At 39.9% G+C, this 144,179-nt stretch overlaps 1 protein-coding gene across 1 annotated transcript; it reads right to left on the bottom strand.

Moving 5' to 3' along the window:
* Positions 1 to 74,609: 74,609 nt before the first annotated feature.
* si (sucrase-isomaltase) lies at positions 74,610 to 138,770 on the bottom strand. Its single transcript, XM_023402980.2, has 48 exons — positions 138,639 to 138,770; positions 137,096 to 137,219; positions 136,033 to 136,118; positions 135,740 to 135,860; positions 134,282 to 134,391; positions 133,839 to 133,990; positions 130,920 to 131,091; positions 130,416 to 130,515; positions 130,016 to 130,128; positions 129,738 to 129,863; positions 127,295 to 127,426; positions 126,711 to 126,830; positions 123,175 to 123,288; positions 122,520 to 122,604; positions 121,705 to 121,822; positions 119,044 to 119,215; positions 117,391 to 117,507; positions 114,559 to 114,713; positions 111,092 to 111,176; positions 107,352 to 107,408; positions 104,825 to 104,949; positions 104,558 to 104,646; positions 104,169 to 104,218; positions 103,429 to 103,620; positions 101,457 to 101,606; positions 101,152 to 101,358; positions 100,794 to 100,948; positions 100,064 to 100,232; positions 97,382 to 97,478; positions 96,531 to 96,643; positions 96,046 to 96,171; positions 94,201 to 94,329; positions 93,900 to 94,016; positions 93,684 to 93,746; positions 93,368 to 93,484; positions 93,173 to 93,263; positions 92,880 to 93,018; positions 91,916 to 92,049; positions 91,703 to 91,737; positions 90,885 to 91,001; positions 84,871 to 85,019; positions 83,957 to 84,041; positions 83,732 to 83,788; positions 82,730 to 82,854; positions 82,297 to 82,385; positions 80,670 to 80,719; positions 78,035 to 78,205; positions 74,610 to 75,032 (listed from the first exon to the last, which is right to left on the bottom strand). The coding sequence occupies exons 2-48, from the start codon at positions 137,217 to 137,219 to the stop codon at positions 74,955 to 74,957; spliced, it is 5,478 nt and encodes a 1,825-aa protein (XP_023258748.1). The 5' UTR covers positions 138,639 to 138,770; the 3' UTR covers positions 74,610 to 74,954.
* Positions 138,771 to 144,179: the final 5,409 nt, after the last annotated feature.

The raw sequence follows: 144,179 nt of genomic DNA, 5'->3' as shown, positions 1-144,179 counted from the left end.
ATTTTGATATTAGTTATTGGATTGAAACCATGCTGAAGAACTGATGCCAAGATTTACCAGCAACTAACAGAATTTGGTCGAAAGCAGCACTCATTTAGAATGGTTTGGAAAGTGGTGGGAGGGAGCATGTTTGATTTGCTCAATTAAATTATTTTATTAGACCATTGCTCATCAATCATAGCCAAGAATTTATTGGGAAGATGATGTATTCTTAAAAGCAAATATGCTCAATCTTATGGCAGCCATATTGGCTTACTTGAAGGGGGAAACCCAAAAATGCATCTCATTTGACTGCGTAGAGATGTGTCAAAGATGCTGAAGTGATGTGGAAGATAATATTAGCGTGGTTGATATGATGTGATACTAGACCTATCATGACAAGAGAAAAAACCGGTAACCAATAGACTGTTTAGAAGAGACACCACTGAAAAAAAGCATGCATAATCAATAGCTCTGAAAACTAAACAAATCCTTATATACTACAGGGAGCAAAACTAATTTGAAGTGGATTATGACAAGGGGCAGCCAGATGCAAAAAAAGATCATATTTAACCCTGCTGTGGTCTGCAAAGAGCCTCAACCTTTAGGCCTAGTTGCCTATGAAAGTGCATGCATATATATCTCTGCATGTATGTGCGTTTTTGTGTGCGTATGCACTTGCGTGTGTGTGTATTTGTGTGTGTGGCAGTGCTGATACACTTGTGCGTGTTGGTCTGTTGAGGTGTGTAAATGTCAGCCTGTCAAAGCCGACGCGACAGTGAGAGCAGGTGTGTTGTGACAGACAGGTGTGACATTTAACTTTAGTTTTTATACCAGAAACTCCATCCATCTCTGTCTCACACACACACACACACACATACACACACACACACACACACACATACATAAACCCAGAGACATTAACACGCACACACATAAGACTCTTAACAAAAACACATTGTCTTTCCATACTGAATTACTAGAATTATCATTAAACTATGCACCTCTTTTACGTATTGACGGACTACATTTGTGATGTCAATAAACAGAAATGTTTACATCCTTTCATTTGTGCACTTGGTGAAGAATTGCATAATCATAGCTCTGAGCTGCATCTAAACTACAGCATTTCATAAACGATTAGTCTGGAAAATGTGAAATCGCTCATATAAAGATGTTAGAAATCCATCTGGTGAAATAGCAACACATTTTTCACTCAAAATGCTGAAATTACCACAAGTTTAAAGACTCTTTTTTTTTTTTTTTTTTTTTTTTTTTTTTAGCAATATTAGAAGCTCATAACTTTAGTTTTCACTACACAGATGTGTAATTGGAGGATTAATCAAAGGACAATCCTCTCCACATCAGCTGACTAGGAACACTTACAGTGTAGCAGGCTTTTTGTCCCAAGTCTTTTCACCAGAGACGACCCGATTGTCAAACAGGTCAGCTAGATTTATATGCTACTACTCCGAGACCACCCAGCCCTGTATTCTGCAGTGTATAAGGCCAAAGGATAAGATCAGGTACTGACAGCAGCCTTGCTTCTCTTTGCACTGTGGGTAGCAATGTTCAGACAGAAACTGGAATAAAGTGTACAACATCTGTCTTTCACTCCTCTCATGTTGCCTCACCAATGTAGGCGTTAGGATGACTTAGGTACACGATGCTGCCTCAGCAGAAAAGGGTGAGAAAACATTATCTTTGGTGACACCAGACAACCCAGCTTTTATCGTCATCCTTTGAAGGTGCGAACACCTGCAACAGCAGCAGATTTGGAGCAGTGGCAGAGAGCTGGGTTTGAGAATCGTGCTGGAAGCTCTGTTTAGTGTGATCCTGGAATCACATCATGCTCTGTGTATGGTTACTGTACAAGGGCACAAAGGGCAGTAACTAATGAGAGCATAAGTCAACAAGGTCACCCATGGCAGTGTTGACAAAACTATTTGACCACAAGGTAAACTCAGTAGCTTCTCTGTGGCTTTGATCGCATCATATGTTCATCAGCAGATGTTTCCCAGTTACCATGGAATTGTAGATGTTGAAATTTACATTACTTTCAGCCTAAGCTTTCTCGTCCGTGTTGGCTTAAAAATAGGGATTGAAAGTTATGTTTGAAACGGCAATGTACAAAACAATCTCATCAAAAAATCCACTCAAGAACTGCTGGAAATGATGCTCCAGAGGATTGATGGGTTCAAAAACTCCTGAACAGTTATTAATGGACCTTGTGGAATAAATTATTTTTCAGTCTCATTTTTGACAATGTTGTTGTATTTCAATAAACAAGTATTTGCCAGTTAGAAAAAAAAATATATTTACTATTTCTTTGTAGTATGGTAAAAAATAACTATAAACATAGCTTTGAAATATAGCATAAATAAAAAAAATAAAATGCTTTTGTTGTTTAGAAAATACATTTAAGCATAGGTTATTAAAAGTGAGCCTTGATGATGAAATTATACAGTGGACATTGCAATAATTGAAATTATAAAGCCATAAAAGTTCATAAATGTATTATTTACCCCTTTTGAAAATTACAGGGTCTTCCGTGTAAATTCATCATATATCAATGTCTTCCCAAATCAAAACAAATGTCTTAAGTTACTGTAGTTGACAAGCTTGTATTGGCCTGTGGGTGCTACTACCAGCGATGTACAAGCCAAAGTCTCAGTTTGGGAGAGGAACAGTAAAGCTGGTTTGGAATGCTGCCGCTAAGACAGCTAAGCCATTCAGATGCTTCAGCACCAAACCTGACACCACCATAATGGGAATTATAGAGGGATACCACACAAATCTGGGCTGTAGGGAGGAGGAAGGGAGCTAAGAGGGATGGAGAATGTATCGTGTGTTTGTGTGTAGGGCAAATGCAATATATGTTTACAGGTGGAATCAATTTTGTGTGAAAAGGGAAATATGTTTGTCTAACACTACTAATGCCTGATATCTCTTGTACTTCTCTCATAGTTACTCTCTTTTCACACTATCTTTCTCTTGTAGTCCTCTGCATACTGAACCTCAAGCATGCCGTATGTGCTATATTTATGTGTAGAGCAGTGTATTTAAAGACAGTGTATGTATGCATTTGTGTGTGTGTGCGTGCTATAGCATGGAGCAATTTTGTTGTAGAGTCAGAAACCTCTATCTCTCAGGGCATTAACCTCAGTACATTTTTTTTGGCTCTCAAGTCTGACACCTTAGTGCAGCTTGTGCTAATGGGCTGAAAGGGTTGCTCTAAAAAGTAATTAGCTGTATTTGTAAATGTAAAAAGTAATTAGCTAAATCTAAATCAACTAGAATACAATCTTCAGACAAAAAGTTGGGCCTACTGTGAACACTTAGACCAAAACTGGAATACTGGAGATAGTGTATATTTTAGTTGTAAATAGTACGTGTTTCCAGTGGTGTTGTAATGGTGTACGTAGTGACATCCGTGTACACTTTCAGTTATTTGAGGAGTGCTGTAGGACTGGGCTGATTCGTTTCAAGTATTGGGATTGGATATTTCAATGTATTGGAATTTTTTACTTTTTTAAAACAAAGGAAAAAGCTGATTCAAACACTTATTATTTATATCATGAGTCATATTTTCAAAAACAATGCACATCACATATCAGTCGGTATCTGTGAGTTTTATTTCAGTAGCATTATTGCTTTAAATTAGCTTTGCTAAGCTTTAGCTTTGAGTAGCTTGCCAGCACATGGACATCAATGTAACATGACAGAGACGTTGGACAGATGTTTAATTTTGGTTTTGCTCACGACTAGAATGTCAGTATTTTATATTTCAAGGAGAGGTTGGTATGAGACGTCTAATAATGTTGGTGGCCAGCTGCGTACCTGCAGGGTTGGAATTCCACTTAAGTGGTCAGTAGACTTAAAGCCAGTATTTTAGTCTTCTATCAGCTTGTTAGATAGAGTACTGTTGTGAGTTAGATAAACTACTGTTATAATAAAGATAAATAAAGTACTCTTATATTAAAGTTTCATTAAGTACTGTTATAGTTAATGTAAGATAAACAAAGTTAAATGAAGTGCTGTTAAAAGGAAATTAATCAAAGCAGAATCAGTTTTTTTTTTTTCTTTTTTTTTCTATGAAGCACCAAGCGTTGTAGTTGCTGTGATCTCCAGTCACTGTTGGAACAAACAGCTCTCTGGTTCGCTTGCCAATGCTAACAGGCTAACCAATGAACTTCTGTGTTACCTGTTGCTTTAGGGGGTACATAAATAGACATATCTGTCATGCTACAAAGCTCAGCATGCACTGAAGTTAGTTAGCCAGATTCCACATCTGTTTCAATGGGAAGTGTCATGGAAAGATAAATGATCGATCAGCACGTTGCTGTAGGAGGCACAGGCATATATATCATACCTTAATCATTTTAATTGGCCTTAACTGTAAAGGTCAGTGAAATAAAACTCCTGCGGTTGATTAATTGATGGCAACTCTTTGAGAAGGTGACATTTAAGAGTACTGTTTTTCACCTGGACATGTACACTTCTGCTGCAGTAATGATTCACCAACAGTAAAAGAGTAATTACTAAAAAAATGATGCAATTTAAAAAGTATTAACATGGGATTATTCAAGGGCTACCACTGAATATTTATCTGTTGAATTTTATCCTAGTCAGTGTAAGCAGGCAGCTAGGTGTGCATGAAAATGTCCTTTAGTCAAACAAACCACATAACCAAGTCTTGAAAAAGTGTGCTGTGTCGGATATAATTCAAGTCATTTCCAGCTGAATACATCTTGTGTATGCATGGACACAGACACACACAGGCTTTCTAAGTACCAAGAGTTTTCAGAATTGAGCATCATTGAACTTCTCCCCACAGGGAAGGGAAGGAGACATCCCACTTAACCCAGAGTAGGTCTCACCCCAGGAGTGAAGTCGTACCAAATCACAATCAAGCGTTTACACTCGAGACAAAATCAACAGCTTCATGAAACTGATACACAACTCCAGTGAGTCATTTTGACAAGCATCATTTTGTATCTCAAATTAACCAAATACCTAGGAAGGAACACATGATAATCACTGCAAATAACTGCAGGTGGCTGTTGTGAAATGAAAATAAGCTTTGTACCGAGTGTGCTGTTACATTAAAAAGGAAATAGTGTTTTTTTATTCATGAATTTCCACTTGGAAAGATGATAGAGTGATTTGGAATATGCGGAGTGATTAAGTTCTAAACGGACATTTGTCATTTTAAAATAATATTACTCTCTTACTCTGTAAATAACCACATTATCCATTAAAATGTGTTTCAGAATGGAGGCCTTAGAATTCATTGTTATGAAATAGTGTCTACCATCCTTCTGTCTGTTGCTCCCTCAGGCCATGGTGAAAATCAAGTGTGACAGATAACAAATGTGACTTCACATATTGTTATAATGAAATGATCTCTCTTAGTGGTACTAATCCTTTTAAATGATGAATGCATTATTTACCAGCCCTTTAAGTGTTTCATAATGAAACTCCTTGAAAATAATAAAAAAAATTAGTCTAACTAATTAACCTTTTTATCATTAAAATACATTACTCTCTTTCATAGTAGTCATCTTAATTCCTCTTAAGACCAAAGTCTATTCCCCCTGATTATCCTTTTTTAAGAGACCACCGACTGTCTGAGGAGGGGGATTTCGTTTTGGTTATCCTCTTCAGATGAGTTGTCTTTGTTCCCTTGTTGTCCAAAGGTGTTATGGGGATGCTTTTTGCTTCTTGTACAGCTTGAAATGAGTTGAGAGCCACTGACCCAATGAGCCCAGAAAGCCCATTGATATCCAGTCTGTACACCAAATAAATAATCTGTAGGTACTGAAAAAAGTAGATGGAAGAACAATACAGAAATTGCAAAATGAGGTAAAGTTACTGTTGCATTTCATTTGACAACATGGAGAATTAAGGAAATAAATAAATAAGAATTAAGACCAAGTCATTCCATTCTCAACACAAAGAGAAGTTCTGTTGTGTTTTGGTAGAGACTGAGGGTGATGATAATGTCAGTCAGTGTTGCTTCTTCCTTGTTTAGATTCCTTATGGAGCTCGGCCTGCATGCTCGTTCAGGCAGACAACTCAGTTGGCCAGCAACATTCACATATGACACACAACTGACTGAAACATACTGTATACTATACATCATTTGCATAAGCCGACAGTCAATAAACCATACTGGAAATACTGGAAATACGCTTGTACCACTGCTGCTCACTGGTGCTCATCTAGCGTTTTATAAGCCCTTTTCCACCCCATCATCCACCTGTTGACAGTGACTGAGTTCCCCTGGAGTGGCTTTATCCAGACTAACAGCTTAATGTATGTCCAAACTCAAGCCTTTAAATGTGTGTAAATGTTTGTGTGTGTGTGTGCTTGTATTAGTGGACATGCACGCTTCCAAATGTCAGGTTATTAAAAGGATTGACAGCCCAGACTTCATGCACGATGTGTTGTTTTGTATTCATTCTAAATCTAACATAGTCAGAAACAGACTTTTTAGATACCACAGGCCTGTTATTTGGATAAACAAGACTATTCCTCCACTGCTTTAACTATTATACTACAAGATCATATTCACACTCTTATTTTCAAGATCTAGGACCATTGAGGTAATACACAACGACACAACACTCTATACTTTTGGATGCAATTAAAAAGTCTATGCACAGACGCTAACTCCAGTTAGTCTTGCAACCTTGATTTTCCTCATGGCAAGGTTTGGCAAGGAAATGCCTAATTTGTCAGTTATTTGTTGTCCCCTAAAAGCTTTGTGACTAACTGACTTTCATGACTAATTGGTCAAAAAACAATTTGAATGCCAACAGTGGTTGTTTGAATATTTGTCCCACAACTATTGACCAAAGGCTCTGAAATGTGAAACATGCCGCATCCGACATTCCGAACAAGGACAATCGTCTCATTAAAGACTCCAGCGTATCACAAGTTCAAAGTAGCTGGGATTGTTAAAGCTGGAACCCGAAAGTTCAAACGATTACTAAGAATGTTGCGGTTTGTGTTTGTTGTTATGTCATTATAGTTGCCGTGTAGCAACAAGAAACATGAATGCATGTATCCAACTTAACTGCGGTGATGAGGTGAGATGGCACCGGCATTGTCAACAGCACAAGTGCCCTCTGACAAACACAGTCCACGTTTCTCAACAGCAGAATATATGGAGTACATCTCCCACCAGAGGAAGTGGGCTGTTATCAGTGTTTCACTTCACCTTACCATTAATGATCCCACTTTATATACAGCACTTTGATGGTCTCTCAAACATATGAAAGTATGTTACTGGTCCAAGGTTAGGATTCATTTCAGTGGGTTATGTTCACCCAGTACAGAGCACGATATTTCAACATCTCCTTGTGAGACTGCTATGAAATTAGCTGCAAATATTTGTTGTTCCCTAGGGAACAATACTAATGTTTTGTAGCCCCATGACCTTTCTCCTTATGGCATTAACAGGCCAAATCTTTCAGTTGTTGTAGATTCAGGTGATAATAAATCGTCATTGAACACACTGATGCTTCCCAAAGGATGAACCCTTTTCCATTTTAGACTCTTCATGGCATTATAAATGTCAGTACAGTGAATCATACCTGGTTGTTTTGAATGGAACAGAGATGGAAAATTACATTTTATTTTCCCAATATAATGCCCATTTTTAATACATTAATATGGAAGCAAAAATTACAAAAAAACAGTATCTTTAGATACTGTAGCCCATTGCCAGATTTTGCTATATGGTGACTTTTTTGTATTTTTTTCTTTAAATTATGAAATGAAATGAGAGGAAAAGAGAGAATGATGTAAGGAGAATAAAAAACAAAAGTATTGGAGGGAGGGAGAGAAGGTGGGGGTGACCGATGAATTCTCATTGGAGTTCTATAATTACTTGATGCCATTAGACCTTCAGTCTATAATTAACTACCTACTGGGATTAGCATGAGCAAAGTCACTGGGAGAGAGAAGAGATAGAGAGACGGAAAAAAGAGAAAAAAGCAGAGGAAAGAGAGAGACAGCAATGTAGATAAAAAGAAGAGAGGGTGGTAAGTTATAGATGAGACAGAAGACAGGAAGAGGAATAGAAGAAGCAAAAGTGAGACTAAATGCTAATTTTTGTTTTTACTGAGTACAGGAATTAGATAACACTAACTATCCAGTAAATTAACTGTATTTAATCTCATACAGTCTGTGCTAGAGTCTGTGACCAAGAAGATACATAAAAAAGATTTATTACTTATTTGTTTATTTACTATAATACAATTTGGCACTGGCTCAAATGTTTCATGTTTAGGAAATGAGTGATTCTTGTAGTGAGTTCATGAAGAAGAGATGACGAACTTTGTTGTTGGTGATGATGCATGCAAGAATGAAGGAACATTGCAACATATTGGACAGTATTACTGTAATCATAAAGTGTGCATCTATACAGTTTGTGATGGGGCTGCTGTGATTGGCCTTGAGAAAAAAGAGAAAGGAACATTGATTAAATGACCGGGAAACAACCTGTGACAAGGACAAGTTGTGCTAATTCTGTAGAATATTTGGTAGTAACCATGGAAACCATAGATTATGCTGATAGAGACTAATCAAATGGGCATGAAACTATATGGATCAAGGGCTATGGAAGAATAATGCACATTTGTTATTGCATCGCTCAAGGCTGCTACTGAAATAAATAAAATGGGTTAATTGAATATTAAGTACTTTACGAGTAGTTACTCTAATACTTTCAGTTTCCATCTCATTTAACTAATACTAAATGCTTTGTGCATTACTTATGCTTGGTAAACAAAGTTTATTTGTGTGTGTGTGTGTGTGTGTGTGTGTGTGTGTGTGTGTGTGTGTGTGTGTGTGTGTGTGTGTGTGTGTGTGTGAGGGAGAGAGAGAGAGAGAGATGGACATAAGAAGACAGACAGGGAGCAAGGAGCAGAGAAAGAGACAGAGGAAATTAGTGTGTGTGTTGAGGTGTGACTGCCCTGCTCTACTTGACTAATGAGCTGGTGTTAACTCAGAGGAAGTCAGAGCTCATTCTGGCTACGCTTGACCCCAGTGCTAACACTAACGCTGTGTGACAGCTACATATACACTGACTGCCACCATCAACCCCCAACTCTATTAACTCCCTTGGACTGGAGTGTGTATATGACTTTGCGCGTGTATGCACATGTATATGTACCTTGTACAGAAGCGTATCTCATCATGTCATTTAATACTGAGCCTTAAAACTGCAATGTTTTTAAGTTAAGTTAAAATGATGCTTCCTAAATGGTCAATCCTATATTCACCAGTGAAATAGTTGCATAACATTTTCACAGATTTACTGTTGTAGGAAATAATATGGATTTATTCAGTCACTTTGATTACAGTCCTGCTGTAAGTATTTGGACAGTTACACATTCTTTTTTTGTTCTTCAGGCTCTGTGCTTCAGCACATTCAATTTGAAATAAAATAATGGCTTGTACATTAAAGTGCCAAGTGTCAACTTTAATTTGACGCAAGGACAAGTAGAGAGCGGTAGGTCTTGGGTGCACAGACTGTGTGGGTGTTTCCAAGTGCACCTGCTATTTTGGGTCATGTAGGTGCAGCAGTGCACTGTGTAAAAAGGATGACAGAGATAGAATATAAATCAGAGGGTTTGGTGATTAATAGATTCTTTCCTCGCCAGTCACATCACTGGTGTCAATGCTCTGAAAAACCAGTGCCAATCACAGTGATGCATGACAACAACAGCCCAACAGATGGGGAAAGGGTCTCTGGGACATTATATTGTTATCTGGATGGTGAAGAACAGCACAGCCTGAACGCACAGCAGCCCAAATCTGTAGTCAGAGGCAGACAGTATGGGGTTTTTATTTAACTTGTACAATGATGATAGAAATAAATAATAAAAATGTTAACGAGGCCATTTATATGACCACATCAATCCAACACTATTTCAGTTTTATTTCTACTCTATCTCACATCATAAATGGTCACATCATACTGTAAATGCTGAAATGCTACTTCTGCTAAAGAGAAAGTTGGAAAGGCAATGGCACAAGGAATTAATGAGCAGCTGTAACCCAACTTCTCTCACTTTAACAACAGAATGCCGAGTCATAACGGATCAGTCCGATGTGAGCAGTAATGTGTGAGGTCACTTTGCATCAGTCTGGTGTCACTTGCACGTGATTTAATAAAAGTAAACGCCGTGCATAAAGGCACTGCGCTCTGACGCAGCGTTTCTCAAATCAGAGGGTGCAGATTTATCAACATATGTGTCCCGTTGCCTTCAGATGCTGCAGGGATTTAATGAATTGAAGGAGAAGCTTTTCATATAGTGTAAAGCAGCTGTGGACAACAGATACTATAAGGATCACTCGTACTAATTTATAGATAAAAGCGCACTGATCTACCAGCGTTCCTGTTTCAAAAACAATAAACAGTCATTTCTATGGCGATTTAAATGCCTTTACTGGCTGGAGAGCGATTAGTTAAAATGGTTTATTTACATTTGAAGCATTATTCCATCAATGCTGCACATTTGCTCTGTGTATTTGTTTGCTCTTGTTGACAAAATCACCAAAGTGGCAGTAAATTGACATAAACAGATGTGGCTATCCTGAATGCAAAGTCAAAGACACATTTTCCACCAAAATAACAGTGTACTTTGTGCTGCCTCTTTTGAAATGAACCTCCCACCTGTTTGCTCCTCTCCTTTCATCGATGTGCTGTGTGCTCGGCACTTGGCACCAAAACGCCACACAGACAGAACAAGCAAGTTTCAAGGTCAGGAAATGAACAGTCAGCCCTGCTTGCAGTGGTCTTTGCACTGCCACAAAAATAGGGCCCTTTGTATCTTCCCTGGTGAAGCTCTCTCAGGTCTTCACTGCAGCCACCTTCAGCTCTATCTTATTAGGTCTCTCTGCCTTTTAGTCTGGTCTTCAGAAAGTGGAATGCAGCTCAATCAAATTGAGATCTGAGTCGGCCGGTAGAGGACATTACACCTCTTTACCCTGAAAAGCTCTTTGGTTGTTTTAGCCATATGTTTAGGATCGTTGTCCCGCTGAATGATGATGCATCATCCCATGACATTCGATGCATTTGGCTGAATCTGTACTCACAGAATGTTCCTGTATGCCGCCGAGTTCATGTTGTTACTTCCGTCAGCAGTGAAATCATTAGTAAATGCCAGTTTCATTGGCAGCCGTAGCCATAACAGAACCACTACCATGTTTGACAGATGAGGACATAAGCCGTTCCTTTTTTCTCTCCAAACTTTCCTCTTTCCATCATTTCGGTAAAGGCTGATTTTTGTTTCAGCCCATAGAACTTTGTTTCCAAACTCTACTGTTTTTTTTTTTTTGTTGTTTTTTTTTGTGAACCATAACCTGGTCTTTCTGCTTACGAGGAATCTTCTGAGGCCTAACATGAATTCTGTTAGGCTACGGTCATGAAGTTGTTGACAAAGAAGCCTGTCCGCCTACATCCTGAAGAGCATCCTTGACTTGATGTTGTCAAGTTGTTTATCTTCACCATACAAGTGATTTTCTGGTCATTCAGAAGTTTTGTGCTGTCAGTCAGTCTACCAGGTTATTTGCCATTTTCTAGTGTTCCTGTGCACCCTTGCTTTTTTAAGAAAATATCCAACTGTTGATTTTGGCAAACCAACAATTGTATCTTAGTTTTCTCTCTGACAAAGTTTTGCTTTTTTGAGCTGCATTATTATCCTCTTTACTCCTTATATTGATAATCTCACTTCAATCTAAAGGGCAACTCTCAATCAACTCCACATGTGAGCTCTTTTTATGCATTAAATTACATTTAGTAGACAGGTGTCCAATTACTTTTGGACCCTTGCAGTTTGCACACTGTGTGTTAAAAGGACTATATCTTTGTTCTTTCTATGTTGATGCACGTGTAACTGTGCAAATATTTCCTGTCTGGGATGCACATGTGTTTTTTTTTCATTCCGTAGCACGCTTGTTTGATTTTCAGAGAGAGTCTCACTTTTAAAACAATTTGAAACTGAGGGTGACAAATGGTTCACTAGTGTTTGAATGTCACAAAGTAAGGGACCCAACAGGACTTTCCATCTGGTCACTAAAGACACACTTTCTACCACATGAATGATGTGAACTTTCAGATAGCTGGCAGAAAAGCCTGAGGCTAGAGGCAACCTACCGTTCACTGTGTGTTCATAAGACCCCCCACTGAATGACTGTCGGCTGGGCGGAGGAGGAAACCCTTCCACTGAACAACTGTGGGAGAAAACTGAATTAGATGGGCTTATATTGAAAGGTTATTGCATTATATTGAAATGGATTTCTAATGTTTTGCATATCCGCTGTTCCACAAATGATGGCCGCCGAAATATTAAAAACTATTTATCAATATTATTCTAAACAGTTAAACAGCAGGAACAGCCTCTAAAATTACCAAAGAGTAGAATTCACATCTTTCTGAAATCACTGTACGTGCATTTACCTAGCACTAATTCTTAATAGGGTCAAATAGGTAAACAGCGGAAATTAAATTTGATTGTAAGACTTGAAACCAGGGCCTTTATATTAATTTATTTTTAGAGCAGCCCAGAGATAAGAGAAGTTAAACATATGCATACAGGGCAAGTGTGGTACATCGTAGTGAATTTGTAGCCATGGCTCCTTTGGCGTTGTAGTAGGTGGTCCTCTGTTATAGCTCTGACAGAGGATTGCTGTCAGTGGTGTGACCTGATGAGCTGCCAGTCCTGGTCCATATGGCAGCTTCTCGTTTCCCTCATGTGCCACGAGTGTGCAATGTGCAAGGCGGTGAAGTTGATATTGATGCTGCTGTGTGTGGTGTGAGGCATCACTGTCACAATACATGCAATACAGTACATACAAACAGACAGCTAAACTAAATGACTGAGAGCAAGAGGGAGACAAAAAGGGGAGACAGATAGAAAAAAAAAAAAAAAAAAACTGTGACAGATATACAAAGAGCCATTCATACAACCAGTCAGTTGTTTGATGATGACTTGTGTCATAACTTTTCCCATATGGTTTGTCTCATCTCTCTCATCTGTACCATGGGACAGCTGTATGGAAGCTGGGGATACATAACTATCAGGCTATACATATGGGAGCTGTCTGTTCTGGATACCCCTTGGCACATCACAGCTACAGAATGTACTGAATCATCTTACCACTGCTGAGGAGGCAGTGAGGAGGGGTAAAGACTTGAATAAGTGTACTAGATGTACTGGTGGATGCATATATAGATGTTTAGATGGAAAATGATGGTGATCAAAGTGCATTATGGAGGCAAATCAGCAGGATTTCTTCTTCAAATGAGCACAGACACATACCATATATAATCTAAATACAGCCTTGGACTCAAACTTTAGGACTTTTAACACAATTGACTTTTCTACTTTTACTTCCGACTTTGACAGGCCTGTAACTTAAACTTTAAAATAACAGGAAGATGATCAACTGTTAAATTTGGCAAATATTAAATTGACAAGGTAGCAACATAAATGATATCCACATTATCACACCTTTCCACCTTTCCTTTCTTGATTCCCTTCCCTGCTTTCAACAACCCATTTATCCACCTACCCATTCCTTCCTCTTTCCTCAACTGCCCACCAGTCCCAACAGACAATTTTTATGCATATTTATTCATAAGTGCCCTGCCAATCAAAGACCCGCCATGCAAAGTTCAGCAAGAGTGAAATACCGCTAAAATCCAAACATCTCTAGGCTGCATTTGCATAAAGCCAGAAATAAGCTCGGGTGTCAACACACGCCTGATTGGTGACACCTCACTCAATTTGGGAAATGACATTCATTTTATGTGGGACTTTAAAGGCTCTTACAAGGAACAGTGCACATACTATAAATCCATTTAAGATGACTATACGTTAGGAGTGCAGACAGTGTGAGGGTGTATTGACCAATTTAAAAGAAAAAAAAGTGTGTATATATATATATATATATATATATATATATATATATATATATATATATATACACACTTTTTTAATAATAATATATGGAAATTTCCCTGCCACATAATAAACGTGTGACCACATTGATGTCATTTTAGATGAAAAGACTATCTCTGTAGAATAGATGCCTCCAGATGCTGCCACCTTCATCAGACAAAGTTTGCCTCAGTGTTATCAGGTTCACTTTTGGCATAAGGTTTAAATTTTAAATCAAACAGGCGCTTTTGCTTTTTGCTTCGACACCAAATCCTCCGTCATTGATGATAATATGACTCTGCTGCAGCACGCAGCAGACACTTTCAGTTTTAATTGCATCCGACCAAGTATTGATAACTAGTATTTTAAAAATTAGTTTTTTATTTGATGAATTTGGACACTACTGGTGACACTCAAACCAAATGGGTTTTATGTCCATTAGAAAAAAAAGAATCGGTGTGTGCGTGAACACCGTGTAACACCAGTAATATCAACTACCGTGGCAAGTCACATGACATGGGCTCAACTTATAGTCGGGTCATCAATGTGATAAAATCATAAGACTTGCAACTCACACAAAAAGTGTGTCATGAAAGAACTGACAATGGATACAATGAATCAATCCCACAGCAGCCAATCATGCTGCACAAGCAGGAGCAGAATGTGCGTCTGGCAGTACACAACATTATCACATTCAGACATTTAAACTTTCAGGTAAGCAGATTTAAAATTTTGTATCTTTCACCAGTTTAAATTACATATTTCTCTGATAGCAGATTCCAGTATAGCAGTTTTAATAGTACTTTAACCTGGACCTACGCAGCCAGACAGAAAAACATACTGCAAGTCTGTGCCTGAATGCAGTTTAATCAAGCCTCTCTGTCTCTCTCTTTTCTTTTCCTCAGTACGACACACAGACAAAATCTTTAAACCTCTCATCTTTGAACAATGGCATCAAGATATAGCCTAGCATGCCATCAAAAGCACTGCGGCAACCTGTAGGGCTAACGATCTTTGAATATCTCTCCACTGATAAAACACAGCCTACAACATTAAGAAAAAAGCATGAAAAAACACACCGAAATAAATAAATAAACACACCTGAGCAAGAGGACAAGTACATCAGTCTCTCGTTTGAGAAACAGATGCCTCAGGTTCTCAAGTGGCAGCTTCATTAAATGATACCCGCAAAACACCAGTCTCAACGTCAAGAGTGAAGAGGCAACTTCAGGATGTTGGCTTCTAGGCAGAAAAAGCTGCATATCTCAGACTGGCCAGTAAAAGGAAAAGATTAAGATGAGCACAAGGAGGAGGACAGAAAAAAAAAGGAAAGATGAGTGTTCGAATGTACAAATCAAAATTTCAGATGTTTGGATCAAAAAGAAGAACCTGCATGAGACATAGAGATGTGTGACGCCATCTGTTGAGCATGGTGGTGGAAATGAGATGGTTTGGGGTGCTTTGGTGGTGGTAAAGTGGGATATTTGTACAGGATAAAAGAGTTCTTGAACAAGGAAGGCTATTACTCTATTTTGTAATGCCATACCCTGTGGATGCTGCTTGATTTGAGCAAATTTTCTTTTACAACAGGACAATGACCCAAAGGGTAGCTCGAAACTATTCAAGAACTATTTCGAGAAGAAGCAGTCAGCTGGTAGTATGTCTAAAACTGTCTATAACGGAGTGTTCAGTGCAGTAACAACAGATTTCAACCCTACTGAACAGCTTGACCGTGACCAAACTAATACAACTTGTGTTGTGGGAGGTGCTTCAAGAAGCATGGGGTGAAATATCTCCAAATTACCTTAGACATCGACAGCCAGAATGCCACGTCTGCAATGACATGGGCGATTATTTGATGAATTCCATCAATATTTGAAGATGATCAAATTAATTATCAGTATTTGGATAATAGAGATTGTGAAAAATAAGGTGTCAGTAAGCTACAGCTGTCATCTGTCTCAGATACATCAACATTTCATACCTTCTGCTGTTTCATTTCATTTTCTGGTTTTCTCATGGCTTGTGATCAGTAATTACGCTGCTACTCAACACTGCCTTTTCAATCAACAAAAAGTACATTTCTCAATTACATTTATTTAGATTTTAAAAAATGCCATCTAACCCCAGACTTAGTCTCAGGAAAGGCATTTATTATTTCTGTACTATACCAAGTTACCATCATTTTTACTTTGCTAAAAATTGAAATTGTGATTAGCATATAATGACTTGTGTAGGACTCGAAACCTAACGTTGAGGACTTGACTTGAGACTTGTTTGGAATTAGGACTTCACTCACGACTGTTTCCAGGGCAGAGTAAAAATGAGTGCCCCCAGATACACTCTATATCTGCTCACACTTCCATGAGAAGTTGGTGTCTCATGTGCAAAATTAATGCCGGCACGCACAGCTGCAGGAATTGCTATATTTTTAGTTGTCGTGCTTGTGCAGATTCCTGTAATCGTGTGCGAAATGATATGTATTCCAAAAGTCTACTTTTTCACATCATTACAGCAATTCTGCTCTACTGTGCTCACCTGTCAGAGTACAATGGTTAATTGAGCTATTTGATCTCACGACTCTGTGCTGTTGAAGATTTTTGTGGCATTTTAGAGCCGTCCTATCCTGCAATTAGATTAATTTAACTTGGTCGACCGTGTCTAGAGATGGAACCTTTATCCCTGAAGGATTGTGACAGTAACATGATAGTCTGACTCTGCAGCACGTGCACACACAAATACAATAGACACATTGTGTATCTGATTATATACTTCACATTAATGCATGCAAAACCATGCAAATTGGCTTAATCTTTTCTTTTTTCAAATGCAATTTTTCCATTTAAATACCTTCATCTACATGCTGCAAAGATCCACTGAATGAATCAAGGAAACTGCAATGGTTCATTTGCATGATGGTACATTTTGGAACATTGTTGCTCAAACACATACACACACATATTCCTGCTGCACTCAAGTGACTACAGGGTTTCAGAGAAAAGAACAGAACAAGAAAAAAAACATGAAAAGGTATTTGTACTCTCGACAATACGTGCATAAAGAGTAATTTCATATAAATTGTGCAAAAGCATGAAAAGAAGCAGAAAAAAAGGGAAATCTACCCATTAGAGATTTAGGATCTATCTCCAGTCTCTGCTTCTGCTGTACAATACCTGCTGTGTACATGCAGGAACTAGTTACTTCCATTTTGTTTTTGCTATATTGAAGTTAGTTTGCTTCAACATTGGTGTGTGTTTTGCACTGACAAGTAACTTTTATAGTAACCTCTCACTTTCTACAGTGTGGCTTCTGTCCTGCCTTCTTTTCTCATTACCATCAGCCAAGGTGTGAAAGTTTACTTGGTGATGTTGTGTGGGTGTCACAACAGATGTCGGAGCTGTTGGAGATATTGGGCTCAGCGCCTTAAGCATATTGACCCCATAAGATGGTGTAGACTTAGTGAGATGAAATAAAACCTCTAACTTTAATTGTGTCAGCAGGTGTCTAACCAGATGGCCCCTAACCAACAATGTAGAACCACATCCTGATGGTGTGGCTAACAAATACAAGTTAGACGAGTCGTAGCAAGCCTCCCACTACTCTGTCTGCTCATTGAACTAGGGTTACAATATGTAACCTTTTATATTACCAGTATTTATCTGTATAGGTTACAATTTTGTTGCTATCACTCTCTGTTCCGACTCTCCTTTTTTTTTTTTTCTCTCTCATTATCCCTTCATTATCACAAAAGCATGCACACAGCCACACACCTGCGCATGTCCACACATACTGATCAGTCAACTCTCAAAGTAACTCAACACCTCTTTTATCTCTATCTCTCATTCTCTCCTCTGTCCTCCCCCTTCCTCCAATCCCTCCCATTGCCCCTGTTCCTGCTGTTCATCCATGTGTGATTGATGGAGGGGAGCATCCATCCCTTCCTCCGCCACTCAGCACTCCTCTGTTCCCAAAGCCCCTCCATCCTTCTCTCTTACCTGCCGTCACCAGATGGCTCACCACCTGCCTCCAACAGTCAACAAAAGCTGCAATTACCCTTCATGTCCAACAAAGGGAAACTCAAACTTCAACAAATGCATAGCACGCACACACACACACACATACACACAAACACAAATGTACAAAAGATATACAAAAAAGTAACAAACACGGAAAAGTAAACTGTGTGAGCATGCAAACAATTAGTTTTATTTATTTATTTTCTATATTAATTATCACTCATTTTGATCAGATCAGTGTGTTTTCACAAACAAATTCATCTATTTGTATCAAATTGTCTCCCCTATTTGATTCATAATCAGACCAGGCTTGAGGCAAATGAGAAGAAAGCAACACACCACACATACACACACATAGAGCAGAAACCAACTGAAACATGCTTCAGCTTGTTGCACATAAACATTGCCTGAGATTATACTGTACATCATGAAACTTCAGGATATCATATAATTCCTAGGACATGTGATATCCCTATATTGAACCTGTAAGCTGTATGCACTGAACAAACCTGATAAAATAAAGTTACGTGTTACATGCAGAATCTCGCGTTCAAGCTCATATGCACTCAAGTGCACGGAAACACAGGGACATGCACATTTATATACACACCTACACAGTTGAGTTAATGATGGGTAGAGGAAGCGAGATTTGTTAGAACTACAAAACTCTGTCTTTATACCTTAATGATGGTTATTATTCTGTCATACTGTGACTCTCACTATGCAGACACGTTACTGACTGCAAGATATTTCCCTGTATACACCATAATTACACATGATGATTGTGTGTGTGTGTGTGTGTAGGTGTGTGTACGTGTGTGTGACATGGTGTGTGCAGGCAGTTCCCTATTGCTACTGATAATTACAGTTATGACTGACCGCTGTAATAAACAGAATCACTGCTATACCTACCGTATTCTGTCGCCCTAGGTTGTCAGAAATCAAGAAGAAAATATACAAATGGAAAGTTCTCTGAAGGAAGCATCAGGATATATACATATTTACATCTACACAGACTTTTGGTATTGAAGTGGAAATGAAAAATGAAATGTGTAAGATCATTGTTCAATGGGATATGCATGCTCTCTTTATTTTAATCTTCCTTGACCTCAGCTCAGCCTGTGATACAATGGACCATAATATCTTAATCAGCTGTCTGAAGAACTATGTTGGCATCAGCTTTGTACTGCTTGAAGATGCCTCTTCCTCTTGTGCTCCTCTATTTGTGGGGTCCCCCAAGGGTCTGTTTGGGATCCCCTGTTATTTACCATATACATGCTACCGCTGGGGCGAATCTTGTGTAGCCATGACATTGCTTTCCATTCCTATATGAATAAATTATATGACCTGATAAAGCCTGGTACTGCAGATGCAACCTGTATTATGTCCTGCTTCGCTGAAATTAAAAATTGGATGTTGAACTTCCTGCAGCTCAATGACTCCAAATCAGAGGTAATTATAATTACCCCCCGTGGCCCGAGCACTAGCAGCATTAATAATCTCTCCTCTAGTCTGGGTGCTTTATCTAATAATGTTCAAAAAGAGGCCTGCAACCTGTGTTATTTTTGACTCAGAATTGTCATTTGATGCTCAGGTGATTAAAGTGGTGCAGTCCTGCTTTGCCCAATTGAGACACCTAAACCAGATCAGGTCATTTCCACTTTAGATTTAGAAAAGGTCACCCATGCTTTTATCTCTTACATTCTCAACTATTCCAATGCACTCTATTCTGGTATCAGCAGGTGAAACATCCATAGAGTGCAGTTGATACAAAACACTGCTGCCAGGCTGTGAACATGTACAAAGAAAAATGGCCACATTACACCAAACCTTGCTGCCCTTCCCTGGTGCCCTGCGAGTTTTAGAATTGATTTTAAATTTTACTGCTTTTTCTCAAAACTTTGAATGGTTTGACTCCTGCCTACATCTGTGATGTGCTCACTCCCTATGAGCCTGATCACTGTATGAGACCCTCTGGCTGGGCCACACTAATGGTTCCTAAACCCCAATGTGTCCCCAAAGGTGACCGGGTCTTTGCTGTCTGGGCACCCTCAGTGTCCTTCTTTAAATCTCTTCTTAAAACTCACTTTTATCATATGGCTTTTTCTTAACTGATGGTATTAATTATAATCATTTTAATTATTTTATCTGGTGTATATCTTAAGTGCTGGTTCGTCTTCACTTTTAATATTGGTTTTTATAGTAAAGCACTTTGTATATTCATGTATTTTAATTGGGCCATCTAAAAGAAGATATTTTCGTCATTGGTGTCTTTTTGTAAAAGGACAAACTCATTTGTTAAAAAATATATAAAATGACTGCATCCCAAGTCACTGTTGTAACATGTCCATGATGAACCGGAAACAGAACTTTAGTATTACAATAGCATTGGTGAAGATTCCATTACTGTAAGATTTTCTGAAGTTGCTAGTAGACACCATTTATTTCATTTTTATTTTCTCAAATATATAGAGCTACACTTTTGCCTCAGGATACTCACTACATATTTATAATTATATTTTAAGTAGAATCCATCACTTAAGCAAGATGACAACCAGACTGGCAGAAAGAAAGACACAGATGATCAACAGGACAGCAACTCATAGATTCTAACAGCGATTGCCGAGCATGGTCCCACAAAGCATGATGACTGGTTAAGATAGATTTATTTCAGTAAATCCTCCCAATCCCCCCGCTCTTCCAAAAAAAACAACTTTGACAAAGCAGGTTTAAATAGGCTTGAGCTAATAGTAGTTCCACTAAACGATTGGTTAGTTTCTACTTTGCAAATAACATAATCCAGAAATCAAAACAGAGTTTACTGAAAAACATGCCATAGGTCATCTGTGCAAGCAGCTTATTATGACCTATAGTAATTATAATGGGAACAAATTAGGAAATCAGGTGACATATGGAGCAACAACGTCTTCATTCAATGTTGTTTCTTTAATACATGACATATATGTTCCACAACTTTAACCACATTTATTACTGCTACCATGATGACGAAGGTCCGGTACGCTCCTATAGGTCGTATCGTAGAGTAGAGACAAGCAGCCTATATGGTACTTTAGGCAAGAGGACTTGTCGTAGTTGAAGGAAACTTTTCTGTAAGGCAAATATAAATTATTTTTGTCAAATTCAGCTACATTGCACAGATCTTACTATGGCCGGATTAATCTGCTAATTACATTCTTAAAATCTCAAGAGTATAAAGCTTCCCCAAAGAGTGAAGTATGCAGCTCCAAAATTCCTCCGACTTTGCCCATTTTATTTCTTTATTGGCCCAATTTATTTAGCATTATACGTAAGAACTTTCCTGTGCGCATCAGTGCTTTTCAATAAATCACCTCTTCAAATTCATACCCAAGTGAACATTGATTTGGCTTTATTGGAAAGTGGATCCCTTATTTGATGCATGGCCTCACGATGGCTTGAGCCGTCAGTGAAATGTCCATAAAGAAGTAGAGCAATGAGAATTACAGCAGGCAAAATAAAATGAAAAAAGTCCTTGCTCATCCATGCATTACACCACCTTCCTTCTCCCTTATTTAGTCAATTCCTGGTTATGATGGATATATCATATATAATTTATTCCCCTCTCATATTTCACATTGCATCTGAATATATATTACTGCAAAGTAATGTTATTGGTTATTGCTGCATGAAGATGTGAATGCATACACACATGTACACAGACACACACATCCATACACACATAGCAAGAGGATGTTTCTCGCAGAGGGAGGCCAATCAAACTTCGCTTTCTCCTGGTGCAGCAATCAACAATGACTGGCACAGCAATTACACCAGTTAATCATGTAATATCAATTATTCCACTCCACAGGTCATATACTAACATCATATATGCAGACACACTTTCACACATTACGACAAATGACACATGTATGTGCCTAGTTACATAAAGCAAAAAATATTTACAATGTAACTCAGATTCATTCAGTTTATAACATTTTGGGTTAATTTTTTGTGATCCATTTAATATATAACATACATATTTGCGTAGTTTTTTATATTGGCAATGTTAGTCATATAGTATATTTAGTCCAGTTTGGACTTATTTTTGTCATATTTCTGACATACATTTTAATCAAATTCTGAAAAGCATAATGGTTTTGACAAATTATGCAACAAGAAATAAATCTTTAACTCTCTGAGGGATTTATTACAATTATCTAGCGTTGTCTTTCGTTTTCGGCAAAGGGGAGGAAAAGTTCAAGAGCCTTACCACAAATTTGCATTTCCCCCTCAAGTTTACCAGATAGTAGTACAGTGTGTACCTAGGACTTTAGAACCAAACCCCACTTTCCCCTCTGACAACTCTATTACAACACAATCAAGGGGGGGTGAGGGAATGGAAGGAATCCCACCAAGCTGAGATGGCAAACAGTAATTCTGCAGAGCAAATTGAACTTAGAATCCAATTCCATGGACAGATTTGATGTTTTGTGCAGACCTGCTGCAGAAATTAACTAGTAGACAGCAGAACTGCATATGAGGAAACACAAAGTATTGTATGCAAGACTTGCAGAAAATCAATTGTATACATGGAGTTGAGCTGTATGGTGAACATATTGTCAATTTTCTTTGTTTATTGGATTTTTGCAGCAAATTCTTGGTTTGCATAGGGGAAACTGGGGACGGTTGCAACACTTTTTGCATTTCTTTCAGTTACTTGAAGAGTATTTGGACCAAGACCAATCAAACTTTTATATATTAAACTTACATGTGTCTGCTTATTACTTGTACAATTTTGATTAAAATTTAAATGGTAAATTAACTATACATGTTCTACAAAATAGTACCTTTGTATACAACACTTGAAGACAAAGCCCAACATCAGCATGCCAAAAGATATAGGGAGTCACCCTGAATTAAATTAGTTTAAATAAGTAGGTGAATAAACAATAAATAACTAAAAAAACAGATTCTCAGAGGGAAAAAAAGCTGTGGGAATAAACAAACACAGGAAAAGAGGGTTGTCGTTTTCTGTTCATTAAACTTGACCATGGCATTCAATGAACTGTGAAATCACTATAGTCTACCACTGGTATTCTTTTGTTAAGACACTTACATTGTGCACTCGGCTGCATTAGCTCAGTATAATAGTGAGGCATTAGCTATATCAGCACCATTTCCACCTTCTACCACTCTGAGCTTCTGCAGGACCTTCTACTGCATCTTAGTCAACCCTATATGACTCATCCCACCACCTGCTGTTGTGTTGTATGCAGTTTTTCATAGACTAAGATCAGTTGTTTTTCCATTTCCTTTTATATTTGTTTTATAACTCCTGTAGCAGTATTAATAGCAGTGAATTAAGTTCATGAATGTTAGACATTTTTTTTAAATCTTTTTTTCAGGTGGAGCTGAAATTCTTGTTTTTCCATTAATGAGTACTTCTGTGCAGCATTGAGACATTACTATTTATTTTCTCAGCTTGGTGATCTCAAACAAAACAACTACACCCGCTGGGCTCTCCGTCTATTTCCGGATGTGCCTGAAAGGAGTTTCCAGGTGTTGCTTGCATGCCAAAGTACATCAGGCTGCAATTATATAAAATAAAATGAGCAGCACAAATTTGACCTGTGCTTTCCTGTAGATAAATCTAGTCCTCAGTGTGTTACATTATGCACACTGTTATTACCTCCTCTTAATGATAGCTGTTGATAACGACTGCATCATTTCTGGAATATTTTAATGTGTAGTAGTTGGTTAGAAACAACCCCTCTCTGTGTGTATGTTCTTTTGTGAGTGTGTGTGCATGCAGGAGTGGCTTAGTATGGACACATTGCTTTTTTCACCTATTTTCATTTGGAGCCTAAATTCAATTAGTTGTCCATTGTTTTTGACTAATGAATCAGTTGAAATTGAAGTGCCCACTCCACGAGTCAATTAAATCCATTCAAAGGCTCAGTAATTGTTTTACACTGCCTCAGGTAATTATGTCATATAAAATACAGTCACTGTCACCTGAAGTGACACAGCTTGCTTGTGTGTGTGTGTGTGTGTGTGTGTGTGTGTGTGTGTGTGTGTGTGTGTGTGTGTGTGTGTGTGTGTGTGTGTGTGTGGTTATAATCTGGTTGTTGAAGCATAGCAGGTGTTCTATTTTGTGTCTATAGGGTGTAGAATTTGGTAGGGGCGGTAGGGACATGTCCTTTCCAATATTCAGCAACTACCAAATTGTCCCTAACAATAATTTTCATAAGAAAATTAAAATATGTTGTCTTTAAGTATCTAGTCCAAGGGTCACAAACCCTTACTAGTATGTATAAAGAGCAATTTTTGGTCAGAAAGAGTATTAAAATATATATTTTATAAGTCTGGCAGAGAGTCATGTCGTGATGTAGCGTATGACTCACATTTTAGTTGACTGAGTTTTACAACTTTTTTTATTTGGTCTATAGGCTAGATATTTTTACAATTTGGTAACGGAGACTTTGGTCTGAGAGCAATGCAAGCAAAATGTAAAAAAATAATTTCCTTATGATTTTACTTAAACTTCTGTTTTTCCAGCGTTAGGCTTATATGTGTAGAAGTGCTTGTTAATTATTTTCTATTTCCTCTCTTTGTCCAATTCCTCCTACAGATAGCAAGTACTTCATAGTCCGTCACTCCAGAAGTAAACTGGTGAACCCCTTTCACTGGACACACAGTAGAAGAGATTGATCAGGTGGTTAAAAGTAATAATCTTTTCTTCAATTAGTTTTCTTCTCCTCACATGCAATTGTTCTTTGCATTTATCATTCCAGCTGTTCTGAATGAATCTATATGTATTTCAAAGACGATGAATAATAACATTCTCCTACTTCATGATTGAACTTGTCCATAAAACTCTGATGTGTAACTTTCATTTTTTGTTTCTTTTAGATTTGGGATATTACTCTTTACACCATGTTTATGATGTTTTTTTTTGTTTTTTTTTAATTACTTGATGAGATGACTGATATCTACTTCTTTTCCAGATAAGCTCACCTGGACATGGGGAGGGGATACCATGCCATGCTCAGGCCCTCATCACCCACCCTTCTGAAAAAGAACTGTGTGAAGCACCTGGGTTCAGGTAAGTGGCAGCTTTACAAATGATGGACACAGGGTTTGATACAGTAGGACACATAAACTGCTTGGAGAAAAACCTTCGGAGTAATACTCCAGTGAATTAAAGGACTTAAGGCTACTGATTTATTGCCACCACTGTCACTAAAATTACTGTAGGCTGGAATAAACTGCCCCAGTGTCAAAAAGTACACTTCTTTATTTTCTCTTTGTGCTTCATACGTTGTACATTCCTAAAATAATTTGTATTTAATTGATTGGCGACACAGTAACTCTGAGCCCAGGTACTATTGCATGTAAAAACAAAACTGTATAAATTGCACAGAGATTTGGAGGAAGGGGAGGTTAATGGGCCCCAGCAGCTCAGCTTTTGCTCCGGGTCTCTTAGCCTGCTAATGTGCCCATGACAACAAATAGTGCAGCAGCAGTGTAGAGCTGTTTTATTATAAGTATTATTGAAGGGAATTACTTCAGCCAGCCGACAAAATTATTGACTTACACAGCATTTCATTATAGTGCCAATTATCTGCTGCTGGTGTTTGGTTATGTTTGAATTATTGTGCCCCAACATTGAATTGAGGTAGCTCGCAGTATCATGCCCAGGCAAATTTACCGCAATTTCAAAAATGTGAAAAGGAGTTCTACGAATCTGCACTCTTCACCTCCCTTGAATTCATGGCCAGGGGCTTCTCAATCAGAGCATACTGTAATAGACAGTGGATGGTACGGACTCGTGTATCTCTGCATCTATAGATCAACAACCGCATGGACCAAAGCACCACAGACTGTAGTGTAGGTTCATTCACGGAAGAAATCTGTTTCGCATTTTTGCAGCTAACAGACTTCTGCTAATGAACATGGCAGCTAACAGTAGGTCAAGTTTACTTTGTTCTTTTTACAAATTCCACTGCGCACGACAGCTTGTTATAGATTGATGTACATCAAAACATGAATGTCTCCCCTTATCCACCATCTTCGAAAACAAAGTAAAAAGAAAATCAAGCTCTCCAGCGTAATCCATCTTGTAATCTTTGGAGTAATCCAACATGCGTTTGACTGATCTCGTTCGTGGCAGAAGAGAGAAAAGAATCCAGACCAGGGATTGCAGATTTCCCCTAGCTGCAACGGCCACTGTCTGAAGAAGAAAAAAACTGTTTTCGTAATATAAGATTCATGTACAATGATTTGTATTCGATGAATTTTCACCAACATTTAAATATCACTGAAAATGTGTACTGAAATCTGTCAATTAATGAAACACAGAAGCAGTCATTACCTCATAAATTTCAGGATGTACAAACACATTTCTGTACTCCCTGCCCGGTAATGTTGATAAAGGTATAGTGGGTGTGGTGTCTAAACCAATTTAATTAAGATGTTGCAACCTATCCAGGTTTAATTGCACTTGTAGGAAGTGGATGTGAGGAACATCGATAACACATTTTCTCTTCCTTGTATTGAAGGCAGTGTTGTTTAGAAACCTGTTTAGAAGTGTGCAGTTGTTAATGGCTGAACTCTCTCAGCTGGAGACAAGTTACTTATTAGAGCATACATCATCTCACAAGTATAATATATCGCTCAGTGTGGCCTTGGCTGAAAATAGTTACACAGTCAGATGTATTTTGGAGTAAGTACTTTGCTCAAGGGCACCTCAGTGGTGGTAATTTGGGAGGGACCAAATGATTATTATGAGCATTCTTGTCAAAGTTAAGGGAAAACTGAACTTACAGTGCTGAACGACAGATTCTCTGGTTTTTGCACCCCTCACTGAGGTGAAGCCTTAACACTCTCTGAAACCCATTTTCAAATCAAATCTTAACATCTTAACACAAATCTGTGAAACCTTAATTTTATTTGTGAAGGGCATAGCATTTGGTAGGGCTACTGAATTGACCCTAGCAAAAATTCAAATATAACCACTGTTGTTCATCAGTGTGTAGTCAATGTATTTGGTACACAAATGGTTAACAGATCTTGTTCTCTGCAACGAGTCCTGCCTCCCTAACTTTATATTGGTAACAGGATTGTAGTTGCACCTGGTTGTAAGAAACACCAAAGCTCTGTCATCTTGATGTGCATATAGTGTGTGTGTGTGTGTGTGTGTGTGTGTGTGTGTGTGTGTGTGTGTGTGTGTGTGTGTGTGTGTGTGTTTGGCAATTAGGCTAATTTGGAAATATGCTCAGTCAGGATGGCAGCAAAGAAAGAAAGGTGGGCATTAGGAGCTACTTTACAACAAGTCAAAGTGTCACAAAATATTTACTATATTGCTAATGTGTAGAGTCAACAATAAGGGTAATAATAATATTCAGCAACAGCCATGTTTTCCCTCACTGTTCATATGGATTGATTAATTATAGTAGATATAAGTTGCACTCAGGGCTTGCACCGGACATCAGAGTAATGTCAGAAAGATGCTGGACTCTAACTTCTCAAACCATATATACAAATAAAGTCCACACATGACATGAAATTCTGGTAATAAGTCTATCATAAATGCAAAAAGCCTCATCTTCCAGGAGCCCCCCCCCCCTGCAGACCGCTTTTATGTCTTCACCAATGTCAAAATCAAACGCCCTGTGTCTATAGAACAGGTTAATTTACTTATCATCTATTTAAATGCACTCAAGCTTTGTGTTTGTGTGCTTGTACCTAATGTAAGGTGTGTGTGTGTGTGTGTGTGTGTGTGTGTGTGTGTGTGTGTGTGTGTGTGAGTGTGTGTGTGTATGTGTGTGAAGTCTCCCGTGTGCTAGTTGTGCGTCGAATGCCAAAAAGAACAGACGCCCTGGGAAACCAGGGCTCACTGCAGGAGACGGCGATGTTTAATAAACCATTTGGCTGGTGTGTGTATGCATGCAAGCACACACACATACTGCATACACGTGCACATATTCAATAGCTCTAATATACAATAAAAGTTATGCTGTGTTTTTCTCCCTCCTGCAGGTAGGATAGGTAAGAAGAAAGGAATCTGAGTGTTTGCACAAATTTAAATATGGTAATGCATGTGCTTTTTAGTGTGTGCTTTCGAGTGTGTATGTGCACATTCATCCAGGAGGCTAGTTTTGGCTTGATGGCAGAGTAGAATTACTTTGACTCCTGGTGAGTACACACATTTTGCCCTTGGGAGGGTGGCAGAGAAATGTGGCTGAAAATGGCTTGATTGAATCAGGGAGAAGGTACTTGGAGTTTTGCACTGAGGTGCCATATGGAGCTAATGGTACAGGATGACAAGGTTTAGACTTGGCATTTTGGAGCAACAACCTGAGAGCCTATTTTAAACTTGTCCAAGACTTCCTGACTGCATGAAATGATGCAATGCAACTTAGAAAGCCTATCCTTTTGTATCCTTTTTCTTTTGACTACGGCCTGACGGAGGGAGACATACATAAAATTACACCCCTGTTGGTGTTCCAGAGAGATCAGTGACTGCACAACACCAGTGTTCACAATGATGTACCATGCATTTTTTAGCCGCATTAACTGTGTGGCTCTGGGGATGACAAGGTCGGTCTACCACTTTGGTCCAGTGTGAAAGATGGAGTGGTAGGGCTCCGTTATTAGACGTTTTAGTATAAATTTTGATCTAGACATTTATGTTTCAGAGAATGAGCCACCACTAGCCAGCATTAAAATGTGATGTTGTCCACTCTGTTAACAACCAAATACTAATCAAATTCCCATCAGCCTCGGCTGTACTTTGTTTTTAGTGCAAACAACCCGACGTTACCATGTCAGCACACAAAACCATGATGAAAATGCCATTGCATGTTAACATGCTGACATTATGATTTAGTTGAAACCACTGATGCCTCTCGGGACCACCAGCATGGCTGTCGAAGTACTCTTAGAAGTCAGACCGAAAACAGCCTGGCGTTAAAACAATGGAAGGATCTGCATTGGTGTGGGTGTGTTGTTTGCACCTAGTGGTGGGACATGAAATAAGATCTAAGAAGTAGAGTTAAAAAAAACTGTAAAATGATGCATAATACTTTGAGACAGAATTTAGTATTGTAATTGTAATTCAGTATTGTGTGTGAACAAAAACATTATTTATTTGTAAATTTCAAACTTGAGAATAGAAATGTATAAAGCACACTAAAGCACATGAATTGACATCACAGACAGCATCAAAGGCTTTTGATTTTGTCTTCCTTTTATTTCATCAGCAGGAGTGATGTACTCCAAAAATGCCGTCTAATCTAATTCAACTAGTGCACTCTTACACTTAAACATTGTTACTACAATACTTGAACACATATGCACATAATTTGCTATATATCTGTGAGAAAGGAAGAGCCAAAAGACACCGTCTCTTTCCCTTTCTGTTAAACTTACACATTCAGTAAACAAAGGGGCACAGGAGAGCTGTTGGCTGTGGGTGACTGATGGATGTTTTGTGTAATGAATGGACTGCCTTGTCAGGATGAGGCAAAGAGCTAGTGGAGAAACTAAAAACAGCCCCATCCCAGTGGCCACGACCTTAATGATCTCAGCAAACCACAAGACTTCCACAGAAAACAATAATAATTAGGGGTGGGCAGCAGATTGATACTGGGTCTGTGTTTGCGCGTATTTGACTTTGTGCGTGTGTGTGTGTTTGTGTGTTGTGCTTGCTTCTGTGGGAGTGTTTGCCTCAGGGGATATAAATCAATGTGTCACGTAATTGCTTGAGTGACCTTTGCTGATAAGAAACGGTAGCCTTTTGAAATCTCTATCTGTCTCTGTCACTTTGGCCATCTTCACCTCTCAACCATTGCTTTCTCTCCGTCACATGCTCTCACATCATGATACTCACAAACGTGCCAACTCTTTAAGAAGCACTTGGCTTGTGAAGGCTTCGCATTGATTTGCTTATTGTTAACCCATGCACAACTTAATTGCGATTCTGACCACTGATCCAATCACCTATTCAAAATGTGCTTGTTTTTGTTTAGTTTCTTTTAGTAACGGTCCCGCAAGAAAGCCCTACTGAATTTTTAATTACTCAAACATATATACTGTGTCATTAATCAAGGAGAAAAGTTTGAAATGTGTTAAGTTTCTTTCCTATCTTTATTCAAGAGCATGGTCTTTCATTTTGAGAATATTATTTCTTCAAAACCCTGTCTCTCTCCCAAATTGTCTCTGTTCGAGCACAAATTTGCTCTGACCCTGCTCAAAACTCTTTGTCTGCATTCAGACAAACTTTTGCTTGCACAAATATCCTGTGCTCCAGTTTAAGTCCTTCTCGCACTTGCAAAACTCTCACTCACATTTCTGTCAAAATTCCTCAACCAATAGAATGAGCAATGAAATCGTCACTGTAATCCTGTACACAGTGTGCGTACACTTTTTTTAAATGATTTAGTTTTTTTTTTTTTTTTAACATCTTGAAAATAAAATGTGGCAACAGGTAATCCTGTCTTATTTTTTTGGCTGCATCCACTCACTGATGTTATGAGTCTAGGAGTCTGGTGCTTTAAGGCCCAGTGTTGATACTGCAGATGTGGAGCCCTGATGAACATCCATCATGACATTGGAATTGATGCGGCGGTCGTTCTGCAAGAGTTTGATGTAACGTTCAGACACAGAGTGAACTTCAAATTGTTACTGTTTCATTTTATTTGTCTGATGTGGGTTTTTGATTGTTTATTGTAGCTGCTTGGTTTGATCTTGCTGTTGTGTATTGTTATTTTAGTAGTTAATTAGGCAACTGTTCTTATGATGATGATTATTCTGAATGAGGGAACCTATTGCTTAATGTCAGCTGTTACTGCACGTTTCTCTAGGATATTGAATATAGTATGTAATAGTACATTGTAGCTTGTTATTAGCTGCTGTTGTTGTTTTTCAGGCCTGTTGGTTGGTCCTTGAAATGCATGTGGTAGGAGGCTAATCAGAGGCAAATCAATCTCTCTCTCTCTCTCTCTCTCACTTGATGAGTAGACACATGTGCATGTGTGGGGAAACCTAAAGGTAGTAGTCAGGCAGTTCTTGTGTGTACTATAAAATACAAACCTGCCAGCACCACTGTTTCTTGCAGCGTCCCTTATGGGTGGTTACTGATCACCCAAGTCACGGACCTCAAGCAAGTGCTTTATTTTAATGGTTCTGTTACTTTGTTCAAATTTAATTGAGTCATATTTTTGGCATGGGGATACATCCATGTTAACTGTAGGCTTATTAGTAGGACCCAGTTTTGTTTTTGAAGAGTATATTAATATGTCAGTGGGGGGCACCTTTCACAAATACATCTGTCGACAGGAGGGGGAAGCCTTTGTAAGCTTTTGAATAGGATTTGTTCATGTCAAATTTATTTTGAAAAGCCACAGACAGCCAGCACATACACGGTAATCCCTGACATTAAAATTGCTCTGCAGCATTTGATCATCACTAACACTCCCTTTGATGGCAATGAGTTCATACGAAAAAACCCCTTTTTTTAAACCTCTATTTAGAAAGGTAGGCTTCACTGAGACCAATGATCTCTTTTTTCAGGAAGGCCCTGTTCTCACTCACATGCCTGACTGTTGCAAGACAGTGAACAGTATGTTATCAAAAAAAATAAGATTCCAAAGTTGCAAAATGTCAGTTCAGTCTTAGTTACATTTCTTTTACCTCTGTTTGTCCTTTTTTTTATTTATTTGTATTTCTTACTCACTATTTCTCCTTGCCTTCTCTCAGCTTGTGTTAATTCATCCAGATTCTTCAAAAGTTGTGTCCAGTCTTTTCACATCATGGATAATGCATCCCCACTGTACATATCTTTGGCTGGGTGTCTTCCTCTGTCTTGTATATTTTTCTCTCATCTGCCAATAAATCTAAATCCCCTCTGCAGTTCCCTCTTCCCATCCGCCCTTCCTCCAGTTTGTTCTTCTCATGTGCCTGGCGGTTTTGTCATTTACAGCGGTGTGTCGTGTTAAATCTCTCCCCTGCTGTGGCAGGAGCCCGTGGAGAAGGAAGGGGAAAAAAGGGAGGAGGAGAAATGAACAGAGGAGTGATTTGTCGTTCCAGGTAGTTGCTCCTTTGGGAAGTGTAATGGCCGATGGCTCTTCAAAGTGTCTCCCATCTGTCATAAATGTTCACTGCAGATGGACACATACAACATCTCACTGCATGGCTGGGGTGCAGCTGCATGTCAGAGATCGAGACAGCATGCAAGCGTGTGAGTGAGGAAAGTATCGGCGTTTGGATCTATATGTGTTCATGCGTCGTCGTGGGCATTAAAATAATCATGCGTGCTTGTTTGTGTGGTGAGTGTGTTCATGCATCTGCGATATTTACTGGAATGGCTGAATGGCTGAGAATGGAAGCAGGCCACAGCAAGCTCCTATTACAGTAAATAGAAACAAGGAGTGTCTAATAACATTGTCACCTTGCCCTACACTCAAGCTGAAGAAACTGCTCCACCGCACTGTTGACACTCACCCTGCTCTCTCTCCCTGTAACGGCGCCAGTCTTTTCTGTCACACACTTCTTCCCCGGTTTCTTTCTGTCTCTCCCTACTCTTACTTTGTCATTTTCCCCTGTCTTACTCTATCACTTGCTTTTCCTCCCTTCCCTCTGCTGCTCTCTCTGTCCCTTCACGTGATTTCCCTCTTCATTTCAGACCTTATCTGTCTGTCTTTTTCAGCCGACGGCCTAGTTTTCATTGCAGCTTAAAAAGATACCAGTGCTGTAGTTGTCGAATAATTTGTATCATTTTGCCAGAAGGAGCATATAAAGCTCCCTGACTTTTTGGAAAAGAGCACAGAACTCTGAGAGCTGAAAATGGCTTGAGTATTTTTCCTTAATCTACCAGCAAAATGACACTTGAAGAAAATCAAGTCATTGCTTTTGTCTGTTTTTCTAAGCTTTTGCAATACTGGCACATTTTACCTCTCACTAGATTTTTCTACTGACTCATACTAATTTACATTAGATTTTATCTAACCACTTTTTAAGTCCACTTATCCTAATTGTGGAGGACTAGAACCTACAAGAGGCAAGGTACACTCGGGTAAGTTAGGGCCAAATAGTTTATTTAGTTTTGCACTTTCACTAGACCAGATTTTACACTGATCCTGAACAGAGGTCAAATGTAAGATTTATCTTCAGAACAGCCTCTCAGTTGCTAATAGTCTTGCTCAAGCACACTTCAGTAGGTAGGATGCTTGCCATCACACAGTCACAGTCAAATTCTCAGTCCTCCAGTTGAGGAAAGTGTTGACATAGCAATAGCCTTGAATTGGTTTCTGAACACAGCACAGCACAGTGACGGAAACAAACTTGAACAGCAGGGAGTCTGGTTGTCTCAGAATTATTCCTTTTTAAAAAACTTTATCAACATATTCAGAAAAGGCAATCATTATTAGCACTTCATTCCAGCATTTTTTAATTCAAAATATAAATTATTGCATTATTAATGGTCTGAGAAAGATGATTCAGTATTCCTACACTTATTCATTTAACATCACTAGTCACAGTGCTGTGAGGTGTGTGCAGGTTTGCTGTAAATAGTTGATGAGGTCTCATTGTAATTGGTGTAAATATTTCATGAATGGGAAAGATGCAGAGAAATGGGGACTGACAGCCAGGAATGTGACCTGCTTTCTGCTCCTTCCAGGGTTGTGCACACACACACATACTCACAAACTTGCTCTTCTATCACACACTGACATTCTGGCTGACATACACCTTCATATACGCAGAGATGCACACATACACATTTACCCCAAGGATGTGCTCTAAATGCAGTTTATTAAGTTAGTTTTTGGGACAGTATGGTGTTACGTTGCTAATGTGTCATGGGAGTTGAGTGCTACAGCTCATAGATGTGGATAAAGGATAATAACACCAAGATTCTCATTTTGGCAGTCATGTCCATTTTTTTTTTTATTAGTCTGCATTCTTATTTTTGTGTCAGTCTATGATTAAATAATTTCATATTGATTCGTGAACAAGGCTTTGAGAAACTCACTCAATATGAGTCTGTAGAACAGCCAAACAACATGTGCTGGCCCATTATAAAAAAACCTTTACAACTAGACCTTTTTCATATGAAGCTCTTGCACAAAGGGACAGAACTTTCAAATGCATTCAAGAAAGTATGCCAACAAGTAACTTTGGTCCCCATGGTTTTGAGTCAAACGATTACAAACAAAGGCTAGATGTCCATTGATTCCTCCCTAGTGTGCTTCAAATGCCAATCAATGGAGTATAAGTGTTTTGAAGAACATTTTCTTCTGTTGATTTACTTGGTAGTATTTGCTGAGAGTGCATTGAAGACATTAAACAGGACCATGTGTCTTACAATGTGTATGAGTCTGTATGTGTGTTGGTGTATCGTCCGCCATTGTCATGGTACTTTGCGACTATTTAGGGAAGAGAACAGTGGTTCCAGAAGCAGCGATGAAAAATTATGACCAAATCATGTGATATATTATCATTATTATTATTTTTAAAAAAAACAAAAAAAAAACAAATTCATGTTTTTCTAAAACCTGCTCTCCAACTAACAAACTTCTATGTGCAGTGGCTTGGAGAGTAGGGATATATCAGTCTTCTCTTTCACATGTGCTGTTTACATTTTTAATGGCAAAGCTGTGGCACATGGAATGTAATTTCTTTAGAGTTGAATGCGAAACTGAGTAACATTGACTCATATTGGAGCTGTTTGATGACGTATAATTGAACCTATCTATGGTCTAGGTTTGTTGAATTAAAACAAAGATTGAGTAATTTTATACAACAACTCCTGCCTTCACTGATACTGTATTTTTGTTTTTCTATATTCAAGCCTTAGATTGTCTATAATGAAAAAATTAAACATCATTACCCTCGCTCTTTAAAAATATAAAAACAATTTCCTCCAAAGAAATAAGTCCATGGAGTAACAAGGGTATGACTGGCCATAAATAATTAGCACTCATTTAATTTATCAACTACATGCACTGACCTTATTTCAGGGACATGTTTATTTTATGGTTCTGTTGAACATTAAAGTAATTATTCCCTCCTACCATTACCACTCCTTCTGTACATTGGCGCTCCTGACCAAGAGTTGGTAGAATCAAAAGAATGGGGGCGTCGTGTGGCGTAGTGGTCTAAGCAGGCGCTCCATGTGTAGAGGCTACAGTCCTCGCTGCAGCTAGCCCCGGTTCGAGTCCCGCATCGGACGGCCTTTACTGCATGTCATTCCCCCTCTCTGCCTCCCCATTTCCTGTCTCTCTACTATCCTGTCCAATAAAGGCATAAAAAGCCCCAAAAAATATACTTTAAAAGAATCAAAAGAATGTTGTCTGCACTGGCTTCCCTTCAGCTACAGAATTTAATGTATAAGTTTAGTGTTTAAACTGAGTTACCAGTTAAGTGTACAACATGTACAATCAAATGCCATAAAAAGCAACTTCTACACTAAATTAAGGAGCTTATTATATTCAGTTTTGTTGAGACTGTCCGAGAGGTGTTCTGTGGTCATTTTCAAGGCCATACATACTTGTACTGCAATGTTTTTCAATTTAATTTTGTCTCCTTCATATAGATATATGAAGCAAAAAAAAAAATAGAGGCATTCCACAACATAGAGCCTCATCACCATGACAGAACACCCCTGACACAGAGTCAACAGGTAGGTATATTTTCTCAGTCACAGGTTGTCATGTGTGCACTTCTATACAAATATGATTGGTCTCGATTTTAGCCGACATTTATTTTCCAAGTGTATTGATTCCTGGGAGATCTATTAGCTGTGACTCGGAAAATTATACTTTAACTTTTTCCTTTATTGGGGTTAAGCCTCTGGTGGTCCTTTCCCTGTCAACTGTATTGATCTGTTGTTAAATGCAGCTTTTGCCTTCATCTTACATTTAGCCATCTTTTTTCAGTTCCTTCAGAGATATCCTTTCCTTAGCTATATTTTCCCAAACAGCATTTCTCCTTAGCAACTGGAGAAGAGTGTCCATTTATGTTTTTTCCACATTTGCTTCCCTCCTTAGTTAATATTTTATATACCTGAGGAAATAAAAACTTGTTCTGCTTTCCTCACCAGACTCCAAATGAGCAGTAGCATCTTCTCCATATCAGTACCTTTGCAATTTTTTTTTTTTTTACTAACCACTTGCAATTTAAGTGATTGGACAGGGGCCATCTTCGCATTTTTACTCAGAAAGAATGTTTAACCTGCTTCCTCAGGAAAATGTGAAGGTTTCTGGAAATTGCTTGGCATGGCATACCTCAGTTTTGTTCTGAAATTAAGAACTGCACTTTTTTTTTTTTTCACAAAGAAGAAAAAAAGGAAGCAAGGCAGAGAGGAAAGAAGAAAGGTAAAGGGGAAAGGAAATGAGAAAAGAAAATCAGCAAGAGGGAGGAGAAGGAAGTCGAGAGGGATGGGAGCAAAAACAAACAAACGAAATGGTGCCACCTGCCACTAAATCTTTGAAACATACATACGACCGCACACTCCTCACGTACACAGACCTATACACACACACACACACACACACACACACACACACACATACACACCACCTGTCTGGGTGTTTGGGGAACTATTTAGGCAAGTTGAGCAACGATCTGTCTCATTCATCTCCAGCGTAAACAAGAGCAGTTGCCGACGGTTACAGGTCTGTCGGCATAGAGCTCTGGAGACTTTATGAGTGTGATCAGTTGTTTTGCATACATTTTGTGTGTGTGTGTGTGTTTCTGTGTGTATGTGCACAAATCAAGCAATGAGGGATAGAGAGAGAGGAAGAAAGAGGGAAGCTGTGGCAGAAGATGAATGTACTCATGACAGGTGGCTAATGAGACCAAGGGACACTCAGGCTCACTCTGCATCTGTACACTCACACACATGCACCTCAAATACATGCCCACACATCCAGCAACTATTAAGTATGGACTATCTGGGTCTCTGATATGGATTAGATATGGATTTGCAGACACTCTTCACACAGAGGCATTTCAAACACAGACACACAAATCAATCCTCGCCATTCATACAGAAATCAATCCTCTGAGCCGGTTCCTCACCGCGTCTTCCTCTCTCCGCTCGCTCTCTCTCTCTCTCTCTCTCTCTCTCTCACACTCAAAAAGACTGACGAGCACATGCACATACACACCTGTCTAAAGTCCCAATAGGAATGCTACAGGAAGCCATGAAGCCAAACCGCAGCCAAGCGTAAACAGTCAATATGGTGGAAGGTTTTCCAAACAAAACTTGCCTGCCCATATGAGCTAATAAATGAATTTGTTTAATTTGTACATGTCTTCAAGGATTTGTCATTAATAAGAGCATTTGCACCGCTAATACGTGATTTGTTTAACAATAGGCACAGTTTCTTGCAGGTGAAAGTTACAATGAGGACGATAAAGAAGAAAATTTAAACCCGAAGGACGGGATGCAACTTCCCATTAAATTTCCTTTTGACAGAAAAGGTTTCATTTTATCTCATGAATCCTGATACCAGTTGACCTTTACAATACATTACACTTCCATTCTTAGATTATTTTGGAATTCACATAGAATCTTGTATTTATTAACAAAATGTAGCACATATCTTCTCAATTTCTCATACACACACACACACACACACACACACACACACACACACACACACACACACACGCAAGAGAAGTAGAGGCATTCATTAAAAAGGTTGCAAGGCAGACAGGAACCGGAGGGAGAGGTCACGGGAACAAATGGAGATAAATATAGTAGAGAGATGAATGGACTTGCAGAAATATTCTTTGTATTGATCAGTGTGCCTCAGGTTGCTAAAGGCAACAACTACCTCTCTGATTCATTCCTTCGCAGTCCCACTTTCATCTCCCTGTATCCCTCTTGTCATCTGCCTGCATTCAGTCTTATCTGCTACCTCCTTTGCCTCCAACCTAATCCCCTATCCATCGATGGTATAACCCATCTCTTCCCCTTTCCCCTCCTTCCATCCAAAGCACCATTAGTTTGACGTTAGCATCAGTTACACATAAATACAATTGAGGGGGGAAGATGGGAGGTTAGAGGGAGGAAAGGAGTGAGTTTGTGAGTGAGAGGTGTTGGCAAAGTTTTGGAGATTTATATGTCCGAAAGTTTCTATCTGCAGAGATTTTTCTTGTTGTAGACTGGACTTTTAGGATAGCCTGCCCGCTTTTCAAAAATAACGGTTAGCCTGTAGAGGACAAATTGAGCAGAATAACAACATGACTTGTACTGAGATTTGTGTTGGATGTGTGTGTGTGTGTGTGTGTGTGTGTGTGTGTGTGTGTGTGTGTGTGTGTGTGTGTGTGTGTGTAGCCGTTATCGAGAGTTAATGAAATATAAATAGCTTTGTGGAAGTGCCTGTGTGGTTGTGGTAGTTTGTGAGAGCATCATGCATAATGTGTTGACTTTGAGTGAGTGTGTTTTATTGTGTATGTGAGTGAATTACTGCTTTAGAATAATGGCACTAGGGTATTCATGTGCGTACTTGTGTTAGTTAAACTATTGTGCTGATACATGACAAGTGAGTCCCCAGGTCAGTGCAGCATCCACATCCCTCATAACCCATCACACCTCTGACAAATCTACAAGATCAATAAGCATGTGCGCAAGCATGTGTGTGTGTATGTATGTATGTGTCTTTGTTCACCCTATTCACCCCATCTATGTTTACTTCAGAGTGAGTGAAAGGTTTGTTAGCTGAACTCATACTAGAGGAATCTGAGAAAGTGTACAGGGAAAACCAGTGGTTTGTTCAGATCAGTACAGAGGTATTGCCGGTAAAATGAGTTTTGTTATATTTATATACCCATAAGTTTAAGTGGATCCGCATTGTGAGGATTTTCGTAACCACTGAGCTGATATTGATATTGAGCCAACTTTAATTATGAACTACCAAAATTAATTACTGAAGTTTTTGCTTCACATGTGTGAGCTGTATTTTTGCATGTTTGTTACATTGTGACGTATGTCATTTCAACAAAAACACTCATGATCTTTATATGATGTTGATTTAAAATATCACCTGCCGCAACTGATGCATCAGCACGGGAGCATTTTACTGTTGTAACTGCTAAAAGTGAAGCATAAATTGTATATACTGCTGTATGATGTAATCTAACAAATCATTTTAGAAGTATATATGTTCTGTGTGTTTAATTTAATCTGAGATAATCTAAGTAGTAACTGAAGAAGTCAAATTGTAGTTCATTAAAATCTCCAGTAACACTTTATAAGACGGATCGCTTGTGTAATTTTGTTTTATGACAAATGAAAATACTGGTTCCAACTGTCCCACTGTAGTCAGTCCAAAGAAGTTTGTAGACCAAATCACATATGCAGTTTGACCTGTTGTTTTACCCGTAAATACGTCACTGTAATTGATAAATTATTGACAGGTTGCTCATTATTCCATTATTTGTACCTATTCTCTTGGGGCGTCCTACACTAGGACCATATTGTTGTACTCCAGCATTGGTGAGACCTCCTGTTGTCATTTTGGGAATGTACCACACATATTTCATATAGTCTTCAGTAAGTCCTTCATCCAAGTTTCAGGTGATTTAACAAATGCCCTTTCATTACCGCACTGTATCCCCACAGTTTTGGTAGTATTTCATAAATACTGCCCGCCCAGTATCTACCCACTATTTACAAATATACTGAGGAGTATGATTTATTTCTACATTTATGTACCAGTATAAATTGCTGTACAAAAACAGCAAAAACAGAAAAATTCTCACAGAAATGTTCTGATTTTTTAAAATATAATAAAATACTTAAAGTCTTAAGTTCTTTTTGAGGCAGGAAACAAGAATGACTAAAATTTGATGGTGCAAACTGCTTTTTTTTTTATCTTTGCAGTGGTGATGGAGTCAGCCACATGCAACAAGTGACGTAGCATACAATAATTGTTCATCCTCCTTTCCTGAATACAACAAAAAGGTCAGTAACATCTTACTGAAAAATTGTTACAGTAGTTTGTGAGCTAGGTTTAATTTATGCTAATTTGTCATAATCCTGAAAAGCATCTGGTAGTGCACAGCAATTGGAAGTTTGAATATTTTTAACATGATATTCATATGAACACTGGTAACCGCTTGCAGGCCAGGTTTAAACATTGTTTTCATCTTACTTTAAGAGTAGGCTACATATATTTCACACTTTTTTCCCATTTGATAGTTGGCTAATTAAAATTACAGCTTGTATTTTTTTTTTTTTCACACTTGTCATGCAAGTCTCGAAAAAAATACAAGTAGGGGAACGATTTCAGTCAGTGAATACAGACTTGATGAAAGGTGAGGTGTATTTGTATTTGAGAAAGATGATCATGAGAAAGAATATCCGTTGAGAAAGAATAAAGATTTGGTCTCTGCTGTTAGACAAGTGAGAATTTGCTTTGTACTGCCTGAAGTGAACATACACAAATGATAACATGCAATATTTGCAGACCTACAGCAATATACTGGAATAAGTCGTATGCCTTATGTGTCATTAAATTGTGGCTTCCTTGGATGCAGTAGAACAGTTTGCAGGTTTTTAGGTGTCACATTTATTGCCATAAAGATGCACATGGGACTACAGCAGGGAGCACAACTGATTTAAAAAATCATATTGACTTCTCTACTGCTAAGTCTGAGGATATACAGAGTCTTCCTCCCATCTGAAAATTCATATCAGAGAGGGAATAGCTGTTCCTAATCCTTTCCAACAATCCAAGCAGAGCTTTACAGTTAAGTCTGCATTTACATCACATATGGCAAGAAGGAATAAATATTCTTCTGAGGAAAGTCTGATAGCCTCAGTTGGAGCCTCGGAAAATCCAAGCAGGAAGGCCAACTTTTGAGGAACTTACCTTTTGGAATGATAGCGAAATTGCTCCTTCCTTTGGCTACTATTTGAAGTACATGTCATAAGGCAGTCACATCTGCTTTTAAAAAAACAGATCACAGGAGGAAACACTGTTCATCAGTCGTGGCCAGATTGAGTCAGGCAAATAAAGTTTTGCACCATATATTCTTCTGAAGAACACCATTGAGTCTCTCTTGCACTTAAGTTGGTTTGGGAGCAACAGTAGACACTGCCATCAGTGCTGACAACAACATGCTTCAGGATATGTGGGATGGCACCATTGTTGACAGAAACCTTCAAGGATACAGTATTTTAATCTTTATCAGAATTACTTTGAGGAGGAGGAAGTAAACCAAAGCCTTTTCTTTATATACATGAACTATTCACATGTGTTGAGCCCTGTCACCGCCAATGTATTTTTTTTCTCTTCATATAATGACAATTTTGGTGACCAAGCATCGTTTTGTATTTAGGCTCACAGTGGCTCCAATATACTGTGTATATATATCAGAATGCAGTTTATTCTGAGAGCCCTTTGCCTTACAAGCAAACTCGTTTTCAAATTCATAATCACATTCTGACATTGACATCTGACTATTTATTATTTTCTGGCTATTTTATGCATTATCATGGCTTACAAAAGGATTTATTGAATGAACGAAACCAAAGAAAACCAAGTTTTACAACATGGGGATGAAGGTCCATTCAAAAATCTGGGCATTTGTTTCTGCATTCTCGAGACCGGAAGAGGAGGAGAAAAAATTTGACCAGGAGATGTGCTCCAGTCCAGTATATTGCTTTTGCTGTAGATCATTTTCCAAAAAGGTTTTTAGGTAAATGACAGATGGAATTTCTAACTGGATGAATATCAGCACACATGAGTGCCAGTGCTCCAGGAGAGTACTTACAGCAAGCTGTTTTAACATTTAATAGCTAGACTTGATATAATTGTAGATATCCGTCATTCAATTCTTCATAGTCAAAAAGAACATGTCGGATATCCACAATGACATTCCTCCTATTCACAATTGTCATTTTAGATATCCACATAGACATTCTTCCTGGGACAAATGACGTCACTTTTTACACTGAAATTACTTACTTTTGCCATTCGTGTGTATTGGGCTTTCAATTTTAGATATCCACAATTGCATTTTTGATATCTAGAGTGAACATTCTGGATATCTGAAATAGAATCCTTACTGAGGGAAAAAAAACTCCCATTTAAGATATCTACACTCCAATTCTTACTAGTCATAACTGAATTGAGCCATTTTGGCATTTATTATTAACTTTCTGGATATCTGTGAACAGGTCCACAAAACCTTTGTGTGTAAACATATAAATACATTTATACATTTACACATTTATGTTCATTCAGTTAGAAACTTTGACCCATCATCTTCTTCTCTAGACCCACTTGATCACCCTACTGATGCTGATCAGTGAAAGACTTAAAAGACCCTGAAGTAAGTGGCATTACCTAGACTGATGGCCAGATGTGCAAAGGAACCCTTTGTGCCATTGCAACTGACAGTCTTCCAGTATCAGGGGCACTGTTGAGAGTTTTGGCAAAACTTTGAATTTCTTTAGGTATTGCTAGATTGATTGAAATACATTTTTGTCAGATCCTCTTGCCAAATGTCTTAGTAGCACAGCAGAATCATATCAAAAACATACTCAGATTCAGACACAGTGATGAGTTAGAGGTGTTAAATTTGACTCAATCTTCAGTGAGCTTGATCATTTTTATATTTGCCAGTGTGAATTACCTCAGTATTTTGGCCATGAGGGCAAGATAGGGCATTGTTTTCTCTGAGTTGGCCTCGTGTATTTATCACCATTAATCAAACAGAAGCACTTTTTTTGTAATGACGGCAGCAACTCTTGCAAGGTAGATTCGTTTTCTCAGGATATTACTAGTGTAGTAAGAAAAAAACAGGTGACAGTGAAGTATGGCAGCTAATTTTACAGCTCAGAGAGATTATTACTCTTGTTTGTACTATGAAAATTTCCACTGGTCAGATTTCATACTTCTTCTGATAGATGAGCATTTGCAAATCAGAAATCAAACTTTTGAGGATCATCCACTAAAGCCCAAACATCACTATCTATGTGACCATTCAGAACTCATTGTTCATTTTGGGACATAGCTCCCCCTTGAACATTACGATTTGAAAGCAAGCACAGTTATTGGGTAAGGAAGTTGCATAATTTTGGAAATCTTTGTCAAATTCTTGCTGAAAGGCATCAGTTTTTGCAGGCTTTTCTAAGTGCTGCCACTCTCTTTCCACCAGAATCTGTGGTAGAGAGGGACACAGAGTTTTTCTCGGATGATTACAATGAGGAGACAGTCCATGATGTGACAGTTAAAGAAACAACATACTGGAGCAACATGTTTGTTGTAATAGGTCAAAATGATGATGGCTCAGCAGTAGGAAATTCTTAAAAAGTGGTTGTTCATGAAGACTCAGCATTTTACTTTATCACTGAGAAACACCACGTTGCTCATCTTCCCTACACTGATGCTTATCATACCACTGTCATGCCGAAATCTTGCCTCCTAAACCAAGAGCAACAGCTTGATTTTTACCCACTGCCTGAATTTATGGTTTGGGCTATGTCACTGCTAATACTTCACCATTCTGTCCCTACTTTTTAGATCAATGTCATCCTTAGGTGAAGCTATAAAGGAGATCATCCTTAAGGCTCTGTCCAGTCTCTCAACAAAGGCTTGCTTCTGAACTTGAAAGCTCTGGGGTAGAGTCTGTAGAAACCTACCAAAAGCACATCTGAGACCTGCTGCCTTTTATTCAGTAACAAAAACTGCAGGACACCTTATAATATAGTGTAATTTATAATAATGTTTTAAACAAATATACAATACTTTATCTGTTATGTCTTGTTAATTATAAGGTAAGTTGCCAGCTAAAATAGATTCAACCTAGCTAAAATAGGATTTAGCCAGCTAAATTGAGCTAATAACTGATAACTGGTGTTTTTATTTATCCAGTATAGTAGAGTGATTTGCTTGCATAAAGCACAAATTATTAGAGATTAAAAGATGTTTTACTCAGGATCAATCACATAAGCCATCAAGTGTAACCATAAAGAGATAACTTAAATTAATATTTTCTTTGTTTCAGAAACTATCACAACCACACTGTATCTCCAGGTTTTGCCAACTGACTCAAAATATCTGTCCCCTCTCTCCAATTTCTCACTTGTTTCCACGTCCTCAATGTCCAGCATTTGATCCCTTTCAAGCCCTTCCCCACAGCAATCACTGCATGATCTAAGCAGTGCTGGTCCATCAAGCATACCCAAGAGATGGCTTGAAACATTTCAAGTCCTGTGGGATAAGATGCCAAAGGAAATCCAGACAGCCATTTCAAATGGCAGGAGACCCACTCCTGACAAGAGGCAGATCAGCCATTGCAAGAAAAAAAACCTGGAAAACACATATTTCCATTTTGGATGCCAGGAACAATAAAACCTTGATAAAGTGTTAAACTTACATGGCTGATGACATAACAGCAAACTGAAAGCTGCATTTAGATTGATGAGGTAATGGATCCAATAAAAATGTGTTCAAGGAAAATGTAGCCAGGTGCAGCTTTGTTTGTCACTGTGTTTATGCAAACTTATGGGAATGTAATTTATTTAACCTATTTGTTAATTATCTTTCAGACATTAAGGTACTGACAAAGGAATGTCACTTAAAAAAGCGATATTCTACTAAAATTTTATTTGCATTGAAAAGATTTATTTGTTTGCACTGAAATGTCATTCTAGTGTTACTTCTTTTACAATCTGTGTAATTGTGTATGTTAAATTAGTTTTTGCCTTTCCTAATCTTGGGCTTGTTTGTTTTTGCCACTTCATTGGGATTAACCCTGAGAGGGAAATTAAGGCCAGCCGTGGAAAGATGGTGTCCAAGAAGACAGTCGAGCTTGTGCAAAAGAAGATGCGGACAGTATATCTGCAGGTGGCATTTCATAAAGGTTAGTTAGATGTCCCTTCATGTTTAAAATGTTTCTCTGTCCTCCAGTCACTTGTTTTCCCATTCTCTCACTCTGTTTGACTTCACTCTCTTCTATAGCTCACGCAGTGAGCAGTCAGCCTGGACACCCGAATACCAAACCTCTCACAGAAACCTTTTTAAACCATTACAAGCCAAGTTATTCTGTATTCTGTTCATACACTGATGCACTGTATCTTGCTTTTTGTTACATTAAACAACAAGTTTTTGCATATTAGTTCACAAAGCAGTTAGACTAATGACTTGATTTAGGATACCCTGAGACAGAATGTTTTTATCATTTTATTTTATCTCAAGGTGGTGGTGACTATTTCTGATGGGACTGTAAAACGGTCAGCTTTCACTTCCCAGTCCCAGCTCCTTCCAGTTGTACAACACTGGTCAGTGGAGGAGGCTTTCTCTGTCCTTGTCCCGCTTCTTGGATAAATGTTGTTTACTGCGTTCCACTGAGGTTTTGCCTGACGGTAGCTGGAGTTGAACACAGAGGGTATGATAGATCTTCACCTAGATGAGATTCTTTGATGAAGGAAGGACATCATATTCTGCTTCCTTGCATCTCCCACAAGTCCTTTCAGCTAAGCCTAACTTTGTCAACACGCTCCCATTGCATCCACTGCCCCTGCCTGGCATGTGAGACAACCTTAGCCCATCTTGCTCCTTCTGACACCAGACTTCCAGGACCAGTCGTTCCAGTGAGTTTGCCTTGCTCCACAACGGTCTGCCCTGACAAAGGCCCAATCCTCCTCTTCCTCGTTGAACATGGCCCACAATGGGTGCATGCTGGAATGCCTGTTTTACAGTTTCCTTTGGTGTCAATTTCCACCCAGATGGTCCAACATCCTGTATAGTTGTGTCTTGGCACTCTTAGAGGGTCATCTCTAGCATTGCCATGGTGTATTTAAACTCCCCTGCAAGACTCACAAGAGAAGCAGCTTGAGTATTCCGTGTCCGTACAGGCTGATATTGCTCTGACATCTTGGGACTCCTAACCATTTTCTCACATAGGAGCTGATCATTCACTCCATTTTCTCAACTCTTGTGAGGGGAATGTCATACAGTTAGTGGCCACATCTGTCGGGGTAGCAGGCCGAACTGCAGGCATCAGAGCTTTAGTTTGACAGGGAGCATGGACTGATTAATGTTCTCAAAGAAGAAAACTTTTAAGTGGTTTGTAAACTGCAGTTAAAAACTTGATATAAATTAGTTGCAACACTGTAGAAATACAGTACATTACTTCAAAGTCTAGCAACAGTATTACACTGTAAACCTCATAGTCTGTAAAACACTAAAACATTTTACAATAATTAACTCATTAAGGAAGTTACAATAGTAACTTTGTGGTTGTATTTTTACAGGAAACTTTTTTCAGTGTACCTGATTCATACAACAAAATTACTATAGTATCCTACCACAACATTTCCTTCCAAGATGTAGTGGAGTAGAAGTGTAAAGTAGCAAAAAATGGAAATTCTCAAGTATAAGTACTTCAAACTTTGTACCCAATTACAGCACATGAGCAAGTACTTCTACCTTACTTTCACCAACTAGGCAAAACTTAACAGAACAACATCAGAGTCAACATCATTTTGTATCGACATTAGAAACTGTTGGTCATCAGTTAGCAATTTGTGCAAGTGTGTGTTCAACTGTGGCTTAAAGGCTGAGACACAAGTAAAAACACAACATTTGCTCATGCAGGGGAGGAACCCCCTTCAGCAGCCCTTAGGCAACACAAATGCACACACACACACACACACACACACACACACACACACAAAAATCCCACACATATGGAAATCGTTAATACTGTGTTAAAATACTTAGTGAGAGGACTGGGACAAAGGAGAAGATTGTGCTGAAACAGCAATGGCTGTTCTCTGGTGCTTTCCCTGTGGATCTCATAATTTTCCTTTCTCCATTTTTATTTTATACTTTGCTGAAGCATTTCACATTTCTCACCAGTGGCAATCATAAGTCAAACCTTTTTTTCCTTTCTTTTTGTGACAGTTTATACATGGTTACAACTGTTTGTGACATTACAGTACAGCAGGAAAGCAGCATTGTACATTGTGACTTAGTCCACATTGGTGAGGTCAAACCAAAAAACATTAACTGCTGCAAATTCTGGCTTTTATATCATTTTATTTTTGAATCATGTTACAAATGTCATTAATTCAAGGATGCCTCATTAATCTAGTCTTCGTCACTCTCTTGCTGCTTCCTCTCCTTTTCTATTCAGACTTTCAATGAAAATAAAAGGGAATTTTAGTTTCTGTTTCTTTAAGCATTAATGTGATATCTTTAATTGTGTCTTGGTTAGTCTTCCATACCCTTCAGTCACCAATGCATCTGTCCAGTTTTGTTTCCTTGCCTCTGATCTGTTTCCTGTGCTGTCTCTTTGACATTCTGACTGTGTCTTTTCTTATTACACAGTATTTTCTCCAGTGTTTTCTTCTTTCCTTTCCCTGTCACTCTCAGCACATTTTGTCCTTCTCTTCTTTACTTCCTTTTTCCAGTTTGACTTTGCCCTCTCACTCATGGGGAATTTGGCTTCTGTCACACCATGCAACTATAATACAGAATCTTAAATATGCACTCACATTTCATGGCCAACAAAACACGCACACACAGTCGTCTCACACACATAAATGAGGTATCGGGTTCCATTTTAACAAGGGCAGATGACAATGTTGTTTTCAGTCAACTATCCTCTGAAGATGTTGTTAACAAGGGCCCAGATTCTAAGTTAACAAGTTGGTGTTATCTGCCTTCACCCTTGCCAAAATCATCTCAGTCATGATCCACACTCACATTGACACACACACACAGCCCTCATCAGCCACTGTGGCCATCAAAATGTCTCTAACTGTGACATACCTGCTGCTTAAACATGTAAATCTTTCATCTTCAAAAACAGTTTTCAGTGACCAGGAACAGAACAAACCTTTTTATCCTACCTCGTTGGAATTTCACAGTTCATTTTAGAAGGATATTGCACTGCCGAAATCGTTAAATGTCCCTATGTAAGTGTAACAAAATACACATGAACACACACAAGCATTTTCATAAGTGGCTTTCAAAGTGGCCACTGTGGATTCAGCAACACTCTCAAATATCCATCCCCACTAACAAACTACACAACAGTGACTCAAATTCCTAAATACACACACACACACACACACACACACACACACACACACACACACACACACACCCACACCCACCCTCAAACAAATACAGCGCCCCCACCAGCCACAACTGAACTGATACACACAAAGTCCGCTTTTAACAAACCACACACCAGTGGCTTTGTTCTGAGCGACTGCTTTAATCTTTAATGTGTTTTGGTTGCTGGTGGCTGCTGATGTTTGGGCCTTTAGATTGCCTCAGACTCTACTGTTGTCACACTACAGAGGTCAGTCCAATAACTTACCTCCCCTGGGCTGAAATAACACAAACCACGTCAGGCCAATTACACACACTGACACGTAAACACATAGGCATGGATACACACATAGACACACACACACACACACACACACACATTGAAGCTTGCAAACGCACTCACCCAGAAATACCCTCCCTCCCACTGACAAACACACACATACACACATGCACTCCTCACACATAATATCCATTCAGTTTAGTGCCTCTAATGCACTCCCTTTTCAGTTCACATCAATTAGCGATGCTTTGTGCGAGTATTTGCCCTGACCTTTCATAGTAAAATTGTACATTATGAAGAAAACTCTGTGAGGCATGTCACTGTGACCAGTCTCACAGCCTCAGTGGGACATGATGCATTTTTTAAGTGTTCAGCTGCACCTTCAGGCACTTGTGTTTTCCTCTCATTTCCCTAAAGATTGTAATTAAACACATCTGTACATTCACACAGTCAAACTGTCTTGTTATAACTATGCCAACATTTCCATGCATACATACCACAAGTTATTATATAAAATGGACATAAAGGGAATTGTATTTTTGCAACACACACACACACACACACACACATACACACACTAACTTTAATCTTAAGGGAACAAATAGATTTCAAAGTTGCAGGGCAGTAAGTAAAAAGTAAATATGAAACAGGAGACAAAGGAGATGTAAGACCAGAGAAACTACTCCTTTGAGGATAATGAAGAAAAAGAAAACTTAAAACTCAGATCTTGCTTTAATGTTAGTGGTTGGCTGGTTATTAAAGTCATATTAGCAACCTCATCTATTATGAAGATGACACAAGTCCTGACTGTCACCATTAATAGTACTGTCTCATTAAACAGAGAGCTAAACTTGGTGCGTGGATCACTAGGCTTAGTGAAGCGTACATTTGTTCAGTAGATAAACTATATATAGATATACCATACATATTGTTCACAAACTTACAGTGGGGTCTAACGCAGTGAAAGTCAGGTGTTGTTGTTGTTGTTGTTAATCAGAAGGTCAGTGGTTTGATCCCTGGCTCCTTGTGTTGACGTGTCCTTGGGCAAGATACTGATGGCTGTTCCATCATTTTATGAGTGTGTCTACAATAGAAGCGCTGTATGTGTAGAAGAAAGCGCTGTATGAAAATGTGTGTGAACGGGTGAATGTGGCTTGTAGTGTAAAGCACTTTGAGTGGACAATAAGACAAGAAAAGCACTATAAGTGTAGTCCATTTACCAATTATGTGAGTTATTTCTTAAGTTATGCTCATTTCTAGCTCTATATTATTTTTATTCTATGGCTCTGTTAGAGCAGCTTTGAATGATTCACAGTTCAAATCAAGTCCTTATTTATCTCAAACTGCCTGTCATGCAGCCCCTCAGTTGAGTCTCTGTCTGTGACAGGCAATATTAGCTCGGACCTCATTAAGAGTCTCCTCGAAAGCTCACGTTCTTTTGACTGACTGAACTTCCGGAAGCCTGCCAAGACACAGAGCACCTAGTGCCTGTGAGCATGACCTCATGTCTTACCGGTGTGGAGGTTTTAAAAGTAAACTAAGAAACTAGTAATTAAGCTAATATAGCATAATTGATTTGAGATGACAACTTCTCAAATCCATCAATGAACGTTCGAGCTCAGTTAATTCCATGCCTGCTCCTGTTTATTGTTTTTTTCTATATACTTTGTTCCCCTGTTGATTCGTGCATGTGTGGTAAATGTGCTCAAATGCTTACTGTAGTGAGAAATGTCTGCTGTCAGGAAGTACCGAAATACAAAACATAACCAAAGTGCACCGTTGTTTATTCATATATATAAAGGGACCATGCGGTTGCAAAGAAAAGAACAGCGTCTTCTTGACATGTTGACAGGCTAGAACTAACCAAACTCGTCCCAGGCTCCATTCTTATTAGGTTTTATGAGGGCATGCCAAACTATCCCATAGACAGACATTATGTGAATATGTTACATCGTGATTTAGATAAGTTACCGGTGAAGAGCCTGCAATACAAATGAGGCAGTTCAGTAGCAGTGTGTCCTGTGGGAGAAAATAACTCTCTTTGCTGTGGACTTTAAGCGTTGTTTAGCTGACCTTTTACATGCACAAAAAAACCTATTACTGACACACTAAAGGAAAGGGGAAAAACCCAAAAAGGTACTGACTCAATTTTGTTGCAACCCACATAAGCATAATTCACAAAGGAATTTCATAAAAGTAAATTTAGGCGAACAGCTTGGCATTTCACCAAGCTGTTAGTGTTACTAAAAGAGAGAAATACACTGCGCAAAATAGTGTTATTCAGCACAGAAGAATTGGTTTAATTTTCTCACAGTAGTTGTGTATTATAATGCTGGGTCTATGAACATGTGGCTCTGCTGACCATGGGCAAAATCCTCATTGTGAGTGAGTGAGTGATGGTTCTAATTATGTGGCTTGTAACATAGCAGTTAGCAACCCATAGATGAAATAAAGTAAAAACATAGGTTCAGATCCAGAAGTACCTGTTGGGTAACACTTTTTCACGAGAGCTTAGTAGCAATGAGTGGATGGGTCAGCTACTAGGAATATGCTTGTCTGGTGATGACACAAGGTTGGCAGCAAAGTCTTCATGCTGACTTACATCAACTGTGGATCTGGGGTCACAGTGACATAGGACTTTCAATGCGACAATCCGCCGTCACATTCCGGAGAAGTAAGTGGCGGGTCTGATGCAGTGGCATGCAATTTGAGGAGATTGCTGGAAAAAGGCCCACCGCTGCTAACAAGTACAGTCTGGCCAGTCCTGAAACGCCAGATTGCTAAGCACTGAGGCACATAAAATAACAGTTACATACGCATCAGACAAACCCATTTTCAGTTATATAGTCATCTGCTGTTACTGAAGGAAAGTGGATGAGGAATGGGTTGATGTTTGCCATTTTACATGGGCAGGCCCCACAGGATTGAATAAGCTCTGACTGGCTGGCCACATACATACAAATGTTCACAGTTTGGATCCACAGAGGTCAAGCCTAAAAAGTTCTATTAGAGAGACTAGCTTGTGTGAAATAGAAGAGTTGGGGCAAAGATACCCCAGTCTGCAGAATCTGTGTATGCACTGTATGCGTGCTTTCAGGTGAGAGTGTCTGTTTGGTAGAAAGAACAGGTGCCTTTCAAATGAAAGCAGTGTACCATCACTGCCGTTTATGTATTGCAATTCTTGTCCTAACTCTAGAGTACAGTCATTTACTGTATGCATACACACTTGATAATCATTTCAAGCAAGCTCACACACAATAAATTGTAGCTATAGCAGTGTGCCAGAGGCACAGCAATGAGCAGTGCTCAAGTAAAACAAACATCTGCACTCTCAGTGCATTCAGGATCACATGAAAGCCGCAGTCAGATTATGATCAAAGGCTTTGCTGAAAGAGCGGCACCTCAAGTGCTGCGTATGCGCAGAACTGAGTTACCATACAACCACCTGCATTAAGGTCACACATGCACATGGGAACACACAAGGACAAGAACATTTCACATAACTAAGGCCAATTGCAAATGCAGGTCTACACACATATTCTCACACTCACATAAGGTACTACAGCAGTATCATATCTGCACGACGGCTCAGGATAGTGTATTTCTCTGATCAGGTCTCTTAGCCTATCATCAGCTAGCCTGCAGCAGAATAAGTAAAAGAAAGAAACAGCAGGTAAAAGACTGTCCAATTAACTAACATATCTGAAAGTTAATACATAGTAATGCCACCTCGAGGGTAACAGATGGCTAAATAGCTGAGTACAGTAACCATATTGGATATTCATATACGAGTGTGGTACGTTACAAGTTATTGGGCATTCCTAAGCAATGCACGTAGTAATTTAACAAATGAATAATTGTAATGACAACCCTGCACAACTGTCAGATACCGTAAGTGACATGGAAGCCAAGTAAGACCAATGTCAAGACCTCTTTTCTAAAACAGGGATTCTTTTTGTGCTTGATCTAATTTGTGATAAGTTATAAGTTGATGATGAAGCAGCCCCTCACCAACCCGACATGGCTGATTATTGGAAAAAGGAAAAAAAAAATGCTCAAGAAAAAACATCAAATAAAAGCAAGGCTCACTCAACAAGCATACAATGCATTATTTATTTGTAACTGCCTCCTACCATATATAGAAGTACAAATTGTGGGAAATGCTGATCAATATCTTGGTATTTCAGTTACACTTTAGTTGCAGATAAATTTGACTGTCTATTTTCTTTACCATTGATTTCAAATTAAATAAAACCACACGTAATCAATTCAGCATGCACCCAGTCCTCCAACCTCTACACATTATGGTGGATCGATGCAATGTTTTGAACAATTGCTATCTTATGCAGGCAAAACAGATGGAAACACATCCACAAAGACAAATACATATACAAATGCACACATACAAAAAAAAATCACGAACAAGCTTTATATTCTTAGAGAATTCCTGAAATAAACCACTTTATTCGTGATATTGTTAACATGTGAGACACAGAACCAAAACTAGGATTACTACATAGGGCACAGATTACTTATTTTAGTAAAACAATATAAAAAAAAAAAACTGGCCAAAGAAAACAAAAAATGCTGCTAATACATGAATTATACATAATGAAACAAAATGTACACAATAAAATGATAAAATACAAGGGATCATATAGTGTAGTTCTTGAAATGGGTTTAGCATGACATTTTCCATATATATTTCATATGTTATGTTTTAAAAATGTGAGATTAATAAATTATTATATAAATCTTCCCTTTGGCATTGCAGTCCCAGTCTTCTCAAATTCTTTAATAGGTTTAGGACATTATTGAGCCAACTGAGCCTTCGACATCTAAACAATCATCATGCAAGGAGCGATCATAGTGTTGTGATGGTGAAACAAATGTGTGAAGAAAAAAAGATCATGTTTTCAATCTGAATCTGTCCTCTAACTATAAGGAGTGCGGCAAGAATATGTGTAAATATGCTTTTGGTGGGTTGAACATAGTGCAGTTGTACCTTTCTTTTAACCTAGGTGTTGATTGCTTGATTGCTTTTTGAGGTCTCTGCTGGTTTGTACTTGCCTGTGGATGAGTTGCAGTGTTGCCTGTCATGAAATTTGATTAAATATAAGCAACAATCGTGTTTATATTCAGCTGAATTTTCATCGGCTCAGGTGCAAAACATGTAAACACAAAATGTTGGATGTGTCAGCATCCCCTTCTATGTCAAAAAAAAAATCACAAACAGTTTGGACAGTGCTGCAGAAAAGACAGTATAATCCTGAAAACACACTGAAGGCTGTCCAGAGAACAAGATCACACCAGCTTAGTTTATTTGTAGCCCTTTCCCTCTGATTTCATGCCTTGTCAACTACAAGTGGGGTTGCCCAAAAACCTAACAAAATCTGTATTTTGTTTACACTTGGCCTGTTTCCTATTTATTGGCAAACTGCCAGTTTACATAAGCCCTCAGCATAAGGTTGTTTCACCTGTAATAATCTCACATTTTAGCCAAATCCATGTATTGTCCATGCTGTAATTTACTACTACTCCTAGACACATCTAATTCTTCCCTACTAATGGCATACTGAAGGACACACAGTTTGATCCCTCGGTAAGCTCTTTGGCTTTGACAGGACTATTTTTTATCCAAAAATCTCAAAGTTTAAAGTTCACTTACTTCAAAGAATTTATTTTCAGCCAAACCAGCAGCCTCTTGGTCTTAGTGACCTTCTACAGGATGATGTGGTTGGGTGATTTGGGAGTTGACCTTGAACTGTGGTGTGCCAGCAGGCCCTTTTTTCTGTAGTATTCTTTTAAAATCAACAAAAACAGTTATATAACAGTCATAAGAAGCAATAATTAAAATAATCATAGATAGAACTGAAGTTTTTAGCAAAAGCATCTGAACCAACTTTGTCTGGGATTAGATTTGTTATTTGTTTCGACAGCCTATGGCAGCAGACGCAGGTTGAACCAAACAACATGAAATGACACATGGAGCATACAAATTGATGAAACAGTCAAATTCAACTGATGCATAGTGAATAGCAAATGACATCCACCAATGTATTTTACAGAGCAGTGAACATTTACTTGGCACAGGCTCCCTCTATCTGTCTCCTTAGATTTTTCTCAGGGACACGTACCCAACTACTGCCCGGTTATCCATTACATCAAATGTCTGCTGGATATTCCTGCTAATGTTTAGCAGCAGTAGCAATATAGGATGCTCTTTGGTTCATTAAATTAGTACACAGACAAGAGAGCAATTGTAACAGTGGTGAAACAAAGTTGTGCTTGTGTTTCCTACAAATGTTCAAAAATTAATTCCATCACCGTATTCACACAGCAGCTGTCATTTAAACTTTGCTTGATAGCTTTGAGACTTAGAATCAGACCGACTTTTACCCTGATTAGATGTGAGGTGTAATTTAAGAGCCCACACCTGATGTCTCATACAATTTTAAATGCATTTGGTAACATTTTGGGACTGCTGCCCAAAAGGTGACATAGTCTATCTTTTTTTTTTTTTTTTTTTAAATGGTAGAAGCAAGTGATTTCAGATTTATCCCAAAACATGAATGAGAGACTTGAAAAGAAGAACTGAGTCTCTTATCAGTCAGTCCTGCCAGGTAAGAAATATCTCAGAGTCCACCGGCTGATAGTATCAATACTTATATGAATTGTAAAACTTTGTTGAGTTATGAAGTCCTACTTTTATTCATTGAGGTGGAGTTGTTCCATATGTATCAAGAATGAATGTTTTTGTTATCTCTTCACTTCAAAACTTTATTCTACTCTTTTTTTCCATGAGAAATCACCCTAAACAAGGAATTTCCATCTGTTTGATGTGCGTGCTTCTCCCTGTCTCCCTCCCACTTCTTGCATCTCCTTTCCATATTAACAGACTCTCCCCTTCAGTTTACCTATCTGTGTAGTGAGCTGTTCCTGAGGGAAAGCATGGCGCTTCAACACCTTGTGCTTTCTAAGTTAAAAATAGTGCTCTTCAGCAAACGAAAAGGTTATCCAATTAAAAGTAATTGCCTGAGAAAGAGGAATGGATGTGCTGTTCTTTCAGACAAATAAATAAATAAATAATGACAACAAGTAGCCCATGGAGTCTGTTATTGCATTATTCAGTGTGATGTCCCCTCAATCTACATCCCCCCCGGTCCTTCTCCATCCCTCTTTTCTCATATTTTAGCATAAAAATTGACACATCAAAGATTTTAACTCTTAATTTAGAGAAAGGCGTGGTAATATGAAACAGGACAGGAAGAAAAAGGGGACTGCCAGACTATGAGAAATTGCTCTCACTGGAGATAAAACGAAACAAAGACAGCTGATGGTAGTGTTCAAGGCTCAGAATGCAACGTGTGGTCCAGACTGGTGTAACACTTTTAATCACAGGGGTGTGTGCACACTGTGCAGAACATGTGACAGTATTCAGCAACCCTGTTCATAACATCATCTGGCGTTCCACTCGGTGTGCATCAGCTTTTCTATTGCTTGTGAACAGGGCTGTAATCACTATAGTTCTGCTCATACTGCTTCATTGAGTACACAAAACAAGTGTGTGCGGCACAACGCACCAACATTTTCTTAAACATGTACATGAACCGCATTGTACATACTTAGGATTCGACATACTTTCACACCTGCAAGAGTACAATTATTTATTGTTTGCTTTTTCACATGTTAACAACTCGTATTACCCCTTTAACTGTATTAATTTAGGTTGTCTAGGCCTGTTACCTGCTTAGTTCTGCCAGTTGGCTAGGTATGGTACATTAAATCTATCTTCCAAGCCTTACCTGACTACTTCTCTAACAATAGCTAACTTTTACCCACTCTGAATAGACAAAACACTGTTCATAGGTCACAGTAAAAAGCTATAACCACATGGATTATTGGGGTTGGTCTACATAAATTAAACTATTTTGTCTGACTTTACCGACGCAAAATGACTTAACAATCAACATTAACACTTTTTTATCCTGTGAATTGTATTGTAATCGCTAATGCTAACCCTTAACACTTAATGGATTAAATATCAAATATACAGAAAGCACTAATGCTAATCGCTAATGCTCATTGGTAATGTTTCAGGCACATATCCCAACTGCAATACCTACACAATGTCTTCATTTTGAGATGGAGAGCCTCTAGTTTTTCATTTAATTTATCACAATTATAATGTTGTCTACTAACCTCTTATGGCCCACAGAAGTAAGTACTAGTACTGTTAGGCCACTGTACAGTTGACATGCTGGCTAAGTTCTGTGCTTGTTTTCAGTGTATATTTAACATGTTATTGCGTTTCAGTTTTGAGTGGACAACTTTGTGTGTTACTCAGCCCTGTGTGTGTTTGCTTTGTTATATTACTATAGCTTCTGAAATGCGACAGATGGATCAAAACAAAGAGTAGAATATGAAGGCTCACACATGCACATAGAAGTGACGACTCTCCGACGCAGCCGTGCTCTCTTATTTTTCTCTTCCTCTGACACACACACACAGCTAATCAAAACAGTACTTTACTAGTCTGTGGACACGCTAAACCAATAGAGGTCCGTAATTTGAGTCATCACTGTGCAGCTGACAAACAAAACAGTGCATGTGAGGGGTAAGAATCCACTGTAGGGTGGAGACAGAGATGCAGATGGAGTCAGTGAGGGCCAAAGATGCCTCGCAGGATAGGGAATGCAAAAGGAGAGCAGGGTATTGAAATAGGTGTGATTGAAAAGCCACAAACCATTGAAAACCCACAAAAAAGCAAGACACATCAAGAAGGACAACAAGCTATGATGAGAAAAAAGGAGAACATGGCAGGGAGAAGAAGGGAATAGCAGTGTTGTATGCAGTCTTGTTGCCAAAAGTGGAACAGAGTTGCTGCCTCCTAGATTCTCTGCTTCCACCTCTTTTTTCCCTCTTTCACTTACACTATTACTCTTGCTTTTTCCCTTGTGCTCTTATTCCTTCCATTTATCTTGCTTCTTTACACACCATTTTTAACTCTCTGATCCCGCCTTTTCTCTATCTGCCATATTTCCTCTTCGACTCTTCCTCTTATCTCTATTTCCATCCTCTTTTCTTTTTCCGTTTGCCTCTCTGTTCTTCATCCCGTCGCATCTCCCACTCTCTAACCTTGTTTTCAACTCTCTTACTCAGACTTCTGCTCTGTTTCCATCATACCCCTCCCTCTGTCAATCATCTCTCTATCTGTCTATCCCCTTCCTCTCCAATGTTTCTTCTCTACTCCCCCTAGCCTGTTGCATTATTCAGATGTGCATCTCTTTTCCTCCCTCCAACAGCTTGAGATTTCTATAAGAGACCATAGGAAAGTGAATGGACAGTATGAGTCTGCCATTTATCCTGATTTGTTGTCAGGCATCTGAGTGATGCCTATTCAGGATGATGGAGTGGGGCTGATGGGATTGGGGAGGGCAGAAGAAAGGAAAGAGATGCGTGGGGTCAGTGAGTCAGAGGACATCTCTTCTTTATCTCTCTCTACCAGATGCCTGTCTTTGGGCTTGTCTGCCTTTTAAATAGGTGAATTTCAGTGCCATCAAGGCCCTGGGAAGGAGTGTTTGTTATTGTATGTGGGTGGGGTGGATGGGTGGGGTTCCGGGGCCATTTTCTTTTTTTTTTTCTTCTTTTTCTTTTTTAGCAAGTGGCTTTGTGAAAAGGTTGGAAAAGTCCCCATCTCTGAGAGATTATTCTCTTTCTAGTCTGAGTTTCTTTGAGGGAGAAAGTGTTTGGGATTGGCAGTGCTGAAAAGGTTTGACCTGAAATCACCACCTCACTGGAGTGGCACATACCTGTTACAAAAGCTGCAATGTACACACCACATGCACAAACACAGACACACGCCACACACACACACACACACACACACACACACACACATACACACACACACACACACACACACACACACACACACACACAATAGTGCATAAGCACACCTTGCCACTTCAGCACCATGGCCAGTGGCAGCCTCTGTGATACAGCCAATGCCAAGAGAGGAGCTTAACTCTCAGAACCTTGGACAGCACTCACTCAAAAGCTTACAGGGCAAGTGCATGTTTGTGTGTGTATGAGTCTGGTGTGTATGTGTGAGCCATTTTTCTATAAGCTGCTGTGACAGGCATGTATCAGAAAAAAGAGCTTTATCCAACAATACATGCTGCACTGCTAATGCACTGGGCCTCGCTCTATAAGGCTGCTGCCTGATGTGAAATGATACTGTATGTTGGCCATTAACATATAAGACGAGCAATCATATACTCCCCTTGTTACTGTCCCTTGTTTTTACTGTATAATCTACAGTTTAGATAGATAGACTGATTGATTGATTGATTTCAGCCATTGGTAACACCACCGTAACACAAGACAGATATATTAGACATATCTTAAAGCAGACCATATCCTGCTTTATGTAAATCCCCCAAAGTGTGTTTTCATTCTTTCTTTTATCTTGCGCTACAAAGTGAGGATTGGCCAATCACTCACTTACGGAAATGGAACCATATTCATATTCATAATGTCTATTTTACCATGTCTTTTGTCTCGTGTTCTATTATTTACTGTGATCGAGAGGAATGATGGTGGTGATTTGAGATGGTTCTTCTAGATGTGTGTTAGTGAAAAGGAAAAGATTACTGGGCCTTTCATCAACCTGCTGAAAGCTATAATCCTCAAGATCTTCATGAGATCAAACAACAAACTTTCTGCAGTGGCCATTCAATGTATTTACAATAAGTAATCATATCTCTATGTACAGGTTTTTATTGCTAATGGCAGAGTCCTCCTTAGCCGAAGCTGGATTCAGATTACCTACATAAGAATAGGGGATTCACAGGAAAACATGAGGATTACACGCATGTAATCAAGCACAATGTTATCTCATTGATAACAGCTGATGCTATTTACTCTGTTAATTCTCTTTACAGCAAAGCAGAGTTTCATTATGTTATTACAACTGTCTACGTAAGCATTCAACTAGCAAAATAACTGAAAAAAGTGAAAACCATCATTGTTCCTGCAGTTAATTATAACTACGATCATCAAAAGTGTGTCTAAGCGATGGGCCAAATGGTCATCCGTGGATTTTTTTTTTTTTTGCAAAGAACACAGTTGCATGCATAGCCACATTTTGAATACACACATTGTGATTCCTCTTACCCTCTTACTTGATGCACATGATCAGTTTGCCATCCCGTCACCAATGTTTGTTCCCTAACAGTCCACCATTTGTCTCAGTCCAAATAACAAACACATGTACACAGATACACAGACACACACACAAGCCTCTCTGGTTTAGATTACAAGTGCGGCAACATAGGCTCATACTTCTTTTCACATCAACACTAATACACAACCCTTTGCCATTAGTTTTTCACCCTCCAGCTAATTAATGCTCCATGTAGCAACACACCAGTCGTTCAGACTGAAACATATGAGCTGAGTTCATTGGATTCCCACGCTTCATTTGCACTAACAAACATCAAGAATATCGGACAGATGGTAAAAACACGATGAGTAATATTAACACCAGACATGTAAACAAAGGAAAACAGGCTCTGACAGTGTAAAATATGACAGATATGCCAAATTATGAGTGAAAGACACAAAATCCTCATTATACTTCAATTATAATGGTGCGGCCTGATGGTTGCGCAGACAAGGACAAAGGAAGGTGAAAGAGGAAATTTTTGAAATTGCTTATCGCTGGTTGTCAAATTTCCATTTTTTAAAATAATTTTGATTTGATTTGATGAGCACAGCAGCAGTCTGAGTGGACCAAACCATGAATAGTTTTTGCTGAGATAAATTCATTAAACAAAGTTTTCAAAATCATACAATGGATTTATCCCTCTGGCTCAATAAATAGCACGCACACGTACACTCACCTATCAATTATGTAGCAATAACTGTTTGTCTCTAAACACAACAGCATAAATTTGCTTGCTTGTTGGATAAAAACAAGCATTAAAAATAAAATTATGATTTAAAGAGAAAGTGTTCTCTATCTTTATAATTAATAAATTAAAATTCACTAAAAAACTATTCTCTCAGGTATGAAGACTTCTTGTTTTGAACATATTGCCACATTGAAACAAAGTGAATAATATTCTGTAAAGTGGATGAGGAGGAGTGTTGTGGCGAGAAGTGGTGGATTGAAAAAGGAATCAGACAGTCAAGACACAGGTGTCAGAGCAGGGAGTCTCTTTATTCACAGCGGCCCTAGAGCAGGCATAGACGGAGACAACAACCCAACACAGAACATGACATGTCCTTTTATATCTCAAATGGCTATGTGTGTGTATGTGCATCCTGTTTTCCAATCATTTTGGCTTCGTTATACTACTCTTGCCTAACTTATTAACCAACTATGTGCTCCTCCTGGCAGAACACAGTGGTGCTCAATGTGCTCATTACTGGCAATGCGCCTTGACCTTATGTTTATTCCTAGTTTCCCAATCTCCTATTTTCCAGATGTTTTCCCAAAAGTCAAAATGTCTTGGCCCACTCTGTTGGCCGCCAACCATATCTTTTGTTCTTGTTATGTTTGTTGTTCTCCTACACTGACTCTTGTACTCCGTTGTCGTCCAACTGGGTGATATCAGGTTATACATCTTTGGGCCTCATTATTCTCCTACAGGAGTTAAAAGAGAACAAGAATAAAACATACCATGTAATTTTCTTCTTAAGGTAATTGTGAGAGAATTATAGGCTGAAGCTTTATTGTTTAGACAAGAGCTCTGAAGAAGGCTCATACAATTACCACCCAATTTACTTTGCTTTACTGCGTAATATTATGTAATGAATGATGATCTTTTCTCCATATGGTCAGTATATGATCAGTACACCTTGTGGACTTCTTTAATCTAACAGTCTTTTTTTCTTTCTATTTAATATTGGTCCTTCTCATTTTCTGTTTCTTTATATTGAAACACTCTCTCTCACTCTCTTTGTCCCACTCTCTCTGTTTCGTTCTCTCGCCCGCCGTCTTTCGCCTCCTCTCTCTCTCCCTCTCTCCCTGGCTGTCTCTAGCATTATGCTAACACGTTTAAAGGCAGGCTCCTGCTGTGCAGAGTAATCCTTCAGCGAAGCCGCACTCCCTTAATGTGTCTGTGGGGCCTGAGATTCCTCCCAAACCGATCAATCTCTGGGATGACACGGGCACCCAAGGTTAAACCAGGGTCACACACTGACTGCACACACCCCTGCATTTACATGCAAGAGCATACTGACACAACACACAACCAAAAATCACGGTATTTTTGTGATAATCATCTGCAGCTAACAAGTTTAAACTGAATTTTGGTGTCACTCATAGAGCTAAGAAATTATGTTTACCTCTGATCGATGTTGTGTATATTCATATAAACGCTGATAGTGCTTAAGTGGACACTCGGTAAGCAATGACACCCATGTGACACACACGGCCATATATAGTAACATAGCCATCTGCCACAGGCATTACAAACCATGCATGAAATCACATACATAAGCATAAGCAGACAGCCATCCATAAACATACAAAGATGTCCTTTGTCATAAAGTCAAATCCATATAACTCAATGAACACAAACAGCGCTTTAAGAGTCAGACTCAAATATCAACACTCTACCATTATTGTGTAGTATGATAATTCACTTAGATTAATTTCTCCTGTTCCTTTCTCGATTACATTTTTCTGCGGTTTATTCTAATTGTGAGCTGCTAGTCTTACTTAACTACCATCACTGTAATAATAATAACTTTCCAATAGACAATAACACACTGTGTCTTCAAGGTCAGCAGTTAAAGGTCATCAGAAACAAAAAGTATCCTGTGACATCATTGCACTCCCAAATTACACTTAGGAAGGATTTGGTCATCATGCCCATCTTAGTTGCTGTGGCTACTATACCTGCATCAGGATCTGAGATAGCGGGGGTTTGTGTAATGAGGATGTTATTAGACTGGCTGTTGGATGGAGATAGAGGTGTAGGACAGCAGATCCCGCAAGGGTTCAATGCCAAGAATAGCAGTGAAGGCAAAGCTGTCTTATGTAATGTACACATGCAGGCAATAAAGAGATGAAGGGCCACTACTAGCTTGATTGCGTTGATGATCGGTGTGATGTGAGTGTCCTTGTCGTTGCTAACTCTGCTGTTGGTAAAAGCAATAGAGAGCCATGTAGTGCCTCCATGACTCACACCGTCCTCTTTTAGCCAACAAGCTTCACCATGAGTGTGTTTTCCCGGATTGTGAATAAAACTCCTCCTTATTCATTGCTCAATTCCGGTTTCTACATTTTTCATTGTTACTTCCCTTTATCCCCAGACTCTTTCTGGGAACGTAACAAATGCATGCAACTTTCAGGTTCATCTTGTCCTCATGTTTCAGCCTCTACTCTGTGGGTGTGGGACTTCTACACATAAGCAGCCATGTTAACCTCTTTTGCAATCACTGGGTTTTCCCTCGCAAGACTTTCGGTGGCCTTCAGAGGTTTTTCCAGAACATGGGATAATCATCCTCTTCATACCAAAGGAACCCTGATTTCAAACTAACTGCAAACAGGGGAACGTCAGCATCCAACACAGCACTTCCATCACTTCTCATTTATTGACCAAATTGTAAATTTTTCTTTGGTTTTTAGCATTGATCATGTAAGAGAAACTCCTGTTCATTTACAACACAGAAAAATTCCTCCATTTGGACTTCCTCAGAGCACTTTAGACCGCCAAGGCAGAATATGTCTTGAAAGAAGGAAATTAGTCATAAATTTCAAATTACACAATGTTCTTGAAATGCAAATAAATCATCTTTTCAGGTGCTGAATGTAGCCATGAATGACGGAGAGGAAACTGAATTCCTGGAGCCCGGAGCTGGAGTTTTTGTTCCAGGACTTTTTAGAACATTATGTCCTCATTCGTGTTCAAAACTTGTTCTGCTCTCACTAATCTTTCCCTGCGTGTTCTCAAATCTGGTGGACTGAATAGAATTATTAGTAAATATATAAACGTGTGTGTGTCTGTGTGCCTGTGTGTGTGTGTGTTCTGCTTTTTTATGTTGACATATATCAGATTGAGCATATGTGTGCACAGTGCCACTGCTCTTTTTATTCACTATGTGTGGCCTTCTGTTAAACCTCAGTGTGCAATTTTGAATCAAAGCTAAGCAGGTGTCACTCTGGCTGCAGGAGAGACGGGACACCTCATGCTAATACCAGAAGTCTATCTTCTCATCTATTTCTCCCTCCCTGCCTCTGATCTCTCTCTCTGTTTGCCTCTCTCTCCATTTTTATCCTTTCTTCCATACAAGCTGGCTTTTCACTCTGGGGGCTTTTACTCTGTCAATGCTGTATGAGCCCGTAGGGGTTTCCCTAAACCTAAAATTCCTAAAAATATAGTATTATAGCATGAATGTTTTTTTCTTCCTTCTGAACCAGAAAGCAATCCACAATTCCCCATTTGAACGAAGCAGTATGAGATTTGTTGCAGTTGTCCTGCAGTTTATGTGCATTAAGAATACAATTTGTACTTTGACTTAATGGTAAAATTTCATTATGACATTGTTAGTTTTATTCTTTCATTATTAGCAAAAAAAAAATGTAGCTACAACTCATACATTATCTCCATCATAATGGTGGAATATATTTTTTAGATCCTTTATTAGTAAAATTAAAAATAGCACACGATAAAAAAAAAAAAACAATAACTTTTACTGATCGATTTTTGCTAATTTGTAGGTAGCATACCAGCTGGCTTATTACCTTAAAATGTTGATATGTTAGCAAACAATTGCCTTTTTGCACATTCAGCAGACACAAAGCAGTTACACAGTTACACAAAGCCAATATTTGGAATTATTTGAACTCATGTTTCTGGCCACCTGGCAAATATAGATCCAGTATTCACCATCCTTTTAGTTCTGCTTTGGTCTCGAAAACCTACTGAGGGAAATATCTGATGCTTTAGCTCCTCTATGTTCACCAGCTAGTCGCTAACTGCATCTGTCTGCAATTTTGGTTTATCAGAGCTGTTTATCCTAAAACAGCTGCCTGATGTAGCTGCAAACCAGGCTGATGAAAGTGGTGAAAGCAAACAAAACCAGCAAAGGCACAGCCATAAAACTCAAAACAATGAGCTGAACAACATTACAGGGAGGGAAACTGCAGAGATGGGTGATAATTCTCTATTGGTTCGACACCTTTCACTTTTTCCCACTTTACTGTTGTTGGTACAAAAATATTGATCAGTGGAAGTAGAAAGAAATTAACAGCACAAAATGTACTGCCATTTAACAAGTATTAGTACTATTATGTGCTTTCTTGCAGAATGTTATACTATTATTATCACTGAGGCTTTAATGGACAAGTGACCTTAACTTCACTGTTGTAGCTGGTTGAGATGGAGCTAAATTAAGTGTTTGGTGTTGAAATCTACAATATTATATAAACTCTTCACACATTTTCTATGTGAATTCTTTCACAGTTCTTTACATTCTTTCATTCATTAGCTGCCTGCTTTTGCAGTAGCACTACCCCTCCCATCATTTCAGACCCTGCCATTCCCTCCTGCCCTGAAATAACCCTGGTTTGCCCACCTTGTGGCCACCTGAGTCTTCCCCTCCCACCTACTCACCTGTTCACCACCCCCTTAACAGCTCCTAATATAGATCCTGGCCCATCTCCACTCATTCCCTGCCAGATTGTGTTGTGTTTTCCGCCCAGCTTTTCAGCTTTCTATCCTTGCATTCCTGCCAGCCTCTTTCCCACCCTTGGACTGCTTTGTGGTTTTTGGATTCCCTTCGCCTGCCCCTTATCGGATTTGTTTGCCTATTTGATTACCTGGTTTGAAATGTCATTTTTATGTCTGTTTGTTGTTGTGCCTCTGGATTCAAGCCTTTCTCCAGATGTTACAGTACAGTCTGGCCAGTATGAACCCAACCGACTCAAACCCCTCTGTAGGCAGGAGTCGATTTGCTGAGGCTGACACCATTCATCATCATGAACAAAGACTTACCTCCACTACAGGGGGTCTGCAGGAGATCTCTGTTCGCTTTGAGCAAACCTGGAGTCAACCTGTGAAACAGTTACAGAGACTCACCAGCTCCAATCGTGCTGTTTCCACTCCTGCTCCAGGCAGCTCATTGATCTCCGGCTACCATGATTGCTTCCCCCAGAAAGTTATATGGGGTCTCAAGGAGCCTGCTGGTGCTTCTTGGTCAAGTGTTCTCTCACATTCAAACTCCAGTGTTCTTCATTTCCCACATAACGGGGCTTACATATCACATCAGAGAGACTCAGTTCCTTTCCGGTGCCATGGCTCAGTGATTCTCCACTGAGCTCAGTAAGGCTTTTGACCATACCACTCCTGGGAGAAGGGCGGCTTGAGGTCCCAACCTCACCCAGGGTGGACGGACAGTGGCAGATTACTCCAATCAATTCTGGACTGTTGCTATTCTATAATGGATTGTCTAATTGCATTAAAGGACATAATTAAAGTTATGCTACTGTTACATAGCCAAAGCTTCAGCCATCATTGTATTAACAAGAGTTTAGAATATGCCCTCTGAGCAGCACTACTACCTCAGAGCAGCCTGGATGCTACAATGAATTGGTACTAGAAGTGGCAGTGATAGAGATAGAAGCAAAACAAGAGCGTTGCTTTCCACCACTGGAGACAGCTCTTGGCAAGTTAAGGAATGAATTTTGATGCTGAACCTGAAACATTTCTCCTAGACTGGTAAGTAAACAGCTGTTAATGCTAAAGATAGACTATGAAGCAATAGCAAAACTTACAAATAGCTTCTTGCTTCTAGGAATGCCCCAGAGCCCATGCAGCTATAGGCCGGGCCCGGCTTTCAGCTGCAGCATTACAGAGCTGCCTGCGGGAGAACTGTTGCTTGCACTGTGGACACAGCGGCCATTTTGTTTTCCCAGTAAAAACCATGGCTCACCAGCAATGTCAGAACTCTTGACCTCTACTCCATGTACAGCTAGTCTGCCTCAGACAAGAATTCAAGGTCTCCGTTCTCATCGATTAAGGTACTGACCCAGCTAGGCCTCCACTGGGTACCTCAGAATAAACCCATCAACACCAACGCCCTTGATGTTTGACTCCTTTGCACAGTTACTCACCAGATGGCTCCTCTTGGTCATGTATTCAATACTTTTGAAACTATTACCTTAAGAGACACAATCCTCATATAGACCGGGAAGTGGGAACTACCTTACAGTGGAATAACAACTGTGAGGTGTCTGCCTTGGATCTGCTTAGATGTGCCTTCCCCCCATCTAACTTCACTGTATGAAGCTCCAAGTAAACTACTGTTGCCAGAACTTGATTGTTTGTTTTTGTGGGCTCCAGCCAATCTCCAGACATTAAAATTTTTTTCCTCATGTATGCACAAATATTTTTCTCTGTTATTATTGTGTTTCTCTGGCCCTCCTCTTTTTCTTTTTTCATCCCGTTGCATCCCTCACTATTTATAATTTGGGTGCTGTGTTAGTCCTTTGCTTAAATAAAATTTCCCCCCTTTCTACTCTGTTTCTTATTCTGTGCACCCTCTTCCTTCCTCTGTGTTGGTCCAATGTTGTATCTCATGTGGCATGTAGTTCTTTATCTCGTAGTCCCTCACCTTGTCCTTTGCTTTCTGTGTCTTTCTAAATCTGCCTCCCCTCCTCTCTTATTCAGCACATCCGGCTTGCATTTTCTGTGTTTCTCTGTTCATAATTTCTCTTTCTCTTGTCGATATCTCTTACTCTCTCTCTCTCTCTCCTCCAAACACTGTCTCTCCTCTATCCCTGATGAGGCCAGCCCCTCCATGGTGATGAGACCGACAGAGGGTGATTAAAGTGGAGTCTCATCTGGTGGGAAAACTGACCTCAATCAGAACTATTCTACCAAGAGGACGCTCCCCTCCTCTCGGTTTCCCTCCACCCATCCCTCCTACTCCGTATATCCCTGACTCTCATCCACCATCCTTTATTCTCCCTGACCCGCTCCCTCACCATGTCAGTGCTCCCCATCTCTCATCGCCCCTTTCCCGCTTTCTACTCTCATTTCTCATCGTCCCCTATCCACTCCAAGTGATCACTCTCAATTTGTCATCATAGGCTGTATTGTTCTGTGATGATGATCTGTCCATCTGAAGAAGTTTGCTATCATCAGCTGTGTGCAAGAAACCTTGTATTTACTAAAAAAAAACAAAAAAAAAAAAAAAAAAACTTTTACACTTTTAAGGATATACCTGTAGCTGGAGTTCAAAGTTCTGGATTGTTTAAAAAAAAAAAAGTATATTGTTTTATAATGTGACATCTGCAGTATACATTATGGATGTTGATATTTAAGAAATAATTCTTTATTAACTGTGGTAAATTGAATCAATCAAAAATGTATTTACCAGACTAAGATGAGGGATACACAGTCAACAAGTGTGTTTGATGTGAAGGAGTCACACATGAGTGCTGCTTTACTCTGTATAGATAGAAAACGTAGTGCCATCAAGGTCTTTCATTCTATGGTTGATGAATACTGCACTGCACTGGAAATCCTCAACAAGTTGTTGTCTGTTCGCTCATCAAGAGATGCGGTTAAACTGAGACTCGTTCTAACGCCAAAGAACAACCACTCAAAAGCAGTTCCCATAGCAGTTCAAGGAGCCAATCGACAGTCAGGGCAGAGTGCCGCTGCAGCTACAATACTGATGTTGCTCCATGTGGACAAGCAGTATCTCACATATGCTGTAAGAAAATCCATGTGGACAAAATAGCTGTCAGATATCTCTTTAAGCTTTTTACTGTAAATGACACATCTTCTTTTATCTGGGATGTAAATTTTTTTTTGGTGGAAAGGAAATAATAGGACTTGTTCATCCCAGAAACTGAGCTGTGGCTACGATCCAAAGTCGCAGGGTCAAACTGTGTGTTGTACTTCAGGGTTATGAGGCCAGCTTCCACCAGCTCCTGCGGGCTCTCCTCTGTCCACTTCCAACCAGCCAATCAGCGCTGTTGCCCTCTTACACTTATCTAGTAGCATGCAGTGATGTACAGTATAGCAGACATGGGGTTTGTATGCATGAGTAGTGGTTAGTACTTTTGGTTTAATTTTTGTGGAATATGGCATTAATTTAAGTTGGTTTATTATTCCATTGTATGTGTTACTGCTGTAGCCCAACCGTTCAAACTTTCCCCAAAATCAGAGGGATAAGAACTTTTAGACCTGAAATCTACTGGTTGCTGGTTGGTTTTGGCAGCTGGGAAGAGGGCTTCGCCAACAGTCAAGAGTATCTTATTTTACTTTTATAATATTTTGAACAGAATATCGTTGGTTTTTCATTTAGACCATTACATTTTATTACATTGTAATGCAGTTAGGTTTGATTCATACGTAAATAACTAATTTATATTTATAATAATTAATTTCTAAACCTGTCTTGTTCTAAACATTTCTCTTTCTCCATCTCAATGACTTTTGAATGTTAAAGAACATCATTTCCTGCTTTGCATCGATTGTATCTGGTAGAGAAGTGCAGCTGATTATTGTTCACATTTAAATATTTTGTATCCTCTAATTACATTGTAAATGCACAATTAATGTTTACCGGTATATGTTTGTATGTACACTGTATGCATGGACTGAAAAATGAGGGAAGCCATCCCAGTGTGTCCTTTATAAAATGTCAGTCAGCCGATGTGTGTTGTCATGGCAACATTTATCCACAAACTAAATTAAACACTTTCCTCTTTTAGCTTTGCAATTACTACCATGCATCATGACTGTCAGCCTTTGCAGCGTTCTTCATTTTGTGCTAGAAATGTAACATGTCTTTCCCACAAACATTCGTGAGCCAGAGCCCACACAAGTGTGTGAAGTGTGTGAATGAATCATGTATGTCATTTTCTGGGGGGGTGATTGCAATTTACAGTCAAGCTAGAGGTTGGATGCCTCAGTACCCATGTTTCTATTGTGACGCTTTAACAAAAAAGAAAAATGAGGCAAACCCAAAATAAACAGATATTCCGCCGCACTCTCTGTGTGTATAATGAGCAGGGATTATTCATTTGTTTATTGGTCTTCTTTTTTTCTTGTCCCCATTTTATCAGCTGACAGCTACAGGGAGCAGCTGTCACATGTACTCTTTCATATTCAGATGAGGCACGCTCGGTCACAAAACTGTAATTCGGGATTTAAGGGCAGTAAATTTGACCCCTTTGTACATTTCATGTGTAATTAGGCCGGTATTTTTATACAGCCTCAGCACTCAACAGCAGAGTGTATTCAGTATGACTGCATAAGCATACACCCTCGACGACGCTGCTGGGTGTGCTCAATTCGAATCTCCCGTTTGCTGGTGACAGTGCATGCGGGGTGATTTGTGGCATAATGCATACTATCTGGAGTATTGAATTACGTGGCCACCAGAGGCATTTGACTAGCTCTGCTGAACCGGAAGTGATGCAATCACACTGGCCCCATTTCCAGTGATATTTAAATCCTTTTCTGCGTGAATGCTCTGGCCAATTGGCAAATCACTCTTCCTCCGTGCGTGCCCTGTTTTTGATTTGATTTGTAAGGAATGTTTGTGTGAGTGTGTAAGTGCGTGGGTGTGCCGCTGTGCCATTTGATGTGATTTGTGAAGATGTGTGCGTGTGGCCATCCTTTGGTGCTTAATCCACAATCTGCCGTCTGCCAGATAGAAATGCCTTCTTTTTTTTTTCCTCAATGCTCTATCTAAAAGAAGAAGAAGAAGAAAAGAATTCTCAGTTTGCACTGACTCATAAGTATCCTTGCAGTTTCCCCCTCCTTTACATCAAGGCCGAACATGGAAACAGCTGTTCCATCGTTTTGTTTATTTGACTCCACCTAAGGCTTACAGTGAGCTTTGCGCGTAATTGGTTGGGAAATCATTTCAAAGCAAACAGAAACAGTTGGTCTCTTGTTCACCCACCAGCCAGAGTTACAAGCTGAACAATATCAGTGTTAATAGCTTGCCCCAGCTTGATTTCCTTCTATTTAATCTTAAATAACAACTCACTTCCAGTGATTCCGTCTCTTAAAAGTAGGTGCTTTTAATACAGCTAGATAGAACAAAGTCAAGTCACAGAAAATTGCATGAACTGATTTTACACAACACATTAGTAAATCTTCACTTAGCCTACACATTCCATTTTAAGCCCAGTGCTGATGAAAAACTTCTACAGCTTTTGTTGAGAAGTATTCTTTCTTCTTCTTTCCTTTCATTTGCTTGTTTCTTGTGACTCATTTGGGGGAAGTCATGTTTCTGTTCTCCAATGACACATTTTAAGAGTGATGACAATGGTGATCATGATGATGATGGTGATTGCTGCAGTTATGATTGCCATGCCACCTGAAGAGGAAGCATGAGTGTTGACAGATGTGTTTTAATGGCATTTATTAATTATAGTCATTCACTCTAAAATGAAATGGCTGTCTATTACTCTCAGCAGATCTGAAACCAGTTGTCAGCTGCACCACTGTCCCACCTTTATAACTGTCTTTTGTCTTAAAATGTCCCCTAAGATGGTTCACTGTCATGTTTTTTAATTAACTATCTCTGATGCACATTTCCTGCTGCTTGGTTCATCTTTGTTTATTTCAGTTTATACTGTCAATCATGTTATCAGCATTGTCCAGGGTTGTTCATGTCAATGATTTGTGTAAAATATTATCTCAGCCTGTCCATGTGAAATGAAATATCATTAATATCAAAGCAACCAGAAGGCAGAGGGTTTTATTTTTTATTGTTTTTTTGGAGGAAGTAGAGGCAAAAAGTTTACATCTTGCCCTGTACCTGTTTATTTCAAGGGCACACTGACATACAAGGATAAATGAAAGAATGGGATCACATAAAGAAATGGCAGATATAAACCAGCCAAAGGTTGTACAATACAAAAGTTTTACAGAAGATTTCTTTAAAAGGAAGTGTTTTTTTTTTTGTTTTGGTTTTTCTTGCAAATGGTTCCTGTTGCACCCCCAGCTGTGAGTACAGAAACCGTTTCTCTTTGAATTGCCTCTCCTGAGGTTTCTTCTTATTTCTTTTTCCTTTATCATGTGAGGATTTTTGGGGGGAAGGTTTTCACTGAGTTCTGTCAGGGTTAGTAACCACTGAGGTTCCTTTAATGCAGCTGCAGAAACACTAATTAGCATGATAGGCTCTCAACGGGCACACAGTGTATGTTTGACTTACCGGTGAGCATGACTGCCTTAAGTGAGTGGCAGATTAGCGAAGGTGAAAGGAAAATTGCATAGCTGAAACGTGGTGTCAAACACATGAAATGGCTCATGACAAACAGGTGAGATTTTTTTTTTTTTTTTTTCTCCTAGCGTGCATGCGTTAGTGAGATTGTGGGTGTAATGTGTCAACTGGTGAAACTGGCTGTGAGGATCTGGTCAGGTAGGGTGCTATTGGGCTGTCGACACAATAGCTGTGCTCATGAAATGACAGGAAGGCAGAAAAATTGTGTGTGTGTTTGTGTGTGTGTCCATTTGTGTTAAAGACTGTGTTAGATCTGAAATAGAAGAAAGTGAGACAAGGGCTCTTTTATGTTCCATACTTGCCTGATTTATCTCTTACCCATATAGGGACACATGATGAAAGAGAGAGTTCTGATTAAAAGCATTTTTTTTACTCTTTAATGACTCATATTTTCATGCTGCAACCTGTCTTTTCAAAATAAGAATATTGGATTTTTGAATTTATGCGGTTCACACACACAGATGTTATTACTATACGACTCTTGCACAGTAATCCTGCACAGTTATCACCTCATAGATGCTTTCATCATTTGTAACCACTTAAAGGTAACTTTAAGTTTGCAAACTTCTATACAGAAAAGTGTATCAGCAGCATGTTAAGCACACATATGCATGCACACGCACACACACACACACACACACACGCCTGTCACATCTGACAGTCTTTGATGTTGTCAAAGCGTTTCCCGCTCTCGTGTTGTTTTATCTCTTTGTTTCTCCCCCTTCATCTGTGACACACTTGTATCTGTCAGTCACCTCGGTAACAAAGACACATTGTTATAGCAACTCATTTAAAAGCATGTTGTCTGGTAAGACGTGTTCTCGTGCAGAAAGTCAGAAAAAAAAACTGCATTGATCTATGGGACAATAAGATATTGTGAGACTTTGTGTGAAACGTGTTTGGTCACATTGTTTCACTCTGTGGAAAGAGCCACATAAGTCTGAAATCGGGAGAAGATCTGATTCCTATATCTAGGTCTATATGCTGCAAGAGTCTTGCAACCTGGATCATTCATTAATCATTAATTCATGCAAAAGAAAAGAAACAAAGTTTGAGCTAAACACATCTAAGCGTAAAGAGATGTGAGGTTCTCTAGATGTCCAAGAAGACAGCCAGGTTTGGCTGCCCTGTGCTGTTCTCTGTCAAGGTGCTTTATAAAACTGTTTCCACAGAAAATAACAAATATAACAACAAATTCTGATGATGATAATGTCAGAGGGCATTCATTGTGAAGTTTCATTCCACCGCAACATTAGAGATGTTTAGAGTTTTTATTTTTATAACAACTCATATAATCAGAATAAACCAGTGTAAAAATGCAGAAGAACAGATAAAAGCCAGGATTTTTTCAGTCTTCTCTTCTCTTCTCTTCTCTTCTCTTCTCTTCTCTTCTCTTCTCTTCTCTTCTCTTCTCTTTTCTCTCAGATCCAATTTCTTCCAAAGGCAGCAGTGTGACTTCAGCTTGAATCCAGAGGGAAAAAAAGTGCCTGGTCAGATCACCAGCTCAATTAGTCCTGTTGGCACTTGTGGGTGGCTGGCTTTGTTTCGGAAGCCAAAACAAAATTCTCTTCAAAATCACATATACCTGAAGACAGGAGCTGGAATGAATCATCACAATCTAAACTTCTGTGTGGCACAAGCACAGAACCACCCCCTCCACCGCTCCTCTTACATCCCTTCCTGTGGAGTGGCAATTAGGGTGGAAATCAATTTGAGTTGCCCATGGCTAAATTGATATCATTACATTTACTGCAAGCTGAATAATGAATGACTGTATCATTATATGGGGAAGTAATGGGACAAGACAAAGCACAGGTAGACAGCTCGCCGCAGGTGAGAGCTATAATTAGTGTCTAGTTGCTGGCACACCCACACAGAACCATACATGTACAGATGCATACACGTGTGCAGCCGGGGAAGCACACAGGTGCCAAAAAAATGCAATAGAAGCAAATGTAGATAAAAACCTAAACTGCACTTAATAATGCCACTTTCGCCGTTGTCACTGTGTTGCTGACTGCACTGCTACAGGAGCATACTCAGTCACAGCATCATGCATTATCTTGAATCAAAGCGTTTCAACTTGTCAAAAGCAGACTTGAAGATGTTGCGTGTGTTTCTTTCCGCTGGTCATTAGTTGTGACTGTTTGTTATTTTTATTATAAACACCTGTTCGCTCATTTTGCCCAGCTGCTGATTGCCTACTGATGCATCTGTGTGGTGAAGTAAGGGGCCAGAACAATTTCATAAAATTACTCTCTGCAGGTAAAGCGCTGTGGACACCAAAATTGTGAGGGATCAGGTATGGAATATATTTACAGAAACAGACTGATGAAAAAGGCAAACAACACTGTGGGGTGACAAGAGGCATTCCCCCCACCCACCTTGCCTCTTCCTTTAAACTGTTGCCATCTGATCAAAAACTGATCCAATTTTTCATTTGTTCCAGTTTTTAAACAAGCACCATCAACTCTAGCCAGCCCTCTCTGGTGCAAGGTGGAGACATGGCTATCCAGTGTTAAAAAGAACTAGTTCAAAGTTCAGTCCATACAGATGAAAATGAACTAGTTCAAGTTCATTTGTTCCGTTTAAAAAAAAAAATAAAAGCCAGTATTCTTTTTCAATAGAACCTCCTTCTACCCATCCATCCCCAGCCCCAAATCCCTCCCAAACTAAATGAATTATTGTATACCACTGAAGAATCAGACATGACTTACATTTAAAATCCGTATATAAATATAATCCGTCTGAGTCTTGTCACTTGTCTGTTCATAAAACTGCGTCAAATGCTCAAACAAACTGGCTTCAGCAGTAGCAGATGCGTCTGTATCGTCCGTACCACTCCGTTCATTGAACGCGTTCATGCACAACACTGTGGCTTTCTATCTATCCCTCATGTTAATTTCAGCTACAGCAGCTACAACTAACTTCAACATATTCCAGTTACTCCAGTAACTAAAGTACTGTGTGTGCAGGAAACGAGTTGTGCTAGTAGTACTGATGCTATTTTCAATCACATCAGAGACAGCCAATATTGTTTTTTCATTATCAAGCACTTTATTAATTTGTAGTTTTGCACTGAGAATTGAAAAACAAAACAGTTACATTCCAAAGTTATGTATTGTAGGTTTAAAACATTTTATTTTTTGGCATTTTTTCTGCCTCTGCTCAATCCCATGTAATGTTACTTAAGGTTTAAAGGCACAGTCGTGTAAAACGAAAACAAAAAACAAGTTAGGGTTGTGTCAACATTTACATGTGGGCTCATCAGTGAGGCCATTAAGGTGATATCACGTTCAAAAAACATTGCATTTACTTCACATCATAACTTATTGCTATTATGTACAGAAATATTCATTGTTTGCCAGCGACAACTCTGCTACTCGCTGGTCGTCCATGTGATGGTAAAACGTTGATCCAGAGGAACAGACTTCGCAGTAGCATCTATGATCAGCTCCTATAGACACAAGAAAAAAAGAGAGTTAGTTACACCATTACACCAAATAAGTAAATGTTTAATGTTTTACATCTTGTATGAGCCACGTATGAGGAAATTTGTAGTTTTTGTTCCTCAAGTCTTTTGAACAAACTGTTGGACTTCACTGTAGATGACTTCAAATCCAAAATCAAAGTCCAAAATCATGTTCTCAATAAGTCATGTATTATGTATAAAGATGGAATATGACAATACAATGTCCCAAGAAATGAACAAAATGTACCAACAGGAAAAAAAGAAACTTTTTAACCATGTGATATCTGAATGTAATGCAGGTTAGGTGAACTGGTTGAATATCTGTGTGAGCAATAAATGTTCGGCCTGTGATAGGGAATTTGCATATTGGCTTAAACTCCCTGCGATCCTGCACATAAGCACGTATAGACAAAGGATGGATAAATAGATGGATGGAGCTTGTGCCATGTTTCTTTAGAATGACTTCATTTCATCTACTAAATGTGACCAATGTAGGACAATGTCCTCTTCTGTATCTTGTATCTGCTTCCACTCATGTCATATGGCCTAAACAGCAGGGGTTCCCAGTAACGTCAAACAAGCCTGGGCTTATACATGTGAAGAGATATTGTAAATAACAGTTTCAGAATAAAAGATCTTGCCCTGTAACAGACAGAAATAGCTCGCCCACCTCACTGTATTTAAATGACACTGTGCCAGCTGTTTACCGCCTCTTTCAAGTTGCTACCCTATCAGACAATACTTAGGGAGATGAATGGATTGTCTCGTGCTGAAAAACCACTTATTACCATGTGCATACTGTGTCATCCTCATTCCCTCGCTCTCCTTCCTCTCTGCCCTTCTTCCTCCCCTCCGCCCATCTTTCATCCTCCCTGTTTATCTCTTTCACCTCTCTCTTCCTCTCTCCACCTGTTTCCTGTGATGCATTCTCTCTCCCTCCGCCGCGCTCTGTCCGTCCTTCCCTCCTTCCTCAAAGATGGACTGTCTTTCTGTCTTTTCATTATTCTCAACTCATCCATGCATCCCCAATGCGCACACACACACACACACACACACACACACTCAAAAGAAATCTCTCTGTCATTCTGACTTTCCTCATCTGCAATCCTTGCCCTCTCTTCTTGCTTCTCCCTGTCGGTCTTCTCCAAGAACAGCATAAATCTAACACCTCTGGGCTTTTTCACCTACAATTATTTATGGAGCTGCTGTAGCTATCATTTTCATGCTCCTGATAAGTGCACTGAGTACAGTACACAACCTGGACAGGAATATTTTATCACAGGCCAAATGAGGAGAGGGAACACATGCTCCTTTTAAACCTGGCCTTGTCTTTCCTTTTTCCTTTTCCACTCTCTTGTAGGGGAAGTCCTCCATATTGCCTGTCCTTCACCTCAAACTTATACAGTAGTCCATACATTTCACTGTAGAATAGCGATATAGCTCCTCAAGTGACTCATCTCTTCTTTGTTTCTCTTATTTGTGTTTTTACATCTCAGGATTCTGCCTCCACAACCTCGCCCATTAATTAGAGAGTCTGTCCTTCAGCCAGATGACCTCAGCTCAAGCCCTGTTTTTGATGAACATTCACCCCACTCTGGAGTATCCTTAACTCCAGCTGAACCTTTCAGCTGACACTGATCTCACTACAGAGAAGATTTAGATGCATATACTGCGGGAAATTCCTTTGATGTACATCTGACGATATGCCAGTGCTCAATTCCCACAGTGGCGACTAAAAAATGATAGTAAACTGTGATACTGTGACAACAGTGTGAAAATCCGACAACATCATGGAGCAAGTACTCGAACACGGGGCATATGGCTTGGCTATGTGCACACAGTTCCCCGTGATTTTCTGTCACATTTGCTTCCACTCAACCATTGGAAGAGATGATGGAGAGAGCAGGAGGAAATGACAATCATTTTAAACGAGCAGCTTTAAAATGGCTGTCCTGAGCCGAGTCTTCAGCTTTGTGTTCATTACAAAACAATGGTGTCGGGGGGGAATGCAGAGTTGATTACAGCTATTAGGTGACATAGTGCGGCACAGCAGGGCGCTGGGTTGTGAACCTGAGTGCGTTTTTTGTTTTTTTTTGTTTTTTTTTCTCCTGTAGTGACAGTTTTTGACTGTCAGGGAAATGCTCAATCAACTTGAAAGCTGGGGTGTGTTTATGAAATGAGTTCATGGAATGATGAAAGAGTTTCACTGGGCTATGACATTAATGCACAAACATCCACTGTGAAATTCAATGACAGTGATTGTATGCATGCAAGACAGTGATTAATATGTTTATTTTGAGGTTATCAGAGCAGAAATTCATATGCTGAGTTCATATGTTGGATGCGATGGAATATGCACTTGTATTCATATTAGATGTTTATATTGTTCTATTACCATTGAAGTTTCCCATCTTTCCTAACAGACGTCACAGTCTGGTGTTTATTTCCTTAAAGATCAGTGTCTTTATTATTGAATAACAATTTCTATGGTTGATTTCAAGCAAATTCTGTGAAGCAATTCACTGTAAATTGGAAGCTGGAAATATCTTTCAGTTTATCTTCAAATGTTTTTCTGTGGCTTTAAAGCTTTCAGTATGATGTTGTTTGTTTAAAGGTAATTTGAATTTCTGTCCGTAACTATATGCTCAAAAATACCCCTCATTTTCTAGAGAGACTGGCATTTCATTTTTGTTAAGAGCCTTTGCAGTCATAGACCATTTCCTGTACTTGATGATGTTGGTCAGCAGTCTGTTGAAATGTGTTTATCACAGTGGCAGGAAGCATTAACAGCACGTAATTCTAAGCCTATTTAAAAATTTAGTGAGAGGACAACACTGTTTTTAGTCATAATTGATTCAGCTTGTAATACACTAACTGTAACTTGTTTTCTTTGTTTTTTTAACACAGATTAGAAAACTCCACTAATCATATCATGAATAAATTAACTGTGGTAAATAAATGGTAAACATCTCAGTACTCTTTCTGACCTGAGTGTCGAGGTTGTGCTGTGGGCTCAGTGGCTGCGCCGTTCCGCTGGCGTCCGTTAAGGTCACTGTTGTGATCTTGACACTGCCTGCGCCCCAAACCTTCACCACACCCAGAATCAGCCGGTCAGCAGGGGCCAGCTCGTTGTGCATGACCTGACTCGTCAAGGTGTTCTGGAGGAGAAAGTGTAAGAGAGTTATTAGAAATGGGCTAAGTGTAATACCAAAATCACATATTTGGCTCATATTAACTAATATCTACTAAATTATGATTCATCCCATGCATTGATTCATTTTACAGTAGTGCAGAGTGGATGTGATTTGTGTGTCGGGCACGTCGTCAATCCTGAATTTACAGTGTTGTCCCTAGGATTTGCTGAAAATGTGCTTTAGTGAGCCTCATATTCAGTTTCATTCCATGCTTCATCTCTTTACTGAGTGAGATTTAACATTTGAGTATCTCTCTCCATATCATTAGTTTTATATCCACCGAATTATAATTTTTTTCCCTGTGCCTTGCTTTTAGTAGATAATCTTCTGCATGGAAATTTTGATTGACTGAAAAGTTTTACATCTGTGTTTTTATCATGTTCACACTCTGACAAACACCCATGATGGAGCGTGTGTGTGTGTGTGTGTGTTATCATTTAACCAAAGTACTGACAGCACCTTAAAACCGAGGAAGACTAAAATCTAGTCTCTCTCTCTATCTGTCTCTCTCTCTCACACACACACACATACACATCTACATTCAGATAGCCATCCAAAATGGCATACGATCTGCTAATCTGCCAGGCAGCACTGGCCTCATTGCCCAATTTATCCTCATCTTCTCACATCTGCCTGGTCACACATACACCCACATACACACACACACACACACACACACACACACACACACACACACACACACACACACACACACACACACACACACGTTCAAACACAAAAACACACACATTTACGCTCCCTCTCCCCCTTTGGCTGTCAGACAGTGTGCCTGTTTTATCGCTGTGTGAAATTGCTTTGGAATGAGCCTGATGGTAGGCAGAGGACAGCCACAGATGTTTGGCCATGGTAGCTGTATGTGTGTATGTGTATACTGTAGACGTGTGCATATAATGTATGTGTGTGCGTGCGAGTATGTTTGTGATTAAACCCATGCTCATTAATGTGTGTGATTGTGTGCCTTTGCCTGGCTAAGAGGCAAATGGGGCTGGGTTAGTCCCATTAGTCCCAGCGATTAGGGAGTTTCTGTCATGTCTGAGTCAAAGTGTGATCAAACTGTGGCCTGGTAAACACTCGCCTCTCACCGAACTTAGCCGTGAGACATATTCGCATACGACACAAACTCTTGGGCTCTACATTTATGCATGCATTGGCACAATTGTGTATTTTGTCCTTCTTTTTTTTCTTAACGTTTATAAGAGATTGGTAATGTCATGGCTCCTCATCAAAGCTCACGTGCCATGGTTGTTAGGGCGATGCAGCTGAGTTTGTATTGCTTGGGCTGCACAGTGCATTTTCAGAACCTCATTTCTGCTCCTCACACCTCCTCTTTTTATATTAATCTTCTTTGCTTTATCTGACAGACCACTCGAAAATATATAAACCCCTACTGCATGCACATTAAATGCATCTATTTTCTTAAGACTCCTTACCATGTCCTAATATTTAACTAATTAACTACTAATTAATGAAGGTAAGGTGTACGTAGGGTATTCATCCAATTAGAAAGTGTAGATAGGGTGTATATCCTTGTTAATGCTGGATGATGGCTACAGATATTCACTCTCTTCTGAGGGAAGCATCTGTGGATTGCATTATTTGATCTAATCCGAACAGAGTTTGACTTCATCACACCGGTGATTGGTATGGTAGTTTGATTCACATTTATATCTGTATCTGTATCTGCAAACTAAAGCCACAAAATTGCTCATCGTGCTTGTGTTTCTGATAAGAGGTTGTATGAGCAGATAGAAACCTAAGTGCAAATTTGGTGCCAAATCAGGTACCAGAAAGAGATCTGCATATACACAAGCACAGCTTCTCCACTCCAGCAACCTCTGTGGGAGCATGTTAGTTTTCATGCATGTGTGACAAAAGCCTTGCACCTGATGAAAAAATGACATTGTGACTTCATTAAGGGTCTCAGCAACATCTACGCCACAGTATCTATTGTCTCATTCTCCCTTCTTAAAAAAGCTGTAAAACTGCTCTGCTAATTTTGACATCAAAAGCAATGAGATGACCAAGCAAATAAAAATAAGCTTCTGCTATCTGTGTGTGTAACTCCTTTACTACTTTGCTATCTCAGCTGTATCAAAGAAATGGGTATTGTTAAAGAAATTATATTGTGGTGAACGTGTAATGAAATCAATTGATGTTTAGTTAAATAGTGATTTAACAACAGGTGTCAAATGTTGTTTTTAGCATCACAACTTTGTCGCCGGCACAAGTGGCAATGGCTGAATTCAAATTACCAGCCCAGAGTTAGACATAAATCCTGAGCTAATTGTTTCCAACAGCCTTTGACATCATTTGCTGCATAAATAACAATAACAATAATGACAATAAACAGAAAAAAAAAGAAAAGAAAAAGACATGCAGTAGACATGTAGTCGGCCCTTGAACTCACCGATGCTGCTGCAAAGGAGGTCAGCAGATATTGTCCTCTCTTAACCGTGTCTGAGGAGAGAAAATAAGAGTGAATTACATGCAGAGCAAGAAATGGAGGGGCAGAGAAAATAGGTGTGTGACTACTTGAGTGACTGACAGAGGGACAGAGAGAGAGAGTGAGAGCGAGAAGGAGAGACGGAGAGATAGCAACTGAATAAACAAGCGACTGTATGGATAAGACTCTGCACGGTGACCACAGGGCTGAATTCATACTCATCTGACTGACTGGATGGACTGATAAGTGATCACCTGATGAGGTGGATTTATGAGTAAGTCATTAAGTAAAGGGCTGTATGTAGTTGAGTAGTGAGTAGTTGCATGAATTAAAAAAGACTGACTAGCTGAGTGACTGCATAGATGAATTCACTCCGTACAGACTCATTAGTATACTCATCCACGCGTCGTTGCAGTTTATTACTGGTTGATTAAATGGGCAAATTATAGAATTAGGGTGGTAAGTTAAGTAAATAATTGACAAGCTACACTGCTTAACTGTATAAAAGGCTGAATAATTAATAGGTCGCATGAATGAGTGAACATGCGACTAGTTTGAATGAATGAGGGAAAAACTGGTGCATAAGTGAAACTCAAACAAAAAGTGGAAATGCAGATAACGCAGGTGCGAAGGCGAGAGGCAAAGCAAACAGGAAAGACATAGGGAGGCTACACTGCAGACAGACAGGGAGACGCAGGAGAGAGGAGCGAGGGAGCAGATAAAAGACGAGTGATGGAGAGCATATCTCCAGGCAGCGACACGGGGAATTACTGTAATAGTTTCTGTCACTCCCCTTCCCTGTCACCCCTCGTTCTCTCTCTATCTCTCCCTCTCTTCTTTGTCCCAACACAAACACGCCTTTCACAGAGGAGTGCATCTTCTCACCGAAGCACTTCAGAGGCTGATTCTGTCCGTATATCAGCGTGCGTGCGTGTGTGTGTGTGAGTGTGTGTTTGTGTGCATGTGTGTGTGAGAACGAGTGAGAAAGTGGAGAGAGACTACGCTCTGGTTGACTGTGTCTATCTGATCAAATCAATGGAGGAATTCGTATTCAGTAAAAACAACTTGCTTTCCTATACTGCGTATACTATGTAAGACATAGTGGGATTTCACAAGCATTCATGTTGATCTTTACAAAACTGCTTCTATAGATAAATAAATGCCATTCAAACACTAACTGGCATTTTCATCTGTAAATCACAAAATAAATGTTTTTCTGTCCTTCTTGTTTGCACACATTTTTATTTTTTTGTAAAATGTCTTTATTCTAAGGTCTTTCTTTTCTCCAAAAAGGTGTTTGCGGGCTACATTTTATGTTGCACTGCAAATATTTGCAATGAACATGACTAAGAGGCTTTATCAAAGTTAGTATAATTCATTATTGGGGGACATGAACTTGTGAACTGATTTCATGGCAATCCATCTAGTAGATGTTGACATATTTCAGTCTGGACCAAAGTGGTGACATTATGATCCATGAATAAATGAATTATCATGAATACACATGTAAAAACATGAACTGACATGCTATTCCGTGTGTGTGTGTGTGTGTGTGTGTGTGTTGGGTGTTCAGGGGTGCCCTTTTACTTACCTATTCCTTCTCCATCGTCCCAGAAGAGCGATCCTTCAGCAGTTCCACTGTCGCTCAGGGCAACAATCAGTCCTAAAGTATTTCTCCGACTGAAACAAAAGGAGGTAGAGAGGGTTATAACAGATTGCTATAGGACAACGTCTATTAATACCTGCTGCCTGGGACAGATACATCAACATTCTTGCTGGGGCGATCCACCTGATCTCACCGCTGCTGGAACACACACCAGTCTCTCTGTTTATTCTCACTCTCGCCTCTTTCTTTAACAAACACGAATGATCATAGATGACATTCATTTTGAAATGAGTTCATGGAATGATGAAAGAATCTGCCGTCACACTACGTCTCTGCACAGGACAAAACACACGCTTCACACTAAACACACAGGATGCTGACCTGTAGTTGTGTGCTATCATGATGTGTCAGCACTTACCTGTAATATGTGTTGTTCTCTGGTTTCTGCCAGGGTAGGATATATCCTCCTCTGATATGAAGGTTGATGTGGTCCATGGGTGTGGGCATATTAATCATCTGGCCGCGCACTCCAACATCTTTGGCCTGATGAAAGCAGCAAGAATTACATGCTAATAAATTACTAGAAATACTGTGGGTAATTAAACTTTGATTCATTTTCTCCAACAATTCCTTTGTGTGGGGAAATTTGCCATTTGTGCGCTGGTAAATCACAAAGCACACAATAAAAAATGTGACATCTATAAAGGCTATATCTGAAACATTTCTGTAATTTATTACACGCCAAGGGAAGTCTTTAGAAAATTCTTTATTCTGGTGTTTTCCACTTTGTCCTTGGTCCTCGTGTCTAACAGCCTGCTCCTCTCTGTACGCTGAGGGGACAAGTTAAATGGAAGTAAAAAACCATCCCATGCCCCCATTTAATATATTGTTTCTCATGTTTTGTTTGGCTTTATGATGTTGTCTAACAGATGGGGAGTCCCCTAGCTAGAATGAGACGGAGTGATTGGATGTTTGCTTTTGTCATCAAGGCGCCTTCTGCAGTTGTTGAGCTGCATCTCCTTAATGATATTGTCATAGATGTCTCTTCTTATTTGTGTGTTTAGTTTTTTTGTAGTTGTGGTTTTAGCGTCTTTTCTGTCTTAGTCTGCCTACGTATTTATTTTTGTAAAAATAATGTTCAGACATAAAGGACCTCATAGATGCAGTGCTGTGAATGTGTGCTCACAGCAAGAAGAGGTGCACAGACGTACTTTCATGTGTTGAGATATCATCAAAGTGCATCCACATTATGCATGCACTAATCCACCAGTCACATGCTGTTACCTCCTTCTGTAATTTTGCTTCAGTGCAATCTACTGTATTGTTGCACCAGGGGTGTGCCTGAATGCAAGACAAGATAAGGGAGGCTTTGGACTCAGTGAAGTGAATTGTTTTCTGGTTGTTACACACATAGACTCACCGTGTGGAAGTCATACCAGCGTGCATTAGGAACATAGCCATCCACGTTCCTGGCTCCCTGTCAATCACAAAGTCAGTTAACCAAAAGAGAAATACCAGCCAGCGGAGATAGACTGACAGCTATCACTCAAATCACTGAAGCTGCATTTGTGATATATTAAATAATGCAGGAAAAACAAAAAAACTAAAAAAAAAGCTAAAGTGTGCCGTGTGCGTGTGTTTATACCTGGTCGAGGGCAGGGCTGATAAGTAGAGCGGGCCCCCAGAGGAACTGCTTGTAGATGTCCCATGTAGTTTTATCATCCACAAACCTGTGACACAGCAACACAGACGCCATTAAACCTGACTGAAAAAAATGTTTCGAATGCTCTCTCCTGTCTCCTCTGGCCAGACGACTGTTTCGAGTACTCATTCAGAATTCAATGGTTTGAAGATGCAAGCCAAATAACCCTGCCAGACTCACCCTGCCAGCTCCTTAAATACCATCTGTGACTTTATAAGAGTCTCTTAAAATGAATAAATATGTTTGGCTTTTTTGGGGTTTTTTTCAGTTTCACACATTCACATCTGGGAACTGCCAAGTGCAGTCTACGGCTGGCCTCCACACAGTCTCAGAGGATTTGAAGTGCCTTGCTCAAGGGCTTCTTGATGGCAGTTGCTGAGGCAGGAAAGACACTTCTAATTTTCTTACCTTGTCAAGTTATTCAAATGAGCAAATGGCACAAACCGGCTTTTCTAACCTCACAGAAAAAAATAAGGATAGATAAACAGGGGGTGTTTTTTTTTCTCTCCCATTTAACTTAACATCTGTAGCTAATAAGGAAGGCTGTGATGGTAACAAGGAGTCCGGCATTAAACCAGAGTTGCGCTGAAAACGTGTTGAAGCACTAAAATGAAAGCTCTACTTAAATTGGTTTTTAGTCTAGCATCCAACCACATGTGACATTCTGCATACTAATGAGAAGCAATGTGGTATAAAATCAGTTTATCTTGCCAGCAATCAGGATGAAAGATCCACGCTGTTAATAACTAAATGATTTGATTGAGTGATTATATGTAATGCAGCAGCCATGATGTTAGCAGAAGAGATAAGACCTGTGTGTGCGTGTGTGTGTGTGTGTGTCGTGTGTCTTTGCTTACTCATGCAACAGAGGCCTCACTACTGTACTTCCTTTGGTATGAGCCTCGTACATCAGTGTGTACAGGTAGGGCAGCAGAGTGTAACGGATGTTCAGGACGTCCCGGGACGCCTCAGAGAAGGTGGAATTCCAAGAAACAGGATCTTGTCTCTGACAGAAAAAAAAAAAAAAAAAATTAAAAAGTAATTTTTACAGACAGGTTAACCAGAATCAAAAGTAATGAAAAAATATACAAATCTGTGGTAATTATTTGTTGTGACAAATGTGTGATGAAGCAGGATTGCAGCTTTTGGCTTCCTGCTAGCTGGTTAAAAATGCTGTCTACAGCTTATTTGTTTATTTGATAAAGACAATGCATGTTAATGAACATCAGTACAAAATACACAATGCAAAAATTTGCAAAAAATGCACATTTACATCTGTAGTACCTAGGCAGGTAACATAAAACAAAAAAAGCAAAAACATTACAAGTCACTATACACTACCACAAATATAAAGTTCACAAAGTAAAAGACAAATACATTTTGCTGCACACTGAGTTAAAAATGATTGATGATCCGGTTTGCCAATGTGTGAGATTTGTCTTACAGGTAGGATATACTCCCTTATTGCAAGTAGTAAGGCATTCCAATATTTATTTCCCTTTACTGATAGCACTCGCATTTGAAGACTACATACATGATATTGTATTGATAAGACCGAGGGTAAAGTTGCAAGCTGCAAACTTCCACAAACCCGATAAAAAACACGACACCTTAACCCTCAACTTTCCAGAAACAGCTTCCACATATTGGGGAAATACTTCACAGTGGATGTGCTAGTTATAAACTAGGCTTTTTTTTTTTTTTTTTTTTTAAATGTGAACTGTAACCTTACAGAACATGCTAACAATTACATCTTAGCTTAGTGCAGATAAACACACTGTTGAATCCACTCCTAACACTTCCAAAAATACCTGTACAATATCCACTGACTGAGACTGTTTACATGCAGCTCGAGACAAGTGCTCAGTGTTTGAGTAAACCAATCCACTGTTTCAATAGATAGACATTTCTAAAGCTCTGACTATGGTTCATTTCTCTCAGTTACAAGTAACAGATACAAACAGACGTGCAGGGCTACGCAGACAAAAGCCAGCGGAGTATGACTGTATTACTTTTTAGATTCATCTGTGAAATAAATGTACATTTACACACAGCTGCATTTCTCTTATCTTGTCATTGTGTTTGCAGCGTTGACTCTTTCCCGTTTGGATTTCCCAACAAAGCTGAAAACGAATAACTTTCAGGCATGAGGAGAGACTGACAGCAACACTAGCTAGTTTGCAGCATGCAGGAAATACTCCAATGGCCTGCGCGTACTTATAAATGATGTTCCGACTGTTCAGCCACACACTGTGCTGACATTTACCTCATTTTAATTGGCAACAAGTGTAACGTCCCTTTAAGAGACAAGGACAGAAAAAGAGGACACAGTGTACCGTCATTTTGTAAATATGGGCCAATCTAAATGTATTAGCTCATTTTCTGGAACTCTAGTGAGGACAATAATCAGCCTGCTCAAGTACACACACACACACACACACACACACACGAAGGATCATGAAGATTTTCAGCTGAAGCGTGTCATCACCATATGTTCCTCCCTATGATACCGTGTGTGTGCATGTGTCTTAGGATGTATGGCATTCGCACATGAGCGTGTGTATGCATGTGTGTTATTCTGTTCAGTGTGAATCTGTATGTGTGCGTGTCTCCTGTCTTTCAATTTAAGAAAAACTAAAGATATAATCATAAAACTCATCACAGAGAGTAATAAAATGAAAGACATTTTCTTCCCAGCTGCAGTTTAGCTGGGTCAGATTTGATAACAATTATTAACCGTGGCCCGGTGGTTACTAAGTACAGGCCTAACAGCACATGATTGAACACAGGACATTTCTATTATCTTATGACCTAAGGAGTTTACTGGATTATCATTTAATTTTCTGAGCAAAATTCACAAGATTGCAATTATCTGGAAACGCGGGAGTTTTTCTACCTGCCTCCATTTTCAGTCACCCTCCTTTTGCACCCTCATGCCTCTTCATCGGATGTGTTCACTGCTAAGTAATTATCATGCTAAGTTGTGTGTGTGTGTGTGTGTGTGTGTGTGTGTGTGTGTCTGTGTCTGTGTGTGTGTGTCTGTGTGTAAGAAAGAGAAAGACATTGATCAAATGACTCTGAATGAATGCATATGACCTTGCTTTGAGTTCTGCTTCCCAGGCTGAACCAGATTAGTCCAGACAAGGTATTGGGTTTCAGGGCCAGCTTCAGGCGGTTTTTGTTGCTTTAAGCTTCAGGCATAAGTCGGGTTCAGTTCTGTTCAAATGTAATTTAATAAGACATTCCTCTATTTTTTTTCCCCCTCTTTATCCGTTGTTGTGGGGATTAACAGGTCTTATATATATCACACACGATTTAATGTGGGAGCTTGTTATGCTTGTGTGCCAGACTCTTCCACCATAACCAGAAAGTGTAAGAATATCACAGCCACAAACAGGTAGGCGTTAGAAATTTCAGATTTACATCTCCTCTGACACGAGTGTGTTAACTGATGATCAGCACGAGTCACACCAAACTAAAGAAATACTACAGAAAGCATTCACAGAGAGTAACATGAATAGATCTGATGCAACAGTTGCATGCTAACTGATTAATGCTCAAACCGTATTGATGCCTTGACTTCGAGGACAATGTCTGCAAACAAGGTATACCACAGGCTTAAATATTGCTGAACTCAAAAAAAGTCTGTCCCCAAAGTTGCAGATGCATTTTGTTGCCAGATAAAGCACTGGTGGACTATGTGTGGGACGCAGGTCTGCTTAGACAGCTGATAAAAACACTCCAGCAAAAGGGCAGACACTCAGTTTAGCGCTGTGTTCCTCACCTAGTGCTCAATCAGGGCTGTCTGTCCAGTTTTGCGAAAAGCTGGATAGTAACAGGAGGAGCTGCAGGATCAATAATTGTGAGTATTTCTCAGCAATATGTATGTCTATTATGTGCCGTGCAAAATGAGTCGGCCCTCTCCGCTTTCAAAAGCAAAGAAATAAATTCTCTGGTGTCTGGTTTCAAAACAAGTAATTTGGAGACATGATCTTGGACTCTGGGAAACTGTGACAGGAATTTTTCACTATTTCCTGATGCTGTATCGACTAAACGTTTAATCAATAGAGCAAAAAAAAAAAAATACCATTAATGACAGCTTTGATGTTGATGCTTTCATTGCATAAGAGCTAAGATCACCAACAAGATAATCTCCCAAAAAGTCTTTACCATTCAGTCAGTGACACAAATCTTCCATGATTTGACAGTTACACCACTGTCTGCTTGGCCCCTCAAGGTAGACTTTTCATCTGCGGAAAACCAGAGGAAGGATTGATGAAGAGACTCGAGCGGGGAGTGCAGAAGAGTGAGGAGAGTGATGGAGAATCTCTGTTATGAATTCACCTAATTCATGGCCACATTTATTGTGGCAAAAGGCCTTGTGACACTCACTGATTGTAGACAGATACGTATGCGTGTGTGCACATCCACGCGCAGCCTCAAGGAAAAATGAGGTTATCTGGCTGTGTCAGCCCCTCTCATCTTTTCCCTCCTCTACTTGGTCTTTCTCTTCATTTATCTGTCTGGTAATCTACTTCCTCGGCCCGTCTCATAAACCTTTTGAGTTTCTGTTTTGCATTGCAGAGCCCACATCAGAAAAAGAAAATATATTTCGACGAACAATAATATGTCCCTTTGGGTGAATAATAATGTACATGACTCTGACGCTGCTGAAGCAGGCTCGGCGGAGAATATATATCTGGTTTAATTAATTTTGCATTGTTCTGATATGACTGTGGACACTGCAGTATATTGCTGGTGCAGTGAAATTATCTCGAGGTCAACATTGAAAGTTGTCTGAGGGCAAAGAGACACTAAGCGTGACGGAGCTCTGGGAATGACTCTGCAAAAGCTCTCCTCTCTCTCTCTGTCTCTCTCTCTCTCTCTCTCTCTCCCCCTCTGTCTCTGACCTTGTGTACCCTCCAGTCTAGTTTGTGGTGTTAATACTTTGTTGTCAAACGCCTTGTTAAGCAGGCTTGAGGTTACAGTCGCTAACTGTCTGATGATTGGGGATTTTATGTGGCTGACTGGGAAATTTTTATTTTATTTTTTTTACAGTAGACTACATAAATAGCTGACACTGATTCCCTTTTCTCCCATCTCTTAGTCCTGATTTGAGTATTTTTACACCGTCCTCTCATACATCCCCTTTTCTGACTTGATCTCAGGTGTATTGTTTATCCAGCCTTGTCCCAGCTCTCACATCCTTATCATCACCCTGTGTCACCACCATTTGACTTGCTAAATTGCTAAAATACTTGTTTTATTCTCCACCAAATTTGTCTCTCATCATTTTTTCCTTTTTCTCTGTCTCATCACTTTTGAACTTCTCTCCCCCCTTCCAACTCTTTTATCTGTACTGGCTTATCAGTATTTTCCTCTCAATACCTGTGTTCTCCTTCTTATATTTAGTTTAAATACCTATACTGTTCTCTTACTAATTCTCTTTCTATCACTCCTACTTTTTTTTTTGTCTCCCTGACTTTATCTCTTCCTCTCAAACTGTCATTTTCGCGCCACCCTCTCCTAATGTGTGTGTGTGTGTGTGCTTTTTCTGCCAATTTTCTCCATGTTTAAACACCCATTTGCAAGCCGTTATTAAATGATTGGAATCATGGGGTGTACGTGTGTGGAGTGGAGGTTAGGTGGTGTGCAGTGGTGCCCAGATCACCTTGAGAATTCAATTATATTCCCATTCCATGCCGTTAAAAAGCACAAGCACTGACACACACACCCACACACACGCACACACAACTGTGTCCTGTCTAGTATTGCAGACTCCAGTACAGAGAAATTTCGCCCGGTGGGATCGATCTCCGGACGGGGGTTATTGGATTTCTCAGATGTGTTCCAACGCTCTTAAAGGTCACCGCTAGAATGAATGCCACGACAGTACACCACCAAACAGGTCTATCTTTTGTGTGTGTTTGTGTGTGCATGTATGTGTGTATATATGTCAGACACAGATTAAGAGAGAGAGAGAGAGTGAGACGAGTCGGGAAAACAGCTTGGCTTGTTTTTTTTGTTGGTTTTTTTTGGGGGGGGGTTTTGTGACTATGTGTGGTGTAACATGAGCCCCTACTTCCAGAGCACAAGAACATGGTTGCAAAAGTCGAGTTTCTCTTATATCCTTTGAAAGCATCCAGCTTCTGCAGAGTTGAGCTCATTTCTAGTAACACTTTTGGGTTGAAGGAGTTCCCATGATTCTAAAACTATCATTCTTTTTATAGGATAAACAAATAAATAGAAAAAATAAATGAAATAAATTTTAATTTTAAACACAGTATGGTGGATAATTATAAAATATAAAAATGTTTATTTTCAATTCTCTGGTGTATTCCTTTGTTATTCCTTAGATAGTGGAATAAATACCCTTAAAAGTGCACACAACAATAACACAGTGCCATACCATATAATGATCTGATTCTCGTACTGTCTCCATAAGGAAGAGAGTGACTATCTAAACTTTGGTCTGAGGTAATCTGAGGAAAAAACATAAAAGCTGTAACCTGCAGCCATTTTAGCGTGTTGTTTCTATAGTGTGAGGAACTACACAAGGAGAATAGCGCGTGGGTGTATCCGCAGGTATTTTTTTTTTACCAGGAAACAGGAATAATGTTTGATGAGAATTTCCTGGAATAAACAGTATTTCAAGCCCCTTAAACCCTAACAAACATTGGTTATAGCAAATATTTGACATCATATTGAGTTTAAGAGGAGTTATGACTCCTAGCTGGCCATCAGCATGAAATAAACAGCCACAAATAAGAGCAAAAATAAGTATTTTTAGGTTATGAAACTGAATTTAAGTGAGTTTTCAGCCCAGAACATCTCTATGGGAGCGTTTTTCTCATGCTTTGAATTCACTCACCGGGTTCCCCTTGCCGTTGTGGTTGCGTGAGTATGGATAGAAGGCACCCAGCTGCATCCAGCGAAGACACATTTCATACTCAGCTGCATTAAAGAAGCCACATATGTCTGCCCCGGTCTGAAAGGGATTGACAGACAAAAAGGTTGAGTGAGTGTGTGTGTGTGTGTGTGTGTGTGTGTGTGTGTGTGTGTGTGTGTGTGTGTGTGTGTGTGAGAGAGAGAGATGGACTCAAAGGCAAAAATGTGGCCACCAGGGTGCAGGTGTGACTACAGTGAGCACTCTCCAACCACAGGAAGAGAGGTCACCCTACTTTTGTTGCAAGCATCATGTTCTCAAAGTGTCCTTGAGTTTTGACAGCGCTAGAGTGAGGGATTTTGCTGTATCTCTGTAACCCTGTGGCTGGGCTGTGGGCATGCAAATGATTTTCTGTACAGGGGTCGATAAAGGTGTCGTATTATAATTATCATTATTAGAAAACACTGAGGAGATCAAACAGGACGGAAGGACAAAGAGAGACTGAAATAACAGCAAGGAGACACATGGGGGGCAAAGAAGCAAAGACAGAATGAGCAAGGACAACAATGACTACTCAGTTGATAATAAAATTTATACGGGTCACAACAGACGAGCACGCGGCGTCTTGGTTGGGATGGGGCTTGTAATGACACGCTGCACATTGTATCTTAAGATGTCCTTTGATCAAAGGGTCTAGCAAACAAAATAACATCACTCAGGCGGCTGTAATCTACTTAGAGAGGACAAGGTCACATCAATAAGATTATGCCTTGTCAAAACCAAGATCAGATGATGATACTTACGTAAGGGATGCCAAACAGACTGAACTCCATCATGCCTGCAGAACAAAGGAAAAATGGGGAGTTATGCCAAATTAAAGATTCTTTTTTTTTTTTTTTATATATCTTACAACCCGTTCTCATGAATATGCGAGGCAATTTAAAGATTACTGATTCCAGTTCAGACTATTGTCACAGATTGTAAGTATAAGTATTAACCCAAAGAACAGTTTGTACCTATAATGGATTTGTAAAGCTGGTCCCAGCTGGCATTGTTGTCTCCCAGCCAATGTCCAGCCCATTTCCCACTGGAGGGGTAAGTGGACCTCGTCACCACTATGCCTCTTTTACCTGTCGCACTCAGCAGGGCGCTGCACAGATGGAGAGAGATGTGTCTTACACATGGAAATAACACACACACACACAAATACACACACAAACAAAGCAACAAGCAGGCTGTAAAAGTGTCTTATTCATCTTAAATGAAAAACATTCATTTTCGAAGTGAATTAACCAATTAATTGTGATTGTTAAACTCAACACGGTGCTAAAATGAAATCATTCCTATGACAAAGTACCAAGAGCCAGTGGTACTGAGCATCCCCAGGCTCTTCTGTGGCTAACTCTGCAATTTGGCCTCCCTGTGGTAGAAAGATAATTTTACCACAAGGACAAATTAAGTTTCACATTGGTGATTATTATCATAAAGATTTGATGAGACCATATTTCTGTGGAAAATATCAGTTATGCATCTCCTGTGGCTGCATTTTCCTCCTGAATGTTTTTGCAATGATAGCTCCTACTCTCCCCTCTTCTCTGTTCTCTTCAGCTACATCTCTTCTGTGCTCAGATTGTGTGGGATTGTGATTGTTGAGATAATTTGTGTTCTTCTTCTAATGTAGTCTGGGCAACGCAAACACATTTCTTTGGGATCATGCGCGTCTGCCAACAAATGTCGCCTGTTTGCTGTGTTTAAAATATCACAAAAACACACTTGCACATCTGTCATCTGTGTTGGTTCAATATATTGGTTCAAAATACTATCTTTAAATAACATCTCTCCTCTTAGATGTGATCTATTTACAAGTAAAGTACAGAATAATCATCTACTCTATAAAAATATAGAAGTTGGCCTGCAAGAAAGAAAGACACACACACAGGTGTGTGTGTGTGTCACAAATATGAATACATATCCACTTACTCATAGGTGGGCTTGGTGTGGGACCAGCCGTAGAGGCTATGGACGTCGTAGTGTCTGACTCTCTTTCCATCGCTGAGTATCTGCTCGCTGTTCATGCACAGAGTCTTATGGTTCAAGCCAAGATGTTTGGATTCCAAGGCTTTTGGGAGTGCACACAAACACAAAACACAGACAACACACACACACACACACAAAATAGAATCCTTTAAAGGTGATGCCAAAGTCGACATCATAGCTCAATAACCACATTGCAGTATTAGGAGAAGAATAAAGTCGAGCTGTGTGCATCTTACGTGGCATATATGGAGGGTTCTCTAGAAGTGGATTACCAAGACACTTCCCTCCCACTGTGCCGTGGACAAAACTGGCAGGCTCGTTCATGTCCTGCAGATGAAGACAGATGGTAGAATATGGAAATCAAAAGAAAATCAGAAAGTGGAACACGTATAAGGTCACTGTATTAGAATGTTCTCTTTCAGGTCACTCACGATCCACAGGCCGTCAAACTTCATGGTGTAATTATAGAAGTCCTTGATTTCTTGAAGCCACCACTGTGCCGTTGTATTGCGGAAGAAGTCGGGGAATGCGGTGTAAGACCTGAAGAGCTGGGAATGAGACAGTCAAATGATCAGGAAATGAAATGCTGAAAACTGACCGATCTTGATCGTCTCCCACTGTATTTCCTGAATTAAAGCAATAGGGCCGATTTCAGATATTGTGTATTGGTAGTAGGAATTTTCCACTACCAATACAGAGGCCAGGGAGTATGATCTGTCAGTGAGGTGGAAATGGAAAATAACATACCTCTACTTGTGTTTCCCAGTCTAGAGATTCATTTACTGTGACGTTAGGGTAATCTGGCCAGACCTGCAAAAAAAAAAAAAAAACCCACATTTTGCATCATATCGCCACACACTATGCATAAGTCATCACTGTGTCTGCTAGTTTCAGTCTCTTTTAATCAATGCATGCTGGTGTGTTTTTTTCCACTTGTTTGTTTGGCCATCCATTCCCTCTTACCTTCCCCCACACAATTCCATCACTGAGGTGTTTGGGCCATTTGATGAAGACATCTGCTTCCTCACCTCTCACAAAGGCAGGGTAGTCATTTGTTTCATTGCCTGAGATGGCTGGATCCTGGGATTAAGAACACACAACGCTTGCGTAATTAATAGTAGAGAGTGGCTAGTAATGCAGTAATTTAACATTCATCAGACATCTTTAATATCACTATATAATATTTACAGCGGCCCTTTGGTTGCCGATGCTCAAGTGGCCAATCATGTGACTGTATCTGTAGTTTATGATATAAGGTCATTACCAGAATGAAGATGAACCTCATGCCCTCTCCTCTCATGCGGTCAACCATGGCAGGCAGATTTTTAAACTCTGGGTCCAGGACGAAGTCCAGCTGACGATCCATGTAGTCAATGTCTGCATACTGCACATCCTGCAGAAGACGCCACGTAAAAGGTAAGTTCAACTGATTTTGTTTCATAACAGATATCAGAATGAGACCGAAATTTAAAACAACAGATGGAATTCATTTAATTTTTCCCATATTAAATTCAGGTCTCTGTGCTTTGAGCTACAAAATTACAGTAAAAAACTTTTTCTTTGCAAGTCACTTTAGTCCTTGGATAAGTATTTTCTGCATATTCAGCCCCCAGAACCTTTACAGAGCTGGTGAGCTATGTGGATGTAATTAAAGTCTGGATGAATGAATGAATGAATAAATTAATGACTGCTTTTTACGAAATTAACTTTCTTGTCATCAGGTCTAGAAAAAATAAAAAATAAAAAGAACAATAACACATTTCGCTACGAAGACGTCAAATTCTTGCCAATAAATATGAAAATCTGGTAGGTTTATCTTAACATATGGCATTCTACACATGAGAGAAGTGAGACTTTTCATTTGCTTTTAGCTCTTATCTCTTCCGGTGAGAACAAAACTTCATCTGCTTTGGCTGTCTGGTGTGTGTGTGTCTGTGTCTGTGTGTGTGTGTGCGTGTGGCAGTTTAAGGTTGGTTAGTCTGGAAAGCTAGCTGATGTGTAGGCATTCTGAGTAGCTGCATTTTCTGCTTCTTTCATTCCAGTTAATGATGCAGGATTCTTTATGGCTGGCGTCAGCTGCTCGCAGGTTTGGGGCTTTGTGGAAGCATATTCTAGGGATCACTTGATTATCGATGGAAATTCTTATGTACTGTTCTGCATGATGAAGTGGTTGGGATTCTGACCTGTTTCCACACAGGACATCCTGCCATGGTTAGACATAGTGCTTCCACAGATATATAGTACTTTCTTTTTTTTGTCACAAACTTCGTTACCTATACTGTTATTCAAATGGGAACCCCATATTTCACTGTCAGAGAGAGTTACAGGTTCTGGTACAAACTCAAAACGTCTATAGGCTGACAAACTTACCATGGGATGGATTTTGAATGAAATTAGAGGTCAGATTTCATTAGGTTAAACTGGATGTTCCAAATGTAATCCATGAAGCCAATGTCTCCATTTTGCTTCATCCCAATAACATTTATCTAATTTAGGTTTATGTAGTTATTGTCCACACACACTGAACCATATTGTAAAATATGGCTAGATACTGTGTTGGATTCAGCTCAGTCTATTCCACTGAGTGCCTGTCTCTGCACTGTTCAACATACAAAAAGAAGCTATCAGATTGCATTTGTTCAGATGAGAGCAATGAAAACATTCCTTGTGCCACGGCACTGATTGAATGGAATCAGTGTCTCGGCTAAAGCAGGTAAATGCAGTGGAATTTAATTGGATACGATGTATGTGGGCAGTATCAGGTTTGTGTCCTGTTATATTCTGTTATAGTAGATGACATTTGGGAAGTTGTGATACATGAAGTTTGATATTTTCTATCAGAAATAAATTTAAACAAACGAATCATTAAAAAAAACCAAAATAAAAATCATGATCCATTACATCCATAGCGTTATTAATACTTCTCTCTTTACAGTGTGCTGACAATGGAAACAGACAATTATTTAAAAGCTGTCACCGTGTTGCCCTGTGTTTAGATTCAGTTCACTGATACCTGAATCTAACTTTTGATGTGAACATATCGATTGAAAATTCATATTTTGCTGAATTCGGACATCTTAGAAAAAAAAGTCCTTGTCAGGGCACTTACATAGGGTATACCTGCTGCCCTCATCTCTGTATATAGATCTTCTATCTCTTTATCATTGCTGTAACCATAGCGACAGAGCTGGAACCCAAGAGACCAATAGGCAGGTAGAACAGGTCGTCCAATCAGCTGTTAAGAAGAAAAACAAACAAGGAAGTCAAAACAGTTCATCACAGAAAAAAGTTGTTTTGCAGGAAAACGGGACAGTGTCCATAAAATGTTTGTTTGATTGTGTGTGTGTGTGTGTGTGTGTGTGTGTGTGTGTGTGTGTGTGTGTGTGTGTTTGTGTGTGTGTTTAGATTGGCTAAATGAGAGAGCGCAATGAAGCGAGCAACTCCCAGCTGCTGCAGTCCATCAACAGCGGCCCAGGGCCAGACACAAAACACACACACACGCAAACACACATATACACACACATAGGCGCTAGAAAGACACACGAATGCACACAGTTATACACACAATCAAACCAGACTTCCAAGAAGACTTACTGCAGTGTACTCTTGCACCACCATCTCAGGCGTAGGTCCCAGGACCATGTAGAAGTCCAGGATGCCTCCCACAGTTCTGTATGTTAAAGCTGGAGTCGGCTGGAAAGTCACATCTGGACACAAAGCAAATAAGACGTTTATGTCCCTTGAAAATTCACATGAAGTGGTTAGTATGAGTGTACTGTATGTGTCTGTATTAACTTACTATGTGTTGCACATGTACATTTTAGTGCTTAGGGGTTTAGCAATTATTATTTATTTAGTATGAGTGTCTTTATGAAATTGTACTTTCTGAAAAATACACATTTTTAAAAGTGTCTGGAACGCAATACAAATTAGATATTTCTTATGATTTTTCACAAAGGCAGTTGAATTAGACCAGATCATGACAGAACATACTGTATTATTAATCTGGTGATGAAATAGATGTAGAAGGACATTTGGTACCGAATGAGCAACTCAACTGTGTCTCGCAAAGTGAGAAATGTTTAGATATAGTAGTGTGTGTGTGTGTGTGTGTGTGTGTGTGTGTGTGTGTGAGAGAGATTTATGATAATTTCTCTGTGTTTTTAGAGTATGTATTGCTGTTCAGTATGCAAATATACACAAGTGCAGATGATTAGAAAGTGCTCGTTGTGCTGTGTTGGCCTTATATAAGACTCCCTGTCAAAGGACATGTGCTCAAAACATGGGAAATGGCCTCACTCATTAATATATAAATGCTGGCTGCATACGTAATTGAGTGTGATTATGTCTATGTGCGTGTGAGGGTGGTTGGTCGCATATGCATATGGTGTATGTGCATGTGTGTGACTTTGCGGAAGCGTGTGTTTGTGTGTCTCTTCTCTCACCCATGGCATTGCTGTTCAGCAGCAGCACACCATGGGCATCGGAGGTGGTCTCAAGGCCCATGTAGAAGGGATGCACTCCATAGCAATTCATCTTGTACTGTAGCACAGAGACAGAGAGTGACAATCAAAGGGAAAGTGTGAGATGGGTGCGTGTTGGTTAAAGAATTGGCCTGTTCCGTGTTGTGTTTGTACAAATGCTGGCTTGTGCACCACTTTGTTTATTCATGAGCATTTTTCTTCACAGGTGACATTGCATTTCTCATTGTATTCATGGGTGTGACATAACACTGCCGCAGTGGGCTTGCTCCCAGTGCTGTCAACATTCAACAGTTTTCCTACAAGGTGGGGAAAATATTCCTACATGTATCCTGTATGCAAATGAATGTGAACTGGTTAAAACATTTATTTTAAAACAGACTGCCTGTGGCAGTTATAGCACCCAGTACTGCTCCCAAATCACCCAAATTTTAAACTAGGCTAGAAACTGGCCTGAGTTTGTAGACATCAACAGAGAGCTGGGTGGTTATTTGGGGATTTGAGTTGCTGCCGGGTGCTATAACAAAATCAGGAAGTCCTAAATGTAGCATACAGAACATTAAAATTAATGACAAAACTGTAGCCTGGTGGTTGTCATACTCAACTTGGTAACTTATTAACAGAGCAGAGCTTTTGGTGCTTTAGAAAAGTTTATGGTTTATATCGCTCGCTTAATCAATTTGCTTGTGCTGCCTGAAGGCACTAGTTTAGTTTTTTTTAGTTTTTTTTGTTTACATTTCCTGTGACAGTTTATCACATGCAAATAAGCATCCGTCTGTTGATTTTCTGCATGCACATACATCAATGTGCTTCAGTAAAACATAAGTAAGAATATATTGGTTCTGGTGGGAGTGGGTTGAGTTTCACAGTGTGGGCTTTATGAGTGATCCTGCTATAACTACTGAGGGGGTCCCACTGTTGTCTTCAGTGTTTAGATGAGGATGGGACTAGACAGACGGGGCGATGAGGAACAGATAGAAAGGTGGCGGGGGACAGGAAATCTGCCACTTTCCGATGTCACCGTCCTGCGAGGCAAACTCATGGGCACGTCACACTCCATCAGCCTCCTGCTCTTCTCGTGCATAAGAAGTTGTTAAACTGTAATATAATGGCTCTGAGGACCGACCCTGTCTCTGTGTCATTTTAGTTTGGATGTGTGCTTTTCTTGGTCTCTTGGTGTGTGTGTGTATGTATGTTTGTCCTTGTGGCACTGCTACATGGTGTGATGGCCTGACTCAGGAAGGAGAGAGGTCATCAGCTCTTCCAAGCACTTCTAACAACTAGTGACAGCCAGTGACAGTGTCTCTCCCTGTCGGTCTTTGTTGACTTCCTTGACACATTCTAGGTACATTTACATGGACTGTAACAGTCTGACTACGGATGTTCCTCTAAATAAAACAGGATTTGGTTTAAGCATCTTACTCGCTGCCTTATAAATCTTTCTATTTATATTCTCCTTCATGTTGTATAGCGCACAGCGTAGTTAATGACTAAAGGTTTGATTTTCCTTCAGGTATCAAGGATTCAACAAGTGCAGCAACATGAAAGACAGACAAGGTTTCAGGTCTTTCATGTTGCTGGACTTGTGCATCCTTGTGGTTTTGTCTGAGCAGGCGTTGAAAAGAAAACAACAAAAAAAAGATCCATGAGAGTGAAACCAGATAGCATGCACTGCATTCCATATTATTTCCACAAAGTTTGTTATTCTTTATTATCATTTTTGGGTATTCTGTAACGCTGGCAACAGTGTTGCTTTAGAAGAGAATGTTCTTTTGTTTATACTCGGTAGTGAGGAAAAGACAAAAGTATATCTTTCGGAGGAACATTTTGGCCTGTGCTGATGATTACCTGGATAATGGTTTATGTCCAGCTAAAATGCTTGAAAAATCCTTTCAAACCCTTTTAAAACTTACTGACTTTCAACACTGACACGTTTCATTTTTAGCTATTTTTTTGCCTGGGTCTGGCAGCCATCCATAATTCATAGAACTGTACGTAGCTTTCTTTTTTTTTATCATCTATCAAACTCCTATTTAGAGTGTTGTCTTATCTGGTTTAATATGAGTATATAAAAAGTATCCATGTCATGCCCCCCCCCCAACGCTAATTTCCTTGCTCTCCGAGGGCCCCCATAACATTTGTGTGAACCCTGTGGAGCTGTCTTGACAGCTCAGCAATTAGGTTTGATAATGCTGATGCAGGTGGAAACCTCATCCTGTCTGGCCTTGACACCGGTAGGGAAAACATGATGACACTCACTATAACCGCCGTTCATATCAACAGCGCCACATCAAAGTGCCACGAGCGGGAGAAAGACAAGTTTACATACTGTGCAGGAAAGTTGTTTACAAGTCACCTCTGCAGTCTCTAGAGGGTATGATGTTAAAGATGTACGCCACAACAAGCACGAAACTGCTTTTGATGGAACATGCCTATGCTTAAAAGAGGAGGGGAAAAAACTGTTCCTGCTGTGAACAATAATTTTGTTTTTTGCTCATGGACATTATTACTATCAAACATTCCTTCAGGTAAATTATATGCTTGTAAAGGATATATCAAAAGGGGCATGAAATGACAACTGAATCTGTATTCATTTTTTCATATGTGCTCATTTGCGTGACGTTTATGCTTCAGTGTGATACTTACACCAGGAGGCTGGTCCTTGGAGAACATACCCCAGGTGTGATAGTTGAGGTCATGCTTAAAGGTGGGATGCTCAGTCTCCCCGAAGCCGTAGACAAACTCTGACGACAGTTGAGTAGACACTTGGATGAACATGTCTGAGAAGGTAAAACCTGGCATAGAGGAATCCCAACTGAGGGAAGTGACAGAGGATTAAATCAATGAGAGAGAGAGGAGAGAGAGAGGGGGGAGAGGGAATTATTGTCAAAGGGAGTTATTCACAATATGTTTGACACAAATAAGCATAATAACCCGTAGGAACCGCAGGCATCCCTTCAACATACTTCATAAATTTTAATTAGTAACATTTCAACTGACACTTCTAAAAAAACACGGAAGGCTTAACTACAAAATAATGTCACCCTCGCTTAAAGATATGCTTTGAAAAAGACTCCGACGTGCGACTGCTTCGCGTGACATCATCACGACTGCTGAACAAGAGGAAACTACTTTAGGTGCTGGCACACAGGCCAACTTTCCTGAGCATATCTGATTTGGGTAGCAGCGCCTGAAAGGTTGACTCAGCATTGTTACTTTTATCTCACAGGGGGGGGAGTTCCTACCACTGGTGGCCATTTTATCGGACAATTAAGAAGGCATTGCAAAACAAAATAGAGCATGGAAGCTGAAAAATCTAGAACACACAACAACAACCTATGCCCACCTGAACCAGCTGTATCACTGAAGTACTCACATCTTAGTTCCTGTGCTTTTCCTTATGACCTGGATGCCGAATGGGCTGTTGCTAATGTGGACCTTGTAAAGCCTCTTGCTCTCATCAGTCTCAGGAACAGCAGGAACCGACAGCGGCACTGGAACCTCATAACGATCTGTGGCCGGGTCCCAGATCTGGACAGGGAAGGTGATATTAGTGTATGTCAGTGAATGTGTGTGTGTGTGTGTGTGTGTTTATGAGAAGCAGGCAAGCAGGATGAGTGCACCGAAGATAAGAAAAACAGTCAAAGAAGGAACATAGGGACAGATACTGGGAAGCACAAACACTGATATGTAGGAGAGCGCACCTTTACTAGCATGAATAAATAAATGCGCACCTTGAATTGCAGCATGTCACCGCTGTGATAACGGATCTCAACACGGAGCTTGTCTATGTCCGGTGAGTCTGGGCGACCGCTGCTCCTGTACTTCTTGTTCCGAGTGATATCAACTGTCATGCCTGAGGCGGTGGGTTTGGTTGCTGTAACAGTGTATCCATAGTCTTTCGGATAGAAGCACCATGGAACACTGTCAGTGCTGCTTGGCTGAGTAGGGAAAGAAAGGAAAGCATAGGGATTTTCAAAATAAAGTAATCTTGTATATACATGAAGCGCGTGGGAACATCATCAGAATCACTCCTCACCTTCCAGATGCAGCCTCTGGCCTTGCACTTCGCTTCATCTGCATGCTCTTCTGGATGGCAGTCAAAGCGCTGGTAATCTTCTTGCACCAGTTCCCACTGCACCAGGTAGGTCTCCCCCAGGGTCAGGGAGAGGCCGGTCAGGAACAGGACCTGTGTATGTGACGAAGCGCACGGGGAGAAAAGGTCCGGGTCATTAAATCCGAGGATGCCACCGTGGTAACGTTCTTCCCAAGTCATCTTGTAGTGAACAACCTCCTTACGCAAGCAAGCACAGACATGCTGGCTTGAGACAGAATGTGTGCTTGACGTTGCGTGCGCTATCAATTAGGACACAGCTGTTAATTTCCCTGGCTGTTTCAACAGCCTCTGCCGGGAATTATGAGTCATTCTCACAACATATCTTGGGGAGCCCCCTTCGCTGTAGTCACTGCGGTCAGCATCTGATGCATCCTCAGCTGTTGCGAGGACATCAAGGATATGTCTTTTTACATGGCCTTTTTTATTTTGGAATCGTGGTTCAGAAAATGAACTGAAATACCGGGAGCCAGTGTGACTCATGTATTATAAAGTACTGTTCTATTTGACTGTATATTGAACTAATGATGTTTGGCGGCTGTGAGCTATATTCAAGGCCCAGTCTGACTAGGCATATAAAGACTGATGGACGTGACAAGCCAGAGTTTAGGTTTAACAGCACATTTACCCTTCACCCCCAGGAAATGATTACCGCTGAGAGTCATTTGATAAATGCACGCTTGTGTGTGTGACCAGAGAGACCTTGAGGATCTACACAAGCACAACTAGAGCTACATACACATACATACACACGCACACAAAGCAAATCTCTCTAGAATTACTTAACCGAACCTCTCGACACTTTATAGACTCTTGCTTTTTGCTCATAACCCTGGGCGCCAACTGTAGAATCATTGCTCTTAGTCATTCTTTCTCACTCTTTATTTCTCTTTCACTCACACACACTCACGCACACACGCACACAAAGCTTTTAGGATCCTCACCTAATGTAAATTCTTATCATTTCTTACACTTAGCGGCTAACCTTGGTCTGTACAGTAATGGTTTCATTTCTGATCTTATTGAAATAAATGGCAGATGCCTACAGGGGTAGCCACTGCAGATCACATCCACCCTGCATCTGTCCAGCAAGGTTTCCCTGACTAAATGGAAATACTTACAGTGGAGTCTGAGCCCACTTTCCATTTCAAGTGAATGGGAAAGTGGTCTCAGACTTTTAGACCTCTCTATATGTATGAGAGTTTTTTTTTTTAATGACTAAGCAGTGCTTATTATTCCATTATTTATGAATTCTAAAATACCAATATAGCACACTAACAATAGATTGCTTTCACTTATCGCCTACAATTTATCTTCCCTAAATGTGATCAACTTAAGGAATGCAGATTGAAAGCCAAAAATATAAGAAACTGAATGGAATATATTGTAGTCATTTATTTATAAAGCTGTAATATTTGATATCTTAAAGTTGATACAGCAAATTTGTTAGCAAACAGTTGCCTATTAACACATTCAGCACACAGGGAGCAACATTAGCATTTTTTTTTCGAGGCATGTTTCTGGCCAGCTGATGAATGCAAGTCTAATACACCCTCTCTGTGTCGCTCTGGACTGGTCTCCATCAACTCCTGAGGGAAATATCTGAGTCCTTAACAACTTTGCCCGGCTGCTGTTTAGTGCTGGTAATGAGTGTGTGGGATATGGTAATGAGTGTAACCCAGTACTGTACCAGCATAATCAAGTCGTAACTATCTGCAGGCTCTTCATTACTAGTGAAAACCTTCAAATTATATATAACAACACTCCATTGTTAACATAAAAATAAAGATTCACTCAGTTTTAAAGTTATATGACCTGTAATATGCCTCCTATGCCTTTTATTTATTTATTTATTGCATCTGTGCATTGAAATGTCTATGAGCAAGTGTGTGTTTACCTCCTTGGCTGCATCATACTTTATGTTGGCGTTCGGCAGCTCTGTGGTAGAGTTTCCAGCTGCTCCAGCGCCAACGTGGGTCACAGAGACAGACAGAGGAGAAAAAGGCACCCCGAGGACTGTGATGTTCTCAAACTTCAGGTTGTTTGGCTCCTTGTAGCCGGCGTTGGTCACCTGCATTGTCAGTGCTCCCTATAAGGCAGAGCAAAAACAATTATGTGCCTAATTTGAATGCATTAAAGTAATTGGATTCTCTCAAATTATTATTGCTTGATTTTCATTCTGCAACATGTTACACTTTTTTTCTTTTCTGATGTTTTGAAGAATTAGAGGGAAAGATTGATATATATTTAGTCTACCCCAATGTACGTTACAGTCACAGTGCATGTGAAGCAACCAGCTTATAAACTCCCCAAACTCATGTCCATCAGTCAAACAGATGTTCTGATAGATTTCCTGTCTGTAAACCCTGCACCCCAGGGTAATGCTAATGTACAGGAAGAACATCACTGGCATACATTAAACATGCAAGGCAATCCTCAGTGCTGTGTGAAGCAGGAACATGGGGTACTTGATCCAACAAAGCTTCTGCAGCATAACATGGATCAATCATGCTTGTGGAGTATTGGACTGGGGAAGTGGAAAGTCTCTGGTGGTTTTGAACTTCGAACTTGAATTCAGATCAGAAGGAATATGTGTGCAGGATTTGAAAGATGGTGTAGATGTGAGGGAAAACTTACATAGACAACAGAGAATGTATAGTGGACGTAGTTGCCTGTTTTAACTGTTTCTGTAAAAAAAAAAAGTGGAAGAGCAGATGTTAATGATTGTCACCTGAGTTTGACACCTGAAACACAGTCACATGTTGAAGTGTGTGAGCTGACCGAGAACGTTTGAACAGCCACCGCGACTCGTGATTCTTTGTGTTTGACAAGATAAGAGCTTCCGTTTGATGCTCATAAAAGAACGCCTGTAATGAGTAGTAATAACAAGATGCAGATGATCCCGTCTCACACTAACTGACGCATTTGCACACACACACACACACACACACACACACACACACACACACACACACACACACACACATACCACACAAACAGGCACGAACTGAGAAATGCAACAATACCTCGGGAATCTCCATCATCCCAAAATAGCTCCCCAGCTGCCTGGTTGTTGTCATCAAGAGCAACGATCAAGCCCATGGGGTTTCGCCGACTAGAATTCAATGAATCAAATGGCTACTGAACACATCTGTGCAAACACGTGCATGTGAATATAACAGAAGACTCAGTTTTGGTAATTACTGTTTGTTAAAGCTTGTTGAACATATTCAGGTGATAACTCTGTGTGTGTGTGTGTGTGTGTGTGTGTGTGTGTGTGTGTGTGTGCGTACCTGTATGTTGTGGTGACATCAGGTCTTTGTGTAGGGAGGACCGCACCACCTCTGATGTGTAAACCAAGCTTGTCAGCTGGTAGATACATATTAACCTTTGTTCTGCGGTGTCGCAGTCGTTCCATCTGATTGGTAAAACAGCAGAATCTATGAACTCACATACAATTCATTCCTCACACCCCCTTCAAGTTTAAGGCAGTGGCCACAACTTAGCAACAAGCCTGGGTTGGAAAATACTAGCTTTGGGCTTGCGTGAAATTGCCATGTCGACAATGAAGTTTGGCTTCTTCTTTTTTTTTTCTGAGGCCCCCGAAGCAGAGAAGCAGAGACGCAGAGAAGCAGAGAAGCAGAGAGAACCTGTGTTTGCTGTTTGTGTGAATGGATCTGCAGTCTAGAGTCTGCAAACCTGCTACCATATTTAATAGGTCCAAAGCCACTTTGAAGTCAAACTGTTCAACCTTCAATACAGAATATTATATTAACTCTAGAGTTTACAATAGCAAAGTTAACCTATAGTTAATGATGACTTTGGGACCCCTCAGCAATAAATCCCACTCTTGAAAATAGCAGATACTTGAACCTGAAGTTCAAGCCTAAAGTTTCAATGCATAAGCTCACTAAATAATGTGCATAAGTATTGTGTACTGGACTCACAACCTCAAGAAATTGTACATTGTTTGAAAGCTCTAAATCTCCCAATTCTATTTGTGAAAGGCTTTTTGGTTGCGAAAGTTACCTACCAAATGAAACACAGGTTATGACTGTAATCAAAAGGGTTGAAGAGCTGTAAACCTTTTTTATTTTGGGTACATTATTTTTGGTTGGGCTTGTGCACAAAAATAGGGGTGTCTGGTTGAAAGTCTGAAAAATGTGAAAAACTCTTGGAAAAAAGCTGTGATCGAGTCACTTGAGAAGCATATGAAATGTGTCATTTTTGACATTCTAATAATATAATGTGTGACTGTGCTGTTTGGCTAAGAACCATTCGAAGAGCAGAGAAACGGCTCCACATCTTTCTCTCTCGCTCTGTGTCTCTCTTTCTCTGTGCCTCTTCCACTCATTTCTCTGAGGGCCCAGATAGAGCAGAGTTAATTTCTGATCCCCCGAGGACTGAATCCTCAGACCAGCCTAAAATAATTTAAAACTCTCTTCTCTCCATCTCCTCTCATTCTCCTTCTACCTACTTCCCTCTCCACGTCCTGTTATTCTCTCTTGTGGTGCTCTAATTCTTTTTTTATCCCATTTTGCTCCATTCCCATTGAGGGTGTGTGTGTGTGTGTGTGTGTGTGTGTGTGTGTGTGTGCATGTGTGTGTGTGAGTGCGTGCACCATTGTGTGCGGTACAGTAGAGTATGGGCGTGTGTGTGGGCTGGAGTTAGTGGAGCGACTATAAGCAATTTCAGATCTTATCACCCCCTCATTGTCTGCCTTAAGGAGGTCTTCTCTTGCCTTGTCTTCTCTTCTTCTCCTTATTCCTACTGGTCCAAACTTCCCATCTTCCTCCTCCTCTTTAGGTAATTGTCAGCCCTCCTTTTTTATTCTTCTCATATCCTCTCTCGTCCCTTCTTTTCCTCTCTCTCCCATCTTATACTCTCCTTCTTTCCTTACTTTCTCTTCATCCAACTCCCATCCCGTCTGTTTTCACTCCTTTGTTTTTTCCTTTATTTCTTTCCTCTGTAACTTGTTTTTCATGGTCATTTTCACTACATCAATACCCCCCCCCACAACCCTTCCATCCTCCTACCCAGATAATCACAGGGGACCAACCGGGACAAGGGGCTGGCGGCAAGACAGCCAATCTAATCGTTCATCTGATCAGTGGGCGCTTTACATCGCCACTGTGACGCCCAAATAAGGTCCCAAAGGAACTCAACACCTCTTTTATCTCTCTGTCAGAGAGATAGTCTCTCTCCTCTCTTCCCTGTCCCCTCTTTCACTGTATCTTTGTCCTCTCTCTCGCTCTGTCTTATCGCTCTCGTCTCTCAGTCTCAAACAAAGAACTCGAGGCAAAGACTTTCATGTGATACATGCTCTTTGTGTACGTGTTAATTCCACTAATGTAACACAGTACTGATAAGCACCTGTGCAATCATTATTGTTGAGCGCTGTACATTTATGTTGCCAATTAATTCAGGTGCACCTGCACAATCTAATACAATAACCTCTGTTTAGCCTATGATGTTTAGTTTCCTAAGACTGTATCAGAGAGATTTATTCACTATATTTTTTTTTTATTATTTAATGCCATGTAGTTTTAAATCAGACTGCATAATACTGAAATATTTTTCATTTTCTGTCTCGTTAATGTCTGTAAATGGGAACGGAAAAATATAAGAAACACCCATGTATGTTGTGTAATTAAAGTATAAATCCAATTTTAAGGCCATCATGACATGAAAAAAAGCTATTCATTGATGCCTTTTTCATCTTTTTTATATATAGGAGAAAATAAGAAATTTCACAAACTAAACTGAAAGTGTATAAAATGTGTATAATAACAGTGATTTTACCAGATGCAGTGATCTTACCGTCTCATAGTCATACCACACAGCATCTGGTACATATGCCTCCACCGTGTCCACACCCTGCAGAAAACAAGAACAATGATTTAAATTATTTGTTTTTGCCATTAAGTGCAGCCAGATTATGGCTCTGATTTGTGGTGCAGACGTCAAAAAGTTGTCAGCTTTGTGTTCTGTGTGATGGCATGCCTAGTGTTAGAGTTGTAGTTGCATTCAGTAACACCTGCGTTAGCTAATCTTACCAGACTGAACATGAGGAAAAAAGCTACATACCCAACAAAGGAAAACATGGATATTTCTCGCTGCTATAAATCACTGCAACTTAATAATAAATAAAAAAAAGATAAAATGTTCCCATCAAAGAAAGTGATTTTAAAACTGCCTATCATCTGATATAAAGTTTCCACAAAGCCCCGGTGACATTTCGGTCCATGGTGCTATGATGCAACAGATGATGGAAAAGACAGCATCAAGCGACGACTGATAGGTGACAGGCTTTGATGGCTTAAGGTGGCGGACAGACAGGAGCAATCAATAGAAGAGCGCCAAGCCTTTGATAGCGTTGTCACTTCCCTGCTCCCTCTGACAGGGCAGAACAGAGGGAGAGAGGGAGATAAACACAGAGAGCACAGCAAAAGAAAGAACCAACTACAGGTCCTTCTCAAAAAGAAAAAAAAAACAAAACAAAAAAAAAAAAACACAAATTGTGAAATACACTATGTCAGCTGTGTAGGCCAAGGCTGTCTGTCAAAGGCAGCCATGATGACACAAACATCTCCCCTCCTATTTCTCTCTCTTCAGCTGCCTGTCCTATTCTGTGGCCCTCTGAGGCCTGTCATTAGGAGGAAGAAATAGGGGTGACAGGAAGACACGATAATTAAACAGAGGCAAGTAAGAGCAAATTTGGACACCAAAAACATGAAAAACTAAAAAGGGTAAGATATGATATATGTTATAATAGTCTGCTAACTAAATTAAATGACTTAATGTCCTCTTTAGGGGCCACATTTGCAGATCACCTGTCACAGCGGCTGCACAGCCTGTGGGATGACAGCCCGGGGAAATGGATGCGCCCCCCCATTCCTCGTTTTCTGGTGTCTGATTTGCTCGCGGCGCCTATCACTCACCCTGCTGACTAATGGGAAGGGACTGCAGGACTTAGCATGGCTGCTAACTGTGATTGAGAGGGACAAGGCACGAGGCCTGTATCCTCATTTAGAGTACTGAAGCTCAGTTAGCCATAAGGTAAGATTTGATCAGGTGGGCCTAAGATTCATACTGGCAGAATGATCAGATGGTAGCTGAGGCATATGAGAGGGGCAGAGAGAGGCAAAGAGACAGAGAGAGGGAGAGAGAGCGAGGGTGAAAGAGGGATGGGATGAAATGAAACGGGATCACAAGGGTGATTTGACAGCAGCTGATTAAGAGAATGCAGATTAGATAAGGGAGCCAACGTGTGATGAAAGGATAAGCTAAAAAGAAAAGGGAGTAATGGGCAAGAGGAGGAAGAGTGGAAGCATGGATGAAGACCAGAGGGGATGACAGAGAAAGAGTGCAGGAGATCTCCCCGGTTTATCACAGAGATCAAGGTTAAAGCGTCGACTGATCTGAATGATAGAGCAAGAGCATCATTAGAGAAAGGGAGAGGCAGGCGGACAGAGCGATAAATAAAGAGAGACAGAGAGACATGAGCATAATGAAAAAGGAAAGTGAAGGTAGGATGTCAACGGTTGTTAAAGATCAGCCTGTGACCCTACTCAAGTAACTGACACTATCTCTTCATGTGGCCCTTCACAGCCTGATGCATCTGTAAAAGATAGCCGGCACTCTGAGTGCCTGCCCTCTCCCCTGCTTAAACCATGGCACCACGGCTCAGCATCACTCTGCCACCACAAAAGATGTATATTCAGTCACATCAGAGCTGTCACTCAGATAGGATCCTTTTCAAGTGGTGTAGCAGACGACCAAAATGCTTCAAAAGCTTACGCCAGTGTGCGACACTGCGCTGTGTTACTTTTCTACAGCAGATGATTTTCATGTCAGAAAAACAGTGCGACATGTTTAATGGCTCCAAACCACATCAACACTATGGGTCGATGGGTAACGGTGCATCAGTCATGGCTATATTGACTTTATTATGCAATTAATGTGGCATTTTTATTAGATGAAGTCTTTTTGGTTGCTAACTTTTACCTATTTGATATTTTTCTGCCTGCTATGATCTTTAGTATGCAGAAATGGGAGGGGAGGTTCAGTATGGGGTCTTGTCAATATTGATCAAGCAGCATGGTGCATCTTTGGAGTTTAGCTTGGGTTTGGTTAAACCCCAGATCTGGGCATGTGAACAAATGTTACTCAAAAGCTTACAAACTCTGTTTGTGAATGATGTGTTGGCTGGCTTGATTTTAAATTTGAACTCCTTCAAGCAGAGAGAAAAAAAATTGTTTATGTTTTTTTTTTTAATTCCAGCTCTACATGTGATTGTAGTGTGAACGCGAACATAGAGCTGTCAGAATGCACCGTGATGGATTACTTGAGAAATGTTTGGCTGAATGCATCCATGCCCCCCAAGAACCCAGACCAGCGCTACATGGCAAGCAAATGTTTGATCTACTGTAATTCATTCATGACAATTTCTGCACCATCACAAGCAGGGTCATAATTTTCCTCCTTGGAGGTGCAATTCTACTGCAAACATCTGATTCTATTCAATTATCAGGGCACTTTGACACAAGGAACATTGCTTTTAAAGAGAAAGAAAATGAGCAGTTGGTCATAATTGATGCCAGCCCCTAACACATTCACTGATAATGGAATTATTTTTATCCTCTCCTGTTTCCAACTACACTACACTTGAGCTCTGCCTCTGGCCTTGAAAGGGCCCAAAGTAGATGCACTGATGCGTTTGTCTTGTTTGTCTTTGTGATTCAGGAAAAATAGCAACCTGCTCAGTAACCTTAAGGCCCTTCCTCTCTGCCCCCTGGACATCTCAGACCCTGAGGCGCTACAAACATAAACCCTCCACTTTTCGTATTAGAAACTTTTCCACAATCACACTTAGTGAAGTTACTTTATCCTTAGCCCCACTATGAATCCAATTCGCTTTCCACTATTCTGTAATTCACGAGAGGCCATGCTAAATTGCTTATTAATCAGGCCACTTTGACATGACCGCAATCGCTGCATATGCACGCATACTCATGCACGCATACTCATGCACGTACAGGCACGCACACTTTCACATACACACACAGGTGCACGCATATACACACACGTACTCAGACAAACATGCACAAACACACGCATCGCATACACACTTCTATCTACACTTCTAATCTGCTAGTAATGAGGTCAGTGCTCTCATTAGAGATGAGAGAAAAGAGAGAGGATATGAAAGAGAGAAGAAAGAGGGATGAGAGGAGGGGAGGGCAACAAAGAAAATCCCATGTCATGTTTTCCCAGTGGAGGTCAATGTGTGTGTGTGTGTGTGTGTGTGTGTGTGTTTGTGTGTGTGTGTGTCTGACTGACTGAGTGTGTGAGAGTGTGTGTGAGAGTAACTCTGCTGCATCATCTGCAAAACACATTTCTCTATGCACTACATGCACCTTCCTTTATGTTCTGTATACAATCGGTCCTGTGTCTAAACATGAAACAGTGCATAGGAGCATGTGTATTTGAAGGACCAAGGCATGTTAAAACATGTATGTATGTGTATTCTGGGATGTTTTGTTTGTGTGTTGGCTAACCGGGTCCAGTACAGGTGTGATGAGCAGGTGTTTTCCCCAGAGGAACTGGTGGTCCACTGTCCAGGTGGCGCTGTCAGAGTAGAACCTTGGGAATGACAGAGAAGAGTGCAGAATCAATCAGATATATTTCTCATAGTGTTCTGGGTAACCAAAACATAATTTAGATTCATTGTGTAAAACCAGAATGTGCTACTTTGCTAAGTCAGTAAATACCTTATTGCCACTGTTCTATGACAAACTTTGGGGCAATGTATAAGTATGTGTAACTTTATTCATTGTACTTTTTTATGTTACTGTAAAGATTTTCAAAAATTTCATCTTCATTTCGTTCAGAATGCTGCAGCTAGAATTTTAACTTAACATAAAAATTTGACCATATTACACCAACTTTATCTTCCCTTCATTAGCCCCCTGTACGTGTTGGATCAGACTTTAAAGGCACTTTTAATGATGTACAAACTTCTAAATGGGCTTGCTCCTTCATACCTGTCTGATCTGTTTAAGTCTTATTTTCCATCCCGTGCTCTCAGTTCCCAGAAATTAGAGTTCCTGTCTGTCCCCAGAGTTAAAAACACATCTCCTTGCTGGAGAGCCTTTTCCTGTCAGGCCCCCTTCCTCTGGAACATCCCTCCTGCTGACATCAGACTGACACCACTGAGGCCTTCAAATCCAAACTTAAAACTCAGCTTTACGCTTTAACTTTCAGTTAGCTCCTTATTCTTTCACAACTTCAGGCTTTGTACCTGTTACCATTCAACCACCGGCGGGTCAGCGTCAGTCTCAATAAATCAGTTAAACCCAGTAAATGCAGTATAGTCCATGTTGTCCTGCTGACGAGATCACTGTAAACTTTCTGAAAAACACTGCCTTATTCTACAACTTCCTCAACCACATGAACACCCAGGCTGTATGCCTGTCTCTCTTCTCCCCTTCTCTCTCCCTTCTTCTCCCTCCTGTCCCCTCCTTCTATCCCTCTCTCTCATTATTGCGCTTTCTCCCCTCTCTCCTCCTCTGTCTTTCCCCCTGTTGCTCTCTGCAGGTCTTCCTGCCTCCAGAGCTGTAGAGTCTGGATCTGTGACAAAACCACCTACAACAGCTACTAATATTATTATTATTACGAATATTATAATACAGATAATACATTCAAATATGCTATATGTATATGTCATTTCTATATGTATATATAATTATTATAAAATAATAATTTAAAAAATGAAATAAAAATTTTAGCTTGACTTTCCATTTTTCTTCCTTATGGTTAACTCCCAACAGTCTTAACCATTTTTATAATAAACAATCTCAACAAATCTTAACAGCTTGAACGTCTCCTTTTTTTCTTTCATTCTTCAATCAGGTATTTGTCCGACGTCATCTCTCGACGTGTGTATCTCACCAACTGAATCCAGTAGCAACGATTGTCTATTTAGCGTCACGTGACCAGTGCCATAAAGGCTAAAAAAGTGGCGCCGATTCAAGCTGCGTCAAAATTGAACAATTCTCAGAACTTTATGGGTTTTACGTCCGGGGTCCTGACCGCAGTCCGCAGATCAATGAGATACCTCTTGTTTTGATTTGGGGCCTAAATAAAAAATTTACTTGACTTCAAGCTTCACAGCAATTGGTTCATTAAAAGCTGTAACGTCCAATCAAACCCACGCAGGTGTACAACGCGGACATTACAACCTGAGACTTGACATGACTGTGAGCAAATGTCACTCTGCAACACCAAACACCAAAGAAGAAGAGGAAGACGAAGTGTCACTCGTGAATTTTGATTTGACCTGAGCCAGACTGTGTTTGTCGTTATGGACTGCTAGAGGAGAAGAAGGAGAATATAGACACTGTGTGCCGCGCGACATCGGCTGGTTGTCAACCTCCTGTCCATACAGATGTCAGGACAGAAGTTTTCCTGTTTGCTGTGGAACCGCGACCAACTCCGCCAGGGGCCTTCACCATCCACCGTATTTCGACTCGCCACGTTACAAGCTAAGTACCTGTTACTGCTGCTGCTTGTGTTTACATTCATTGCTGGCTACACGCAAACGTGTTTTGGCTTGATACGGATTGTGTTTGCTGGGCGATGCCAGTGAGCTAGCTGTGTCCGCATTGTTGTTGGCTGCTTCTCGGTTTAACCTGGCTGCTGTGCTGTTTCTGTTCAACATTCAATTTGTGATGAGCATGAATTATTAGCATTCACGGCTTCTGCTTGCTTGCTGGTATTGTACTGCTGTGTGCTGAGCTTCCTATGCTGTTGAATTTGAATTCTCCGTTTTCAATTTGCAATCTTTTCACTTGCAATGTATGTGTTCTCATTTGCATTGGTATTATCAATCTCTTCAGCCTTATTGCTAATGTCCAAAGTGCTAATTTGAATATTCCAGTATTGGGTGAATTGGTTTTGGGAACATTTTCCCCTGGCAGTTATCAGTTGTTTTTGTTGTCTATTACCTTGCTATCTCATGCATGCTGTTTAGCAGCTCACTAGAGAATACTTTCCTCAAACTTTGGTTTATTTTTCCTCATATAATGCAATCTATACCTTGACTCCTGCTCATTGCTAATGTAATGTGATTAGAGAGGAGGCCTGTATTGAATGAGAGGAATTTGTTTCTTTATCCTGTCTAGGAACATAGACTATTTCCTTTGTATCGAGATAACCGTTAGTATCTGTAAATGTGCATTTGAAGTGTACAGTCTTAGCTACTTCACAGATGAGAGGAGAGTTTTTTACCAAGCGTTCAAGGGGAAGTGCAACATGTTGCTTCACATAGTTCAGTTACATGAGAATGTAGAATATTGAATCAGGATACTGTTAGTATTCTGCAACATATTCATCTGAGGGAAGCCAGGATGTTGTCTGAGCTCCTCTCAGATGTGAAGGGGATTCAGGATGGTGGATCACAGTGACTCTGATGTTTTTGGGGGGCTCATGCACTCCCCGCTAAAACGTATTAAGCATAATAATTTTATTTTGGAGTATTAGCTTTCTCAGCAGAAACCTCGTCGCACCTCCCTCAAACAGTAGAGCTTTCACCACCAAATCTAACTGTATATTTGCAATGAACAGTCAAAGCCTCGATGAAAGTTTCTCTGACTGAGCTGAAGCACAGCCTTAGTTCAGGCTGAGCACTGAAGTTGTGCTTGTATTAGCTGGTAACACCTGTTTGCTGGATGCCTTACAGTGATTGATTAATTCACAGCTGGGCAGCTAGTAATGTCCAATCATATTCATGCAGGGGCATTAGGGTGGATTGTACAACCTATCACTTATCACTGTTACATTGCTCATTACGCTCAAGCCAACCTCCTCCTATATGATATTTTGCATTGTTGATTCAACTAAGATTAACATTCATGTATGCAGCAGAGCCTTTTCTGCCATATCGTACTGTACAACCACTTGTTATGACTGAACTGGTGTTGAGAGGGCCTGGCAGTACACTACCAATATTTTTAAAATGACTTACTCATGCATGACTGGACGTACAACAGTATCCCCTGTGGTGTGGGCTTTGTAGAAGAGCGTGTAGAGGTAAGGCAGAAGTGTGTAACGTATCTTCAGGTAGTGTTTAGAGCTCTCCACCAGCATTGAATCAGGGCCAAACACAGCAGGATCCTGGGGCTGGAGACAGAAAGATGGATTAAAGAGATGGCGTTGATAAATGAGAGAGAAGGAGGGGGAGAGAAAGTAAAGATTTGTCTTTTTATTCACAGGGGAAAAGAGAGAGAGAGAGAGATGGGAGGAGATGAAAGAGAGAACTTGTTTGAATGAGGGGAGGAAGAAATCAGAGGAATATTGACAGAGGTTGAAAGACAGACTCGAAGTGAGGAAGAAGAATACCAAGAACCAATTTTTTCATGATAAATAAGTGGCCTGTATTTGTAATGAAATAGAACTCACCTTCACATAGAACTAATCTAAAAGTGGAGTTTGCAAAGAGAATGAGCAGAAGACAACTTGAGTCAAAGAATTAAAGGGGAAAAGTGTGTGAGAAAGAAACAGAAGTATGATTTAATTTTTGTGATAGTGGAGAGTGAGAGGGTGATTAGCCGCTAACAGGCCGTGCTCCTCTCATCTGGCTAATCATTTATGCCCTGGGCACCTCTGAGAGTGTGATGAGAACTGTGTGTGTGTATGTGTGTTTGGACTGGCCTGCATGGTCGTGTGATGAGAGCCATGATTAGGGCAAAGCAAAGGTCACACATTAGCTGTCTTGTTTAGTGGAAATCGTACTTCAAATTCATCATCATCATGTCCCTGTCCTCCAGCAACTACACCCCCACCCCCAACCCCCATCCCCAAATCTCTCTCTCACACACACACACACACACACACACACACACACAAACACACAAACACACAAACACACAAACACACACACACACACAAACAGACACCATTTCATTGTCACCCCCCCTTCCCTACCTCAGTGCTGTGCTATTTTTGCAGCAGTGATGAGCATGGAAATATGAAATGAAGAATGTAGCAAAAGAGTTGTGCATGTGGCTGTGATGAAAGTGATATATATATATATATATATATATATATATATATAATGTATGTATATATATGTATATGTATATATATATATATATATGTATATATATGTATATATATGTATATGTATATATATATATATGTATATATGTATATATAAAGGGTAGGGATGGTTGGGTAGTGATGTTGTACTGAACATCAGCACGGCTGTCTCTGGTATTAGGGCTACGGCCTCGTACCAACAACCGGATCACAATCACAGCTTTTATACAGCAGTTCTACGAGCGCCATGTTAGTTAAATACGCAACATCAGACTATGATTTGTTTGTTTATTTCATCATTTGGCAACGCCAACACAAATAGTTCCGCAACTGGTACTGCACTGTTGCTGAGCAACACATAAACATTTTCCTGACCTGCACAGTGCACCTTTGTTAGCTGCTTTGTCTACATGTTAGTTGGGGTGTGTGCTTAAGTATCGAGGCTTCTTCCCTTCATCTTCTTCCGACGAGCATACGTCATTCAATTCAGATTTTATTTCTGGAAAAATTGACATTGTTGCGGAGTTTGTTGTAATCTAAGATGGTTAATAAAACACCTGTAAAGTGGAGTGATACATGTAGTTAAAAGTCCCACTGCTATTTTACTCTATATCAGCGCCAATGGAATGACTCTCGTCCAATCAGATTACTTGGTCTGAACTAACTGTTGTATAATCATGGATTCAATTTTGTCTGCTCTGCTTTGCACTGTTAACTGCAAACATTAGCACACCTGGTTATACCTACAGAGGTAACCGAGCATTACTTTCCAGAACATGGTGCATGGCAATGTACATTATTTTGTGGGGTTTTAGGTTACGTTTAAAAAACAAACAAAAAAAAAAACCCTGTTACAACTAACACATCCACTGTCTAGTATTGTCTTACTGCGGCCCTGCATACTAATGTATCAGTGTGGGTTTATGCAGGTGGCTGTGCTCTATTTTATTTGGGGAAGTTCACACTCCAGCAGCTCCAGCTGTTCGGCTATTTATTCATCTAATTCATGTATTTGCCAAAGACATTGTTTAGTCCCTTTTTTATCATTATTATTATTATAGTCTTTTCTCTTGTAACATTAAAAGTGAAACATGCTGCTTACAAATACAAACAATAAAGCATAAATATAACTTCTATTTTGCTTGTGCAAGTATGTAAGCTAAGCAGCTAAACAGAGCTGTTAGAGTGAAATAGAAACTCAGCCTCACACGTTTTCACCCAAAAATACATACATGCAACCAGACCCACAGTTTTAAGCTGAGGAGGTGGTGCTGTGTGTGTGAAGAGAGATAACACTACCCATTCAAAGGTTAGTTAAGGGTCTCATGCCATATGGCACATCATAATATGGTCATTTAACATAATTTAGCATTAGCTTTATTGTTTACTAAAGTGTAAAATCTCAAGCTTTTTGATGAGTATCAGTTGGGCACCAGCTACCTTTTACTTCAGGCTCAAATGTTCCAGTACCCGGCAGCTATAATGATTTCCAGCAGCTAACATTCACAGTGTGGAACCCAAAATCAGATGTCACACTGCTCCCGTTTTATGACACAGTTGTGCTGGCGTGTGCTGGTGTGATGACAATCTCTATGGATACGGAAAGAAGTTTCTATTTTTAACCAGTTTATGGCACCTATACAATGTTATGAAATGAAGGGTATACCCTGCAGCACTTTAGACCAAACAATGTGTGATACATAAATCTAAAACTGACAGTCTAATATAAGAATTGCAGAACAAAATGCCTTTGCAGTACCTTGTAGCCCTGAGCGTTGTGGTTCCGACTGAAGGGATAGAAAGCCCCCACCTGCATCCAGCGACGACACAACTCTTCGCTGGAGTTGTCAAAGAATCCACAGATGTCAGCTCCGATCTGAAACACATGAAGGGGTGACAGCTTGACATTTAGCCACAGCTACAGTGTACATATTATGTCTTAAATGTTAGTCATTCTAATGGAATCATACTGTTGGCATGCAATTTCACATATTCTAAGAAAAGGGGATTTTGTGGATTCCAGTTGGATATTGTATGTTGAAAGTAAAGGAGCTCTATATTATAAATGTCAAACCAGGCACCTTCAGAAAGAACTCCAACCACTGACAGTGAGGTCAACAAATCTCCTGCAGTAGTAAAAAAAAAAAAACACCGATGTGATAACTGACCACATATTTGTCTTTTAAAATGCCTTTCTTGATGTCCGTTCAATGTGGTCAAGATTTATTGGCAGAGAGTAGATATGGGCAGTGATCTTTATTTACATTAATTGCACAGTGGAGTCCAAGAAGGAGACTTCAGTCAAAGGCCAGTTCATGGAGGCTGCTTGCTTTCTATTGTTTACTACTGGCCACATTTTACAACAGACTCAATGAGAGGGAATCGATCCAACTCCCATTTCTCCTGCTATCCTTTTCTCTCTCTTTGTGTGAGCGTGTGTATGTGCGTCTTCTGTGTGTGTGTGTGTGTGTGTGTGTGTGTGTGTGTGTGTGTGTGTGTGTGTGTGTGTGTGTGTGTGTACTGAAGAGCCTAAAATCTGCTTGACACAGTCCCACCAGGATGTAGGTGACATCTGAGACCACCTGACGTGCACAGCTGGAGGAGTGCATTTGTGTGTTTGTGTGTGCATTGGACTCCCTGTTGTTTTCTTACTGCTATTGTGCACTACACGTATACACATGCAAGTAGTTAGCACAGAGTGCACTTGGGTAGTGACAAAAGCAGTGTGTTTTCTCAACTTCATGTGTTTGAACGTGGTGGTGCTCCTGCGAGGAGAACTGGTGTTCTTCTAGACATTTTAATGGATTTCATTCCAGACGCACTTTTTCTTGCCTGCCCCTCTGCCTTTATGCTTACGCCTGAACATAGATCTCAATTAGCAGCTGAATCCTCTTTAAAAAGGCAAAAGAGAGAAGCTCACAAATGCCAGAACTGCATGTTAAGATCTTTTTGAAAGATACAAGTGTTCTACATACCTAATAATAACATTTCTGTCTCTTTCATTAAAATTGTGTGAGGGGAATCTGAGCCTCAAGTCAAATGCACCAAAGTCAATGGATATTTGCTAAAGAATGGAGACTGAATGGAGCTCTTGGGTGTCTGGAATATTTCTTTTCTGCCAGCTTTAGGTGTGCTATTACAGTATCAAAGTTGAGAAAGTTACAACACAAAACTACAAATAATGTTTTTCTCCTCAAATACAAGGGCTCAAAGGGAGGTCTAAATTACACCGTTGACATTAAATTTTATGATGTGATGTTTGAATCTTTGGATCAGATGAAAAAAACTGAAAAGATTCCCCCTCGCAGTCCTGTTAAGCCCTGTCATGGCAACCAGGTAGAAAATGTCAAACTCTCTTGCTTTAAGTATAATACGAACAGTATTTGCCCTTCTGTGAAGGTTTGCTACTCACATAGGGAACACCAAAGAGCCCAAACTCTAGCATGCCAGGGATGGCCCATTTTATGTCGTTCCAGTTGGCAGCATTGTCCCCCAGCCAGTGACCCGAATATTTTCCTACACCTGGGAAGGAGGAGCGGGTCAACATCAGGGTACGGTTTCCTCCAAACACACGCTGCAGAGCTCTGTGGGGTGGAGAGGAAGGCAGCAAGGAGAGATGCAGAACAAGAGCAGGGAGAGAGGGAGAGGAAAGAGGTCATTAAGATAAAAAGGACATAAAGGGACAGAAAGAGAGGGACTCAGGCGGCACAGGGGGGAAACCTATATCAAACACGCGTACGCCGACACATACGTGCTCACAGAGTGCAGCGAGATAGAGTGACTTTATGGGGACAAAGCCACAGCTAGTGGTACTTTTCCTTCCCTACTGTACATTATTATTTTGTTTGATGAGGGAAATCGAAGTGGCATTGATTTTCATGACAATACAAATCCCTGATGGTGTTTACAAAATGTGTCTCCTGCCAATAACACATTTTAATTAGTGGACGGAGGGAGAAAGGAGACAAAAGATGAGCTTGTTTTAATGCCAAAGGAGTGAGTCAGCAAGTCAACTTCAGAGGGATTGTATTACACGGTCTCTGGTGTGTGTTCGTGTGTGTGTGTGTGTGTGTGTGTGTGTGTGTGTGTGTATGTCCGTGCGTGTGACCTTGTGTATGCAAGTATTATGGTTTCCTTTGTGCATACATTTTTTGCACAGTGTGTATGTACACAGTGTGGTTGTCACAGGTAATACTGTACCTCTAGGGAAGCGCCATTAGTGAAACAAGCTGCATTATAATCTGAATACCATTATACCGTACGTATACCTGGGGAACTTTTAAAACGGTGGTAACAGGAAACCCCAAGGAAAGATCTGAACTATACCTCACACTTTCAGTAATATCTTTATGCAATGGATGTCTATATATAAAAGCCAAATATGATGCCTTTCTGAATCTATACATCCAGTTTTATCAGTGAGATGTTGCTAAATGTAATGGCAACCTTTTGTGTAAGAAAACATAAAAGACAGTGGGAACACTGTGTTGTGCTGTCATTGTGAAAGAAGCTCTTCTTCCTCTGCAGACATAGTGCCAAGCAATGCTGAGGCTATATTCACCTTCAAATTCAAATCTGACAGGTTGCAGTTGCATTTTCTTTATTTTTTATTTTTTATTGTCATCTGAGGTACATTTGAAAGCTCATGGCAGTGAAGAATCTGCATTTAAATGCAGGATATCCCACTAAGTGGTGAAAACAATGAACCTTTGTAATAGTGACATAACCTATAACCTAGGTTACTGCCTAGGTAGTCGTAGTCTGCATCTAGGGGTGTGCATTGCTTTTTCTTTGTTTTTTTAAGTTTTATGGTGTGTTATTTTCTATCAGCCAAAAGTCCATTAGTGAAGGTGTGCACTGATTTGTAATTGAAGCATTTTCCCATACCATCACCATTAGTGTGTATTAGAATCCTGGCACCTGATTCCAACTTTAGCCTCGTGTGAAAAATCGAGCTGAGGGCTTGAAATCTATGAGCTCCTATACTAAGATGGATATGACTGCAGTTTATACCTCTGTGACATTTAAGTGGTTTGTATTTTGTGCAGCACTTGTTCACGTGGGCTTCCACGAAATGCAGTCATCCGCCTAGCTTTACTGTGCTGTTTGAATAGTCTGATTTTCTCAGGTGAACCTCCTCTGCTTACTCTCTTTGCAAATTGCTCTGTGCTTGTTTTCAATTCAGTGGTGGAAATCTGAGATTAGATACATGAATTTCAGCCAAAGATCCACCTCATTCATCAAACATCATCATCTCTTTCTGTTACAGAGGCAAGGCAAACTTTATGTAGCCCGCTTAATGTACCTTAATCAGCTTTCCAACCATTAGCATAACTTGAATAAAGGATATACAAAAACTGGCACCCACACAATGCACATGGTGTTATGCAGAGAATAACTAAGTTTATAGTTTTAACAAGCTGACTGCTTGTAATCAAGCGCTGTGTGTACATTTAACAGAGCAGTTATCCACGATCCATGTATTTGCCCAGATTGATTTTGACTGTACCCATGTATCTATGCATAAATAAAGCATAAAGCAGGTTAAATATACTTTAACCTGCGTAATGCGTCATCAGTTACCACATGTCAAATGATTATATCCTCCGCTCACACTGATGCCCCTCTGTAGGTTTTTGTAAGTAATGGGCCCTTAAACTGTTCCGGCGTCAGACCCAGACGAGGAATTCACTCTCTCACCCTCGGAGCCCGGCTCATTAAAACATGTTTCTGCACTCGTCACATGGGACCCAACTTGCAAATGGTCTGCAAGAGTCACAGGCTATGATTTAGCAGAGGGCGTGAGTCACGCGCCAAGGCGCTGCACTGAACTGACAGATTTTCTCGGTCGCGCTTCTGCATTTCAACTCCATAATTCTGCTCCAGGGCCACTTCTCAATAACCTCTCATTCTACGACACTTGATTTTAAAGATTTTGTGTTTTGACATCACACAGTGCATTTTGAGTTTGCCAGTGGCCTCATTGCTCTCAAGGGGTGGGAGCGAGTTGGCCTCTCTACTGTAGCACAAGCTGGCCAAACTCCCTTCTGTCATCGATTGTGAGTGCACTCACTTTTCAGTAGCCAGCACCATAGAGTAGCCATACAGACTGTGGACATCATAGTGGTTCCCCCAGGCCTGCTTGGCATCCATACACAGAGTCTTACTGTACATCACCTCATCCAGGATCTCTGGGGGAGAGAAAAGATGCAGGAGGTAAATAGATGGGGTAAAGTGAGAAGAGGTACGGAACTGAATACAAAGTACAGGGTGCAGTGTGGGGAAGGAGAGAGAAAGGTGGAAAAAAGAAGGGGACAGGGAAAACGAGAGACAGTGATATATATTCCAATAGGAAGAGGGAACAGTGAGGAAATGAGAGACAGACAGAGCAATGGAGGGAAGAGGATGACTAAGGAGGAGTGCAATAAAAAGGTGGCACCAGGGGAGCATGCCTTTTCCAGTTATGATCATCCTGCCTGGGAAACAGTCGGAATAAAAGACGTGGCAGAAGAGTCATTTTCGAAATTCTTCACCAGGGACCCACTTTTTTAGATGAGTTTTCCTCTGGACCTGAACTTACTTCATGAGCTATTGTGGCTAATTTATCAACTTGTGCTCAGCTTTTGGGCTACGAGCTGCAAAGCCTGTGCCATCCTCTATGTCTTTGTATTGCAGTAACCTTTGAGTCCTTTGTTCAGACTGTTAGAAACTAAAGTTATGACTTTTTTCAACATAAGGACAAACTAATAATGTTGCCATGATAAAGTATTGAGACTTCACCATATCTCTAAAGGAACATACCTATTGCATATTGCAGACGACTGTATAAGATAAGTATAAGTATTAAGTGCAATTATGGCTCAGAACATAAAAAGTAATGTCTCTTACTTGGAGTGTAGGGAGGGTAGTTGAGGTTGTTATCGGCACAGCCCTTATTCGATCCTTTCTTGAAATTAGCCACCTCATTCATGTCCTGTAAGTGCATCAGATGTCATGTTTTCAGCAGAACACAATTAAAAGTTTAAACTAATCATTTTAACTAATAATTACAATCATTTAAGACATGCAACGTGTGTTGCAATTCCAGGATTCTTCCAACGAAGTGTTGAAAAGAAGATTTATTCACATCTAACATTTTACTTTTTCCTAATAAACATGAGTAAAATGACCTGGGTTGGATCAGGTGTTTGAAGTGAGATGGGGAATTATGTATATTTCAGTAAACAGCCTGAGTAATCAGGGAGCCAAATCCAAATTTTCAGCTGAGGAATAATTAACAGTACAAAATTAATTGCTGCCTGTTTTTGTGTCAGCCTCAATGTTTAACCCACAGTAAAGTAATTGCCACTGAAAATTGCAAAAAAATTTTAAGCTCACTGGCCCTTGTGTGTGTGTGTGTGTGTGTGTGTTTGTGTGTGTGTGTGCGTGCGCCCTCGTTCGCTCGCAGTTGGCTGCAGAATAACGCCAATTTCAGAATATTCAGTTAGTGAGCAGCTAATCAGTGAATGCACACCTTCATTTTATTTATCTAAAATTGACTTACAATCCAGAGGGCATCATGTTTGATCTCCCTGGAGAATCGCTCGTACTCATCAACCCACCAGTCGATGCAGCCCTGGCTGGTGTAGTCTGGAAACACTGTCTCTCCCGGCCACACCTGAAAGGGACAGAATACGAGATGCTGCGTGTTTACAAGCCAAAATAACCAGTTTGGAATAAAACTGAGAACATTAGTTTGGCGTGTGTGAGCTTCCCTTCTGACGGTGTTCACTTCAGGTTTTGTTTTTTTGCAAGGCAAATTGTCAGGACCTCATTTAAAATTCAATTTTCTTTATCCTTTTTGTTTCGGTTCTAAAAGCATCAACAGTGTGTCTTTATCTTTCAGCCCACTAAATATTCTTCATGTAAACAGCATGATGGGGCATGATCATCTCGGAGGATGTAGGCGTAGCGAGCTCCACAGAAGCAAAACACTAGGCCTATGGAAATGTCAAAGAAACAGCTTAGAGATGTGGAAATGACAAAGAAAAGAGAGCAGAAGGGAGATGAAATAAGGGAGGGGGCGGGATTGATGAGAGAGAGAGAGAGAGAGAGAGAGAGAGAGAGAGAGAGAGAGAGAGAGAGAGAGAGAGAGAGAGAGAACAGAGGAGAGGCGAAATCGATAATGCAATAGAAATCTCCAGACGTGACTGTGTGTTAGAAGTCGTCCTTAATGACATGTATTGAAAAAAATGATTAATCCACAGAGAAAGGCAGAGATTTTTTGTGTGTGTGAACCCTTCTTTTAGAGCACGGTAGATATTAAATCTCAAGGTTGTGCCACTGTAGCTATCTTTTACCTTTACTTCCACTGCCAATAACTTTACAACCCAGTTTGTAGCACAGACATGAATCATGCTCATGCACGCTCACGTGCGCACACTCACACGTACATAGATTTATAGGCAGATGTTTTTGGCAGGTGGTCAGAACTCCAAGGTCAAAGCTTATTGATAGTACGACGCATTTTCCATCTTTCTTTCTTTTTTTTCTCCAATCACCTCTTCCTTCCTTTAACTCCAGATTTTGTCTCTCTGACGACTCCAGCTGCTCACTAACACCGACACCCCAGTAAACACTTTCTACAAATCTGCCGGCATTTGTAGTTGCATATCTCACTCTCTATCTTTATGTCTATTTGTCTGTTTTTATGCTCTTCTCTCCGTCACTCTGCCTATCTATGTCATTACCTGTCTGTCTAACCCTCTCCTACCTGTCTCTATCTGTCCCTCCGCCTACCTCTTCTTCAAAGTGTCTTTCTACCTTCCATCTCGTCTGTCTCTTTTTTGTGTTTACCTGATAATCTGTCTCTGTCTGTCTCTCACTACAGCTGACTCCCTGTGTACCACCCTGTCACTCCACCACTCAGAAAGACAGCCAGTCTGTCTCCCTGTACATTTCCCTCTAATCTATTATTTGTGTCTGTCTGTCTGCCTGCACCTGCCTTTTTCTCAGTCCATGTTTCTGTCTGTCATCCCTACCTTTAAACCCACATATACTCGTTTTTTTTTTTGTTGTTCTTTTTCTTTTTTTCAGTACTCCCTGCTGCTCTCTTTACTCCCATCCATTTTTGCCTCTGTGCAGTGAACAGAAATGTTCATCTGTGTGAGTGAGGTGCCGCTATGATTCTACTTGCACACTGAAACATATGGGCCAGCAGAAAAAGCTTTTATCCTTATCTTTGCAAGCAATTAGCTGTCTTAAAAGCAGAATAAATACCAGCCTGTCGCTGTATCTCCTTTATCACTGACACAGCTACCGCAAAGGTCGTTTTGAAAAAGACCTCAATGTTTTCATAACCAGGACACATACATTCATATGGAAATAAACTAGAATCAATTAAAATCACACACATGCGTGCACAGACATAAAGCACAAACAACCAAGAATAGCTTCTCATCAAGAGAAATGGATACACATAGATCCACCCTCTCTCTCTCTCTCTCTCTCTATTTCTCTCTCTCTCTCCCTCTCCTTCTCCCTCTCCCTCTCTTTCTCTCTCTATCTCTCACATAGACATACACACACTTACATACCTAATCTGTGATGCGTTGATGCAGAACATTTTAAGATTAAACACTAATGCAGAATCGATGCATATGTTTGACCTGTTATAAACGGCATGAAAAAGCGATTAGCGGAGGGACTGGACCTAATCGCGTGTGTAATCAAAAGCAACACTATAAAAGCATGGCAGCAACACACTTTTACCCTCCACCCCTCTCTGCAGGGGAGACCATCTTCTTTGGGGAATAGGATCAAAAAATAACATACCGGAAACTTGAACCTCCATTAGGGAGTATTATGGTTTGATGGAGACTGTAAAGAATAAGTCACACATACACATGCTTATACACACAGCAAATGCACACACAGTATTTATGCTTATGTTGCATGATGACGCATAATGTTCAACCACCCATCGCCGTTTGATTTCTGAGTCATGGAAGGTTCTACATACTGCACATTCAACAGTAATCTTTGTCTGACCAACACTGGATGTTACTCAGTTCATACTGATTCTTTTGATGGCTGATCCATGTTATGAACATCTCGGTCTACCTCAACCGATTAATCAGGATCAAATTGTGGTATTGCATGGATGAATGGAATTGAACACAAAGACATTGAGTGTCAGTTTTACAAACTAGCTACACTTTGACCTTTTACCTCACCAACAGCACAATGCTCAATTGCTCAATCAAGTGCTTGGGGCTAAGCATGCGCCAAAAAAAAAAAAAAAAAAATCATACCATTAAAACACTTCCACAGGCATTTACAAGTGATATAAAGTGGAATAGAAGCATGGATTTATGACTGTATATTCTTTAGAGTACCCGCACACCGCCATTATAAAATTTACATACAACCCCAGGGTTTTTCCCAAACCTTAACCAACCAGACCTTAATCATACCTTAAATTAGCCATATTGTAGTCGCCATACATGGATATTGTAGGGATTGTTGTTGTATAATAATAGTGTTCAGTGAACAGAACAGGGGGTTTTGAAGACTTTTCCAGTATCAGTGTTTAGTATGATCTGTTTTGTTTTCTTATTGATCCTAGAGCAAGTCTGGTGTAGGACTATCACTTAGGGACTCTAGATAACTGGATATGTTTTGTTAACCACATTATTATGAGTAAAATCCATATGCTGTAGTTTCTAAAATCCCCATCAATGTATCAGTTCCTGACAAAATTTGTGCATCTGGCCACAATCATGCCAGAGCCAATTAAAATCATGGTTGATGCAAAGTGTAAGACAAAGTGGAGCATCAAGTGAACCTCCCTTTTAACACTTGTGGGCGACCTGTGCTGTGCAACATTAAGCCTGACCCATGTAGGACTGTGACAAGCCGTTTTCACATGATACAGAACGCTGGACATGCGTAGGATGAAAGCTCGGTGTAAAAGGGGCATTACCATCTGGAGGAGGGAAATCTTTGCTTGAATGGAGATAAGAACCTAATTAAGGGGCCACTAAGTGTATTGCTTCATCTGTATTCATGCCTTAGTTCTCTCTTGCAAATACAGCTCACCTCTCCTAACAGAGGAGTTTTCCCATCTGATTCAGTGACCCAGGCATTCTTCTGATTCCCACGGTCATAGGAGTCATATGGTGCGTTCCCTACTCTCTTACTGGTAGCTACTGCAGGATCCTGGGGACAAAGGGATACACACATAAGAACATGAGATTAGATGGACAGAAATTTGCTTTCACATTAACTGTTGGAAGAACAATAATTTAGAGCAGAAACTTGTTGTGTGGCTGCCTCCATAATAGCTCTGACATTGCTAAATTTCTTTTGGTTGGATAGATTGGAGGTTACAGTGAGTCGCTATCGGAAAGTGAAGAGACGGAACGGCTCTAGCTGGTTAGCATGCTAACTTCAGTAGAAGAAAAGATGTGATAGAGACTAGAGTTAACTTTCTATTACTGGAGAAAGCTCTTGGTGAGTAAAAAACATAAGTTTCATGCTGAACTTGCAACATTTATTCTAGACTGTTTAGGAAACGGATGTTGATGCTAACGCTGTCTATGTAGCAGCAGCAAAACTTACAACTAGATCCTTTAAGTGGCATAAAACAACTTAAACTTTGTTCACAGTGTGGCATTTCTTACCAGGATGAGGATGTATCTCTGCCCCTTCTCATGGAGGTAGTCAGCAAACTGAGGCAGCTCACTGAACTTGACTTTGTCATAGGTGAAATCTTTTTTATCCTCCATGTAGTCTATGTCAGTGTACTGAATGTCCTGCATGGGGAAGAAGAACATGCTATCTGTATGGGCACCTCATGTGCATGTAAGACATGATCATTATGTAGTTCAGAGGGGGAAAAAAAAGGTTCTGAATTCCTAAAAAGTTTATTTTCCCCAGTCTTGTTTTGAGATCATTTTTTGGAGTACACTATGTTAACTTATTGAGTTTACTTCAAATAGGTTAGATGTCATTAGATATTCAAAGCTTAATTGGAGATGCTAAAATGCTGGCACGGCTTCCATGTATTAAAATCCCATTTGCATCTTGCATGAGGGTAATAAATTCAAAATGACTCTTAATACCTCTTAAATGTACCCAGTCATGCTTCTGCTTCTCCGCATAACTTGGACACATCCACTCAAAATTGAGCATCTTCATTATGACTCCTAACACTGTATATACCTCATCTCAGAATGACTAATAATCCCACTGGTAAGCATTTGCATTATAAGCCTAATAGAAAAAACATTTTAACTGCTAGCTTTTTTGTGCACATGTTTTTGCTGGACTTTCGCAGACCATGATGTGAATTGGCTAATGCGCTACTAAACCTTGGGAGGACAATGGGAATGTTAACACATTTTTTTTTTCTTTTTTTTGCCAGGGTGTGACTTCATGCTTGCTCTCTGTCTGTCCGTTGTCTGCCAAAATCTACTTCATATCGATAGAGCAGATGGTTTGGAAGGCTCTGCCAGATCTTTCCTCTAATGGTAATCAGCTCCAGACATATTAGGGGGAATGTGATAATGCCCTCTGTGGTCTATCTAATGGTTATCAAATATGTCCCTGAGTATAGCAGGAGAGGAAGCAGCTGCATCCTAATGTCTTTGGATATGAAAGAAAGATTGGAGATTATCAGAGTGAAATATTGAGATGGGTTGGAAATTTGTTTGTGTTTGATCTTTAGATAAGACAGAGTTCAAACAGAGTCCTTGATTGGTGCCGTCATTACGGAGCTGTGATACAGTTAAAATGTTTTATGGGGATATATAAAGATTTCGATTAGGAGTTTACCTTAGTAATTAAGAAGCAAAAAGTACATCAAATATCACTGCTCTGTGCGGATGGGACTTCTTACGGTCACTGTCAGCAGGCCCGGACGAAGATAAGCAGCAAGGCTCATTCCCAAGAAAATGTCAACCAGAACTGGTATTTCTCAAGTGTCTCAGAAGGGAAGAAGCGTTGGAGTAGTTTTAGCATTCAGATCAGGATGAATGAGATAATGAACGGAACTCGGTCGATTGATCTTTGATCAGTGCTAACATTCAGTGACGCTTGAAAAATAGTGGTCCCGGGATTGAACCTATAGAGCCCAGCAGACTCTCCATTATTTGACAGAAAGCTGGATTACCCCGTCTAAGCTAAAGGCCATCCCTATCACTCTGACTGTCTGTCGAACTCCTGCTTCAACCTTCATATCACGTCTCCACAGATAGTGTAGCGGTTAAGGCTCTTGCCTCTGGAACCACACAGTAGTGCATGAGTGGTTCAAATTTAACAAGGGGTGCACAAGGTGAAGTATTGATCCCCACCCCCTCCCAAACAAAAAATGAAAAAAAAAAAAGGTTTGCATCAGCTAAAGAAGCCCCCCACCCCTACATACTACACAGACTGTTAAAAATGCATATTTAGTCTGAAGAAAGGACATTGCTGAAACGTCTCATGTGTCTCAGTGTTTGACGCCTGAGGTCACATTCACATTCAAAAACCTGCCCCCATTTTTGTCCCCAATTTTCTTTTGCACTGCAAAGAAAATCAATGACTGAAATAGAAATGACAAACCAGTATTGAGAAAACCATGACTTGTTTTCATTTCCCAGACTGTAATTGATAGATAATGATCTCCGGCTTCTGATACTTGGGGTGGATTTTTGTCATGCAATCTCCCACCGGCAGGGTTGTATGAATGGAGAACTTGCAGCCCTACCTTACACCTAGTCTGATATGGGTTTATTGTGCATTTTTATTGAGACGATAAACTCAGTGCAAACAAAATGTGACAGGAATTTATACGCTCAAGATAAACAAGATAGAGCTGAGATATTGAGTGTGAAAATGGCAAACACGTGAGGACATTTATGCACCTGAAATTCATAACATATCATGGGCAGTAGTGTAATATAAAAATATCAAATCTGTGAACAGTTGTTCCGCCCTTTTATAACAAGAACGTGAGGACCAAATCAGACTGGAATAGAGGCAGAAATGGGCATGATAGCCCAGACAGTCAGGCATACTGCATGAAAACAGCATAAAAAAATAAAAGGTTTTAAAGAAAATTCAAGCATGCAGACTGGAGCTTACATATGGGAGGCCCACGGCACGGTTTCTCTCCACAGTTTTCTTGACCTCTCTCAGGCTACCGTAGTCCCAGCGAGAAAGCTGAAAACCCAGTGACCAGTAGGGAGGAATGACGGGCCTGCCAAGGAGCTGGACAGCATGATTGGACATATTGTTAATACATTTGCCGTGCCAAGGCAACTCATAAGCCACTTTCGCACAGCAGAGTTGCTCAAAAAACCTGCGTTGCATATTTTTACATAAAAAAAAAAAAAAAAAAAAAAAAATCAGTCATGGCTCACCTCAAGGAACTCCTGCACCACTTGTTCTGGTGTGTCTCCAAAGAGAATGTAGAAGTCAAGGACTCCTCCAATTGTCCTGTAGGTCACAGCTGGAGCGGGCTGCAGAGTCACCTCTGAACAAGAGACACAGTCAGACATGCAATATTCTTAAGTATAAATAATAACTAAAATGTCCTCTCATCCAGTTGTACATCAGCAAAACCTCTATTTTAAGAATTTTTCTTCTTTTCCTGTTTAATTATACTCATGCTTTTTTTTTCCACCTTCAATATCCAGATGTAACTGGCTTTTGTGTCACTGCTTTTCTTGAGGAGGTGTTGTGTATGTGTGTCTACACATGCATGTATTTGTGTGTTTCTATGGGCCAGCATGTGTGTGTTTTTGTCTTTTTTATCCTTACCCATAGCATTGCTGTTCATGAGGAAGACGCCAAATGACTTTCCGCTCTCATCTTCTAAACAGAGGAAGAACGGATAGTGTCCATAGAGGTTATGCATTCCCTGCAGGGAAGGCAAGAGAGACAGGGGGATGAAGGGATATGGAGAAGAGGTGCGAGTTGCAGTAGGGAAGTGGGAAACTTATTGAGGCTGAGGGGGTGACTTCACAGCCTAATCAGCTTACAAGACATTCAATTATAAGCCCTTTAGGAAGGAGAATACACATGTAGGGAGCTCATGTAAACATGCCTTACACAACACACACACACACACACACACACACACACACACACATCCTAGGTAGACCTAATTGTAAGCTTTTGAGCACACAATCTGTCTGATACAACAATAACCGGGGGGTGCATTACAGGGATTGACATATGTAAACAGTGTATTTATGACTATATTTATATGTCTGCATACCATTAAGTATCTATGGCATTAGTGTTTGTGTTTGTACGACTCACCCCATTAGGGAAAGCGTCTCTGGTGAAGATGGGCCAAGTTTTCCAGTTCATGTCATGGCGATACCTTTGGTGCACATGCTCCCCAAGGCCGTAAATATTATGGGATGGAAGCTTAGCAGACAGCTGTAGGTACTGGTCTGCAAACACCAGCGGAGCCACTGTAGTGTCAAACCTAAAGGGGGAAAAAAAAAAAAGAAGAAAAAAGTGGGAAGTGAGAACACAGACTGATGTGAGAGATGGAGCAAAGAGATGTGCGAGAGAGAGCAGGTGAGAGAGAAAGTGTGCGAGTGTGAGAGACAAAAGAAGAAAGAAAGTGAGAGTGAGATGCAGCGCGAAGAGAGAGTGGGAGTGGGAATGAGACAAGGACGTGTGGAGGAGTTGAGTTGCAGGAAGAAAAACCAGGGAGAAGACAGACCATGCCATCAAGCTCTAATAAGCCCTCTGGGTAGCATCTCTCTAGCCTTCAAAACAAGACATACACTAGTAGTTGAAAAACTGCGCCTGCTCTAGCTGCATACAGCCACAAAGACAAAGATCTGGAGACAAAATACACGAGTAACGGCTTCAAATGCAGTAAATATACATTGTTGGTGGATAGTCATAGCAACAAATGCATGCACACAGAAAGACAAACACCCAAATGGAATAAAATAGAGGCTATTTACATTAGTCTTCAATCACATGACAGCTTAACTTAACACTGTCAGTCAGTAGGATGACTGTTTTCAGTGATTGTGTCTGTTAACAAGTAGCTTTTTATTATGACGGGATAACGCCCACACACTAGCCTGACAGGTTAAAGAGCAGAATGATCGTGAGTGTCATTACACTCAATCAGTGGAATAAATACATTTTTAATGATGACCTGGTGCGATTTATGAAAAGTAAATATATAAACTTTATCGCTCACTCTCCTTTATGGACTTTTTTAGTGGTCATATGCTGCTCATGTGATTATGGGAATATTATCAACTAGTTATGAAAAACATTAAACAGTAAATGCGCTATTGTTTCTGAACGACACACAACAGCTGCTAAAGCTGGTCCAGCACAGATTTAACATTAACTTGAAGTGGGGCGAAAGCTACCGAAATTTTAACTCTAAAGACTTTATATCTTGAGACTTAAGCAGATTAGTGTTGTAAATTACTTTTTTACGACAAAACTTATAATGTATTGTTCTCAGTCTGACTCACACTGTTGTTGATAAATGAGTCTGAACAAAGACGGGCCATTAAAGGCCACTGTAGAGAAAAATGTTTTTATAAAACGGCGTGTTGATTATTTCCCTGGAATAGGTTAAGTATGATTAAGCCCCTTGGAACAAATATAAATGAATCAAATGAATGCTGGTATTCCAAGATTTTAGATCAGGATCTTGTCAAATTTTCACCTTTTAATTTGGTGGAGTTGGTTGTCATTGTCATCCTGCAACTGGCCTCAAAAATAAAGCGGGTTCGCAGGCTGTGCCCTATGGCTGCCCTTTCTTAAAACAGTATTGCGAGTATAATGCAGAGGAGAAAATGTCCCCTTTGGAATTAATAAGGTATAATCTTAAAAAGAGAGGCTCTTGAAAACCTTAAGTTTGACCCATCACCTGAATACGCCACAAATACACCGAGTGATAATGGTGATTCACATAACAAGTGGCCTCCACAAAGACAGGGCTGTGAGAGTAGAGGAAAGTTGGAACAATCTGATTACTAAATAGCCACTAATCTTCAAGGGCTAATCTTCAAAGCAATCTCACTGCTTCTGGTTGAAGGTCGTGCAGCTGTTGAGAAAGACAACAATCCTGTTTCATACAGCAGTGAGTTAGTGAGACAAGCCAAAGGTTGTCATGTGATATAACAATGATACTCTAGTTCTAGTAATATACATATTTAGCTCTGCAGTCAAGACGAATGCAAATCGTAGAATTATTGTTTGGATAGTATGAAAATCTCTCTTGAATTAACTGTAGCTTTTAACTTTCTCGAAAAGATACATGCGCCATCTACATTAAAGATAAATGTTTGCCTTGAAGGAAAATTTGTCATGCAACATAATTGGTAAACAGCTCAGATTCACAACAGGACATGGTGATGTGCAAAACACCATTAGTGTATAAAGTCATCACATCCTAGTAGTAATAAAACATGGGTTTCTGTGTGTTCACATGCCCCATATTCTATATAGCATTAATGATAATGATGGTTTAATGCCTAATGATGTTTATTACAAAGTGTGTGAGCAGCTCTGAGGATCTCCGACAGCGCCACCCAGGGCTCGTCAAGTGTTCCTTGGATTGATATGAACATAATTATTTGCCGCTGTGGAAAAACTAACATGTAACACAGGAAGGTGTCACACATCATTATAATGGATGACACGGAAATAATGCATGACAATAGGATTATATGGTGCACAGACCACATTACTGCATCAAATGAGATGCAAAGAATCGATGTTAATCTATTGACATCTGTCAATTTCTCAAGTCAGTAAGATGACTATGAGAATTAGAAAACAAATATTCCATATATATATATATATGTGTGTGTGTGTATATGTATATAAAAATAAAATATGGAACTTATTTTGCTACCAGAATTACATCCACGTAATCTACTGTCAACATAGATTGCAGCATCAGCTTCACCATTACAACCTCCTGCTGCAGTTAATGTTTCAGCTAAGAAATGCACTCATCCACATCTACAGGTACAGACATAGTATATACCGTACATGTACAGTATATGCAATAGATTATAGTATATAGTAAGCATGCAAGCCTGAATGCACATTATGCAATTTTGTTGAATATACATAGTATGCATAGTCTGCTGTCTTTTGCATTTGCTTTACTGCTCACAAACAACCTCCGCCATCTAACTCAAACAGATGCGTAATGAACACACACACACAGTGAGCACTCACAGGACTTTTTTGTTCTCCTTCCTGCGCACAGTAAGGCCAAAGGGTTTCTTTGTGATCTCAAGTGTGTTGCTGATGGGGCTGGATGGGTCACTGTTGAGGCTGCTGACGTGCTCATGGGGGACCTCGAACCTCTGCCTGTGGGCATCATAGATCTGAGGGAAAGGAAACAAACCATACAGCCAGTATGAGTGTGGCCTCATATCTCACAGCGATATACACAACAAAGTGCGAACATGACTGTTTCTGTCCTCTTTTGTTCTGTACAGCATTTGAGTTAAACATGCTTTGATAAAAACTGCTTTTGAAAATAATTCGACTAGACTGGATTTATCTCACAATTTCCTCTGTCGCTGTCAAAATGTGGATGTGTGTGTGTTTGTGTGAATGTGAGTGAGAATTTGTGTGTGAGAGGGGAGAGAGAGATGGTGTCGGTCGGTGTGCACCTTAAATCGGAGGCGATTGTTTGACTGCATTTCTGCGTGAAGTGACAGCTCTTGTATATCAGCCCCAAATAAAGACGGAGAGGCCATTCGCTTCAGCTGGGCTTTCATTACTGCAATTCAAACACACAATGACAGGAGAGTAAAGGTTATAACATGGTGAAAAAGAAAAAAATATTTATTTTGAGAAATACGTCACATATACACTACTTAACTCCCCAAACGTACTACCAAAACTGTAGTTTATTTTTAGGGTTTAAAGGAGTAGTTCAGTATTTTTGGAAATATATTCATTCAACTTCTGAGAGTTGAAATATGTAATATGTTCTTTATGTTTCTATAGACTATAGACTATTTCTTCACTGGGCGTACTTAACTTCCTTGAGGCTCTACTAGTTTCCTGGCACCTTCATGGTGATGACAAGACATTATCGAATTCTTCCTTTTAGTACTTACATACACACCCCTTAAACAATGATCTTCTTTATTAATATTCAACAGGTTTCACATGTGACCGTGTCTATTTCATGATCACAATGTGCCCCTTTGGTATCTGTAATTGTTCAGTGAGCCATGCGCCCACAGCAGCAGTTATTCAGTTAACGTAAGTGCAAAATAAAATATTTAATCTATTCCCTACAATGATGATTGAACTGCACAGATAAAAAAGCAAACTGCAACAATCCTCAGTTTGAGCACTCCACATAAAATTCATCAGGTGAACTGGGATGGGAATCCATTCAAACACAGATGTATTCCCAGGTTATCCATTTACCAGTATGATCAAAGGGTGCAATATGCTTACACAGCTTAGAGTCCTCAGTTGCCTCTGAGGTAATTGTGGGTAATTTGCATAGTAGCCTTGAGCGATACCACGGCAGCATGCATGTAAAAATATTTGAAGACAGTTTAACTTGTATAAGAAGGAGCCCGTTCTTTTTTTATGTATTGGTTAAAGTCCCAGTTGAATAACATCAAGCGTATCTCAAGCAGAAATGATAGTTTTTGATAATGTTCCACCCAGTCTAAGCTTTTTCAATTTAACCACCTTTGTCAAAGAAAACAACCAATACTATACATATATATATTTATATTTCCCCAACAATGCGGATGTTGTAGTTCAGACCTTTATATAAAATGTCCAATGTTTTTTGTCGCTTTTATACACTAACTTGAGTTCACATAAGGCAGTGAAATCAAGCAGAAAATAGAAAACCCTGCATTCTGCAAAGTCAATCATGTTTTCTGATATGTCATCCATGTCATATTTCACAGAAAACTATGCCTTAGGCAAAGTGAGTGGAAAAGGAAAAACGACGTGAAGAAGACAGACAGACCGACCGAAGGAATGTGGAGCAGTTAGAATTAGAAAATAAGCTAAATAGAAATCCAAATATTTTCACCAGTCAGTGAGCGCATGAGTGTGAAAGCAGGGTAGAGAGAGGGGAAATAGGGATTTACCAAAATGATTCGGCTGCTCCACCGATTCCACTGTGTATCCATGGTTGGTTGAGAAGAAACACCAGGGAACGTTTCTCTCATCCAGTGGCCCCCAGCAACATCCACGTTGTTCACATTTTTGCTGTTGAAGTGGGATGGTTGATACTATCATTATCATCATCCACATTGCCATTATTGTCATTGCATAATACTTTTTTGAGCCCCTTCTGAACACCCATTCCATTCAAGTACTTTGGAAAAACGCCTCTCCACAAACGTGACTTCGCGTCATTGGAACCCAAAGTCTTTCATACCTTGGAGGCTCCAGCATCAGGGAAACAGTCTACTCTCTCAGCCAGGGCAATGTTGGGACACTGAGGAACAAATACTTCTGTAGTTTCTGCCAAAAAAATGAAATGTTTACTTCTCTCCAGCACCAAAAGAAAAATTCAAAGTAAAAACCCTGTAATTGAATGACTTAGTATTCAGACTATTCATGAGTTTAAGATTCATAACCTTTGTAGGCAATAAACAGATTAACTTTACCAATTACTGTATCATTAGACATTTTGCCACATTCAAAATAAAAGTGCCTGTTTTCTTGAACTATGGCTGAAAATGTGCTAGTTGTCTGCTAATGATCAACAGTATGTAATAATATGTGGTATTAGTGTCTTTTAATGAGCCTTTTTTTCGCCGAGAAAAGCTAGATTTTATGTCAGACCCAAATCCAGAGAGAACAAGTAAGATTATGGCTATATATGCTTTAAGCTAGGATCAGTCCACAAAAAAGTGTTAATTTAAAACATTTCTTTTGACTTATTTCTCACTAAAATCGGTTTTATTTGCTTCATCAAAAGGTGCCTTCCAGCAACTCCAAAGCCACCACACTTAGACGTCACATCTCTGTAATTAACTTGTGTGAAAATGGAAAATGGGACTTAGCTAGCAGCTAGCCTTTACTCTAGCACCATTCACTGGCTAGCTAATGCAGGTGATCATGATAGCACGCTAGCAGTCTTTTCCTGTGCTAGCTGCTAGCTGACTGCTACATGTTAAAGTTAAAAGGAAAAGGTTTTCTCACAATGTGAAGCCAGCGGATATAATAAATATATGTTGACACTGTCCTGTCAAAGGCTTTGTTTTGTAGTACTTTTGTTTTATTAATCAAATCTGCTTGCACTGCTTAATGATTTCTTAACTTTTATGTTCAGTTGGCATTGAAGGTTACCAAACTCCACTCATAAAGCTTGAAATTCAAATGTTTTTTTTTTTTTTTTGCCTTGGCAGGACTTATTAAAGAAACTTATTAAATGATTTTGTGTACTGACGTATCAAAATGTGCACTTCAGCAGCCATTTCAGTGCGTTCACTTACCATCTTTAATGACTCCAGGTTCACCGCTGACAAACAGAATTATGAAAGCGATGGCTGCCACAGACATCAGCATGAACATGACCATTAGGGTCACCTCCAAACCCGAGAACCTCCTTTTCCCCATCTAACACACATAAACAAACAAGCACACGTATACACGGAAATACACCGAGTGATTACAAAGGCCAACATCATTAACACTCATTAATGACACAAAGTTTACTAAAGGCAAGGTCTCAGAGGTCTCAAAACCTTCCCTGCTTAATGAGGCCCATTGGCAGGACACACACACGCACACACACACATGCACAAAACACTCAAAACACAGATCTGACACACACATAGGCTTCTTTTTCCTTGCAGTAACCTTGGACTTGGGGGAAAGCTTTCTGAAGTTGAGAGAAGGTACTAACCTGAGTAAACAAAGTAGGAGGAGGAGGAAGTGAACAAAACTTTGAAAAAGAGAAAAAGGGAGTTGACAGAATTGTTTGACAAGCCAGATGTAGTCTTTACAAAGGCACCCATCATATCACTCAAGCAATTAGGCTTCACTCCAATGTACTCTTGGAGACAAAAACAAGGTGAATGTCTGTATGAGTGTGTGTGTGTAGGGGGGTTTGTGTCTATTTGGGTGAATGAGGGGCTTATAGCCATTGTGTTTAATGTGCTGTGAAGAGCAGGCGAGGGCAGAGAGAGAGAGACAGAGAGCCAAACCTGTGCATGCCCCCATGTGTGTTTGCAATCAGCTGCACATCATAGAGAGACACTGAAAAGCGCCTGCAAACATGCACTCTAACGCCGAAACACACAGACACAGTTCCCATGGGCACAGGCAGTTTAAAACATCCGATATTTCATTTGAACTTTTACTTAATACCTTAAATTCACTGGTTACTTTGAGACATATCCTTAAAAAGTTAATGTCAGCCCAAGAGGCAGTTTGTCACCTGTAATTATCTTTAAGACTAGCATTAAATAGGTAGATCAGTGCAGGGTACATCTGAAAAAAAAAAGAATCTGTCTCTGAAACAGTATTCAAAGCCCTCCATAGACATCTGTTCCCTGGGGCTGCATTGCGATTTGCAGTAGATTATTTACACTACTGGCAAAGAGATACACATAACCAACATTATCATTAACAAACTTGGTCGCAGTCTGTCCACAGTAATGTGGATAGAACTGCATAATTCAAACATCTGCAAGCTACAAAAAGCTGAAAACAGAATAAATAAAATGATTGCACTAAACCTTCATTTCATGCAAGTCTCTCTCTAACAAAAACAGACTTTTTTTAATGCAACAATATTTATATATTCATCATTGTCATGTGTTGATGTTGTAGTTATTAAAAATGAATCCCACTGTCACGGTAATAATCTGTCATCCAGCATTACATTGTAAATCATCGAGTAATCATCAACACATGCTACAATCTATATCTCAGACAATGTTTACTTACTGTACAGTATAATATGAGTAATATAAGATAAAGATAATTAGTTTTTGGGCTGAGCAGCTTGACAGCCAGCAGCTGCTATCTTACCTCGGTTCTCTCTCCGATGTTCAGGCCAAAGAGCTTCCTAGTTCAAGTGAGATAGCGCCTTCTAATCCCCAGGATGTATTGTGGTCGTAGGGACTCACCACTCCTTTTCCTGCTTAAGTGTGTGCGCATGTGTGTTTTTAAAGTCTCAGCATGCTAAAAGTCATAAAATGTTAGATAATCATATACACAGTGTGAGAAAACAACTACAGCCCAAAATCCCCATATCAGCTTGTTACAATCAATCCTGCTATCGTGTTTTATTCCACACTGCTTATGACTGTGTTTGCGAGTGAGTGTGTGTGTGGTTATAATTTACCAAGAGATTACTGTGTATTTTTGTTTTATGTAAGCTGTGACTCAGCAAGAGTAATCTTTATCCCACTGTGACAACATCACCACTTCTCAGTCATTGACACATGCATGCATACACACTCTCTCACACACACACACACACACACACACACACACACTTAATAGCATTTAGTTGAACCAGGCAAATTATTAGAGGATCTCATGATGATATGTTGGTAATGAGTCCACTGTGATCAAAGCCTCAAAGTTACTTTTGTATTGTACTCCGTAACTCTTGTAACTGTACTTCATAATGGATGATACTGGTGTCACTGTTCTTATATGTGGCAGTAGGCATGCTAACTTTTACGTTTGAGCCCATGCAAATCATCTACTCAGACTCTTATAATTCAGTGTGTGACATGTATGCTGCTGTATAGTTAATATGTAGCTAGAGCCAGCAACTGGTTAGCTTAGCCTTGCATGAAGGGCTAAGAACTAGTCCAGCTCACGCATAAAATGCCATATTGTCTTTTTTTTTTTTTTTTACCATTGGATGTTGTGTGGATTAAACAAAAATGCATTTCCTTGTTTTACCTTTTGTAAAGAGCCAAGTTAGCTTGTTTCCGCCTGTTTCAAATCTTTAGGTTAACATAAGCTAACTTGTTGCTGGCTCTAGCTACATATTTAACGTACAGACGTGAGAGTGGTATGAATCTTTTCAGGTCTGAACATGATGTGGAAACGGCCGATGGTCTCTGTGGTCTAGGGCCACTGGCTGCGCGACCTTCAAACTCACCGTCCTCCGCACTTGTCTGTTGCTTCAGATTGTCAGGCTAAAAAGAATGGCAAAGCTAGGGTTAAAATTGTGTACAGTTTTTCTATGGCTGGACATGCATCCATGCCAATACGCTCTGTAGGTTGGTGATGGCTTCCATCCATGTCATCCCAATAAACAGAAAGGAGAGGATCAACTGAATGAGCTATTCACTAGAGACGCAATCATCTCTTCTTCCAACACAGCGCTTGATTGCTGTGGACTATAGGATCGAAGAAGCAGAGATGAGCTCTGGTGTGTGTGTGTGTGTGTGTGTGTGTGTGTGGTGTGTGGGGGGGGGGGGGGGGGGGGGGTGCATGTCCGTGAGACAGAGAGTAGAAGGGGTTTGCATAACTGTCTCCATGATTTGGCTAAGATACGAAGCGGGTACCAATGACATAAGAATATCTTGGAGTTTGTGTGTACATGTATGGAGATGTAAGCGTCTAAGTGTTTTTTTTTTTTTTTTTTTCCTGATCATTCTGCTCACTCCTCAGTCTTTCTCTCCTTACAAATCCAATTCCACTCTGCCACTGCCAATTTCAGGTGCTCTCCCTCTAGAATGCAGCGCCAGCCGATTTCAATAGAACAAACTGAAATTGGCAATTCACTCCCCTGTATTGATCCAGTCACTTTAAAACTAGGCACTCCACATTGAGAGCTGCCAACCAACCAAGTTTATATATGTGTGTTCATGCGTGTGTGTTTGTTGTGTGTTTTGGACCAGAGAACCAGTATCTGGATTGTCTACCTTGTAGACCAGATTTGATCAAACCAAGATTTTAAAATAAGTTTAACAGTAAATAAATACTTTTTTTTACTTTGCTTCGAGGAGGCTACTATCAGACATCTTCACCATTAACTTCCAAAATGTTTCTCTACTGGTTTGGAGTTGGATCACATATACTGCCATAGCTCTTTTTTTTTTTTTAATCTTATTTTGTTTTATTACTTTTACAATGTTTTATCATCTACATTGGCATTTTGTAACTGTGCTCTGGAAGCACAATAAAACCTTTTCAAGGTCTCAATATAATAAATGTGTTCTTACTGATTTTTATCTGGCATTGGCTCTCTGACTATGTGTCTCTCTAGCTCTCAACATATTATGATAAACTAATCGCCGTTTGATTGCTCTTGCTTGTGGTGTGGACGATGTAGATGATCAAAATGGAGTTTTCATTTAGACAGTATGCAGTACTATGTAGTACTATGCAGAGTTTTTGTTATCCACAGTGTTGTGCAATCTTCCACACACAGTTGTGATTTATTTCAGACTACTTATTATTTTGATGCCATAAGTTACTAATATGTGCACACAAATTTAACCCTGTTACCTGCTGGGGTCTGTAGTGTTCAGCTGTTGTCCAGCACTTCCTTCGTTGATTCACCTCTTCACAGGAGGGTTCCACTTGACCGATGTCAGTCCATCTGTAGAGTCCTGTGCCTGAAGAAATGTACTAAACAACCACCCATTGTCTCGCATGTCTTGCATTCTTACCAGTTGCTGCTTCTTTTTTTTTTTTACTTGCTCGGAGACCCTCTAGCAATGTTGGCCGTTGTTGATTCCAGGTAACAGCGTGGTGCTGAGTCCATGGTGGTCTTTGTAACCACCATGTGTGAGTCTCCTATTTACCGTGAATGCATTTGCTTACAAAACAAAATGTCAGTGGAACAATAACCGCATCTTCCTGTTTTCAGTGAACACCCTTGTGGCTTAGTACGTTTACAACTAACTTCACCCCAGTGATAAGGGGTCTCTGTCTCAAAGAATCTGCAGTTTAGCAAATTGTTTCTTTTTTTAAAAATAGGTCTGCCTCCCTAACAAGCATCCATGTTCTGTTGGTAGCTTAGTGGGGGGTTTTAATTACAGTTCATACAAACATGCTACTCAACACTCAAGACAGCACCGCCACTAATTAACCTGGTGTCCCAGGCTTTTGTATGTGAAAATGAAAACCTTTTAGTGACGTGTTGTTAGGCTGGGAGATCGAGTAGGTAAACTCCAGCGGAAACCTTTCACAACAACATTTTTTTCTTTTTTGCACAATACCTCATTACTCAGTATCATTACAAAAGAAATTCTTGTCTCTGCATTACCCTTCAAAAGCAAAAGTCTTTTTGGGAAGTACATTTTCTGAGTATTATCCTTATCCCTCACTGTCATGGAGTAAAGAAACCTGTCTTTTCCACAGTGGTAAATATGTCACTTTATGTTAAACCCTTCCTTTTTTAGAGTGATTAATCAACACTGTAGATACACACACACACACACACACACACACACACTCTCTCTCTCTCTCTCTCTCTCTCTCTCTCTCTCTCTCTCTCTCTCTCTCTCTCTCTCTCTCTCTCTCTCTCTCTCTCTCTGAAGCATAGCCCAGAATAGAATATCAGTAGCTAAAAGTAAATACAGCATACACACATTTACACAAATGGCTTCTGCTGATGATGTTACTTCAGCACCAGTTTCTATTTCTTCTAATATACAGCGATTCCACTGTTGCATACGCTGTATTGGATTGTATACGAATGCCTCCAACAGACTGAAGGCAACCGTGGAAAAGAAGAAGTTATGTACTTTTAGGTCAATGCAAACTCAGCTGGCTCGATCCGTGGTGGCGAAGGTCCAACAGATTCAGTGAAATATAGTGTACTGCTCGATTTGAAAACTCTTAATTGAATGTAGAATCTAAAATAGGGGCTGCTCTATATAGCGTAATTTTTTAAATAATAAATGGCGTGATTAGGGCTGTTAATTTGTGCTTTTATTGGCATTTGATCCACATTAAAGTGTGTTGGGTCTCTCACTGCTTCAGCATTTACCCACACTATGTTGTATTATGGCTTTGGGATGGCAAAGGGATAACCCCTTCCTGGCATAGTCAAACTGCTGCCACAGGATTAAGTTCAGTGGAGGAAAAATGATTATGTTTGCTTTTTGCCTCCCAGAAATCAAGCTCAGGAAACATCACAATGAAGTTTCCATGTTGATACAGTCATTCAATGGGAGACAAAGTCATCAAGCAATTATCCTGCAGTGTTGCAGTTGTTCTTTGTCTGCGATTGTGTGTGTCTGTAGTCCTTATATTACCAATGGCTGCACAAGCCATAATATGCAGGTGGCCTATGTAAGTGTTCCCATTATGCAGTTTTCCCCATAAACATGGCACAGATGTTGCACCCCTGTGGGGGAGAAACTGCATAGTGAATGAATACGGGAAATGCATATGCACACACAGACACACACACACACACACACACACACCAAGCTTCTGCTGCGTCATTCCTAAGGGAAATGTCTTCTATCCCCGCCGTTACTCCTTGCATGTTTTGACAGCAATATACTCCCACTCACAGACACTCATGTGGGTGCAAGCACACACTCACTCATAAAATAATGAGTATGCTAACAAATGTCACCGTTGAGCCTTGATAGCTGTTTTAAATGCACTGTGCGCTAGATCTGGTATAATGATTAACCACTATTTATTTCTCTGTGTGTATGTATGTGTGTGTGTGTGTGTGTGTGTGTGTGTGTGTGTTCATGTTGTTATTCGTGCTGGGTGCAAAGCTCACCAGTTGCCATTATCTGCCCAAAGAGAGTCAAAGTGTGATTGTTTTCAATAGATCTTCTTCTTACTGTCTTATATCAGCCTTGTTGCTGAACAATGGCATTGACCTTGTGAACTCCAGAAGGCCTGGAGTTCAGCAGAGTTGTACGATATTACACAGGAAGCAGAAAAGTAGAAAAAAAAAAGAGAGAGGGAAAAGAAGCTTCTCACTCTGCTTTCATGTGTTGAAGTCTCAAATTTACTTTTACTGCTGAGCTGCTCACGCTCTGTGGAGTATCAATATTTCATTATTTCATATCTGTGTGCTAAGAAGAAAAAAAAAGTGTGTGTGTGTGTCTCTCTCTCTCTCTGTGTGTATGTGCACATTAAAGAGTTCTTGGGCTACCCCCCCCCCCGACTTTCTCTCCGATTGCATAGGAGATTTAAAAGCTAATATAATCTGACAGCTAATTATCTTAAATTGAATGTGCTAGCGACAGCAAAATAATAATGCTATTAAAGCTTAAAGACTGCACAAACAAAACTCATAGTCATCCATAGATAATTATTGGATTATTAGTATATTAACTTTTTCTTTCTCTTTATTCCCTCCCTGAAATGTGCCATGCATTACAGTCATTCAGGAAGATGTAAACAGACCTTTTGAGCGCTATCGTGGACAAGGCTTGTTTTATGCAACATGACAGATGTGCATGCATTTACCAAGGCGTCATGCTGTCTGGTGAGACCACTGTATAAACTTGGGTACAGCAACTGCATTGGCAAACATCTCATCTGCTGAAGTGTTCCCTGCCTGGAAAGATGTGCAACAGTAGCTTCCCATGTTGACCAGTACAGCCTGATATGATTTGTAGGCCT

The sequence above is a fragment of the Seriola lalandi genome, unplaced genomic scaffold (genome assembly GCF_002814215.2).
Source record: "Seriola lalandi dorsalis isolate HSWRI2012SDOR001 ecotype SW California unplaced genomic scaffold, Sedor1 jcf7180002054048, whole genome shotgun sequence".
Lineage (NCBI taxonomy): Eukaryota > Metazoa > Chordata > Actinopteri > Carangiformes > Carangidae > Seriola > Seriola lalandi.
The sequence above is the reverse complement of the archived record's forward strand: the minus strand, read 5'-3'. Positions and strand labels throughout refer to the sequence as shown.

Bases quoted from the DNA above. Each gene is read 5' to 3' on its own strand.
- si (XM_023402980.2), bottom strand. From the start codon at position 137,219: ATGGGGAAAAGGAGGTTCTCGGGTTTGGAGGTGACCCTAATGGTCATG. The intron at 133,991-134,281 runs GTGCACACCGAC...CCTTTCCCTCAG, and splicing joins ACAATCGCCTCCGATTTAAG to ATCTATGATGCCCACAGGCA. The intron at 127,427-129,737 runs GTAAGCTCCAGT...TTCCCCATGCAG, and splicing joins GTGCCGTGGGCCTCCCATAT to GACATTCAGTACACTGACAT.